The following is a 144,179-nucleotide window of genomic DNA, read 5'->3' as shown; positions in this document are numbered from 1 at the left end:
CAGCCCAAGGATGAAAGGCAGCATCTGCTGCCAGGGAAGTGGGAGGAGATGGCACCTGATAGTGAAGGGCTGTGCCTGCTGGACTACAAAGCTGGCTCCACCTCCCGCTGGGCGACTGTCACCTCTGTCCCTGATAGTGAAGGGACTTCCCTATAACCAGTTCTAGCTGGTTCTCACACTGCCTACACAAAGACTTCAAAGACTTTTCTGTGTATAGGAAGGGGCTGTGTCCCCTTCCAAAACGTTCTTGTTTCTAACTTGAATCTGCCAGGGGCATGCTGCTGCTGGGGCTCAGGGGAATCCTTGGGCCCTGCCCAGCCCCTGGACTCCTGATGGACTTTCCCTGCTGGGAGCTGTGTTACTCCATCTTTATTCTGCCAGGACTGCTAAGGACTTTGCTGCATCTCCTGGAAGACTTTACTGGACTTTGGATGTCCTTATAGCGCTGGGGGCGCTGTAGATTGATTCTGAGCGCTGATAGCGCTTTATTCTTAATCCTGGGCTTGAGGGCGCGTGTTATTGCCCCTTTAGCGCTTTGGAGCGCTTTATCTTGCCCAAGCGCTTGAATGGAAGCCGGTGCCCACCCGGCATTGCCCTGTGTTGTTCACCGCCGCTGCCCGGGGCAAGAAAGCCTCTTCCCAAAGTGCCGTCCTGATCGGAGCTGCGGGGCCGAAGAATGAAGCCGCCGTGCTCCCATTGGTTGGAGGAGCCGAGCCCCCTCACCAATGCCGCGACGGGATTGGCCCGTGCGGCGCAGCGTCATCCGTGTTATGGCGCCGTGATTGGCTGAAGGAGCGGAGCGTCATCGTTGGCATGTCCCGGGAGCAGCACTGCCATTGGCTGGCTCCCGTGTGCTGGAGGGAGCCCCGGAGGAGTTGAGGAATGGCGGAGGGGGCGCGGGGCACATTGCCGGTGCCCGCCCCCACCGCACGTCGAAGACCAGAAGTCCCGCCCCGCCACTCCGGTGCAGAGAGGAGCCCCCGCCGAGAACAGCCCGGTGAGTGAAAGGGCTGGGGGCTCCGTGATGTGGCTGGCGGTGCCGGTAGAGGCACAAGGTCAAGAGCGGTCCCGTGTGGCAGTGGACCGCTCCAACGTGGAGAGAGTGGTGCGGGAAGGGCGGCCCCGGTTGGCAGCGGGTCGCCCCAACGTTGTGTAGAGCCCTGAGAGGCTCCCCGCCCCATTTCGTGTTGAGAGGCACAGAGTCAGGGCGGCCCCGATTGGCAGCGGGTCGCCCCAAAGTTGTAGAGCCTTGAGAAGGCTCTGAGGGGGCATTTCTTTGTGTAAAGCCCCGAGGCTAAAGGGGGCACAGTTGTTTCCAGAGCCAGTGTGGCTCCAACGTTTAGGTCCTGTGTGGTGTCCAGAGCCTGTGTGGCTCAAGCGTGGCGCAGTTTGCGCCTAAGGGTCAGTGAGGACCCTGTCGCAGTTTGGACTCAGCTGCCCAGCAATTAGTGGGCAGCTGCACCGTTTAGGTTTTCTGATTGTCCTCAGGTGCTCAGCAAGTAGTTGGCACCTGCTACGTTTAGGCTTGTTCTTGGACTGGCGCTGCCTGGCAGCGCGCCCTGACATTGAGACTCAGGGCGTCTGAGCCCCAACAAGGCCAGTTGGCCTAGGGACTGCCACAGGTGGTGGCTTATGTAGGTTATGTGCAATGTGATTTCTATGTTTTTAATAGTAATTGCCTACTGTGTGTTCTTGAGCTATTGTGTTGTTCTGGCACCTCTGAATGTTTTTAGGCATCATGTGTCTTTCTTTCCATGCGCTGCACCTCTGAATGTTTTAGGCATCATGTGTCTTCTTGCGCTGCACCCCTGAATGTATTTTATTGCATCATGTGCTTTATTCTTAACACCTCTGAATGTTTTAGGCATCATGTGTTTCTCTTTATTACTCCTCTGAATGTGTTTCATGCATCATGGGTAATGTGTTCTTGTGTATACCCCTAAATGTATTTTATTCTTAGGTGGGTGTTCTTTTTAGTACAGGTGGTCCTGGTAAGGTCCTGGTTCCTGTTACCAGTGGATACTGGTTGTGATCTTTTTGATTACCATTTTATGTTTATTATTCCTTATTCTAAAAGTGCTATATCTGATTCTGACAGTGGCCCATGTGGCCCTGTCTTGTAAATAATCCCTTATGAATGTTGCCCGTGCCAGTTGGCACAATGTACATGTGTGATTTTTATCTGATATGTGTTTTGACAATACAAAAGTTATTTTATAATAACCTTATGTGGAGCTCCTTTTGTGGTGTGCCTAGTATGTTGTTGCTGTTGTGCGCTGACGCAAATGCTTTACACATTGCCTCCGAGTTTAGCCTTACTGCTTGTGCCAAGCTACCAAGGGGGTGAGCAGGGGTTATCTTGGCGTGTGACTTCCTTACCCTGACTAGAATGGTGGTTTCTGCCTGGCTTTGGCGTCAGCCTTAGCCTACCAGAAATAGCCAGTTCTAACATTGGTGGTCAGCGGTGCGGATTTGGACTTGTGTTTGCGCAGTGCCACAGCGAAAACTGGCTACATTACAAAACTCTGCAATTTTTTTCAGATAGTCACATGTTTGGGATTATTGTTTTTGATTTTTGTTTTTCCTCAAGAGTGTCATTTTCAAATGTGTTTCTGCGCTTTATGTTTAGTGGCAGATGAGAGAAAGTGACAGGGCGGGACGCCAGTAGAGGGGGAGGTTCCCATAGCTTAGGAATCCCTTGCTGGGTCCAGTGCCCAATCCCTGTTCCTGTCCCCATGTGTGTGGGTGGGTAGATAGGAGAGAGAAGGGGTGTGGAGGAGAAATGGCTAGCTCAGGAGGGTAGTTGTTCCCTGAGTGTAGTGTGTGTGTCTGGATTCCCCAGTGTGGTAGGATCCAGTGGTGGCAGCTTAATAGTGTCCAGTACATTTGTTCCCCGCCCCGCTCCCAGAGTTTGGTACCTGTGTCACGTGTGGTCAGGTTGAGGAATCAGGGGTGGTAGAAACTGCCTTACCAGTCCGAGGGGGGGTTGTGTGTGAATGAGTGGTGTGTTGAACTGGAGGAGTTGGTGTGAGGTTTTTTTAAGCAGCTTGCACGGGAGGTGTACCTCTGGTGGTGTGCAGGAGGTCCTGCAGAGGCACTGGACAAGAAGGTGGATGTCTGGCGGTGTGCTAGATGTCTTGCAGAGGCATTAGGGAGTGATTCTAAAAGGAGTGGCTTGTGTATCTGATGATCCTGTGAAGGGGAAGAGGTTCATGTGTAACCCAGCGAGGTCCCAGTAGTATGGTAGGGGTGTAGGGGCTCACGCCCTGTCTCAGTGGAGGCGGAGTGAGTGTGGGACGGTGTGTCCCACGTTGGCCCGAAACCCTATCTCAGGGCCTGGAGGGTTCCCTAAGGGAGCGCCAGGTCAGGGGCCTAAGCTGTACATAGGTCATTTGAGGAGGATCTTCCTGTGTCTAGAGGACGGGGAGTGCCTGTAACCAGAACTCCGGCGGTCCTAGTGTTGGGCAGTACCGCTCCTAAGTGGAGGGTGCAGAAGTCCTGGCTCACTGAGCATTTGACTGTCTAGAGTGCTCGGCCATTTGCGGGGCCTCTGGAGGTCGTTCCCCGAGGAGGGGGGAAAGCCAGGTTGGGGTTGTGGCCTGACCTGGAAGGAGTACTGAAGGAAAGTGTGTCACTGATACGCCGCTGGCGTGTGCTCTGTCTAGCCTGAGACATACTGGGCCTGTAGTCATGATACTGGAAGGGGTGCAGAGGGACGGTGTCCTTGCTTCTGACCCCGGTGCAACCTGAGGGTTTAGATCTTAGGTTGGGAGATTAGGAAACTTCTAGGTCAAGAGGAATCTCTGCCAAAGTGGATCAGCTGAAGAGACTGAGGGGGCTGCCCTTGCTGTGTGTTCTGGGGCTCACCTGCAGTTTGTTGTTTCCACTAAGGTAGAGGAAAGGGGACTTTGCTGTGTGCTGTGTCCCCCCACCTGCTTGAAGAGGAACTGTGCTGTGTGCTTTGGACCTCAGAAGTGAAATAGTTTCCCGGTGGTAGACCAGTGATGGAGTGAGGTCCTGATCTGGTAGGAGAATTGTGTTCTGGTGTACGCTTCCCTGTGAGGGTGCGGGAATCCCGAAGTAGAGGTAGGGTGGGGCATTCTTGCCCGTGACCTCTGGTCAGCCTGGGGGTGTGGACCCTAGGTTGTTGGATCAGTGGTAGTTGAAGCTACACTGAGAGAGAGTGGAGAATGGCTATTGTGTGCCAGGGGTTACTACCCCCCGCTCTGTGGATTGGTTAGGACCTGTGATATTTGGATGGCCTATGGCCTCGTGTTGGCCGTGGATGACTAGGGAGTACCAGTGGGGTATCCTAGTTGTGTCAGAGAGTTCTTGTTTGGAGGAAACCATGTAGGTTCAGAGTGGCGAAAAACCGGAGGGTGTCCCTGCCGTGCGGGTCCGTGTCCGTGTTTTGTCGCCCAAAGCAAGGAAGCCCATCAGTGGAGTGATTGGTCTACCCTGCGTTTTGGCTGGAAGGGGGTTGTGTTGGACCCGGCCCTTTGGGCAGGTTCACCCCAAGACTTTTTGCTTTTTCCTAGCCTGTTTCTGGAACCTGGTGGTGGTGATTTCAGGCCTCTGCGCACTTTTTCACTGTGGTACAGTGTAAAGTGCTTGAGCTCTCTGTGTATGTGTGGTGAGTGACCTGCCCTCCCATAGGAGTGAATGGGGAATATGTATGCCCATGGTAGTTCCTGATGTGTGGGGAGTGCAGGGGCGAGTTTGGTATGAGAGAACTCGTGAGACTGAATGCTGCGAAATGGTATATGCGGCATGAGTGTGTCTAGTCCAGAAGTGCCACTTTTAGAGGTTAGCATATTTGTGTAATTTGTGTCTGGCATGTGATTGGCTGGTGAGCCAGGGTCAGGAGTGCCTGGGCCTGCTTGTGGATTGACTGTCTGGTTTGAGGGTGACAGGGGCTGGAGAGCCCAGGAGGTTGTCTGAGTCAGCCCATGGATGAAAGGCAGCATCTGCTGCCAGGGAAGTGGGAGGAGATGGCACCTGATAGTGAAGGGATGTGCCTGCCGGACTACAAAGCTGGCTCCACCTCCCGCTGGGCGACTGTCACCTCTGTCCCTGATACTGACAGGACTTCCCTATAACCAGTTCTAGCTGGTTCTCACACTGCCTACACAAAGACTTCAAAGACTTTTCTGTGTATAAGAAGGGGCTGTGTCGCCTTCCAAAATGTTCTTGTTTCTAACTTGAATCTGCCAGGGGCATGCTGCTGCTGGGGCTCAGGGGAATCCCTGGGCCCTGCCCAGCCCCTGGACTCCTGATGGAATTTCCCTGCTAGGAGCTATGTTACTCTATCTTTATTCTGCCAGGACTGCTAAGGACTTTGCTGCATCTCCTGGAAGACTCTACTGGACTTTGTATGTCCTTATAGCGCTGGGGGCGCTGTAGATTGATTCTTAGCGCTGATAGCGCTTTATTCTTAATCCTGGGCTTGAGGGCGCGTGTTCTTGCCCCTTTAGCGCTTTGGAGCGCTTTATCTTGCCCAAGCGCTTAGTAGCGCTTTTATTTTCATATTGAATGGAAGCCAGTGCCCACCCGGCATTGCCCCGTGTTGTTCACCGCCGCTGCCCGGGGCAAGAAAGCCTCTTCCCAAAGTGCCGTCCTGATCGGAGCTGCGGGGTTCGAAGAACGAAGCCGCCGCGCTCCCATTGGTTGGAGAAGCTGAGCCCCCTCACCAACGCCGCGACGGGATTGGCCCGTGCGGCGCAGCGTCATCCGTGTTATGGCGCCGTGATTGGCTGAAGGAGCAGAGCGTCATCGTTGGCATGTCCCGGGAGCAGCACTGCCATTGGCTGACTCCCGGGTGCTGCTGGAGGCTCGTCACAGGAGCCGGGACGGGATTGGCTGGCTCGGCAGAAGATGCTGCCGGCCCGGTGAGAGAAGAGACGAAGGAGCATGGCGGCCTGGTCGTCGGTGCTCCCGTGTGCTGGAGGGAGCCCCGGAGGAGTTAAGGAATGGCGGAGGGGGCGCGGGGCACATTGCCGGTGCCCGCCCCCCACCGCATGTCGAAGACCAGAAGTCCCGCCCCGCCGATCCGGTGCAGCGAGGAGCCCCCGCCGAGAACAGCCCGGTGAGTGAAAGGGCTGGGGGCTCCGTGATGTGGCTGGCGGTGCTGGTAGAGGCACAAGGTCAAGAGCGGTTTTGTGTGGCAGTGGACCGCTCCAACGTGGAGAGAGTGGTGTGGGAAGGGCGGCCCCGGTTGGCAGCAGGTCGCCCCAACGTTGTGTAGAGCCCTGAGAGGCTCCCCGCCCCATTTCGTGTTGAGAGGCACAGAGTCAGGGCGGCCCCGATTGGCAGCGGGTCGCCCCAACGTTGTAGAGCCTTGAGAAGACTCTGAGGGGGCTTTGTGTAAAGCCCCGAGGCTAAAGGGGGCACAGTTGTTTCCAGAGCCTGTGTGGCTCCAACATTTAGGTCCTGTGTGGTGTCCAGAGCCTGTGTGGCTCCAGCGTGGCACAGTTTGCGCCTAAGGGTCAGTGAGGACCCTGTCGCAGTTTGGACTCTCAGCTGCCCAGCAATTATTGGGCAGCTGCACCGTTTAGGTTTTGTGATTGTCCTCAGGTGCTCAGCAAGTAGTGGGCACCTGCTACGTTTAGGCTTGTTCTTGGACTGGCGCTGCATGGCAGCGCGCCCTGACATTGAGACTCAGGGCGTCTGAGCCCCAACAAGGCCAGTTGGCCTAGGGACTTCCACAGGTGGTGGCTTATGTAAGTTATGCGCAATATGATTTCTATGTTTTTAATAGTAATTGCCTACTGTGTGTTTTTGCGCTATTGTGTTGTTCTGGCACCTCTGAATGTTTTTAGGCATCATGTGTCTTTCTTTCCATGGGCTGCACCTCTGAATGTTTTAGGCATCATGTGTCTTCTTGCGCTGCACCCCTGAATGTATTTTATTGCATCATATGCTTATTCTTAACACCTCTGAATGTTTTAGGCATCATGTGTTTCTCTTTATTACTCCTCTGAATGTGTTTCATGCATCATGGGTAATGTGTTCTTGTGTATACCCCTAAATGTATTTTATTCTTAGGTGGCTGTTCGTTTTAGTACAGGTGGTCCTAGTAAGGTCCTGGTTCCTGTTACCAGTGGATACTGGTTGTGATATTTTTGATTACCATTTTATGTTTATTATTCCTTATTCTAAAAGTGCTACAACTGATTCTGACAGTGGCCCATGTGGCCCTGTCTTGTAAATAATCCCTTATGAATGTTGCCCATGCCAGTTGGCACAATGTACATGTTTGATTTTTATCTGATATGTGTTTTGACAATACAAAAGTTATTTTATAATAACCTTGTGTGGATTTCCTTTTGTGGTGTGCCTAGTATGTTGTTGCTGTTGTGCGCTGACGCAAATGCTTTACACATTGCCTCCGAGTTTAGCCTTACTGCTTGTGCCAAGCTACCAAGGGGGTGAGCAGGGGTTATCTTGGCATGTGACTTCCTTGCCCTGACTAGATGGTGGTTTCTGCCTGGCTTTGGCGTCAGCCTTAGCCTACCAGAAATAGCCAGTTCTAACAAGCAGCCTTTGTGCTGCTGGACTTATCCGCTGCATTTGATACGGTTGATCACTCACTTCTGGTTCATCGTTTACAAGAAATTGGGATAGGAGCCCTTGCCCTGAGGACTCAATGAGTTCACTTGGGCGAATTTAAGTCGGCACCTTTCTCTCTCCCATGTGGTGTTCTGCAGTGCTCATCATTGAGCACTACACTCTTTATTATCTATATAGAAGAATTAGCACTACAGATAAGAAGTTTCAATCTGATTCTGACATCTTATGCTGTCGACACCCAGCTGGTGATCTCGACAGTGGATAAGGACATTAATCATTTATTAACTCTTCACAACGGTATGTTGTACTTAAGCCACTGGCTGAGTACTCATTGCTTGAATTTAAACTCTACTAAAATCGAGGTCATTATGTTTGGTAATCTCTCTCCTCCTTGGTCTCCAGCTTTGTGGCCAGATAATCTTGGCCCTCCCCCAACACCGGTAGATAAAGCAGAAAATCTTGGGGTTATTCTAGATGAAAAACTTATGAAAGACAAAAACCTATGCACACTCTACTCGTAAAACAAAGTTGTCATGGTTCTAAATAAATAAGAATAAGGTCCCAAAAGAATCAAATGACAAAATAATTCGTAGAAGATCACCCTCCAGACGTGTTGGTAAACAAGAAACTGGAGAATATTGAGGTAAGATAGTTGCCTTCGTGGAGGTACGGTAAGAACGAAGGATCAGTAGTGATCCTAAAGAAAACGCCTCGGTAAAGCAGATGGGTGCATCTGAGAAGCCGTTTTCCACGCTGTGTCCCGTTACCAACACGTCTGGAGGGTCGTCCTCTACCAATTATTTTGTCATTTGATTCTTTTGGAACCTTATTCTTATTTATTTAGAATTCTCTGATCACAGCATCTTTACTTAGTCCTGGCCCCTGTTGGGTCGGAATTATCACTGACGGAGCGACTCCACAAACGTCACATCATATATCGTTAGCCCTGAAGAGTCGCGGAAAGATTGTCCCACACACGACGAAACATGTGTCGGCTGGTTCTGATGAACATTAAAGACACACTAACCCCCAATTGACTACAAGAAGTCTGTGTTTTGTTAAATAATACAACTCTTTGTCTCAATCGGTTAAATTTACTTTACCATGACAACTTTATTTTACGACTAGAGTGTGCATAGGTTTTTGTCTTTCATTTGTACATAGTGTCAGCACTTGTGGACACTATTTCGAGGGGTTACAAGGCTCATCCCCTCAACCTGTTTTGCACCTCACAATGCTTGCTGGACACACCTAACAACTCTGCGCTAATACTTAGCTGGGATCACTTTCTCTTGACCCTCACTAAAAACCCTTCCTTTGACACTTAATAGATGAAAAGCTTAGCTTAAAGCTCAAGTCTCTAAGGTTGTGTCTTCTTCATTTTTTATGATCAAGACTACTAGGAAAATTCTGCCCTTTATTCCTAAACCTTGTAGAAAGTCATTAGTAACTTCCTTAGTCTTGTCTAAACTTGACTATTGTAACTGATTGTACATTAAGTTGCAATCACTCTCCTTAGGAAGTTGCAGGTTGTGCAAAAGGCGGCTGCAAGACTGATTTTGGACATTCCAAAACATCAGTCTAGTAGAGCAGCGCTGCGAGAACTCCACTGGTTGCCAATCTGCCAGCGGATACAATTTAAGACTCTCAGCATGGCACAAAAGGCATTACACAAAGAATAGCCGAAATTCAACGAGGACCTGTTTAGATGGTACTCTCCAAACAGAGCTCTGCGTTTATCTAATGCCTATTTGATGCAGCCAGCTAGGTTCAAAAAGATGAATTGGAGGGGAGGAGTCTCACCTTCAATACCATCAATTAATGGAATTCTCTTCTGTTACATCTTAGAAAAATCACTCCCCATTTAAAATTTAGGAAACAGTTGAAGACCTGGCTCTTTCAGCAATAGTAGTACCCAGTACAGTATGTTATTCTAGAAGTGCCAAGACTCTCGAGGGTATTTGTGCGCTGTACAAATTACATTAACATAACATAACATAACATAACACAACATTTCTCTTGCCTCTTTTTCCACCTCTCTTGCTTCCTTACGCACCGTTCCTGCCTCTTTCGGTACTTCTCTTGCCTTTTTCAGAACTTCTCTTGCCTCTTTCTGCACTTCTCTTGCCTGTTTCTGTACCTCTCTTGCCTCTATTTGCACCTCTGTTGCCTCTTTCTGAATTCACTTGCTTCTTTCTGCACCCCTCTTGCCTCTTTCTTCAACCCACATCCCTCTTTCTGCACTTTTCTTGCCTCTTTCTGCACCCCTCTTTCTTCTTTCTGCACCTCTCTTGCCTGTTTCTCCTCCTCTCTGGCCTCTTTCTGCAGTTCTCATGCTTCTTTTTGCACATCTCTTGCCTCTTTCTGCACCTCTCTTCCTTATTTCTACACCTGTCTTGCCTCTTTCTGTATATTTCTTGCCTCTTTTTGCACCTCTCTTGCTTCTTTCTGCACTTCTCTTGCCTATTTCAGCACCCCTGTTACTTCTTTATGTACTTCTCGGGCCTTTCTGCATCCATCTTCCCTCTTGCTTCTTTCTGTACCTCTCTTGCTTCTTTTTGCACCCTCATGCCTCTTTCTGCACAATTCTTTTTCTTTCCGTTCCTTTGATTCTCTTTCCGTACCTCTCTTGCCTCTTTCTGCACCACTCTTTCCTCTTTCTGTACCTCTCTTACCTCATTCCGCACCTAACTTGCCTTTTTCTGCACTTCTCTTGATTCTTTCTACATTTTTCTTTCATTTTTCTGTGACTTTCTGCACCTTTCTGCACCTTTCTTTCTCTTTCCACTGTTCTCTTGCTTCTTTCTGCACTTCTCTTGCTTCTTTCTGCACCTCTCTTGCTTCTTTCTGCACTTCTCTTGCCTCTTTCTATGCCTTTCTTGCCTCTTTCTGCACCTCTCTGCACTTCTGTTGCCTCTTTCAGCACCTCTCTTGCTTCGTTCTGCACTTCTCTTACTTCTTTCTGTACCTCTCTTGCTTCTCTTTGTACCGCTCTTGCTTCTTTCTGTACCATTCTACCCTCTTTCTGCACTTCTCTCGCCTGTTTCTGTACACCTCTTCCCTCTTAAGTTGCAATCCACTCTCCTTAGGAAGTTACAGGTGTGCAAAAGGCGACTGCAAGACTGATTTTGGACATTCCAAAATACCAGTCTGTTAGAGCAGTGCTGCAAGAACTCCACTGGCTGCCAATCTGCCAGCGGATAAAATTGAAGACTCTCCGCATGGCACAAAAGGCATTACACAAAGAATGGCCGAAATTCACTGAGGACCTGTTTAGAAGGTACTCTCCAAACAGAGCTCTGCGTTCATCTAATGCCTATTTGATGCAGCCAGCTAGGTTCAAAAAGATGAATTGGAGGAGAGGAGTCTCACCTTCAATACCATCAAGGAATGGAATTCTCTTCCGTTACATCTTAGAAAAATCACTCCCCATTTAGAATTTAGGAAACAGTTGAAGACCTGGCTCTTTCAGCAATAGTAGTACCCAGTACAGTCTGTTATTCCGGAAGTGCAGAGACACCTGAGGGTATTCGTGCGCTGTAAAAATTATATTAACATAACATAACATAACATTTCTCTTGCCTCTTTCAGCACCTCTCTTGCTTCTTTCTGTAACCCCTTCTGCCTCTTTCTAATCCCCCACTTCACTCTTTCGGCACCCTTCATCTTCCTTTCTGCACCCCTCTTCCATCTTTTTATATCCCTCGTCCCTATTTCTGCAGCTCTCTTGCCCCTTTCTGCATCCCTCCTGCCTCTTTCTGCACTTCTGTTGCTTCTTTCTGCATTTCTCTTGCTTCTTTCTGTACCTTTCTTGCTTCTTTCTGCACTTCTCTTACTTCTTTCTGTACCTCTCTTGCTTCTCTTTGTACCGCTCGTGCTTCTTTCTGTATCATTCTACCCTCTTTCTGCACTTCTCTCGCCTGTTTCTGTACACCTCTTCCCTCTTAAGTTGCAATCCACTCTCCTTAGGAAGTTACAGGTGTGCAAAAGTCGACTGCAAGACGGATTTTGGACATTCCAAAATACCAGTCTGTTAGAGCAGTGCTGCAAGAACTCCACTGGCTGCCAATCTGCCAGCGGATAAAATTTAAGACTCCCCGCATGGCACAAAAGGCATTACACAAAGAATGGCTGAAATTCACCGAGGACCTGTTTAGAAGGTACTCTCCAAACAGAGCTCTGCGTTCATCTAATGCATATTTGATGCAGCCAGCTAGGTTCAAAAAGATGAATTGGAGGAGAGGAGTCTCACCTTCAGTACCATCAAGGAATGGAATTCTCTTCCGTTACATCTTAGAAAAATCACTCCCCATTTAGAATTTAGGAAACAGTTGAAGACCTGGCTCTTTCAGCAATAGTAGTACCCTGTACAGTCTGTTATTCCGGAAGTGCCGAGACACCTGAGGGTATTCGTGCGCTGTACAAATTATATTAACATAACATAACATAACATTTCTCTTGCCTCTTTCAGCACCTCTCTTGCTTCTTTCTGTAACCCCTTCTGCCTCTTTCTAATCCCCCACTTCACTCTTTCTGCACCCCTCATCTTCCTTTCTGCACCCCCTTCCATCTTTTTATATCCCTCGTCCCTATTTCTGCAGCTCTCTTGCCCCTTTCTGCATCCCTCCTGCCTCTTTCTGCACTTCTGTTGCTTCTTTCTGCATTTCTCTTGCTTCTTTCTGTACCTTTCTTGCTTCTTTCTGAACTTCTGTTGCCTCTTTCTGCACCTCTGTTGGTTCTTTTTGCACTTCCTTGCTTCTTTCTGTTAATCTCTTCTTTCTGAATCCCTCTTACATCTGTATGCACCCTTTTACTCTCTTTCTTCACCCTCTTTCCTCTTTTGGTACCTCTCTTGCCTCTTTCTGCACTTCTCTTGCCTCTTTCTGCATCTCTGTTACTTCTTTCTGTACCCCTCTTGCCTCTTTCTGTACTCTTCTTCCCTCTTTTTGCACCTTTCCTGCTTCATCTTGTACCTCTCTTGCTTCTTTCTGCACTCCTTATTCCTTTCTGCACTTCTCTTGGTTCTTTCTGTACCCCTCTTGCCACTTTCTACACCTCTGTTGCTTCTTTCTGCACCTCTGTGGCTTCTTTTGCACCCCTATAATGTTTCTGCACCCACTACCTGTAGCTTACTTGCCTCTTTCGACACCTCTCTTGCCTCTTTATGCTCCTCTGGGGGTTCTTTCTGCACTTCTCTTGCTTCTTTCTGCACCTCTATTGCTTCTTTCTGCACCCCTCGTGCCTCTTTCTGTACCACTCTTCCCTATTTCTGTACTTCTCTTCCTTCTTTCTGTACCTCTCTTGCCTCTTTCAGCACTTCTCTTGCATCTATCAGCACTTCTCTTGCCTCTTTCTGCACCTCTGTTGCTTCTTTCTGTACTTCTCTTGCCTCTTTCTGCACTTCTCTCGTTTGTTTTTGTACCTCTCTTTACTCTTTCTGCACCTCTGTTGCCTATTTCTGTAGTTCTATTGCCTCTTTCTGCACCCATCTTGCCATATTTCTGTACTTTCTGTACTTCTCTTGTATCTTTCTGTATCCCCTTGTGTCTCTTCCTGAAGCCCTCTTGGCTCTTTCTGCACCCCTTATCCCTCTTCTGCGCCTCTCTTGCTTCTTTCTGCACCCCTCTTCCATCCTTCTGCATCCCTCTTTCTGTACCTCTCTTGCCTCTTTCTGTACCTCTCTTGCCCCTTTCAGCACTTCTCTTTCCTCTTTCTTCAACTCTGTTGCTCCTGTCTGCACTTGTTTTGCCTTTCTGTAACTCTTGCCTCTTTCTGCACTTTTCTTACTTTCTGTTCCTTTCTTCCTCTTTCTGCACATCTTTTACCTCTTCCAGAATTTATTTTGCCTCTTTCTACACCTCTGTTGCTTTTTTCTGCACTTCTCTTGCCTCTTTCTATACTTCTCTCACCTGTTTCTGCACATGTCTTGCCTCTTTCTGCTCCTCTATTGCCTGTTTCTGTACTTTGCTTTATTTCTTTCTGCACCCCTCTTGCCTCTTTCTGCACTTCTCTTGACTCTTTCTGCCCCCTTTCTTCTTTGTGCACCTCTCTAGCCTCTTTTTGCACCTCTTGCGTCTTTCTGCAGTTCTCTTGCTTCTTTCTGCACCTCTGTTGCCTCTTTCAGCACCTCTGTTGCTTCTTTTTGCCCACTCATGCCTCTTTCTGCACCATTCTTCCCCCTTTCTGCAGTTCTCTTGCTTCTTTCTGCACCTCTCTTGCCTCTTGTTGCACCTCTCTAACTTCTTACTGTACTACTCTTGCCTCGTTCTGCACATTTCTTGCCTCTTCCTGCACCCCCGTTGCTTCTTTCTGCACCTCTCTTGCCTCTTTCTGTACTTCTCTTGACTCTTTTTGTACTTCTCTTGTATCCAATAATCATGAATCGAGGGGCATACAAAAAACATATGCAGATCGTCCGCACTCAGCATTCCACGTCTATGGCATCTAGGGTGATAAAGGGGAAACTGAGCCCCTTTGGATGTGAGCACCTCAACTGTGAGTCACAGGCCACCGGCACAACACTTCACTGAGAGAGAAGGAACAAAGATATGAGATGACGAAAACTCATGTTGAAGTGGCACGTTAATTATTAATTCACAAGTGGACCAATAAATGCGTATCTTTAGCAGAACAATAAATGCATATCATTTCATACTACTGAGTAAAAGCCATTTAAGAAATCCTGACTTCACTCTGTCAGGAGTAAATGCTAGATGACAAATACTCAAAATGTTGCAAGGCGAGCTGAAACGAGTATCTTTTAAAAGGCATAATTGAAAACGGCTAGATATCCAAAGACATAGAGTACATTTGTTATAAAATTCTAGTGCCTAGAAGCAAGCCTTTCTGATGAGAACTATAAGGCAAGCTGGAGGGAGGTTCTATTAGAAATCACGTTTAAATCAGTTAGAGAATCAAAAAGACAGTATACATTCTATGAAAATATAGGGAACTTGAGACAAGCCTTTCTAAAGAGAACTATTCATGCAGGTTAAACATTTTAAAGACACCCAGAATGCGAGGGGTCAGGATTATTAAAAAGGCACAATTGAAATTAGTTGGAGAATACAGAACATATTCTATAAAAATCACATGCCTAGAGCCAACCTAACTAGGGAAGCTAGCCACACAGGGTCTAATCATTTAAAGAAACCTTAAATGCAAGGAATTGGGTGTGGATGGAAAATACTGAGTATAGTCAGAGATTTAAAAAGGCAAAGATATTATCTAGCTTGGGAGGGCATCACCTGAGAGAGTATGCTTGACAGTCCCAAATCAGATAAACGGCCGGCCGGAGAACCCACGCTTGTGATGACCACAGCAGAAGAGTTCTGGCTTCAGATTTGACGTGTTGGATCTAATATACCTGGAAATGCGGAACCAAGGTTCTATTCTGACGTCTTTGCTGACGCATTTTCGGTGAAGGTGGCTGACCGCATGTCCAAGAACACAGAACTGGTCAAGTGGGTTGATCGGGTGGTTGGCCATGGTTGACCCCAAGATATAAACAAACGGCTATGTTTGACCACAAAATATAAACAAACAGCCATGTTTGACCACAAGATATATACAAATGATCATCTGATCACGAACATCTCTCTAAAAAAGTATATGTGAGAGTGGAACTTGGGGCATGTGCTAATATCATAAGACATTGCGGTTTTCATTTGAGCAAGCTATCTTTCAAAAACAATGTAGCAATATGTACCAGCTGATCTTGGGTACGTGCGTGTGCGGGGTGCAATGGTGCTTGTGAAAGGCTACTGTACTTTCCAGAGATGCTCAAATTACCTCGCTGTGTTCAGCACATGAGGAATGCACGTTTAAAAATTATTTAGGCCCAGTGGATTTTGTCAACATAAGGTGGTGGCCTTTGGCTTGGGCCTACAAACCAGGGATTCAGGGCATCCGTGGTATTCAATTTGCTGATTGTACATGGCAAAAAGTTTGGAATTCTAAGCGTATTTTCGGATTCTCTCTGGCAGGGCCATATATAATACCTTCAGGCTATCAAGGTCGATAAAAAATGTTCTTCTTGGCCATCAGATGGTAGAGCGTGAACCTGACCCTCCATCATCTCCCTGCTCTTGTTCATTTATGAACACACTCTTAACTGAGTATCTCGGTGACCCTTCAGATAGTGGTGGTATCCAGGGCATATCGTTAACATAAACACTAAAAGCTGCCTTGGAGTGACCCTCGTTGCTTGGCTCTTTCTCCATCTGGCCTAACTAGTATTTCGGCATAATCTGCACCTCATTCATTAAGCAGACGTTCATATTGGACTGCTGCAGAGCTCTTGTTCAGGTTGCCTCTACCTGGGGGAAGTGGAGGAGCTGATGGTATGCCGTAGTGAGTGCCTGGTGCTGCTAGCTCGCTCATTTCTAATTGTACCCCAGTCACATCCCCAGGAACTCGATCCATGTCTTCATACTTTGCTACCCGGTAAATCCCTGTGCTAGCGTAGTTCATCCCTACAGCTTTGGTACTTAACCTCTTAATACAGTGACTCCCTATCTGAAAGGCGCAACACAGAAGCAACATAATCCCAACTATGGGTATCACTAATTTCAGTATTGCTGTAAGCCATGAGGGCATCCAGCCAAAATCGAACCAGTCCGTTGGAATAATGTCCGCAGGGGCACCTCCTTCCTTCGTCATTTCTTTTCCCAAGTTGGTCAACTCCTCAATGGCCCTTGCTATTGATCCGTTATCCTCATCGTTTCCTGGTATGAACGTGCAGCAGGATTTTCCGATCCTATGGCACAAACCACCATCTTTGGCAGTTAGCATGTCGAGGAAGTAGCGATGCTCTAGAACCATCAGTCTTAAGGGGCGCAGTTCTTCCCTAATTACATTCAGTCTGTGCCTATTGCTGTTGATGGCCTTCATGACCTCATAGCGCGTCAATTCCAGCCAACGAGCATTTGCATTAGTTTGGAACATTGGAACTGTCCCTCCGAAGAAAAGCTGGGCCTCGTTGAAGAGGCAGAATTCTTCTGGAACGTTACCAAGGGCCTCTGTTGCGAAGTACTCAGCTGTTCGCCGGTGACGGTGGAGGAATTTAACATCACCTGTCATTGGGTGTGACAGTATGTGGGAAGCATTCGATGCCGGCACAACCAGGTGTACTTCATGCAGAGTCACCAAAGAACACAGTCTGAGCCACTTAGGAGGTAGCTGGAGATAAAGGCGTTCTCCGCAAGCCCAGTAGTAGTCCATCAAGGTGGAGGTGCCGAACTGCATATCAAAATTGAAGATAGTCGTGTTGCAATCTGTGTTCCGCCCAACAGACACGGAACCATTACCTATGAAACAAAGAGAATGTTTTTTTAGTTTAAATCCTTTTTTATGTTCAGACATCCCTTCCCCACCCAAGGTGTACCTGCCACTTTCCTGAGTCATTATCTGTTCGCCCTCCTCATCAACATCCCAGTCAATGTCTCACTCCCATTCTGTTTCCCCAGCCCAAGGAGGACCTAAGGAAGCTGCTCTACATATTAGACCACTAACAGGGGTCCATTTGTCTTTGACGTACACCTGTGCTGTCAGGCTCAACACGGGTCTAAAGCGGCAAGGACATGTGTTGTCATCAGGTAGGGAATCATCGCAACTTGCCATGGGCTCTGATACTGTGACATATCCGTGTTGTAAGATAATTGGTCCTTTTTGGTCCATATTCCTGTATCCCCTCTTAAGCCGGTTCCTTATTTCTGCTATTAGGTCAGCTGTTTCGGTGAGAACCATGTGTAAAATGGGGGTATAATCCCACACTGTGGTGTTCACAAACACTGTGTCCATTCCAACTGAGGTGACCTGGGCCTGTTCTTGCGTACGGCAAAGATACAAGTGCAGAAGGCACATGACAACGTGTGGTGGGACTTCCTTAGGGAAAATGAGTCCGCCAGCTCCCACTGCATGGGGGATGTATGAACATACATAGCAAGAATTGTTATTGTCTTCCCCACTGCTGTCATGTCCTTGTACCAGGAGTTATCTACTAGGGAGGAGTGGACTGAATGATCTCTTACTGACTGCTGTAGGTCTAATATGGGCCCTAGGCCCTTTTGTATCTCTACAAGATGTTGGAATGTCTTATACCCTGTCCTCTTGTTCGTAGGCTTACAGGGGACAAGGGGCTTAGTTCTGTGAGGGGCAATAGCAAATCGGCGTGTTCTATGGTGGCGGAAAGGCGTAGGTGAGACACTTTTTGTGGTTCTGTGATGTTTGCAGACCTATCCCATGAACTATTCTTGTCCTCTGGGGTGGAGGGTGAGAGTCCAAGATGCACACTGGTGCATGTATTGCTAGCAGTGTTACTTTCTGGGAGAGTGTGCTGTGTGTTGCTGTCTGCTGATTGAGTGTGATCGCTGGTACAGTGGATAGAACAGTGGATACTAAGGCATTTTTGCTATCCATAACATGATAACTTTTTACAGCAAGAAAAAAGATATGCCAATTAAATGTTGCTAGTGCCACTCCAACAATGATACATAACATAAGTGTAGTGAGAATACATATCTTGGCATCACGGCTGCTGTATTCGTGGAGCAGCACGTGGGTGTCTTCTTCTTCGGCAGTGGAAGGGAAACCGCTGTCCTCATTCAGGGGGACCATGGGCATGTTGCTTTCTTCTCTTAGTCCATTGTCTGTTGCTGCGGAGGTGCAGGGTTGAGCCGAACGTCTTTCCGATGAATCAATGCCTTCCTCTCGGCTATCCGGACGACAGTTGGAGATGAATCAGTCACTGCAAAGGGGACGTCAAGGAAGTTCTGGATCGATGGAGCTCTTCTCCTTCCTCTTGGATACCTGGGCAGAAAGGAACTGCGCAGCGTGGGTTAGTGTGCACACAAAATAGTAAAGCTCAGCTTTAACAATCTCAGAAGATAACTCACTGTCAGTTTTGGGTCTGGTAGAGGGGACAGCTGCATTTATGGATCGTCCGGTGACAAGCTTGTGGGGCGTGAGGTGGTGATCTGAGCTTGGGGAGCTTTTTAGTGAGAAGAGGGCAAGTGGAAGGCAGTTGAGCCATTTTTTACCAATGGTGGCGCTTACTTTGTTTTTGAACAGGCCATTGAGGCGATCACAAATGCTGTTACTTTGGGGATGGTAAGCGGATGTCAGCTTGTGTCTGATGCCTAGCATTGTGGTCGAGAGGAGAAGAAGGCATTTGCAAAATGGCTTCCGTTGTCTGTCAATCAATCAATCAATCAATCATTACCATTTGTAAAGCGTACTACATACCCGTGAGGGTCTCAAGGCGCTGGGGGGAGGGTAGCTACTGATCGAAAAGCCAGGTCTTGAGAAGTCTTCTGAAGGCCAGCAGGTCCTGGGTCTGACGTAGGTTGGTAGGAATGGTGTTCCAGGTCTTGGCGGTGAGGTAGGAGAAGGATCTGCCCTGGCGGTGGATTTCCAGACGCGTGGAACAGTGGCGAGGGCAAGGTTGGCAGAGCGGAGGCTGTTGGTGGGTGTGTGGAAGCTGAATCGGTTGTTGAGGTATGATGGTCCGGCGTTGTGTAGGGCTTTGTGTGCGTGGATGAGGAGTTTAAAGGTGATCCTGTTGTTGACGGTGAGCCAATGCAGGCCTCTCAGGTGGGGTGTCATGTGGCTGCGTCGGGGGACACCGAGGATCCGTCATGCCGAGGCGTTCTGGATGCGTTGCAGCCATCTCAGGAGCTTGGTTGTTGTTCCTGCGTAGAGGGCGTTCCCGTAGTCCAGTCTGCTGATGACAAGGGCCTGTGTGACGGTTCTTCTTGTGTCGGGGGGGATCATTTGAAGATCCTGCGGAGCATTCGGAGGGTGTTGAAGCAGGTGGCGGAGACGACGTTGACCTGCCTGGTCATGGAGAGGGTGGAGTCGAGGATGATCCTCAGGTTGCGTGCAAGGTCGGTTGGTTCTGGGTCCGTTCCTAGTGCTGTTGGCGACCAGGAGTCGTCCCAATTTGATGGGTTGTTGCCCTCCGTCTTGTCTGAGTTCAGCTTCAGCCTGCTGTCCTTCATCCATTCGGCGACGGCCTCCATTCCTCTGTGGAGGTTAGCTTTGACGGTGTGGGGGTCTTCAGTGAGGGATATGATCAGCTGAGTGTCGTCGGCGTAGAAGATGATGTTGAGGTTATGTTGTAGTGCGACGTGGGCGAGAGGTGCCATGTAGATATTGAACAGCGTTGCGCTGAGGGATGATCCCTGTGGAACGCTGCAGATGATCTCGGTGGTCTTGGAGGGAAAGGGAGGGAGGCGGACGCTCCGGGTTCTGCCGGAGAGGAAGGACGTGGTCCAGGCCAGGGCCTTCTCTTGGATTCCGGCGTCATGGAGGCGTGCTGTTTGGGTACGGTGGCAGACCGTGTCGAAGGCGGCTAATCGGTCCAGAAGGATTAGGGCGTTTGTTTCTCCTTTGTCCATAATGATCCTGATGTCGTCGGTGGCGGCGATGAGGGTCATCTTGGTGCTGTGGTTGCTGTGGAAGCCGGACTGGGATGGGTCCAGGATGTTGTTGTCTTCGAGGTATCGGGTCAGTTGTTTGTTGACGATCTTCTCCGTGACTTTCGCCTGGAAAGGGAGCAGGGAGATGGGAGATGGGCCGGAAGTTCTTGAGGTCTTTGGGGTCTGCCTTGGGTTTCTTCAGTAAGGCGTTGATCTTGGCGTGCTTCCAGCTCTTTGGGAAGGTGGCTGTCTCGAAGGAGATGTTGATTGTTTTCCGCAGATCAATCAATCAATCAATCATGACATTTATAAAGCGCGCTACATACTCGGGAGGGTCTCAAGGCGCTGGGGGGGGTGCTACTGGTCGAAGAGCCAGGTCTTGAGGAGTCTTCTGAAGGCCAGCAGGTCCTGAGTCTGTCGTAGGTTGGTTGGGAGAGTGTTCCAGGTCTTGGCGGCAAGGTAGGAGAAGGATCTTCTGCCGGCTGTGGTTTTCCGGATCCGAGGGACTGTGGCGAGGGCGAGGTTAGCTGAGCGGAGGCTTCGGGTGGGGGTGTGGAAGCTGAGTCAGTTGTTGAGGTAGGAGGGTCCGGTGTTGTGTAGTTTTTTGTGTGCGTGGATGAGGAGTTTGAAGGTGATCCTGTTGTTGACGGGGAGCCAGTGCAGGCCTCTCAGGTGGGGTGTGATGTGGCTGCAGCAGGGGACGTCGAGGATAATTCGAGCCGATGCGTTCTGGATTCGTTGTAGTCTTCTCAGAAGCTTGTTTGTAGTTCCTGAGTAGAGGGCGTTCCCGTAGTCCAGTCTGCTGGTGATGAGGGCCTGGGTGACGTGGGTAGGGATCCATTTGAAGATTCTGCGGAGCATTGGGAGGGTATTAGAGCAGGACACGGAGACGTTGTTGACTTGCCTGGTCATGGAGAGGGTGGAGTTGAGGCTGACCCCCAGGTTGCGTGCGTGGTCCGTGGCTACGCCTAGTGATGTGGGCCACCAGGAGTCGTCACAGGCTGATGGGGTGGGTCTGAGGATGAGGACCTCCGTCTTGTCTGAGTTCAGCTTCAGTCTGCTCTCCTTCATCCAATCGGCTACGGCCTTCATTCCTCTGTGGACGTTGGCTTTGGCGGTGTGGGGGTCTTTGGTGAGGGATATGATCAGCTGGGTGTCGTCGGCATAGGAGATGATGTTGAGGTTATGTTGTCGTGTGACGTGGGCGAGTGGTGCCATGTAGATATTGAACAGCGTCGGGCTGAGGGAGGATCCCTGTGGGACGCCGCAGATGATCTCGGTAGATTTTGAGCGGAAGGGTGGGAGGCGGACGCTCTGGGTTCTGCCGGAGAGGAAGGATGTGGTCCAGGCCAGGGCCTTCTCTTGAATTCCGGTGTCATGGAGGTGTGCTGATTGGGTGCGGTGGCAGACTGTCAAAGGCTGCTGATAGGTCCAGGAGGATGAGGGCGGCTGTTTCTCCTTTGTCCATCAGGATCCTGATGTCATCAGTGGCGGCGATAAGGGCGGTCTCGGTGCTGTGTTTGCTGCGAAAACCGGATTGGGAGGGGTCCAGGATGTTGTTGTCTTCGAGGTAGCAGGTAAGCTGTTTGTTGACGATCTTCTCGGTCACTTTTGCCAGGGACCGGAGCAGAGCGATGGGTCGGAAGTTCTTGAGGTCCTTGGGGTCCGCCTTGGGCTTCTTCAGAAGGGCGGTGATCTCGGCGTGCTTCCAGCTTTCTGGGAAGGTTGCTGTCTCGAAGGAACTGTTGATTGTTTTCCGGAGGTGGGACGTGATGGTTGTGCTTGCTTTGTTGAAGACGTGGTGGGGGCAGGGGTCAGATGGGGATCCGGAGTGGATAGAGTTCATGGTTTTGATGGTGTCTTCGTCACTGACGTTGGACAAGGCGGTCAAGCGGCTGGTGCGGGTAGTGGTTGCAGGGGTGGTGGACTCGGTGGTGGGTGCGGGGGTGTCGGAGTTGAAACTGTTGTGGATGTCGGTGATCTTGCGGTAAAAGAAGGTAGCCAGGGAGTCGCACAGGTCTTGTGATGGTGGGATGTCGTTGGTGTTGGAGCTGGGGTTGGAGATTTCTTTCACGATGCTGAAGAGCTCTTTGGTGTTGTGCGCGTTGTTGTCTAGGCGGTCCTCTTGGCGGTCCTCTTGGCGGTCCTGATGAGTTGGTGGTGCCGGCGGGTGGCGCTTTTGAGGGCTGTGTGGCTGTCTGGTGTTTGGTCGTGGAGCCATTTCTTCTCCAGCATCCGACAGGTGTGCTTGGAGATCCCGAGATCTTCGGTGAACCAGGTGGCTTTCTTGTTGGTGTGGTTGCTTGTTGTTGGTGTGGTTGGTTGTGGCGGTCTTGAGAGGGGCGAAGGTGTTGGCGCAGTCGTTGATCCACTGTGTGAGGTTGGTTGCGGCGGTGTCTGGGTCGGTGGGTGGTCTCTGATGGCGATTCCGACTCCCACTCCGTTGGTGCGGTCTCTGCGGGAGATCTTGTAGCCCTGTGGGATGGCTATGGCTATGTCTGGTGCTGAGGTGGTGGTCAGCCATGTCTCCCGTGTTTGCGAGCGGAGCGAGTGTTGAAGAGGATGCAGCTGAGGTGGTTGGGTTCTTTGGCTGGTGTTTTGGTGGGCTGGATGCTGGTGTATCTGCAGTTCCGGCAGGCGAAGGGCCCTTGGGTGCACTTTGTGGTGGCTCGGTAGCAGGGGTCTGTCGTCTCGTTTGGTGTTGAGTGCATGGAGGGTGCTGGAGTCGTAGCGCAGTCTGGTGTTGCGGGGACGCGAGGTCCAGGGGTTCTGGTGCTGGGCGTGGTCCAGGCGTGGACGGGCGAAGACGGGCTTGCCTTTGGTGCGCCAGCGGAGCGCCCGCTGCGCGCGTCAGCTGCGCGTGTCCGCTGTGCTTCCGCGCGGCGCCCTCCATAAGAGGCGAAGTGGGAGGGAGGAGCAGCTGGGAAGCGGGAGCGGGGCGGCCAATTGGCGAGGGCAGTGTTACTGCAAAATGCAGTCACGCAGTCTGTCTTCCGTTAGTGGTCTTCCATTTCAGGTACTATGCAGCAGTTTTAAGATCTTCTTAGAGTTTATTGTTGCTCAAATGGGTGTCATTTCTAATATTTATATGTTTCCCTCATCTTCATTGCTTGATTTCACTTGCGATAAAGTGTCACTCATAGTCGTTGAATTGTCACTCATAATTACACTGATTTTAAGAAAATGTCACACAAAAGCAATCTGAAACCTTGGCAGCATTTATAAATGTAAATATATGGAGTGACAGCCAAAGTTGTAAGAAAGGTATCCAACTTTCAATCAGACTTAATAAATCTGTCAGTTTCCCAAGTCAGCCTTAGTATTGCAGTATCAGGTTGATAGTTATATTCTTTAGGGGCAGGTGTGGCGCAGCGGCCAGAGCAGCTGACTCTGGAGCGCAGGACTCACTGCTCGAGCCCCAGCATTGGCCGCAGCTCAGCATCATGTGACTCTGGGCAACAGCTCACTTCATCTCCCGACGGCCCCAGCGCCTTGATACCCTTAGGGGTGAAAAATCATACTTTACAGATCTGCAATTTAGGGACATGCTTGAGTAAATGAGGAATGTGCCAAATTCAATCACTTTTAGGTGCTTGTATTTGGTCTTGAGGTAAACCGCTCCTGTATTTAATGTTACTGGTATTTCTTTTTTCCTAGGTTGTTGCACAAGTGGCTTCTTCCACTTACCATCTTGGGATCAAGGGTCTGCCTTTCTGTATTTAAACTAGGTGAAAGCTGTTCTTTGTTGATTCCATTTTTCAACTTCGTTTTGAATTTAGGTGCAAGCGGGTACATTGGAGAGGCGAGAGGAATCCTGATTGCAGCTAATGCTGGTCTTGGAGAATAAAACCGCTCGGGCAGAAGAAAATCTACGTCAATGTCTTAAGGCTACCTTCAACTGGATGAAGACTAACCATCTGAAATGTAATCCTGAAAAAACTGAAATACTACCGTTAGGAAAAGGGAATGTTTTCTCTCCAAAGACCTGGTGGCCAGCTGATGCCACCCCCACCACCCAACACTGTGAATTCGATTCGAAACTTAGGAATTACATTTGATGCCACTCTCTCCTTTAAACAATAATCACTGGATGTTGCTGGGACCTGTTTTCACATTATAAAAATGCTTAAAAAATGATTTGACTTGCTTCCCATTGCTGCCCAACAGACAGCTGCTGTGGCCCTAATAACATCAAGACTTGATTACTGCAACAGCCTGTATGCAGGCACAAATACGTCAGTTTTCCCCAGGCTTCAGATGGTCCAACATGCAGCCGCACGTCTAGTGTTGAAATGGACTCGGAAGTCTTCTGCATCAGCAGCCCTAGAAAAACTCCATTGGCTGCCAATTCATAAACGAGTCCCTTTCAAGTTCCTGTTAATCACTTTCAGGACAGTTCATGCCACAGGTCCCCTCAATCTCCGAACCAAATTCAGGCATTATGTACCCACTCGGAACCTTAGGTCATTCAATGCCAATTTGCTGAAGGTTCCAGCGTTTAGACTCATTTCAAAAGGAGGGAAATCACTTGCAGTAATAGGTTCGAAGGCCTGGAACATACTTCCATTCAAGCTCCGTCAAATTCAATCCGAGACTCTCTTTAGGAAAGCTCTGAAAACTTGGATCTTCACAACATCCAACGCCGTATGTAGAACTCTAATCTAATACCTACTCTTTCACGTCCCCTATGCATCTGGTATGGGTTCATCAGCCAGGTTCTCTATGTTGCCGCTTAGCGCCATGATGCTCTTTTGGAGTGGCAGTTGTGCTTTATAAGTGCCCAGTTACATTACATTTTACATTACATTACATTGTTCTGCTGCTGCTTCAGCATTCATGCCAACATTTTAGGACATGGACTTGGGAGATTTAAAGTAAAAAAATCAGGAGAGTGAGAATACCCTGTTAGACCTGTCAGCCCTAGGGTGGTCTTTCCCTGTATTTTTTGCCCTTGCCTCATTTTTCACACCTACTTTTTGTTGGCTTTAGGACTTTGGGCACCCTCCCATTGCTAATCAATGCCAGGGTGCTGGTGCTCTCTTCCCCCAAGATGGCTGCCACTGACACCTGCTACTGCAGCGTGGTCTGATTAGGCGCACTCTAGTAGCCAGGAGCTGGCTGGAACCCTTAAACAATGTTGCCATACCAGCCTGCCAGCCGCCCATAGCTAGAACGAGGGAAGCTCCTGGAACCTTCCAGAATAGGGGAGGCACCAACTGCCACTGCCAACTGCCAACTGATGCTATATAAGGAAAAGGAGGGAAACGTTCTAGTCAGTTGGGGCATCACTGACCTGGGGAACCCACACAGGAGTTTAGGCGGGAAGGCCTAGTGAGGAACCTATGCTACTGAGAGTGACAGGATTTAGGTGCTGCCTCTTAAGCTGGGTGAGGTGTCCTAAGCTAGCCCCCTGATCTGGCCCAGTGGTAGGGAACTCCAGGGACCATCTGCTGTGACTGAAGAGAAATTCCTCTGGCCTTCAACTCATCACCCCCCCACCCCCCCAGTAACTTCAAGAAAAAGGCAACCAAGGGCGCAGAGCCATCCAAGCGCCAAGAAGACTGCTTTCTGGGACCAGGTACTGGACTGTGCTGCCCTGCGCATCCACTGTGCTGCCCTGCGCATCCCCTGCCTACAATTGGGCCGACCTGTAATCCTCAGACTGAACTGTGGGCCAAGCGCTGTAAATTGCTCCCATCCTGCTTGCCCTGAGTTGACTGTGGCCTCAAGACTCTAGCGCTGAAGCCCTCCAGTGAGGCACTGGTATTTTAAAGCGCTTCTTCCCCTCAGGGATCATCCTGTCAGCGAGGCGCTGCATCTGCCTTAAGCGCTCACTTGCTGACTCCGAGCGCTGCGTGGGCCTGTCGCGGTCTGCCGCTTTCGCACAGCGCACCGGATCGCCCCCACAGCTGCGGAGGCGCTGTGACGTCACTCGGCAGCCCCTGGAGCTTCGAGAGGGCCGCCGTGTAATCTAGTCAGGCCTCTATAGGCCTGAAGCCAGAGCGCTGCCTTCGTCACGTGACGAGGGTTCGGCCTTGTCATTGGCCGCGCCCCCGTCTCCTGGTGCCGCTGCCCGGCCCACACTGTTCCTACCTTGGCCGTCCCCACGGGCCCCGCTGACATGGCCCGGCGGCTGAAGAGAGCTGCACTTCCCTACGGACGAGGCCCTGAGCCTGAGAGCCCCCTCCGCTTGCCGCCCCAAACGCGGGCCCAGCTTCGCCCCGGCGCTGGGGATCCAGAACTGCCCCCGCGTCGCACAGGGCCGGAGCTCCTTCCCCCAAAGTAGATACTTCGCGAGGGCCGAAGAACACAAGGTAACCCCCTGGGGTGGAGGGCGGTAGGCCGAGGGAGGCCCGAGGTCACCCTTCCCCCTGGGTTAGCTGAGACTGGGCCCTGTTGGCCACCCCTTCAAAGGTGCCTCAAGAGTATGGAGGTTGAAGCCTGCAATGTTATAGTGCACCATATTTTCAAGTCTGCAATGTTATAGTGTACCATATTTACAAGCCTGCAATGTTATAGTGCACCGTATTTACAAGCCTGTAATGTTCAGAGAGCACATAATTGTAAGCTGAACTGTTCATAGTGCACAGTATTTACAAGCCTGAAATGTTTAGCGTGCACCGTATTTACAAGCCTGAATTGAGAGGGAGATTCACTTCACTGTACTGAATTTTCTTGCAGAGGTGGGCTTCCATAGTATTCTGATGATTTGATCTAGGTTGCAAGCCAGCCGGAATTCATAAGAAGAAAAGCTTGTCACAAATAACTAAAGATTGTGTTCTTTGGAGTTCCTTGTTGGACTGATAAGTACTTGCCGATATGTTTTATTACCTTGAAGGAAAAGTATCCATGAGAGGTTTGATGTGATATATAAACGCATTACTATAGTCGCTTCTTGTAGGATCCTCCAGGTTAATACAGTTACCCCGTTGCCTGTCAGAGAGGTTAATACGACAGGCGGGGTAAGCAAGCATTTCACTGCTAGATGAGCTGGTTATGAGTGTAATGAAATGTTCACCCATTTAGAGGAAATGTAACTTGAATGTGATTCATGAAATGTCTCAATGAAATTCTGAAGAATTACTAATGCATCGCTCTATTTGAAGCCTATATAAAAGATCTTTATTCTTTCAAATACAACTACTGGTGTGGTCTCCATTATTGTGCCACTGTGTCTTACATTGGATGTGTGCGTTAAGTAGCTGCTTTACACGCAAGCCCCTGGCTGCCTTCCTGCTCGTGCCATGCTACCCCTTTGAGAGCTGGTGACCCCAGGTCTCACATTGCTGGCGAGCGGTGTGATCCAGGACCTGTAGCTACTTAACATCCTCCAGTGGGACAGGGTGAGCTGCAATTAATTGGACACCTATCGTGCTTCTAGCAAACCCAATTGCTCACCACTGTCTAGCCTGTAACAAAGTGTGTTGAACCAGGATTGTTGCCCACGTCCTAGAATTTTTTCTTCCAGGATATCTAGGTCCTCACCTGACAGAATGGAGTTCCAGCTGGCGGACCTTGATAAGTACATGGTAGTGCAGTTAAGGGAGTTTTGTCAGGGGATGGGGGTGCCTGTGGGGACGAGAGCTGTTGAAGAAGAGCTCCGTGCCGCCTTGAAGGCATGGGTAAGGGCCCACCCAGAAGAGAAGGAAGAGGATGGGGAACAGGTCACACACGGGGAGGTGGACACTGACGAATACCCAGGCCTACTCGACATTTACATGTCAGACAATGTATTGCCAGGAAGACGTTCCGGGGCGGGGAGTAGTGTATCTAGGGAGAGTGTGTCACCGCAGGAGTATGAGGACAGGAGGGAGGAGAGACAATTGAAGTGGGAGCTTGCCAAGTTAGCACGAGAGGGAAAGAGAAAGGGAAGATAGAGAGTTTGCTTTGGAGAGAGAAAGGTTAGCAATGGAAGAAAGGAAGCTGGCACACGAGCTTCAGCTCAAGGAAATGGAGCTGAGAGCATTACAGATAGGTGCGCCAGGAAGTCCTAATGGTGGCAGCGTACCAGGGGCTCAGCAGGAGCCAAGGTTCTGGTTACCCAAAGAGGTGATAGCAAGCTACACCAAGGGAGATGACATTGCCAGGTGGTTGGAGGCGTATGAAGTGGCCTTGACTGCCCATGGGGTGCCTGAGAAACATTGGGGAGGTGGCTTGTACCGGTATATACCTCCTGATGTCAGGGACACCCTCCTGTATTTGGAAAAGGCAGATCAGTTTAGGTACACCCCAATGAAGGAGGCGCTTATCAAACATTCTGGCCTCAACCCTGAAAGGTATCGCCAGAGGTTTTGTGGCAGCCATAAGCTGTCCACACAGAATTGGGTGGATTTTTTGAGTATGCCCGAAAAGCTCTGGATGGTTGGGTGCGTGGCAGTGAGGTGCGTGATTTTGAGGGTCTGTATAACCTTTTTTTGAGAGAGCACCTCTTGGATAAGTGTTTTCCAGAGCTACGCCAACATCTGATGGACTGCAAGCTTACTGATCCCCGTGAGCTTGCGAAGGAGGCGGACATTTGGGTTAGCACCCGGGTGTCACACAAGGGCCCCGGGGGAGATAGCCCGAAAGGAGGACAGGGCGCCCCTCAGAAGAAAGAGGGAGGTGATAAAAGACCGGAGTTCTCACGAGGCCCACAAACTAGACAGTTTGGAAAAGGAGTAGGTACCCCACCTCAGAGGAATTCCCCAAAACCCACTTACCCTGACAAGAGTCAGCAGCCAAAAGTGGTCCGGTGCTATGAATGCGGAGAGGTCGGACACTACAAGGGAGATGCCCAGTGTCGCAAACGACCCCCAGCCCCCACTGGTGGCAAGAGACCCGGGGTGGCTAGTGTATCGCTTGGGTTGGAGCTGCCCCTAGATAGGGAAGGGGAGTGGACAGGCCTGACCCTGGTTTCACTTGGGGATAGCGAGATGGTCCCAGTGACGCCCTTACCGTCGAATACTGCTAAGTACCAGCAGAGGGTGAAGGTCAATGGGGAGGAGGTGGACGCTCTGAGGGACACAGGAGCCAGCATGACCACCGTAGTGAGGCAGCTGGTGTCCCCTGAGCAGATTGTTCCTGATGTGTACCATCCGGCCATGTTGGCTGACGGCAGTCTGAGCTAGTATCCCGTGGCTCAAGTTCCCTTTGGGGAGGAGTGTCAGGCCCGTTGAGAGTTGCAATCAGCCCTGCCTTGCCTGTGTACTGTCTGCTCGGTAATGACCTCGAACATACCGCCTGGAAGGAAGTGGAGTTTAAGACCCACACTGAGATGCTGGGATTACCAGGGTGGACTTGCGTAGTCACGCGGTCCATGCTGCCCGGCAAGAAGCTCAACCCGGGTTGGAGCCTGCAACGATGGCCCAACCTACTGTCGGTCCAGAGGAGAGTGTTGTGGAGGACACACCCCGTGTGATGGATGGGGAGCCCGCGGAGGTAACCCCGGAGTCCGTGGAGGTGGAGGTCGTTCCCGTGGGGGACCTGCCGACCCCTGCCGAGTGGCATGTGGAAGGAGGGCCTACCCGGGAGGAATTCTGTCGGGCGCAGAAAGAGTGCCCCACGCTTGAAGGCATGTGGCGACAGGCCGAAGCCCAAGCGATGAACAAGGAGACCGGCAACTATCACGTGTATTGGGAGGATGGCCTCCTGTACTGTGAACCAAGGGTACCGGTGCATAGATCATCAAGGCCCATAGTGGTCCCCCAGTGCTACCGGGCCTTTTTATTGGAACTGGTGCATGAAATACCTTTAGCTGGACACCTGGGCCAGGACAAGACCTTTGCAAGGCTAGTCCCACATTTTTATTGGCCAAGGATGAGGGTTGCCTCTGACACCTATTGCAAGACCTGCAAGACTTGGATTCCCCAAGGTCGTAGTGTCGGACAGGGGCACAAATTTCATGTCGGCCTACATGCAGGCCATGTGGAAGGAGTGCGGAGTGACCTATCGGTTCTCCACTCCTTACCACCCCCAGACTAACGGGCTCGTAGAGCGCTTCAACAAGACCTTGAAGGGGATGATCCGGAGTCTGCCAGAAGACCTGAGGCGGAAATGGGACATCCTCCTCCCTTGCCTGCTGTTTTCATACAGCGAGGTACCACAAAAGGGAGTCGGGTTCAGCCCCTTCGAATTGCTCTATGGCCATCCCGTTAGGGGACCCCTCAGTCTGGTCAAAGAGGGTTGGGAGAAGACTTCGCAGAAGCTTCCCCGTGATGTTGTCAGTTACATGCTGGCATTCCGCAGCCAGATGGCCAAGCTGTGGAAAGAAGCCTCAGACAACTTAGAGGCTAGCCAAGCCGTCATGAAGGAATGGTATGACCGCAACGCTCGGACAGAAGAGTTGGATGTTGGACAGAAGGTGTGGGTCATGGAGCCTGGGAAGCTTAGTGCCCTTCAGGACCGGTGGACTGGTCCGTACGAGATTGTGGAACGTCGAGGCCAGACCACCTACCTAGTTGACTTGAAGACCTCTCGTCAGCCCCTACGGGTGTTCCACGTCAACCACCTGAAGCCTCACCATGAGCGATCAGAGCTTGCTCTCCTCATGGTGACGGATGGGAGCGAGGAGGAGGAAAGCGAGCCTCTTCCTGACCTTCTAGCGGCTCAGGAGAAGGATGGTTCAGTGGAGGGAGTTGTCCTCTCCCCATCTTTGACCCCAGAACAACAGAGGGACTGTCGCCAGGTCTTGGCACAGCACGCCTCGTTGTTCTCCCTCACACCTGAAATCACCCATCTGTGTACCCATGATGTGGACACAGGCCGTCCGTGAAAAACAAGTCTTACCGGCTGTCCGACAAGGTAAAGAACAGCATCCAGAGTGAGGTGACCAATATGCTGGACTTGGGTGTGATTGAACCCTCCAGCAGCCCGTGGGCTAGTCCGGTTGTGCTGGTGCCAAAAGCAGCTCCACCGGGCACCACCCCCGAACTTCGGTTCTGTGTGGACTATCGGGGATTGAACTCTGTCACCAAGACAGATGCTCACCCGATACCACGGGCAGACGAGCTGATTGACCGGCTGGGAGCAGCCAAGTACCTCAGCACCATCGACTTGACATCAGGGTACTGGTAGATTGCCATGGCCGATGGAGCAAAGGAGAAGACAGTATTCTCCACCCCCGAGGGCCACTTCCAATTTCGAGTGATGCCCTTCGGGCTCAAGAATGCTCCGGCCACCTTCCAGCGGTTGGTGAACCAGGTGCTATCTGGCCTGGAGTCCTTCTCAGCGGCGTACCTGGATGACATAGCTGTCTTCAGTAGCACCTGGGAGTACCAGCAGCAGCATCTCCAGGAGGTGCTGCGGGCGTTACAATGTGCTGGCTTGACCATCAAGGCTAGCAAATGCCAGATTCGACAGGGCTCTGTCGTGTACCTGGGACACGTGGTGGGCGGAGGTAAGGTGCAACCCCTCCAGGCCAAAATTGAGACCATCATGGCCTGGGAGCCCCCCGAAACTCAGACTGAGGTCCGAGCTTTCCTCGGCCTCACTGGCTATTACCACAGGTTCGTCAAGGGTTATGGCACCTTCGGGACCGAGTTAACGTCCAAGAAGCAGCCACGCAAGATCATCTGGACGGCTGCTTTTAAAGAGCAATTCTTTTTGTGTGCGTGCTTGTTGCAAACATTTTGCGTGTGTGTTGCAAGCATTTTGCCAAAGACAAGCCTTTCTGCTGCCAGGCACACCAGGCAGCATCTGCTGGGACCAGGAATCACGTAGTATACTCAATATTTCTCATATTCAGCATAAGATCTATTGTCTTTAATGTACACAGATTTTAGTATTCCCCCCCCCCATGCTTGTCTCAAGTTTAGGAGAAAATGGAGTGTATGCCAGCCACGCATATAGAGTAATCTGGCACTCACCAGCCCTCACTGTGGACCAACAGACAATAAGACTCTTCTACATCCTCAGATTTAGGAGTCGTTAAAAGCGGCTTAACTAAACCCACCCTCCCTAGTCGAAGATAAAGTGGAAATACTCAAATTATAAGAATCTACTCCAGATTTCCAGAAGCCATACCCGAAGATAACCAAAAGATAACAAGCTCAGAGAAAGGAGTTGAGATAGCAGCAATTATTTACCAGTGGATCCACACATCTCTTTTATAAATTACTCAAACTGAAGGTGTAGACCTGCTTCCCTATCTCAATTTTGGAATTAATGACTTCAACTCGGACCCTAAAGATAATGAATTTGCTGAGTTAATGATGTTGTTGAGTTTACACGAGCACATTACATGCTCAGGTCACATAAAACAAAATCCCTTAGATCTGATCTGGGAGTATAATTTGAATCGATCCAATATAATCATCCCTTCTTGCATATGGTCCAATCAGTATTTGATCAGCGTTTGTATTCCGGTAGATTCTTCTAACGTGATCCAGAAGCAGCAAATTAAACCATACACACATGGCTGTAGTGTAGTTCCTATATCCCCGATAGGCTCTGCACATTGGAATAATATACACTGTAGTTTTGACATAGGACTGAGGTCTGTATGTCTCGATCGAGTACATTAAACTTAATTACTTGTGTGTGCCAGCTAGCTCTGAGGTCACTAGAGACTTCTCGAATGAACAAGAAGGGATTAGTTTGACAACCGCATAAACTTGACAACTTTGTTTCCTTTAGAATCGGAACACGTCTCAAAATCGTGGAAACAATAGATAACAGTTTCACTCATTCTTTCATGCATGATTCTTTTCTACAGAGTTACACAAAATAGATAGGCGGTTCAATGAAAAGGGTTTATTGAATAGTCTAATTTCTCGTACAAGAGATATGAGCTGCTACAATCGTAAGACAGAATGCGAAGTATAATACGTACTGGTTTAGAAGTAAGATATAATAATACTGCAATAGCATGATTTGTAGCTATGACATATATTCATAAAAATACATACATAAATAACACAGGCTATAATGTGAATACTCATCTGGTGCTTCTAAAATAGTTCTACCCCAGTGTACCTAACCTAAGTGTAGTACGAGGTAAGAAGTAGGAGCGGTTTTCTAAAGTATAGCTAGCTGTAGTTTAGTTTTGCCAAGAGTCCCTCTAAGTTCTAGTCTGCTCCATACCTTAGAATGAGAGAGGTTGGAATCTCTTTCCGGGTCCAAGGTGAGTCAGAAACAATGGAGCTGGATTCTCTAAGAGGAGAATGACCGCGTCTGGTCAGTGCGTCAGGCGGGGACTCGATCTCCTTCTGAACTTGCCGTGGCGAACCGCATAGCTGAGCCGTGCAAGTATGCAGCCGAACCGTACAGTGGTTTGCCATGGCAAGTGAAGGTATATTTATACCTTGAAGCTGTTTAGGAATGCCAGTAAAAGTAAAAGTCGGGCAGAGGAACGTCATAAATGAACCCCTAAGGAATAGATGTTCAAGCAAAAAAAATTAGTTTTTGGAGAAATCAATAACCCAAACTAGGAGAAGTCCTACAGGCTTAAGAGTCTGATTTTCCAAGAACTCGTTGTGAGGTATATGGATGGATGTAGGTGACCATGCCTCTATTTGGCTAGCATGGATAATGCCTTAATAAGGGTTGGATTTCTATGCCTAAATAAGGTCAATGTGAATTGTGCCTATATAAGGGCATAAATCAGGAAAACTATATAAATCGACACACAACACCCACTCCAGTTTCGTATGAACAACATTACTAATTCCTAAACATGTTAAACATATCTAAAATATAGCTACACACAAAATGCTAATAACATGTCTAAAATACATTGTAAAATTGCATTAAAACTGTTGCTATGCATAAAATGCAATGGTGCTGTACATATTAAAGGAATGTTTAATTCTAAGCATATGTTGACATTTGAATGCTACATGAATTAATCATAAATATATATACATATGATGAAATGGCTCGTAAATACAGAAGAAAAAGGCCGAAACCCTTTCATGTCAGAATACATAAATGAATCGTCGTGGACAAGGTGACATATTGTCTCTGAAAGTATTTCAAATAATTTCGTTCTTTATGAATAGTTCTACTATAAGCAGATTACTGTGCCAAAAATGAAAAATACAAATTTGGAAAAAGAAATTAATCATAGGAAAAAGTTCCAAAGTCAGTCCCTTGTTGTGAAAAATTGAAGGTCAAATTCAGAGTTTCTCAGTACACTGTGTGATAGATCATAAGTCAGTGGGTGGGCTTGGAGAAAACATGAAAATTTCTATTTCTGTAGACAAAAGTCATCTACCATGAGTTGGAATACCTCGTTTAGAAGAGTAACTGCACATAGATGTGAACCATCACCTTCAGCATTGGAAGCATTAGAAGTGTTCGTATTGGATGTTACCTGCGTGCCTGTTGTTTCCTCTTGTACCTCTAATAAAAGAGAGAGGGACCCAATACCAAAGGGATAGGGTACCAACAACAGACTTTATGTCAAAATAAGATTTTCCTTTGGGCACACTAATATAAAGACATCAACTAATATAAACAAATTCAACATCAATTAGACAAACATAAAGATATGGAGCAATGCATTAAATAACAAATTTATGTTAAAAGAAATGGGTTCAATATGCACATTTTATTAATACATTTAAAAATAATTAAAAATTATATAAAAACTTGGGAACACAGAGAATATAAGAAGGAACAAATCAATTATCTAAATTCATCCAATCCATTTCCTAAAGCAAACAAGGGGAAGGTAAAATAAGGTATATTCAGCAACAATCCGAATACTCCTAAATCAATATATAATGTACTTTTCCCTTAAATTCTAAGTTCGACGCGTTTCGACAGACAAATGACATATAGCCGCCTTCATCAGGAAAATATTGACTGTCTTTCCAAGAAATCTGATTGAAAAAGCTTGCCTTCAAAGATGTGGAGTAATGCTACCTTCCTCGTACAAGGAATAGATATTCTCAGGTATGACGATGTCTATTTAAACCACCGCTAGATCAATCCTGTTGATTTATTGATAGCGTTCTAACGGATGGAGTGTAGTTGACTCTTTTCAAGTAATTAAAAGAGTAAAGCTTAAAAGCCGCGATTTCTGGTTAAAAGGGGCACGCGGTACTTCGCCGAACTCACTGATATTTGTTAAGAGTCCATACAGATATTCAGATACTTGGAGTGCAAGATTACTCTGTACTGATGAACCCGAGGCCTGAGAGCTATATCCAGTCTCTTCAGTCTTTACACTTTTGAGCCTCTTAGGTTAAAAGCCGGCTAGCGTCCCGCGTGCCGTTCCTGACGTATTCAGCAAGAAACCGAGGTTTCTTGCTGACGTATGATGAAGTGAAACCTTATCCCATCCTACATGATTTTTATATAATGCTGGGGCTTGGGCAAATGACCATTTCCTGGCATAAGTATATTTAAAATGTACTCAAACATGGTTGGAGAAGGCTGGCATAATGATGTCTTCGCCATGTGGGCACTCCCTGTCAAATTCTGGTGGCCAGTCCTGTTCTGCCAGAAATGTATCATAACCCTTTGAAAGTCGCTCCCAGAAGAGTGCTTTCACTTTTCTTGGTATGTCTCCCTCCATCCGGAGTGTTATTTCATATAACCTATGTGGAGAACTAACCCTGGTGTCCGCAGTTTCAGGTCCACTGTCTCCAGAAGTCCCTTCAGGTTCTGGCGAGCTATTGTTACTTCTGCTGCATTGTCCAACATTGTCTGAGTCCATTCTCCGTTCTTGAGTTGTGTCCCCAGAATTCTCAGCATGTATGATCTTCAGACCTGCTACCTTCTTTTTGGAGAATTAAGGTTTTGGTTTATTTTTCCGAACGTGTTGATCGTCTTTGGACTTTACAAGTTCTTCTTTGTGGTCTTCGATTTCAGGATGAGGTGTGTAACCTGCTAAAACCGGCCATATTGCTTCTGGTCTACCTAGGGCGACTTTAAACCAGAGCTCATGCTCCTGGTATGCAAGTGGAATTTCAATATCCTCGGAAGGAATATTTTCCTCTGGTTGATCATCTTCTTTGTAGAAGTGAAACATACGTATTACTGGATTTGCTCCTGGGAAGACTATCCATGAATAGAATACCTCGGTCTGGTTGAATTCATGTGCCTCTATCACAAAAATTGCTCTACCACCTCTTGATGATATGCCAGGTTTTATAAGTTTTATAGTGATGGCTTTCCTTAAATTTGGAGGAATTATTACAGCATTCTCATCTGTTTCCTGGAAACCTGTAAAGTTATAAGATGCTTCGGCGTTGTCGCCTGTAGCTCCACCGGTTTTGGTGTTATTGTCCTCGGACATTGTTTAATGAAAGTTGCAGACCAAATTTCAAGGGAACAAAGATAAGGTGCACAATATTTTGGAACACAGTATCCTTCAACGTTGAACGTTGAACAAATCAAAAAGCTAATACTTAGGATTTGCAGTCCTACTCAGCTACGGCGGATATTATCCCTTACCCACTCCAGACGTCTATTGGAGTTTTACGAGTAGGGGTCTCTGGGAAAAGCACGACTGAGCTACTTCAGTATCTAGCATTAAATTAGTGCCTTACCAAACCGTTGGGCGCCATGTAGTGTAGTTCCTATATCCCTAATAGGCTCTGCGCATTGGAATAATATACACTATAGTTTTGACATAGGACTGAGGTCGGTATGTCTCGATCGAGTACATTAAACTTAATTACTTGTGTGTGCCAGCTAACTCAGAGATCACTAGAAACTTTCTCGAATGAACAAGAAGGGATTAGTTTCTGACAACCGCCTAAACATGACAACTTTGTTTTCCTTAGAATCGGACCAATATCTTCAGAGTTGTGGAAACAATAGATAACCGTTTCACTCAGTCAATTGTGCATGCTTCATTTCTACAGAGTTGCACAGAAATAGTGAGACAGGCGTTTCAATAAAAAGGGTTTATTGAACAGTCTTTTTTCTCATGCAAGAGATATGAACTGCTACAATCGTAAGACAGAATGCGAAGTAGAATGCATACAGCGTGAACAGTAATATAAACTAATACTGTAATAGCATGGTCTGTAGCTATGACATATCTAAAAATACATACATAAATAACACAGGGTAAAATACTCAACTGGTGCTTCTAAAATAATCCTACCCCAGTGTACCTAACCTAAGTCTAGTAGGAGGGAAGAAGTAGGTGCTGTTTTAGCTATAGTTTAGTTTAGTTGAGCGAAGAATTTCCAAAGGTTTCTCTAGGTTCAAATCAGCTCCATACCTTGCAATGAGAGAGGTTGGTATCTCTTTCCCGGGACTCAATCTCCAACACCCCACAAGGGGAATCAGAAACACTGGAGCTGGATTCTCGGCAAGGAGGATGGCAGCGTCTGGTCAGTGCGTCATTTGGAGAGTTGACTTCCTTCGGAGCTTGCTGTGGCGAGCCGCGTTGTGCAAGTAGGTAGCCGAACCGCACCGTGCCTTGCCGTAGCAAGTGAAGGTATATTTATACCTTGAAGGTGTTTAAGAATGCCAAGATTGATGTAAAAGTTGGGCACAAGAACGCTAGGAATGAACCCCTAAGGAATAGATGTTTATGCATAATAAATGAGTTCTTGGAGAAATCAATATCCAAGCAAGGGGATGTCCCTAACGGCTTAAGAATCTGGTTTTCCTTTTTTTTTTATTTAAACAATTTTGATTGTAAACAGGCTGACAGAAAAAGAAAAGAACAATGCATATATATCCAGGACATGGAAGATATTAAGAGAAAATTATTAAATATACAAATCAAATACATAAGAAGTAAGAAGTACTAAAGGTATCATTAATAAAACACCGAAAGATCATATACATACTAATTCATAAAACAGCAGGGAAGGAAAAAGTAGCTAGTATGTTTCATAATGAGTCAAATAAAGATAAGACTTGACACAGTCATATCATGTCAAACAGCAGGTTCCCCATTTTCTTTCAAATTTGACCAAAGAGCGTCCACCCCTTGTATTTGCTAAGGCAAGTTCCATGTAGTATATTTCCATAACTAGAGCCCACCAATCCCAAACAGTAGGTGGATCCGTAGCAATCCAGGCTCTTGCGATAGTTAGTTTAGCACAAGAAATTAATATAGTTGCCAAGGGAGATTGAGGGGTTGGGGAGATATTACAATCTAACAGAATTAAAGAGGCAGAAAGCATGGGCAGCCCAATCTTCTTAAGTCTACATGTGTCTTGGACCTTATCCCAAAAGGTCTTAAGCTTGGGGCAAGAGAATAGCATGTGTACTAGATTAGCAGCTACTTCGTGACATTTGGGGCATTTTGTACGATCTGTGAAGTCAGGATTAGGGGACCACCTGGAGATTCTTGCCGGAGTGTAATACAGCATACAAGTTGTTCTAAACTGCTGTAGCCTAAGACTGGACGATCTAACTAACTTATTAATATTAGATAACGAATTCTCTATTTGCTTCATAGTAACATTAAGGCCGAGTTGGGCCCCCCATTTTTCCATTAGTTTAGACAGGTCATTTGTTTTATATTTTACGAGTAGCTTATACGCCCCACCAATGACTGACTTGGTTTTTTTAGAGTATAAACCGATCCATATGTCACATTCTGTAATATTTCGAATCTTTTTTTTATTAATTAAAAAATCATGAATCTGAAGATACTTATATCTGGCATATTCTGGTAAATCGTATATTATTTTAAGTGTACTGAAGTCAGCAAACCCCTGTGGGACATATAAATCGGCCAGAATATTAATTCCCTTCTCGGCCCATATGTTATTAGTATTGTCGGAAAATACACTTGGAAGACCTGGGTTGCCCCAAAGCGGTAGCTTTGGATGAAAAAATGAAGTCCTACTATAAGTCAGTATGTTTTTCCATATCTTTACTATATCCCTAGCCGTCTTGAACCTTACCCTCTTGAAATAGTTAGGGTCATTTACTCTAAACAGAAACATATTTGACTCTTGTTTCAGCATAAATTGATGGAAAAATGTACTTCCCCCTTTATGAAGTAAAGAACGTAATCGTAAAACAAATGAAGACCAAAAGTACAACTTAAAAACTGGGAAATTAAGCCCTCCCTCGTTCGTGGTGTTTTTCAAGTATTTCACTGACCTTCTTGCTTTTTTGTAGCCCCAGATAAAGCTATTAAAGATACCATCTAATTGTTGAAAAAAACGATTATTCAGTGCTAACGGGATCGATCGAAATAGGTATAAGAATTTAGGTAATACCTTCATCTTAATAAGATTAATTCTGCCGATAATATTCAGGGGTAACCTATGCCATTTCTTTCAAATTAAAGCCGTGGATTTGATTAATTTGTTGCAGTTAATATGATTTATTTCTTGTATTTTGGCCGTAATCTTAACACCAAGATAGGTAGCTACCTTGCAGATCTCTGGGGTGGCCGTAGATGGTGAGTAATTGGCAATAACTTGAGTCTTTTGTATATTAAGCCTGTATCCAGACACTTTCCCAAATTCAGTGGCTTCTAATTTAATTCCTCTTAGAGCCTGATTTATATCGTGTGTATAAACGGCAATATCATCAGCGTAAGCGGTCAGTTTAAGCTCTTTTGAGCCAGAGCTGAAAGGGACAATCAGGTTTTGAGAGTTGAGAGCCATTAACAAAGGTTCTAAAGAAAGAGCAAATAAAAGAGGTGAGAGAGGGCAGCCTTGGCGTGTGCCACGCAGAATTGGGAAATCTGAGGAAATTAAACCGTTATAACTAGTACAGGCAATGGGATTATTATATAAGGCCTGTATACCCCTCAGGAACCTTCCCCTAAACCCTATTTTTGACAACGCGCTCCAGAGATAGTTCCACCCCACTCGATCAAATGCTTTTTCTGCATCTAATAAGATCATGCCTAATGGGGTGGATTCTATCTCTGCGACATCAAAAGCTGTAATAGCCATGTTTACATGTGATGTGGTATCTCTCCCAAAAATAAAGCCGTGCTGTTGTGTGTTAACTAGTTGGGGCATAACAAGTGCCAGTCTAAGTGCAAGTATTTTAGCAAAAAGTTTAGCGTCCGTGTTAATCAATGAGATTGGTCGGTATGACCCCATCTCTTCTTTGGGTTTATCCTTTTTTAAAAAAAATATTATTTTCGCCTTATTCCATGATTCCGTTCGTTCCTACTGACCGCATAACTTCTAATAATAGTAAGTCTAGTTCAGGCAAACAGGCCTTATATAGCTCTAACGGGATGGTGTCTTCCCCTACTGCTTTGCCCCCGGGCAAGGAATTGATAGCCTGGTGTAACTCTATCATTGTTAAATCGTCAGATAGAAAGCTCAGATCTGGCCTGTCATCAGACCTCGGTGTATATTTATCTATATAGTCCCATATAAGATCAGAATCCGGTTGATTTTCTGGAGTGTATAGAGTTTTGTAGAAGCTAGCAATTGCTCTAGCACTTCCTGTGGATGATTATAAATGTTGTTATCTGATCCCCGGATGTTGGAAATTAAAGAACTTGCTCTAGCTTCCGCCACTTTATAGGCCAGAATACGGCCAATTTTGTCCCCACCCTCGTATTGTGTTATTTTATATTTGTGAATATTGGCACTGTATTTCCGGTAGAGATCTTTCTTTGCATCATTTTTTAATTTACTAAGTTTAAGATTAATATCCATATTAGTTGGTAAGTTATGCCGTAATGCTAAAGCTAATTGCTCTTCTTGGTTAATTATTTGCTGTGTTACCCACGCTTGACTTTGTTTATGTTCGGCATTTTGCCTAAGCCCATAGGCCTGTGTAAAGCCCCTGATACTTGCCTTGCAAGCATCCGATACTATATGACATGAGGCCGAGTTCTTGTTGATGCTGATAAATTCAGCAAGATGGGCTTTCAGCTGCGCAATATAAGATTGATCTGAAATAAGATATCTAGGAAAGGCAAACATTCTAAAAGGAGTTACACTATGTGGTATGGAAAATGATATGATTATGGCATTGTGATCAGATGAAATACGAGGGCAGAGGGTCATAGAACAAGTCTTTAATATATTATCGCTGCCTAAGGCCATGTCCAATCTGGAGCATAATTTGTGGGGTGCCGAATAATAGGTATACCCGGGTTGTTTTGTGTAAAGGTGTCGCCAGGCGTCTTTTATGTTATGTAAGCTGCAGATATCTAATATCGCTGCCCTCGTCTTATGCATCCGTTGATGGCTATTTGATCTGGTTGTATCCAATTTATAATCCATAATGCAGTTAAAATCGCCCATAATTATAAGTTCCCCTGCCCAGTCCAACAGTTTAATGTTCAGTTGATCGAAGACCCTTGGTTCGTCTATGTTTAATCCATATACCACACATAGTACAAATGTATTATTTTTGTATTTAAGCTGGACTATTGCCCATCTACCATCTTTATCATGAGCAGTCTGTATCACTTCTGACCTAACTCGCCGGTCTTTAAGTATAGCCACCTCTCTTACTGACGTACCGGCAGAAGAGCAAACCATAATTTCATATCCTAGTTGATTAAGTAATTTCCTATCTTTCCAAATAAGATGTGTTTCTGATAGTAGACAAAAATGTGGCTTATATAATTTCAGCTCTTCGGAGACCAAAGATCTTTTGCCTTTACTATTCAGACCCGCTATATTCCAGGCTAAGCATTTTATTTCATGCATTAAAAATTAACAAGTACACCGGTCCCCGCTCCCAAATGCCAATTAGTCGTTTGTAGTTGTATATATTAAAAAAAAGCAAAAAAGGTGGCAAAGACATTATAAATTCTTGATTCCACAAACAAATAATACAGCGTCTGATGTACTTCTCATTCAGTACCATAACATCCATGTCTAGTCATCTTCGAACAAGTCCTTGTCAGCCTGTGAACTGATTTTTACTGTTTTCCCCTCACCCACCCAACATGACCTGCAGAGAAGGTCCCCACCCCCTTAACCCCCCTGGTACCTACCCCAGCCGGGGAGGAACCACCCTTCAGCTTCATCTGCCGTTGGTGAGGCAGCTTGTGTAGAGGATCGTCCCTACGGGCTCCACGCCCCCCCTTCCCTATAGTAAGCCATAATAAACCTACACAGATTCTAATTGCTTCATCAAAAAGGGCTAGAAAGACTAGAGAGATTCCCTAAATAACTCTTCTATAGATCTAGTTTAACTTTTGTCAGAATTTATATTGGCTAGAAAAGCTTCGGCCTCCTTGAGATCGTTAAGATAATGTGTGCGCCCATTCTTAATAACTTTAAGACGTGTTGGCTCTTGTAGAAATATCTGGGCGCCACAAGCTTTGATGGGGTCAATCAATTTTCGGAGATGCCACCGCCTGTCCATAGTTTCCTTACTTAAGTCTGAGCGAGTGAAGAGCGACATCTCCCCAACCAAGATTGGTGAGTTAGGACGTGCTCTCTGCCAAACAGCCTGACGTAAAAGAAAGTTCCCAAAATAAATTATAAATGGACGGGGAAACTGTGAGTCTTTGTTTCTCTGAAATAGTGGCAAACGATGGGCCCGTTGTATCTGTGAGTCCCAGTCCCAATCGGCCAAGTCAGGTAGGGCCTTCTGGAGTATGCCGACAATATAGGCCCTTGGATCTGATCCCTCTGATTTTTCTGGAATCCCAAATAGTCTCAAATTAGAGCGTCTATGTCTGTTCTCCAAGTCCTCAACTTTCTTTAGAAGCCCAGAGATCTGATCATCATGTTTCTCGGATGATGCAGCCATTTTAGTAGTGGTCTCTTCCACCTCCACGACCCGTTGCTGAAGTTCTATTGTTTCTTGTGATATACCACCAATTTTAGCCGTGAGTTCAGAGAGAGAAGATTGCATCTTATTGTTGTCTTCCCTCAATTGAAGGTAGTATTCTTGTGCCTCCGCTCGTTGATTACTTAGTATTTGTACTATTTCATCTAGCGGTGATTGACTAGTCATTGCAGTCCCCGAGGTTGGACCTGGTGATGCTTCAGAATCAATGCCTTCAAAAGTCGTCTCAGAAGGCGGTGCATTTCTTGACTCAGTGGCTGGTAACTGATGCCCACTGATAGAGGGCGATGTGTCATTATTGACCATGCCTCCTACTGCTGCTGGTGTCATCACAGATGTATTAGAGGTGGTAGGGTCCCCATGACCCCTTGGAGTCAGTTCCGAGGTCTGCTCCGTTGGCTGTGAACTAATATTGCTAGATGAAATACTTGTGGAAGTTGTTTCAGTTGAGGAGGGATCTAAGGCCATGGGGTCCGAGGGGCTCCCCCCTGAGAGTCTTAGCGCCATGGTTTTAACTAGGCCCTTTGCCTCTATCCATTTTCTCCACGGGCTCTTAACTTGTAAGGGTTTTTTTTGCGTTTGCGCTAGTTTATTGTTTCTTTTAAGTCTTGTTGGGGTTTTACAAACCTTGCCTCCTTTTTTGGCTTTCTGCTTATGTTTGGCCTTACATATCCCCCCCCCACCCGAAGATTGGAACTGTTGGCTTTAGGATCCCTGGCTTCATCAGATTCTGCTTCATAATCTTCGTAGGAGTCCAGATCGATATCAGTATCAATGTTGGTATCGTCTATTCCATCTATTTCCTCCAAATGCGTGAAAGTCGTTGGTTGTTTAACTGGGGGAATATTCTCCTCGGTTCTGGCTGATATGCCCTCTTCTGATTCATTCAGGGGTAAGGAAACTGTACTACTATTTCTATCTTGTATTGATGGTAGATTAATGTCCGAGTCATTCCCCCTACCTGAGGTCAGCGGCCCTTGCCGCGCTCCCCCTTGTAATGTCGGGATATCGGAGACCTTAGATGTAGGGGGTGCCCTTCTTGAGTAGGAGTTAGAGGGGAAGTAGATGGGGTGCACTCTTTCACCAAATTAATAACATCTGAGCCCGGACCACCTCCATTTCCTTCAGCTAAGAAGCCCGTTTTAACTGTTAGTTTATCCCCGCCTTAACAGATTTAGTCTGTCGATTTTTAGTGTCTTTGCCCACTGTAGGCGGTTTCTGTACCTGTTTGCCTTTGCTTTGTGCCTGGTCTCCAGTCCGATTTTGCTTTCCAGCAGCTGTGGGTGTTGGCTGTGCCGGTAGTATCTCCGTGTCTATTGCCCCTCCCTTCTCTCCACCATTGCAGTCCTGGTTAGCCCCTGTCTCCTCAGCATTGTGGGTTACTGCTGCCGACTCCTCTGTAATCTGCGCTGGTATGCTTGCAGCAGGAGCTGCAACAGGAACTGCTGCCGGAGTCGTCGAGGTAGCTTGTTTATTACTCCTGGTGGCTCGAGGAAGATTCGGACCCTTGGGAGACATCCTGCTCTGCCACCGCCAGCCGCTGGTGGTAGCAGCCCTAATACTCAGGCCAATCCAATTGAGCCCCGAGCCGGTGATCCAGACACGGAACACCCGTCGGAGAAGTTTGGCTGGATCGGAAAAGCTGATCATCGATGTCCGGGCGTGCTGCAGTGTGTCTCGAATCTGAAACCTCGTCTGCTCAGTGAAAGTGCTTTAAGGTAAACAGATGAGGAGGTTAACGAGACATTGTTTCCAGTTTTACTCTCTGACTTTGAAACTGTCCGCCGCTGCCGGTGAACCAAAGTAGCTTTTCAGCGACGCTTCATTGTATCTCTTGAAATGTAACAGTTTTCACCGCGTCTCGAGTCGTAGAGTTTTGCCTTGCGCAGGCATCCGCCCCGTGTGAAGAAAGGGACGGGAGGGAGAAACTCAGAGCCTCTCGGACGAGCCGCTACAGCAGACCCTCACTCCGTTATCTGGTTTTCCAAGAACTCGTTGTGACGTAGATGAACGGATGTAAGTAGCCATGCCTGTATTTGGGTAGCATGGACTATGCCTAAATAAGGACTGGATTTCTAAGCCAATATAAGGGCAATGTGAAATGTTCCTATATAAGGGCATGACTCGGAAATTCATATGGAATCTAAATCGATACACAACACTTGAGTGTACCTAAAGTACTTGGAATCATTTTAGAGAGGAAGCAGCTAGGCTGGGGTCCTGGATAGCAGGGCCCCAGCCAGACTAAAGTCGAAAAACAGTGAAACATCAGCAAAAAGTGGGGGTAACTGTAAGAAGCAGATCCTACTCTCCTACACACGTCACTGTAGTTCCAGGGCTTGCTACCAGCAACAGCAAGCTCCGAGCACTCACCCAAATGTAGGTGGCGACCTGGGCACTAGTGTCTGAGTGACCCCAGAGGAGCCTTCCACAAAGCCTAGCACCAGGCATCTGTCTGTCCCTTGCTTCATGGTCATGGAGGACCACGAGTGGATTTTGTGGGAGACACACAAAATTCACCAGGATGCTTCACGACATCATACACTTGTGCTGGTGCTTCGATATAATGGTTTGGAGGCAAGCCTTGTGTGCTCAAAAATGGCACAGGGTCTAGAGTCATCAGACTATATTAAGCCAACCAATACGCTCAGTGAATGAAAAGGTTCAAGGGACAAAGGTGTTCCTAAAGAAGTGTCAAAATCAAAAAGACCATCAGAAAACATTGGCCATTACTGGCATTAGAAGAAGACTTTAAGGGAATTTTTTCCAAACCACCAATTTTTGCATATGAAATAACAAGAAATTTGAAAGAATTACTCAAACAATCTAAAACGCAAGAAACAATCAAATACAGTGGAACATTACCATGCTATATTAGCGGCTACTGTTCAGCCATCATTAAAGGAAATACCATCAACCATCCAACAAAAGGTACTCCTATAAACTTAAAGGTATCTGGCACATGCAACACAGAAAATGTCGTATATATGCTACGATGTCCATGTGGGTTATCCTATGTGGGTAAAACGCTAAGAAAAATAAAAACACGTATAATAGAGCATAAGAGCAATATTAGATTGAAAAATCAGAAATCGACTGTGGCAACCCACTTCAATCAAGTTAACCACAATGAAGCCAGCTGAAATTTTGTATACTAGAAACAGTTGCAACCAATCCAGGAAGAGACAATAACAATTATTTGTTAAGACGAGAAGTGTTTTGGATAAACTTCTTATGCACCATGCAGCCAAAAGGTCTTATGAACGGATCGATCTAAATTGCTTTTTATAAGGACACATGAAACTATTGATTTGCGCTCCGACTTTGATATGTAAATATGTATTTTCATACACATGTATAAGCACAGCATAATAATACATTTCTGCACTAACATTATACACCAAAGAGTTAACTAGCACTGAACACCACGTCGATATTGTTTGCATGTATTAATACCCTTTTAGAAAGCACAGTGAACTTTCGTTTAAAGAGCTGGTCTCTTTAAATTTTTAGTAAACACTACACGCAAACTCACGCAGTCACGTGAGCGGGACGGAGATATAGAGTGGTAAATGAAACGTAGGGATAGAGCGACGAACGCCGAGGTAGCGAGGAAAGAACATATCGATCGTGTACCGGGTAAGAGCAAGGCTCTTTAACATCGTGTGTTCACACAGGCTATACTTTAATCAAGCGAGAGACTTACTGAAAGTCCTTTATCCCTTCTTACAGTGTCGAAAGTTAAAGTGAAGCATTTAAGGTCAGTGTAACGCTCGCTTTAATGTCCACATGGGCTATAAGGTGTAATACGTGCACGGTTCATAAACAATGGGTTATTCACATCATTGAACACTGTGAAGCAGGTATACACTTTAATGACAGTATGACGCAATGAGTACCAACCAGCAAATGTATATAAATTTACATATATATGATTTAGCTCCAGGTGGAGCGTGTATGATAATGGATCTTAATACTTAATAGGATGGATTATATTTTCAGAAAAAGTAATCCCCTGATGAAGAGCAGATTGCTTGAAATGCATTGGCACTTAGCAAAATGATGTAAACCATATTTACAAATGAAATATGAAACGTATTGATTGAAAAACTCGCTACACAGTAAAAGTTTGAAAATGAAAATAAAATTTACAAACAACGACTTGAACTTATGAAGTAAAAATTGAATGAAAGAGAAAGGAGTGCAAGGAAGGAGTGGGTCCTGTGTACACAGAGCACACATGTCAAGATTGTCAAAGTATACCCTAAAAGCTCAGTAGGGTACCTACCTATGCACCAACGACGTATATGAAAATAACGTATTGAGATTTACAACCAGTGTGAACTGTGAGTGCATTACCACACCCCAGACATTGACCTAAAGCAATTACACCATTAAACTACAAAAGTTGTCTTCTGAAATATCAGCATTGCAAATTCTACTTGTAATGCTTGCACTACTCTAATAAACACAGTGACGGAGCGAACTACACACTGGAATGCCTCACATCTGAGGGGCTGGTGGTGGGAGGGGAGCGTACGTTCCTCCCCACCCTCTTCCGGGACAGAGTAATCACCAAGATAGAAAACAGGCACTCTGAACACCCTGATGAGTTTGAAGTATCTCCCGTCTCATCGCCACATGAAACAGGCAGGCAGATTAGTTTATTATAAAAGTTTTATTGCATAAATAAGATATTCTTGGCAAAAAGCTCACTGCGATGGTGTCCTTTTTCTAGTTGTCAATCTCACCCCTCATACTAGAAAAGGACACAATGGACATAACAAAACACATCACAGCATGCAATGAAATACTAGTTACAGTGTCTTTATCAGGCAATCTACTTTGTTTTGCAATGTATGTGAAAGTTAGTTTTTGGGTATTTAATTCTCACCAGAATAGCGGCCAAACTCTGGTCGACTTCTACCATATGGTTTGTTTTGCCCAGGCCGTGACCCATTCTGGTCCGAGGTGGAATCTGAGCTCACACAGACCTTGGGTTGGCAGGTTCCACACGATCCCTTATGTTTTCTCCTGGGTGTATTTGATGGTTTGGACGGCTCTAGAGCGGACAAACATTTTCTGGGAACGGCAGTCGCTGTGGCTAAACGAGATATTACAGCAGCCTGGGCCCAGCCCAACCCCCCTACCCTGTGAAAGTGGCGCCGGGGAGTGGATTGCTGCGTGGCCCAGGAGGAACCCCTCTTTGAAGCACTTGGTTGTCCCACGAGGTTCCATAGGGTTTGGGGTAAATGGCTGAACCTACTGTTTTAAATTGCCAGCTTTGGCTCTCCCATGTAACGGGGTGCTGCTTTCCAGCTTGGGTGGCTTGCATAAATACTCCTACCCTAAAGAGTGGGGGTTTTTACTGTCCGTTGAAGATGGAATTGGCTTTACTATGTAAGATGTATGCAGTCTTTTTTCTTTCTTTTTCAAAATGATAATAAAAATGATTATCAAAAAAATAAAAAAATTCTCACCAGAATAAACCATCTCAAAATATTATGAATTGTGTAACGGTCTCGGCAGGTGAAACTGCAGAATTATATGGTTGGTGTCACCTTTGTATTTTGTTAGAATCTGGACAGCCATAAATCCTCTTTTGATCTCTCAGCCTGGATGGGTTGTACAGAATATTTACACAGCCGGTCTGAAGATACTGATAGGGAGTAGATGTTCCTTCTTTAGGAATGGAAGGAGTTTATATTTTTTTGTCCTCAAGCGGTTATTGATTCCAATTTCTTCTCCTAGTTTCTTTTTCCCATTAGCCCAGGTCTTTCAATAATTTTTTGTTGAATCCTAGAAGTTTTGTCTCTTAAGATAGTTTATGATCCACACTTCGTAACAGGTCCTCAACACTGCACACATTTCATGAGAGTCTGACAGGTTTAATTTGCAGTGAAGCAGCTCTCTGTTAAGTTCGTTGCTTGGTGAAGTGACGTTGGTGACATTGAAGAACCTATATTCAGTTTGGAGACGCTGCGAACGTTTGAGTTTGTCCTTTAACTGAAAGCTCTTCTGACATTCAGAGGAAAGAGAAGATCTCAGCCCGGAAGGATTGTTAGATGTCATAGGAGGTCTAACTTCAGCTGTAGATTCTTAGATGTCGTAAAAGATCAGATTTCTTTTATTAAATGAAGGTTTTTTGGCAGTGCTTTAAAAAAGGCTTCCATCTTGTATGTGTTACTTGAGGTTGCTGAGCACCACCTTTTGTTTACAGCAGTTTCCATATCCTGTGCAGCATCATAGCCGTCGCCTGTGTGTTCTTTGATGGCGTACAAGGCTTGCCTTAAGATCAAAGCTCTTGCTACACACAGTGCAGTGATAAAACCTCTGTCCTGTGTGTGTGACTTGATGGCGTACAAGGGCTGCCTTAAGAGTAAACCCCTTGGAACACACAGTGCAATGATAAGGCCGCTCTCCTGTGTGAGTTCTTTGATGCAGTACAAGGTTTGCCTTCTGAGAAAAGGGTTTGGAACACACAGAGCAGTGATAAGGCCTCTCTCCTGTGTGAGTTCTTTGATGCAGTACAAGGTTTGCCTTCTGAGAAAAGGGTTTGGAACACACAGTGCAGTGATAAGGTCTCTCTCCTGTGTGTACGCTTTGATGCCGTACAAGGGTCGCCTTCCGAGAAAACCTCTTGGCACACACTTTGCAGTGATGAGGCTTCTCTCCTGTGTGTACGCTTTGATGTTGTAGAAGATTTCCCTTCTGAGTAAAACTTTTGTCACAGATATAGCAGTAAAAGGGCCGCTCTCCACTGTGAGTTTTTTCATGAGTTGACGCATCAGCAAACCTCATTTCATGCTCAGTGTAGGGATACCGATCTGTGTGTGTTTGTTCGTGCAGTAATAGATGCGTCTTTCCAGTAAATGTCTTCTTACACTCAGCACAGGCATAAGCTCTTAGGCTGGTGCATATTCTTTTCTGCCTTGCAAGTAGTGTTTTATTGTTAAAATTCTCCCTCCTGTGTATTCCTTGGTGTTTTCTTTCATTCATTTTATAAGCAAAATTCTTCCTTCCTCCAGAATCTTTACGTTTCTCTTTCCCATTCATACTTTCTGTCTGCGACTGCGGTTCTGCAGAATGAAATGAAGAATGAAAATTATACATGGGAAATATTTCTTGAAAGAAATGCAGTTATAATATGAGAAAGGTGGACAGTAATATCTAGGAAGGAAGGAAAATGTTACTACCTGTAAACAATCATTAGCTGCTTGTAGTTCTACAGTTCACATGTGGTGATCTCTCATGGGATGGGTTCTGCCTACTAAAGAAAAAAATAATTTAAAGGTTGAGTTCTGATCTGGAGAACGACTTGTAATCCCATACCAGAAATCGGAGTACGTTGGACTGCTTATATGTGTAAAATCAACAAAGAAAACTGCCTAATCTGAGCAACCTATATACTTTCCAACAATACAGCAAGTGGGTGATGCATGTGAGCCTGCAACATGACAAGCTGATATTATTTGCAAGTGAGTAACATTTTCCATTTGAAGTAAGCTGCGGCACATCACAGGTTGTGCAATAACTTAAAAGAATCCGTAAGGTCAAAGGAAAGAATGGCTAATTGAGTTACTAATATGCTTAGAACAATTAAGCACATCTGGGCTTCTTCCTTGCATTGATGTCACCAGAGAAATATTTTATGAAAGGATGCAGAGAACCACATGTTTCTGCTTTACAAATATCTACTGGAGGTATGTTGGGTAGGAAAGCCATGGTTGCATCTTTCACATGTGGACTCCATATGCCAAATTGTGCAGGTGCAAAAAACGGTCTTATTTTTCGTACCTTTTCAATTCTGATAATGTAGAGCATGAGTGCATGTTTAACACTGGCTGCATATTTAACTTTTTCTTTGTAGACTTGCAGGAACTGTTCATCTACTTATGGGGCGTGTAGTTTGCTAACTGTGTGGGGAAGTGACTGCTACTAGGTAGACAACTATCTACATTAAAGCTTTCAGTGATGTAGTGGCTTAAAAGTTGGACTTGTTACTCTTGATAAAAAAACATTAAAATCTTAACTGGATGCCAGCGGTGCTCTGGGTGGGATAACCATTCTCAACTCTCCCATGAACATTTTCACAAGAGTTTTTTCAAAAGTTTTCAAACGTTAGTGTAGGTTAGGCCAGCTTCTTTATGTAGGTATCTATATGTTATTTCTATACTCCGGGCTCGGAAAATCCACTCGACCGCTCGCATATGCGAGCTAAATTTAACGAGGGCGAGCTGTTTTTAGGTACTACTCGCCCTTTCTGGCGAGTAGGAAGACAAACTAACTTTTGTCCTCTGCCTGTGAAAACGGAGCAATTGTGTCAAGATAACAAGATTTAAAGGCATTTGTATTGCTCACGAACTTAATGAGCAATAAAGAGGCCTTTAAATCTTGTTATCTTGTCACATTTGCTCCGCTTTCAGAGACAGAGGTAAAGTAGGTTGCAGTAAGGTTGAGGAGATTTTTCAAGGTACTAGTCCTGCAGGGCTAGTACCATTTTTTTGGATTTTTCGAGCCTTGATACTGCAAACCAAGCCTAAAGCTAGGTCCAAAGATGAGCATAAATTATTTTTAAAGTATAAACAATGAAGACCAAGGAGCATCAAATTCACAATATAAATTTAAAGCATGATTTTTCTGCTGTTCTTCAGAAGAAAACAAAAATTTGGTTCCAGGGAGACAGGCTTCTTCACTTTATTAATATCAATATCGATAATTCCCGCCGTGAATTGCTCCCTACTCGGACCCAATATTTATATTAGGTCCTAACCAATCATCATTTTCCAACTTTCCTGCGCAAATCTGTATTAGTGGGATCCATGTTCCTACGAGGTCCGCAATCTCAAAGAAAGACAGGAAACAATACCTAGTATTTCCTGTTGGGTCCGAGAGGGAGCAATTCACGGCGGGAATTATTGGACCGGCTGTCAGCACGGAAGGATACATAGTTAACCGAGGACTAAGACCAGATAGGTGAGGGTTTTTTTGTAGCATGAGTGGGAAGATTGAATTTGGGAGATTATGTAATCAAACAACGTTGTTTTTGGTGATTGTGTTTTTTTAGATCGTTGATAAGGAGCGTGTTTGAGAAGTTTCACGGCATTGAAACTGACATGATTATCAAAGCGAAAAGTTGAATGAGATTTGGGAGGTAAGAAGCCTGCTTATGATGATAATAGAATGACAGTTTTAATACGGTAGAGCATGTTTTAAAACAACATTGTTCCGGTTATTTTGGGTTTCCCCCAGATTGCGGAGGTAGGACGTGAATGTCTATACACGGAAATCAACACGGTGAAATGTACAGGATAATCAGGCGTAATTTTAAATGAAGGTGAGCAGAATTCACCAAGAAGCTTCGAAATGGTTTATGGTAATTGAAGGCTTAGATATACATGTTGTGTAATTAATTGGGACATAAGGATGGAATTTGGACCTTTACTGAATGGATTGGAATTTAATATATTCAATTAATTTACAGGATTATCAAGGTTGCCAGGATAAATCTATTGTGAAATCAATATTTAGATTTTGGTATCAGGGAGTGACACATTGACTTTTTTTAATTAGGATGAGTGGTAAAATAGGGTTTTACTTTTGAGGTTCCTAGCCAGAACATTACATTATAGATGGTGGAAGGCTGGTAGGTGGCACGACTCATGTTCACTTTCTTCATTTTTCCAAGTTTTTGAGGAGAGCCGACACCAGTCCTTTGATATTAGGATCCAGAAACAATACTTGGTTAAAATTGATAGATTGAGGAAAAAGACGATTTCTACATAAGGTGAGAAGGGCCATTTGCTAGATAACGCTATGTGTTCTTTAAAGTGCTTTCGTAGTAGAGCAATGATAATTTGTCTATATGTATAATGCATATGCTTTTAGATAGGTAAAAATCCATTCTTAAGACCACTTAGAGAGAGTTCTTAAGAGTATTTCTTTTGATGAAAATTTAAGTGATGATGATTATTGGACATATATTATGTTAGAATGGAATATAGGCAGGCTATGATTGAGCACTATCATGATGTTTAGAATGGTATATAGGCAGGATTAAGTAATGGGAATAGGATTATTCCAATTTGCCTTGATTCTTATGGTTACATTTTGTGTTTCTCATTTTTTCACAGCCCTGATGATGTCCCGGCAGGGACGAAACGCGTAGGCTGTAGCTGTGGAAATTTGTAATTGTTGACAACCTTAAAGTTGGAATAAGAATATGTTCATCTATAAATTGGATTTGACTAATGAATGAAAAATTAAAGACATTGATAAAGTGAAGAAACCAGTCTGCCTTGAACTAAATTTTTGTTTTCTTCTGAAGAACAGCAGAAAAATCATGCTTTAAATTTATATTGTGAATTTGATGCTCCTTGGTCTTCATTGTTTATGTTTGTCCAAGTGGCTTTAACGGTGGGCCACTCCGAGTAGAGTATCTATTGTTGTTCATGAAAATAATTTGCATTGATTTAGTAGGAAAATACTTACCTAAAAATATCTCACTATGCACATAGTCTAGTCCTCTCATCGTGAAAAATTTAGTAAAATGTATTTTTAAAGTAGTAAGTCCTCATCTCTTTCCTAAATGGGAGCAATGTTGGGGCAGTCCTAATGGATACAGGGATGTTGTTCCATATCATGAGTTCATAGATGGAAAAGACCTGCTAACTTGTTTTTTTCTTTGTTACAGTTCTAAGTCTGCAGTCCCATGGAGTTCTCCAACCTCGCATTTGTTGCACTTGAAACTAAGAGCTGAACTTAAGGACAACGAGAATGACGAACAAGTGATAAGGAAGAGGTAAAAGGTACAAAAGTGGAAATTCTAAAGGGAACAGCAAGACTACTGCACTGGAAGAGCCTGTAACGTTGTAAGATGATACGAATAAATAAGGAGAGCAGTAAAAATGATATTGACACAAAGACAACAGGAACTTCTGATGGGGGAAATCAAGCTCAGAAGGCCACTTAGACTCAGATGACTCCGCTAGCAACGACTGAGAAGAAAAACCTACCTGGCACTTTTTTCGCTGAGTACGGGTTACTTAGACAAGGACGGACAATGGAATATTATAAAAAAAGGAAAAACTAAAGCAAGAGGCACAAACAGATGAAGAAAAAGACAGGAAAGAGCAAATGGAAGACAAAAAGATAACTCACCCCATAGGAAGAGAAAGGTGATAGAGCAAGGCGTGATATGATTATTAAATCATCACAACATTAACTGACAATGGATGAATTAAATATTCTTTACCTTGGCTTATGTTTCTGCCCCAGTAGGGACTTAGATTACAGTTCATGTAGAATTGACATATTTCCGTTTCAAAGATATCAACATAAAATCCGGCCCTAGCCAATGAACATGAGAATGGGGGGAGCCCAATACAGAAAACATGACTTGTGTTTAAGAGACACTGATACTGCATGACATTGGCTGGTCTGGATGATGGAAATATATGTGCAACGAACGATCGGGAAGCGTTGCTTGGAAAGGGGGCACCGATAGATCAGGGAAGTCTAACTTGCTTTGAAAACCAAGCTACATATAACTCCTCCTTACCTCATGATAATCTGGATGTCTTTAGTGACTTGGTCGCCAAAGACATGTTCAAATAAATTGTTCACCAGTCAAGGCAAGAAGGGAAGAATCAGATCTAACTTGAGTAATGGACAAAGGGAGGCCATTAACACATTACGTAATCACAACAGTGATGTGTTTTATCTAGGACCCCGATCAATATTGTGACCTCATGCCCCTATACGGCTATAATCAATACATATCCCTATAATGGCATAACAATCAGAGCCATATTTCAGTAACTCGCCTCTGCAGTCCATGACAGTCCATGACACAGCAGAAGCCACTTCCTTAGATTCCTAGATAGCACACCGAGTTCTTTCGACATACCAAACCCCCAGCAACCTGGGAAAGCCCCGCTTGCTTTGTTTTAATTAGTAATAGAACTCCTGCGAGCACTCTAGGAAAGACCAGTTCTTAGTGACATCTTTATTGACGTCTTATGTCCAAAAACTTACGTCAAACTCGGCACCTTTCAGGTATAAATATACCAACGTTGCCTTAAGCAAGCACACAGTGGTGGTGAATACTGGAGCAGAACAGCTGTCCCCTTGCAGAAAGCCCAGCAGATGCGAGAAGCCCACGGACGCTGCCCCTCCTCCTTGACGCGCTGAGAAAGACGCTGTCTTTTCTCCTGCCGAGAAAATCCAGCTCCGGCGTTTCCAGCCTACCCTTGCGGGTGACTGGGATATAGGGTCCTAAGAAGGAGATACCAGACCTCCTGCATTCTATTCCAAAGGTACGGTGCTGACTAAACCCTTAGAGAGAATTCTTGAAACAAACTCTTGGCCAAACCAACTTAACTTAAATTGCTACCTACTTACTCCCTCCCATGTATTAGGCTTTGGTCAGGTACACCGGGGTAGGCGTAGTTAGAAGCACCAGTTGAGGTTGTTAGCCAATGTATATATGAATGTATATATTTTATTCATTTTAACTATCTTATAGCTAAGAAACCATATCAATGCTTTTACAGTATTATTTCGTAATACTCCTTTTACTGTACGCACTTTTCATAATAACAAGTCTTGCAATTGTGGCAATTCATTTCTCTTGCATGAGAAGGAAGACTGCTCAATAAATAATATCTTTTATTGAAAACGCCCGTCTCTCCATTCTCTGCACTCTGGTGAAAGTAAATCTGCACAACTGACTGAGTGAAATAGCTGTCTATTGTTTCACACAACTCTAGAGATTGACTCTTATTCTGAGGAGCAAAGTTGTCATGTTTATGCGGTTGGCGGAAGCTGAATCCCTTCTTGTCTGAGCCAGGGAAGCTGATCACTTCCTATTCAGTCAAGAAAGTTTCCAGTGACCTCTGAGCTAGCTGGCGCAAACCTAAATTAAGTCTAACATAGTCAGTAGAGACCTAGAAGACCGCAGTCCTACGTCTACACTGCTGTTTATGTTATTCCAATGCGCAGGGCCAATAGGGAAAATAGGAACTACACTCAAGAGTAACTCAGTCGTGCTTTTTCATACAGACCCTTTCTCCCGTAAATACTCCAATAGACGTCTGGAGTGGGTGAAAGGTTAAAACCGCCGGAACTTAGTAGGAAAAAATTCCTATGTAGAGTTTCTGGTTTAGTCAACGTTGAAGGATACAGTGTTCCAAAATATTGTGCACCTAATATTTGTTTCCTTGGAAACCTGCTCTGCAAACCTTCATTAATACAATGTCAGAAAATGGCAATAACAACGAAACCAATGAAGTCGCAGTAGACCCGAATCAACAGGGTCCCGATGTTACAGGAATTAATGACCCGGGTGAGATTATCATCCCGGCAAACATAAGAAAAACTATAACTTCAAAACTTATAGAAAACGGACTGACATCGCGAGGTGGTACAGTCATTTTCGTGATAGAGGCAAACGAATATCGGCAGACAGAGGTATTCTATTCTTGGATAAACTTTCCAGCGGCAAACACTACAACACACGAGTTCCACTATTACAAAATAGAGGAACCACCGGATGAATACGCTCCTTTCGAGGAGATTGAAATCCCATTAAAATACTAAGAGCACCTGCTCTGGTTTAAAGGCGCCCTAAAACATAATGATCACATTACCAGGCTCGGTCCACTAGGTAGACCAGGAGCAACGTGGCCGGTTCTAGCCAGCTACACACTACATCCAGACATTGATAAAATGTCAAAAGAAGAACTTTTAGCACAGCTAAAATTATTAATTAAAATACACAGACAGTTAGTCCAATATGAAATGCGAACTGCAACATTCCAAACAGCTGTTAATATTCCACAGCTGACCCCTCATCAGGGGAACACAAATAAAATTACACCACAGAACATATAATCATGTCTTGGAAAAACTCCAGCAAAACGGGAACAAATTCCCTTCTGGTTAGCACAGAAAATTACTCAAATAGAGGCAGTATTCCCGAATACTACCCCTATTGAGAAACACAGAATTCGGACTATCTGCCTTCCAATGGGGGTTGCACCACATGTGGAGTACTGTGACACTTGGGGTACAGTCTTTGCTTCCATTTACACAAAAACACATGGTGTTCCGTCCATGGCGGTAATACCGGATGTGCTAAAACAAATTTAGAATGAATACGGTCCAGAACCTGCTTTAACTCATGGTATGAAATTACTGAAAGACTTCAAGCAGGTCTCGGCTATATTACTAGCCAACATAAAAGAAGAAGCAGCATCTGTGGCGATCTGCCAGAAATTGAAAGGAACAGATATAACAGATCAACCAATTGAGCTTGCCAGAATCATAGAAAAATGCTATGAAGAATTAGGTAGAGATAGTTTGGGTGGGAAACCAGTAAAACCCCAACTACTCGAAAACAGTGAAAAATTATTTATTAAAAATAATCTAAACACTCCTAAAAAGAGCTGGGAAGGAAATAAACAATCCACTCCCAAAGAAAAAGTTTTCCAGTCCAGAGGAAGTTCTCCTCGGCGGAGGGAAAGAACTCCGACTCAAGAACACCAGTCTCCCCAGAGGGAGCACTCTGAGAAAAGATATAACCTTAGAAATAGGGATAACTTGAAAAAGCCTGATAGATATCAAAGTATTGATACAAGTCCCTCTCGATCTTTTTCGCAGAAATCGGAAAGAAGAGGATGGTCAGACCCAAGGGAAGAGCACACCAAGTCCAAAGACAAGGAACCTGCTCAAAGTAAAAAATTACAATTTCCAAGGAAGAAGGTAGCCAGTATTAGAGTAATCGAACATGCCGAGAATACTGAGGACACAGCTGAAAAACGGAGAGTGGGCACAGACAGTGCAGCAGAAATCAGCATAGCTCGCAAGATCCTGATGAGTCATCTGGAGACAGTGGACACAAATGAATACATTCATGTAGAAACTGCAGACACCAGAGTTAGCGAACCTCATAAGATATACGAAATAACACTGCGTATAGAGGGAGATAAGACTAGAAAAATAATGGGTCTATTTTGGGATAACCTCTCAAAAGGCTATGACATCCTGTTAGCCGAAAAAGATTGGCCCCCAGAGTTTGTCGGGGAGTGCCCTCATGGCGAAGAAATGATTATGCCTGCCTTCTCAAATCACATTCCAATTCACACTAAATATATATATATGCAAGGAAATGGGCAGTAGCCCAGGCACCAGCATTACATAAAAATCATGTAGGATGGGATGAGGACTCTCCTCCTCACAAAATCCAGTTAAAATGTCAACCAACTGCACAAAGGCAGTACCCAATTAAGCAAGAAGCAAAAAAACAAGTCAGGGAGATTTTAGATCAACTTGAATACCAAGGGGTAATTGAAACATGCACCTCTCAAATGAACAATCCTTTGTTTCCTGTCTCCTAACCGGACGATTCGTATCGTGTAGTCTTGGACTACAGGCACCTTAACTCATGTCGCAAAACATTTGCAGTACAAGATTCGCATAGTGCTGCACTAATGAATAACACAGTTCGCAAAAAGTACAAAACGACATTAGACATATCTAATGGGTTCCTTTCCCAAAATATTCCACCAGAAAGCAGGTACTTGACCGCTTTCTCAATAATGGGGTCACAGAAAAATTTCTGTAGGCTCCCACAGGGATTCAAGAACAGCCCAGGACTATTCTCAGCCAGAGTAACAGAGTTACTACAAATATATGATGATGAGGCATTATCTTATGTCGATGACATCTATCTCACAGACGACGACTTGGATACTCACTTGAAAAGAGTGAACACCATAATACTTGGGTTCGCAGCAGAGGGTTACAAATTCAACTTTAAAAAGTCAAGAATTGCCCATCTAACAGTCTTATTCTTAGGATACGAATTATCAAGTGAAGGAAAAAGCCTAGAGGACAACTTCTTAGAGAAGTGCGCTGTACTTCAAGCACTGAGAACGCTGAAGAACTTACAATCGATTCTAGGCTTCCTGAATTTCGGAAGAACTTACATTCTAAACTACGCAGAGAGGATTAAACCTCTCTACGAATTAATTAAACCTTATTTTAAACCAATCAACTGGACTCAAAAACACACAGAAATTGTGGGATCACTGCAAACAGACATGTTAGCTAAAAAAAAATTAGAAACACGTGACAATACACGCAACCTTGTAATCCGGGTCATCCCAGGAAGATGCAGATTCACGTACCTAACCTCTAATGAGGGAGAAACGGTACCAATAGCCTACAAATTACATTGGTACACACAAGCAGAAAAAACATTCAGTCTCACAGAAAATACTGTAAAGGCAGTGCAAACTGCTATAGCGAGAGAACGAGCACTAGCGCAAGGCAAAAGAATCACTTTCTTCACAACAGAATCAGCCTTCGAGGCACTATTTAGCCCAGTAAACTTGCCTACAGTGGCACTAGATCCAAAATGGATTCCGTGGGAAAATTCTCTAGCTGCAGAAGACGTGAAATACTAATATGGTCCGAACATGAAAAAACTGAATGATTTAAAATATGAAAAAGAATATCTTCTGCCAATCGAAATTCTGCCCCTTGAACAGTACTCCAGTATAATCTATGCAGACAGATTTGTACAGCATTACAATGTAGAAGATAAATCCTGAGATGCAGCCTGCGCAATTGTTAAAGGTCGCTGGCTCTGCGGTAAATTCAGACCGAAAATAACAAAAACTGAATCACTGAGAAAAGGTTTGGCTCAGCGAGATGAAATCAGATCTTTAAAGATGGCGCTTGAAAATGCCGAACGTGAATTCCCGACACTAATCGTGTGCGATTCGCATTTTTGCGTCAATTCTTGCAATAATGATTTGCAGAACTGGGTTCAAAATGATTACAAAGACGACACAGGTGCCACAATCAAGCATAAAATGCTTTGGAAACAAGTAGTTCTTTTTCAGAAAGAACTACAAAAGACTCACGTGATACACACTCTGAGTCATCAACCTGATGGCGTTCACGTTGCAGGGAATTCATTGGCTAATTCAGCCACATCGGAAGCAACTAAACCGGCTTCCATAGCCACCAAAAAGCATTCAGAAAAATACATAGACGGGGAAACCATACTGGCAGTAAAAACGTCTTCAAAAGGCATCTGTGCAGCACTACCTGTGAACTATCCACTCAATTATACATACGTAATTGATGCAAACTCTGTTCCTTTTGCTCGAATCCCTCGAGTGGGGGATAGGGTAATTCCAAACAAGAATCGGAGAATCTTATTAATAGCAGATGCACACATGGGTGAAGGTCCAAGGCATAAACAGATGAAGGAATCTCTGACTGAATTACAATCAGAATACTGGTGGCCGGGAATGAGCCTGCACCATTACAAATTTGTAAAGAGCTATCCAGACTGCGACAGAGATCGCAGCAATGAGTCAAGTGGAGTAATGCCATGGACATTTCTGAAGGCAGCATAGGGCTATCTACACATGAAACCCAGCGCCCTATTAATTATTTAAGACTACATTCACTTAAAAATGTGGCCCCAGCGCTCGACTGACGCCAGAACTGTTATAAAAGATTTGTGAGTCTTTATCGGCACATACGCAATTGCCATGCTTTTAGCTCTCGAGCTTATAAGAAGGCCATGACCAGCATGGGCATTGGATTGCGATTCCCTCTTCCACCCTGAGGGAAATGGGGTAGTGGAAAGGAAAAAAAACAAGACATAAAGCAATCTACAACGGCAAAGGTATTAGGTTCGGTTGATGGGTGGGTCCAGCATTTAACAAGTGTCCAACGTAGTCTTAACAACTTGCCAAGAAATTCTCTAAAAGGTTTAAGCCCGTACGAACTATTGTTCGGAACTAGAATGTATGTTCAGGACTTAGATAGTCTTGCTTCAGTGGTAGAAGATAAGAAAAAAGACTTTGACATCAAAAATCGTTTGGCTGTTTTACAGGACTTAAATGAAACAAGGAAACCCCTGAGCAACATAAAGTTAAAACAACAGCCAACCACCACTGAAGACACACCACCTGTCCCAGCAAGACCTGTCTGGATTCCAAAGATTGGGGATATGGGCGGAGAGAAAATAGCGGTGAAGAAGGAATTTGGGCCTTCTTACAGAAAAGCAGTACCTCTCTTAGCAATCAACGGAACAAGATCAGTAGTACTACCGCCCCTTGCTGGTAAAAAGGAGAACAGAGTTGTATCCATCGACCTGGTAAAACCACAATCATGTGGCCTATAATCAATAGCAGGCCCAGTGGACTCCGAACAAGTTACAGAATGCCCAAATTCGCTAGTATCCAAGAGGTTCAAACTGAAAGACTAATCACCTTTGATAAACCTGCAGTGAATAAAAAAGGACTATGCAGAAATGCCATGGAACTTGTGCCTCTTGAAAAACAAATTGAAACAGTTCGTCATGAAACACCAGTCTACAATGATGTGGCATCAGAATGTGCTAATGAAAGCCAAATGGGAAAAACAATTCCAACCATCGACAGAACTGCATCTGGCTACTTCATCAATTTCGACAACTTTTCTGAAGATCAAAGCGACCCTGACGTGACGCCAGAAACAAAGACTTTTAAAGAAAAAGCAACAGAACTCTTTCATCAAGTCAAAGAAGCATATCTAAATGCACCATTGATTGAGCATTGGATTGTATCAGGGGTACTTATACTCCTACTATGCCTACTTTTAGTTTTAATTTTAGGAAAATTTATTACAGTTCAATGGACACAGCAAGTCAGAACATCAACTTAGTTCTGAAGCCTCACAAATCATCTCACATCGAGAAAAGAGAACTATCGTCAGTAAATGTCACAGCCATTCCAATACCCGGCGGGGTCGTTTGGGACAAGACAGACTATGAAATATATGGCCCGGTCGAGCTCTTGAAATATCCTCACCAATTTAAGGTTTCATTAAGTGACTTTGTAAAACCAAGTACATTCTCTGATGATTGGGACTTTAAAAGTATAAATGATATGATGTCGGATTTAGTTTTATCAGCAAAATTTACAGAACATGATTATTTACAAGGTTCATCTAATTATGAACAGATGTACTGTTTTACACATTACGCAGACCACTATTTACATAAAACTGCTCAAATGTTTTTTAAACATTCTATGAGAAATTCCAATACTTCTCAGGGTTTAACACAAGTAATGCAGAAACATTTTTATTATAAACTGTTGGATAAAACAGGGACAAAAACCATGCTGACAAATACTAAATTGATATATTCAGAAGCATTTTATGAAAAAAATGATTACATTTGGTTTTGATTTCTGGAAAAATAACATTGAAACAAAAACCATCTGGGGTAAAAAAGATTGGCAGGTACAAGGCCTAGAAGCATTATTTTGAGCATGCATGATCCCAGAACAAATAATGTTCTTGAATGACATAATTCAACAAACAACATGTCTTGGTCTAGCCAAGATTAAAGACCTTAACAAACCGTCTATTCCAAAGCCAATACCTGATAATGCAACCACAGATATTGAAGTAGACGTATCCCAAATTTTAAATGAAAACAGAACACATCCTGATTGGAAAAAGTGGTTAATCTGGCCTACAGACACGAAGAACTGTCAAGATAGATTCCTGAACAAATTACAGGGGTTAAAAATGACCAGACCAGACCCTAGATACTCCCAGAGACAACATCCAGGGATAGTAACAACATACAGTGTAGGGAAATTATGCCTTGAATGGCTACAAACATCCACACTGGCACAAATTAAGCAACACTTGTCCTTACTTAAAGATGGTGCTGACTTGCGCGATTTCATTATGGGACCACGCAAACAGCGTCAAAAACATTTCATAGCGGCCAGCATATAAGCTGCATACAACGAGGCATGGAAAGAAACTCAAATTGAAACAGCCGAGAAAATACAAGAAATTGATCGTATTAATTTGGAAAAATCACTTTCTGTTGTGGACAATGGGTTAATGACTCTGTCCTCCAGAATATATTCACTGGACAGTATTGCATCATCTGCAATTGATATTATAGACCAGGACTTGCTAATGTTACAACATGGCCAGTCCCAATTACGTTCTATAGTACAGCTAGGCTGGACGTTGCAAAATCTTAGTTCAGGCTATGTGCCATGGCGTTTAATCAACACAACGTCATTATTTTCTATCTTTAACCTTACTGATAAACAAATCAGTTTGGCACAAAAAGGAGCAGACTATACAATCCTGAGCATCGAAAAACTTGAGAGATTACCATTGACAATGTCAGAAAGACCTGTCATTGAATGGATAATACACGGGATTATCACAATTCCGATAACAGTTTAAAAATTGCCTTGAGTATATACCGGCAGGCCAGTATGAAAAGTTGGGTAAAGGATACATTAAGTCATCATGGAAATTACCTTATACACACACATGCTATAGTGAAAACAACAAAAATGTATTTCTTAGTGGTAACGAGTGTAAACATTCACTAAGCGGTATACTTTTGTGCCAAGGTATTAACTTGCATGGGGCCTGTGAGGGTACTTCATATAACCTTTCATGCCACCAGCACGGCACACCTGCAGCACAAATAGAGCCATTCTTTAGGCAACTTTCTAACGGGAGTTATGTTCTAATAACGGATCACAGCTGTTGTGGCTTAGTGCCAGGGAAAGCATATCTCTTAAGCACGAGTTCCATGGTCACTTGCTGTATGCAAGCATTGTATCCAAATGGCCCTGGAGACTCAGTGGCTCTGATTTGGCCTCGTTTGAATATCTCTTCTATACGAATTGATACTTTAAGCAGAATGAAGTCTGTGCTTTTGCAGACAACAGTGCCCATCTCGTCATCAAAAGAGACGTATGATCTCCAAGTTGCAAGGACAGCTGCAGAGATACATACACTTTTATCAACAAATTGCCCCGTGCATTTCACAGAAATGCTCAGCCAAATCCTAAATATATCGAATGCCAGTGGTATCTCGAATGTATTTAAGACAATTTTTTCGGGACTGTTAACACCATTTGAAGCAGTCCTGGGCTTCTTTCCCAATTTTGTCCATTCGATCTTTGGCGGCCTACCACTACTTTTGGGACACGTAGCAGGTATTTTATTTTTGACCCTCCTGCTCTGATATGGCAAACCAAAACGCAGACATGACTCCGGCAAGGATGGAAGAAACGATCCTAGCAATATGCTACCGGGACCGCATAACTAAAGTCCTTGGGATAGCCCGGCTACGAGATCTGAATATGACCTGGTTTCGTTCATTCAGACCTATATGGCAGACCTGCATCTTACCTGTGCTTCGATGTATGCTATGCGGAGAGGAATGCGTGTTAGACACCTGTCTTGCACTACAATCAGCAGAACCTATGGACGTCGATACTTTGCTAAGTCCAGTAACGGCTCACGCATCGTGTTGTCCCCAGCGATTACCAATCCAGATGACGGCATTCATTGAGACTCCTGCGCTACGACTAGGTGGTGGCAGTGAGGCAAGAAATGAAAGCAAAATCACCCAGGTACGACCCTCTGTGAGCATTGCTGATCCTGAGATCGATGATAGCAATCATTCTCACAACTGCCAAGTTACAGCATTATCGAACTTGGTCGAACTGTCACCTGAATATGTAGACCAATTCTTTGCGAGGTTGTCTGAAATGATGTTCTCCCCTGAACAGAAACAATAACTTTTGGAAACCAATCCGGCACACAGCGTTCCCATGAACTCTGAATTTGGCCTTCAGCTTTGATAAACAAAAGCTACTGAAAAGCGTTTTGAACAATTTTTTTCCCCGCTCATACTGAAATTATTTTTTTCCTAAATTTCCAAAATATTTACCTTTTTTCTGGCACACGTACTTTGCTTAAAGTAGAACTATTCATAAAGAACAGAGCTTCTATTTTTAGTAGATCTAGAGACGTGATAATACCTCAGCCTCTAGCACATTTTACAGCAATTGTATTTATATGTGATGAAATAGTCTCGCCCTTCTTTTCTGTATTTAGAGACATTTCATGTGTAATTCTTCGCAAAATCGTTCAACTGAATACATATGCAATATTTTTGAATGATTACTATGCTTGATAACGTACAGTACCTATTCATTTTCATGTATTTCATATACACCATTTCAAATGCAAAATGTATTTTGGGGTGGGTAGGAATACACATGCTTCTTATTGCTTTAGTTTTTAGTAATTTGATGGACATAAATTCGTGGAGTGGGTGATGTGTTTTATCTAGGACACCGATCAATATTGTAACCTCATGCCCCTATACGGCTATAATCAATACATATCCCTATATTGGCATAACAATCAGAGCCATATTTCAGTAACTCGCCTCTGCAGTCCATGACAGTCCATGACACAGCAGAAGCCACTTCCTTAGATTCCTAGATAGCACACCGAGTTCTTTCGCCATACCAAACCCCCAGCAACCTGGGAAAGCCCCGCTTGCTTTGTTTTGATTAGTAATAGAACTCCTGCGAGCACTGTAAGAATGACCAGTTCTTAGTGACAGCTTTATTGACGTCTTATGTCCAAAAACTTACGTCAAACTCAGCACCTTTCAGGTATAAATATACCAACGTTGCCTTAAGCAAGCACACGGTGGTGGTGATTACTGGAGCAGAACAGATGTCCCCTTGCAGAAAGCCCAGCAGATGCGAGAAGCCCACGGACGCTGCCCCTCCTCCTTGACGCGCTGAGAAAGACGCTGTCTTTTCTCCTGCCGAGAAAATCCAGCTCCGGCGTTTCCAGCCTACCCCTGCGGGTGACTGGGATATCGGGTCCTAAGAAGGAGATACCAGACCTCCTGCATTCTATTCCAGAGGTACGGTGCTGACTAAACCCTTAGAGAGAATTCTTGAAACAAACTCTTGGCAAAACCAACTTAACTTAAATTGCTACCTACTTACTCCCTCCCATGTATTAGGCTTAGGTCAGGTACACCGTAGTTAGAAGCACCAGTTGAGGTCGTTAGCCAATGTTTATATGAATGTATATATTTTATTCATTTTAACTATCTTATGGCTAAGAAACCATATCAATGCTTTTACAGTATTATTTCGTAATACTCCTTTTACTGTACGCACTTTTCATAATAACAAGTCTTGCAATTGTGGCAATTCATTTCTCTTGCATGAGAAGGAAGACTGCTCAATAAATAATATCTTTTATTGAAAACGCCCGTCTCTCCATTCTCTGCACTCTGGTGAAAGTAAATCTGCACAACTGACTGAGTGAAATAGCTGTCTATTGTTTCACACGACTCTAGAGATTAACTCTTATTCTGAGGAGCAACGTTGTCATGTTTATGCCGTTGTCGGAAGCTGAATCCCTTCTTGTCTGAGCCAGGGAAGCTGATCACTTCCTATTCAGTCAAGAAAGTTTCCAGTGACATCTGAGCTAGCTGGCGCAAACCTAAATTAAGTCTAACATAGTCAGTAGAGACCTAGAAGACCGCAGTCCTACGTCTAAACTGCTGTTTATGTTATTCCAATGCGCAGAGCCTATTTGGAAAATAGGAACTACACTACAACAGAATTATCAAAGTCATCCGATAAGGGGCAGGAATGTGGTTTTAATGATGGTTTGCAATTATGAACAAATGGCTTTTCAATAATTATTAAATACTGATTGTTGTGAATTGGGGATATGGCAATGGCAACATTTTCATTTCTGTAAAACACTACCCTCTACTGTCCCATGCTTTTACTTTCTACCGAAAGTATGCATTAACAAGGGGGGGCGTATAGTGCCCTCCAACAATAGCTTACTGGAAAACACAGCAATAAACTAAAACCATTTAATGCTGGTTCTTGTGGAGAGCCTCCCATCCTTCGTAAAGATAGAGGGAATTTTCTACAAAAGATACACAATGGAGACAATCATATTAGACAATTACCTAGGATGTGATCTTGCTAATTATCTATACAACACACGCAAGGTCTAAGAGCATTTGAACACGCTTTTTGCAATGGACCAATATCTCCATATGACTATACATGGATGCTTAGGACTGTGACTTTTGCCTAAATAACAATATTTTCATATTTAAAGATAGATATTACAGACAAATCTCAGTCACAGCAATGGGCACCTGTATTTCCAGCTATGCAAATGTATTTGTGGTCTGGTGGAAGGAGCAGGTGTGTCGTGTAGTTCCCACTAATCCGAAGGATCTGCGCTTTTGTTGGACAACATAAACTTTGGATGAGGTGGCTAGACTGGCTCCGGGCACCTCCGCAGGATGAGTTGGCCTTGAGACCAGCTAGCTCACAGTGCCACCATAAGACTCCCTAACCTTACCAGGAAGTGAATGATTTCTGGCAACCTCTGAACGTGACGACCTTGACCCCTCAGGGATGGTGGAAACAGAACAAAATCTTTTGCTCAGTCACTAAAGCTTACTTGCTCTCAGAGAAATATACAGGGAATACACAGTGGGATGTTTTCAATATATTTACTGAACCAACGTTATTCTTGTATAAAAAACATGTGCTGCTATAATTAGACCAAAGCAGATGATAGTGATTACAAGCACGTAAATAGTAGATATAGTTCTATCATGGTGCTAAAACTGTATATACATATGCAGGCATATAAACAAGGCAGTAATCAGGTGGACTCCTACTATGCACTCCCTACTCTGCGTGTACCTAGAGTGTGTGTCGGTGTGAAGCCAAGAATCCCCACTAAGGGACATGACAGGAGAGAATGCAGGCCACTAATTGGTTATAAACTGAACTCCCCCTCACGGAGATACCAGCCCCCTGAAATGTGAAGTCTCAGCCTGCATGGACCCTCGGTGTCAGCTGTAGCGCCTCCTATACTAATCTATTTGGATGCTCATTATTTATAATAGAAAGCATCTTTGTGATGTACGTAAAGATTAGAGAATGTTATAGATATGTAGATAGCCCTGTCACCCTGTGGATGAAGATAGAGATGACATTTGTACATAGTGCGTCAAGAGGCCTTGTACATGTTGTTCGAGGCATCATGATAATGGTGTGCGAAGCTAGATGTGTAAACAAAGTAGTTTCAGAGAAACAAATCCAACATTGTCGTGCATGCAAATACGTCTAAATGGTCACAGCAGGAATGTTCCTGTAAAAAAATGGACAATATATGAAATGAGCCACTTCGCTACATAGGCCTAACCCGGGCACATAAATGGTGGTCTGACATCACAAAATGAAAACATGACAAACCATGAGCTGATTTGGATCGGGGATATAGATGACCTTTCCCTACTGTGGGACGGAAGTAGGAAAATGTCTAAAAGATTGATAGAGAGATAGACAAAAACTGATCTCAACCAGAAATTCACTCATTAGATCAGAAATAAATCTGTAAATGATCTGGTTATCCATACTGAGCTAGAGAAGCACACATGGTCACAAGCCTACATAGAAAGGAAAAAGCAGGGTGTTGTGAATAGCGTGCATCTACAGAAACTGATAGGAAAAAACCCTTATGGCGAAATGCGATGGATCCCCAGAAAAAGGGCTAGCAAAGAGGCAACGAAGCGAGAACCCAGAACATCAATAGACTACATTTAAATCAGAGACACCAAAGGAGAGACCAGATATTACCGTAAGGTTCATCACTACAAACAATGCGAGGTACACAGCAGCAAGACACATTCTAAACATTGGAAAATATTAAAAGGTGATCAGGTGATTGGACACAATATTACCTCACATCCGTCCATCACGTATCGTAAAGCCCTATCCTTAAATTATCAACAAGCCCATAGCTATATGGATTGTCCAATGAAAGAAAGAGGCCATCTAACCTAAAAGGTTTCAGAAAATGTGGGAAATGTATGGCCTGCAAATCTTGTGTCAAAATGAAGGAGGTTATTCTGCATAACAGGAAGGAAAAGCAATCAATTCATAACCTGTAGCACAGATTTATGTGTGTGTATACATGAAAGAATGTACACACAGAAAAAAATATGCGGTCAACTTGATTTTCCCTATTGCTAAGTGATGGAGCATATGAGAGGCATCAAGCACGCGGACTAAAATTCCCCAGTGTCTGGAGATTTTGAAAAATGCCATGATAGTATTGAAGACTCGCTCAGTTTCTTTGGCCTTATATCAGAGGAGGTGTTGGACGTGGCCCTTTTTGCAGGGTCATCCCACAACTTTTTGCCTTCCTCCTCTATTTAGTCTGACCTGTTTTTGTTGGTTTTATGACTCTGGTCACTTTACCACTGCCTATCAGTGCTAAAGTGCATATGCTCTCCCTATTATAAATTGATGTATGGATTAGTGATTCCATGATTGGCTTGTTTAGTTTACCTGTCAGACCCTAGTACAGTGCACTGAGCGTGCCCAGGGCTTGTAAATCCAAATGCTGCTGGTGGGCTTTCAGCACTGGTTATGCCACCCACAGAAGCAGCCTTGTAAAAATGTGTCTAAGGCCTGCCATTGCAGAGCCTGTGTACAGTCTGGTACTGCCATGTTGACTGGCCAGGTGCACCCACTTGCCAGTCCCTAAACCTTCCCTTTTCTTCATATCAGACACCCCTTTGGTAGTCCCAAGTACAGGGTGCATTGTAAGTATACGGTAGGACATGCCATGGTGTGTGTGGCATGTCCTAATAGTGAATTACAGCCATTTTCGTTTTTCACTATTGCAAGGCAAGCTGTTCTTCTGAGGCCAGAATGGGCAGTAAGATTATTACTTTTTATAATCCAAACTGACCCAGGGACCATGGTAGAAATTAGAGTTTAGTATGCCTGAACTCAGAAAGATAAAATACATCTTTTAGTGAAGTTGGTTTTAACATTCTATGTTTGAAAATACCACTTTTAGAAAGTAGGTATTTTCTTGTCTAACTATCCAGGCCTGCCTCTGCTAGGTTGTGTATTACTTGTCTGGAGTTTGAGTGACAGAGCTGGGGGATTCCAGGAGACAGGGTGAGTCTACCCAGTGGCGAATAGAGAGATATGCATCTAGATGGGAGGGAGGAGTTGCACCTGGGACCTGAATAGGACTGTGCCTGCCCCCCACAGTGCTGGCTCCACCCCCTGTGGTGTGTCTGATGTCTCTGCCGTGCACTGTGAAATGAGAGAAGGAATCATGTCAACAAAGTGCTCGTGCACTGTCTTTCCTCCACAATGCTGGCTCCACCTCCTGTGGGGAGTTTGATGTTTCTGCCCTGCACTGTGAAAGGAAAGAAGGAGTCATGTAAACAGAGTGCTCCAGAACTAGTTTGGACTGGGCAAAGGCCCCTCTGCCTCAGAGGACAAATGATTTTGGGGTATAAATATTGGAACCCTGAGCCCAAGAAATTAGATCACTTTGGACTTCAAGAAGAAACCTTTACTGAGGAGAGGAACCTGAAGAAATGGAGGAGAGACTATCCCTCAGCTAAAGTGCTGCTTGGGGGATTTGCCTGCAGTGGTTTCCTGACTGCCAAAGAAAGGAGAAAGAACTTTGTGTGCTTTATTTTCAACTTTTGAAGGATCTCCAAGGGCTTGGAAAATAACTTGCCTCCTGCTGAAGTCTCAGGGACAACAGAGTTCAACGCCCAGCTCCCCAGAGTCCTTTGGAAGTGCTTGCTGCTGTTTTGTGGCCTTCTGAGGGACTGTGTGTCATACGGAGCTCGAAGCGCGACTCAACGAGGAAGAAGCGTGCCGCAGTCGCTGCTGCTGCCGTCGCATCTTGAATGTCGGCGCGGTAGCTGTCGTATTGCACCGCATCAAGAGAAGAGTCTCGCAACGAAGAGGAAGCGTGTCGCCGTCGCTGCTGCTGCCGTCGTATCTTGGATGTCGCCGCTGTAGCTGTCGTATTGCACCAAATCAAGAAAAGCGCCTCGCATCCACGGAGAAGCGCGCTGCCATTGGAGCTGCTGCCGTCGCATCGTGTATGTCACCGCTGTAGTGTCGCATTGTGCGGAAGCCGCTCGCAACGCCGGAGAAGAGTGCCGCAGCCAAGGCTGTTGCCATAGTAACGCAGGACAAGGGTGTTGCCGCTGCAGCTGACACATCAAATCGAGACTTCTCGCATCATCGGAGAAGCATGCAGCATCTGGAAGATCTTCACTGCTTTATTTCTTTGCATTGGAACTTTGCCTCATTTCCATCGCTGCAACATTGCTTGTTGTGGAAGCGCAACGCATCATAAGGCACATTGACGCAAAGTGTTGCATCTTAAGAACTGAACCGAACTAAGTAAACTTAACTTAAGTATAGTATTGTGGATTTCTGTTGTTTATGGTCTTGTGTTAAAACTTTATAAAGAATACTTATTTTTTATATAAAATCTGGTGTGGTGTCCGTCTTTAGTGTGGTCACTGGATTACTGTATGTGTTTACAAATGCTTTACACACTGCCTCCGAGATAAGCCTGTGTGCTCGTGCCAAGCTACCAAGGGGGTGAGCAGGGGTTATTTTAGGAGTGTACCCCATACCCTGATTAGAGACAAGGGTCCCTATTTGTCACAAGTACCTACCTGTGCCAACTAGAGACGCCCAAATCTAAAAGGTGATCAAGAGAATTTTTTTTTTAAAAGAATCGATTTAAGATATAATACAGAGCTGGGTACCGAGGAAGCCAAGGCCTGAATAAAGATGAGGAATTACACGTGCACATAGGATGCTGACTGATGTCGAAAGTACATATATGTACACATGCTAGGTAATCTGCACACTTTCCCACTACTGACACACTCTAGAACACATGTTAAAAAAAAGCAACCATTTCCTTGCAAGATTAAAAATATATAATTTCTTTACATTTCTCAGTGCACTACTTAGGGTAAGGGAGGTATACCTCACACAATCATGCGAGATTGATAATGCTCACCACAAAGGCACAAGAAGTTTGTCTTAAAATCAGTGATGGTTTAGAAAAAAGGGGTGACCCTGTGTCCCTCAGAACCTGGGTAATTAGACAATTAAGGAAAAAAGGGTTCTGTCGGGTAGAGTGTTATGTATAACATCAGATTAATCTCGAACCTTGCTTGCAATTGTTTTTAACTAGATGATTGCACCATCTTGTACTGCTGCAACATGTTTCTCTTACGTGACTAAGCCCACTGCACCATGTGCTATTTAAACCACTGTGTATAATGTTTTAATAATTTTTGATTAATTCATATAGAAACATCAAGTCTTAAATCAGAAATATATGAACTATCCTTTTGCCTTCTGAAATATATGCATGTTTCTGCTATGTGACTGAGCCACTTGTAATCCTCTGCGCCATGTGCAATTTTTAATTTTCTGGGTGCAATTTTGGATTAATTTACGCAGAAGCATCATGCCTTCAATCAGAAACATATGAGCCATCTTTTGCCTTCTGTAATGTATGCAATTTCACCCACCATGCGCAAATGGATTAGTCCCTTTTTAATCACCATGTCCGGTTTACACGGGACTGGACCAATCCTTGTTCATCACAATCCTACTATGTACATTCATTGTGTGTTATATTCAAGCATTTCTCGGCTCTTCACATAGGCCATAAGATATAATCCCGCACTCACTTAACGCGCATCAATGGATCGTGACTTGAACACGCCCATACGCCAACATGTCTTTCCAGGAACTCATGCCGTTTGAGGGCTACAGTACAGGACGCCACGTCGTTGCCTAGCACCCCCCTATTGGCTCCTGACGTGAACTGCGTCCTCACGCCCGAGGCTGCATTATAAAGCTTCAATGGAGCTGCAATCATATCGCATTCGTTCAGCTGATGGATGAGACCTCGCTCCTTCCTTGAACTAGGACACTGACTCTTTTAGGTGATCTTTTCAATCACGAGTCACCTCTTAGCCATCATTATTTTACGCACAGGCACCAGACACGTTGTTTTACATCTGTTGGTAGCGTTAGTTCAACCCTCGCACCCGCGCTTTTATCTAAGAAGTATCAACGCAATTCAACTTTTTGGCGTTTACCTCACCCATAGACACTTTTTGTACATGATTAAATTTCACAATCTTTTTATTGTAATAAATTGTATTACTTATCATTGAATGAAGTAATTCTGATAAACACTTGATCAAATCTCGTCCAGCGCAGAACTGATTCATGGAGTACAGTCTTTGAAGATTTGTGTGTTAGAGAGCGTACCATTTTGTTTGCATTTACTGTACCAGTAATGAATGTTTGCTCTACCCGACAGAACCATTAAAATCAGTGATGCCACTGCCATCCCCGAAGGCTACAAAATCACTCGCAAGTACCACGTCGACTGACCAGGAGGAGGCATAGCCATCGTCCACAAGAACACCCACCAACTGACCACTTACTCAAATGACCCATTGACTACCATGAAACGCATCCACTTCCAGATCCAGACCTACCCAAACACCACCCTCCAAGGCTCAGTCCCCAGCGCGGCCTTCAAGACGCCATTCTAGACCTCATTGCACCCCAGGCTCTCGCATCCACCGACTACATCCTACTCGGAGACCTCAAATTCCAATTGGACAACCCCAGTGACCAGACCACCTCTTCCCTACTGGAGACCCTAGCAAACATCTGACTCAAGCAGCTAGTCACCGCACTGAGCCACACAGCCAGACACACGCTCGACATTGTCTTCTCCATCAGCAGGAACATCATCTAGAGCCACACCACCGAACTCCTCTGGACCGACAAGCACTGTGTGTACTTCGCCTTCGACATTCCCACCGTTCACCACCACCCTCACCGTCCCCGCTCCATCTGTCGTAGCTGAAACAAGGCCACCGTAGAACTTCACGTCAACTTTCTCAGCATGACCATACCACCAACATACGCCACCACCGCAGCACACAACCTTCCCCAATGGATCTCCAACTGCGCCGACACACCGGCAACCGTAAAGACACCAAACATGCAAAACTTCAAGAAATCCAGCTGGTTCACTCCCGCCCTCCACAAGTCCAGACATAGCAGCAGACAACTCGAGAAGAGATCGAGGAACAACAAAATCCCAGAAACCCTTGCAACCTTCAAAACCGCTGTCAACGCACACCACCTTCTCAAAACCACAAAGAAAACGGCCCTCAAAGACAGAATCAATGCCTATGCATACAACAGCACAAAAGTCTTCGCCATCGTCAATGAGTTCGCTAAGCCCAACAGCAAGACCACAGTCGTTTCACCCTCCCTAAGACCTCTGCAACAAACTCAGCACATTCTTCCACCACAAAATCAGGCAGATCTACAACAGCTCTGACACCCATGACTCTGCTACAACGCCTGCCGCTACCGCCGACAATGAGGCCTCACCCAAACAGATCGTGCTCAACTGAACTCCACCCACCACAGATCACACACTCAAGACAATGCAGAGCATCCAATCCAGAGTACCACTGGATCTTTGCCCATATCACATCTTCCATTTAGCAGCTGCAGTACTATCAACTGCTCCATCAAAGCTGCCACCTTCCTCGACGACTGGAAACATGCAGAAATCAACCCCCAGCTAAAGAAGCCGACTGCCGACCCGAAAGACCTCTAGTACTTCAGACCTATCTCCTCTTCCCTTCTCTTGCCAAGGTTAACAAAAAGGCCATCAACGCCCAACTCTCCAAGTTCATCGAAGAGAACCACATCCAGAATACCTCCCAATCTGGCTTCCGAAGCAATCACAGCATGAGACTGGACTCCTCGCCGCCATCGCCACCAGACGACATCTCCTCGACTGGGGCAAAACTGCCGCCCTCATCCTACTGGACCTATCGGCTGCCTTCGGCAACATCTCCCACGCACCATAATCACGAGACTCTAGGATTCCAGTATCCCCGACAAGGTACTGGACTGGATCCACTCTTTCCTGACAGGCCAAACACAGTGTCTCAGACTATCCTGTTCCTCTCAGAACTTACAGAGATCAGCTGTGGAGTGCCCCAGGGCTCCTCCCTGAACCCCACCTTCTTCAACGTCTACATGGCCCCCCTCAGGGCCATCGTCAGAAACCACAGACTCAACATCGTCTCCTATGCCTATGGCACCCATCCGATCCACTTCCTCACCAACGAACCCACAGCCACCTGATTCAACTTTCACAGCGGAATGAAGGCCGTTGCCACCTGGAAGAAAGACAGCTCCCTTAAGCTCAACTCAGACAAGTCCGAAGTACTCATCCTGTGACCCGCCCCCTCAAACTGGGATTACTCCTGGTGGTCTGCCGCACTCGGAACCCCTCTTACCCATATGGACCATGCACACAATTTTGGCATCATACTCGATTCCTCGCTCACAATGAACTGCCAAATCAACGCTGTAGCTTCATCCTGCTTTGAAAGACATTTAGATGGATCCCCGAAGAACCTAGAAAGACGGTCACACATTCACTCCTCACCAGCAGACTCGACTACAGCAACGCGCTCTACGTCGGTGTCACTCAGAAACAGCTCAGGAAACTACAGAATGTCCAAAACGCCATAGCCAGACTGGTCCTTGACATCCCCTGCTGCAGCCACGTAACAAAGCACATCAGACTGGCTCCGAATAATCAAGAGAATCACCTTCAAGCTCCTCACACATGCCTACAAAGCTCTTCACGACATAGGACCAGCATACCTGAACCACTGCCTCACATTACATGTACCCGCCAGACAACTTCACTCCGCCCAACCTGCCCTGGCACCATCCCACAGATCCACAAGCCCAAAGCCAGAGGAAGGGCCTTCTCCTACCTCACCGCCAAGAGCTGTAACACCCTGCCCCACTACCTCAGGCAATCCCTGTCGCTGATCCAATTCAGGAAGGACTTCAGGACCCGGCTTTTCGACTGAACCTCCATGCCCAGATGGATCAGTAGCCCTCCCCACTCAGCGCCTGGAGACCCTCAATGGTGAGTAGCTGCACTATACAAACTCCTGATTAATTAATTAAGTGATGCCTGCTTTGGAGAATAGAGCCCACTGGGGCTGTGAAACTGAATATGTGATTGTAGGAAACCATATGCCCACTGGAGTTCTCCCTCTGGTATTACCGCAATGACTTTCATTGTATAATTATACCCTCACTGTCAAGTCTCAAGCAATATTTTCATAGATAGGGTTCTTCTCTTCTGCAATGGAACAGAGTATTGAATAATACATTGTGATACTTGCCTGCCATAGTTCTCATTTCACCCCCTCTCCTCTAATTTGCTAAGCTAATAAGGGGCATGCTCTATTGCTTGGACTCATTATGATACACCACAAAAGAATGACAATCTGATGCACCCACATGCATTTACATAGTAGTACCAAATTGCTGGATGCTAAATAAAGAATAATTTAATTATACATTTGCGACAGGTCGAGTTTAAGTTCCATTTCAATGTTAACTAATGACAAAACCAAAGCTGATACCAAATACCATGACCATGAATGTAAAGCTCTAAACACTGTATGAATGAACAAAGATGATTATAATGAACCTGTTTTATTATGGTACATTGGTGCACAAAACAAATATATCCTAAAAATGATTGTGATTGATGTTGTGAAAAAGAAGTAGGCAATGTTTATTGATTGTATATCGCGGACCAAAAGATGCTTGTCTATGGAGATTAGGACAGTTCACTTGAGGTAGACAAAGGCTTGTTGTTAAGCCGCAGCTCTTCACTACAACATTAGGTGCCCAGGAGTACTGGCTTGGACTTTTTTTGTGGGGAGTTAAGGAAATACGAGTTACGAGTCTGCACACACACATAGTGCTGTGGCAGCAGTTATAGTTAGGTCAGAGTTTCCATAGGAAGAGTCTTTATGTATCACTAATAACTTAAGTTCCGTTTGACTCAAGGTTAAATGTAACAGTATAGTTAGGTTTTGAGATACTACAAAAACTAATGTTAAATAACCAAAACACTAATATTTACCAACTATATCCCAAACTAAAACTTGTGCCCGCACCATGCACGGCTTATGACCTCACATATGACATCACAACTGACAATATTGATGACACCATACAGACATTGTGACATCGTCCTATTGAGTGTGCTGACTAAGTAATTCAACATGCTACACAATTTTCAATTATCAACTTAAAGACTTCGGATTGATCCATATTTTAAGTCTAGAGGTTGACAAGTATACGTTTGCTTCTGTAGTGCTCCTTGGGCACAACGCTAAGTAGATTTGTCAAATACACTGCACACGTTCTGGAGATGGGCATCACAGCTGCAACCTGAGGGTCATGCCTACAGCACTAGAATGAGATAAACTACCTCTAAGTGGGACACCCCTACTTTTTATATTATTCAACTAGCAGCCCGTCCCGACGTTGTCCGGGTATGAAGACAAAGCAATTTGCCTGGAATCACAGGATGTTGACCTGATGCCGAGATTCGAACGTAGCTCCCCAGCTTTAAAGTTCGCAATTCTTGAACTTGTGGCGGGAGGTGTGTCTAAAAGTGTATGTCGGTGCTGGCCATCAATGAGAGAGACCTGTACATTTTTCAAATCGGTGGTGAAAAAATATGAGTATGTTGCTGGAGATGTGGGCCGCCGTGCCACCAATGTACTTACCGGGGTAGGGTAAACACCCATTATTCCGCAACTTTCTTTCATTATGAAAGTACCATGAATCCGCAATGCCATTATAACGCATGGCATTACATTTTCTATGCTTTTACCACGCATACATTTACAACGAATTTCGCGTGTAAATGCATGAATGGTAAAAGCATGTTTTTTAAAAATGTTTGGATAAGGCAAGTATGGGTATATGGGTATATGTTTTGGGGTACTGAGGTATATGTTTTGGGGTGTTTGGGTATTTTAATGGTTCAGATATAGTTGTGATTTATGGGGTTGTCTCGACAGGCTTTTTGGCTCTATTTCGGAGTGATAAAGACTTTAAACTTGCTCACATCTAGGACATGTATTCTTAGATGTGTTGGCCCTTTTAAGCTCTTTCTTCCAGACCTAGAAGAGAGGATAGCTGCTTTATATAATGATAGATCCCTTATTCTAATCCATCTATTGCCTATTGGCTTTGCCTTTCATTATTTTGCCTATAGTAGAGGTTGGATCCTGTGGTCCTGACTTTATATTATACATTGGTATGGTTTATGTAGGTACTCTGACAGAGCTAAGGGTTATTTCATCCTTCTCAGGCCTACAAGGCCCAGAACTAGATAGACTCCATTTTGCTTAGTATCCCTGCAGAGATGAGATGCTTTAAGGGAAAAGGTAATATTTTGGTTTTGAGCTGTTGTTCGCCTTAAGCGAACCGGAGAGAACCGGCCAGAGCTGAATCTAATCAAGAAGTGTCCCTGGGCTCAGGTCTCTAGACGAAACAAGCAGCTGATCACTGTGGGAGCGTCTAGAGCGAGGAGCCTGGTGCATGGACCTGGTGGGAGGAGGCTGCTGGCTGGAGCTTTCCACTAGAGGAGAGGAATCCATATTAGCGAATTGCAGAAGAGGAGGAGTAGTCAGTTCAGTTTGGTTCTTGAAGAGTGGAGAGTAGGATGTCTGCTGGAGCTGCAGAATACAGTGCAGTTCTATTGGTTTTCTGGAATGGAGAAAGAAGGCAGATGATTGCTGAAGCTGAAGAGAGAGCAGTAACTATCAGCTGGGACTACCAGTTTGTCAGAGAGCATTAAAGCAGATGGAGGAGTTGAGGCTGTCAGCTGGAGCAATTGAGCCAGAGGCGTGGAGCTGCAGTGACGGAGGGAGAGACAGAGAGAGAGCCCTGATCCCACCAGAGACAGAGAGAAATCTTCCTTCTAATAGGTGAGGTAGTCTAAACTAGTCCCCTTTACACTTACACCTTAATCTTGTCCTTATTCCCTAGGCTATTGTATGTCTAATCCTTTTCTTTCAGCGGTGTGTTAAAAGTTCCTGTTAATCAAGAGACCCCACAGATAACCTTGCCCTCATACTGTATGTCTAATCCTTTTCTTTCAGCGGTGTGTTAAAAGTTCCTGCTAGTTATAGAGACCCCGCAGATTTATGTATGTGTATTCTATTGCCATTTTGTAATAAAGATACCCCAGTTCTTAGTGAACTAGTGTGCATGTGTTGTTCTTATGATAGAGAGCGTTTTTACTCCTGCATACAGAGTGTCTCCTATTATTAAAGCATAGGTAACCTTTCCTTCTAGTCAGGGGTTACAGCCAGAACAGATGCTGCCCCTGATCCGGTAAGTAGCCTTTGAATAATTAGGGAGAGAGAGGAGCCCTTGAGCTAGGGAATTATTGACACTAAGTGATTCGGCCATCCCATAATATTATTGTAGTAGCGAACCTTTAGTGAATAGTGAGAGAGACTTCCCAACATAAAGACACGGTGTTTAATGAGATCGCCTCTAGGGAAAGTGGCGTTAATGAGAACATCAGGTAGGAGACTGGTGCTTAGGTCCGCCGGATTGTGGACCGGATAAAGAGTGATAAAGAGTGAGCACTGGGGCTGCAGCCCAGTGTGTAGGCACGCCGGATTGCGTGTCGAGTGAGCACTGAGGGTGAGCAGTGTGTATACCCGCCAGATTGCGGCTTGAGTGAGCACTGAGGGTGAGCAGTGTGTAATGGTAGATAATCAGAACTGCCCCAGGGTAGATTAGTCTGGACCCATGTGGTCGCGAGACTATGAGGTATGAGTGTGGTGTAGGGCATGGATGTCCTTAGTAATCAGTGAGTATTCTTAGTATCCCTATAGATTTAGTGGTGTTTCTGATGATATGAGCTTGTATATTGCGAGTTCCCCATCCTCAGGTAGGTACCCAGGTGCCTGGATAGATGGGGCCTGACGAGGGAGGTTGTTACGTTCCGGCTGGGTTGGAGGGGCTCTCAGGAGCTGATCCCATCTGGTCTAGAACCCGGTCGTTACATCTGGCGTCTACGAACAGTTTACGAAGCTTGTGTGCGCTGTATTTGTTTTTATCTTGATGGTTTGCACTTGGCACGAGAATTGGCCTATGGACTTGAACAGTTGCAGTGTAAGGAGATTGCAGTACATCATGGCATTTGACTTATGCAGGGTGGAAGAAATGCTTTTCATCTTGGTGTTTGAACTGTCAGGCTTGAATGGTGACATTACATGAGGGAGCCAATAACATCTTTGTGATGATCCAATTGTACAAATGTGTGTGAAAAATGCTTTTAAATTGCCCATTAAATTGCTTGCTGCGTCTGCTTATGCTGTGCAATGTGAAATGTGTTCAATGTAATATGACTTGTGGAGTTCCTTGTAAATAGCTCCTTGTAAATATGGCTTGTGAATAGCGCCATGTTAATGTAGCTTGTGAGGAGCATGTTCTCATTTTGACTTGCTGTGTTCCTTGTGAATTGCGCCTTGAATATATTCCTTGTGAAGAGCTTGTCATTTTTTTAACTTGTTGACTTTCTTGTAAATATGGCTTGTGAATAGCGCCATGTGGTTATGGCTTGGACAGGGCATGTTATCATTACGTTAGGCAGGAGAGAGCTGGATCTCTTTCAAGTGCTTGGGGATAACGTTTTGTAGATGTGCGCATGTGTTCTTTGAAAACGTGGAGTGATAAGTTCTTGAATTTCCCATGTACTGCAGACATTAGGGAATGGTTGTGTTTGAGCTGCCAAAGGGTTAATATCTTGAATTGAGATGGCAGTATTTATTTTAACATGCCGTTTAACATGCATGGTTATGTGAGCTGACACTGAAAGTCAGTGAATGTTTGGATTGATCATGGTTTGATTTCATTTTTTCATTGGTTGCTGGTTCCGCCTATGTGCTTTGTCAGCTTGCTGACAGCATGGTAACATCTTGCATGGAGAGAGCAGTGTTCATTTAAATGTGCTACTTCATATGCATCCACAGACGTGTGGCGAATTATTTTTGAATGCATGATTTAAAATGAGTGAAATATTAAAAAGATGCCCCAGTTAGAGTGCACGCTACAGGCTGTTTTCATTAATTATTTCGTAGAGGGTTTTCCAACTAGAAAGGAATATGCAAACCGGTGTTTTGGAATGATCACAGGTTGTGAATAATTAATCATACCCAACAGTGCACGGTAACATGTGCTTTTAATTAGTGAAATGCAACCGTGTGTTTTTAAAACAAATGTGTTCTATTAATTTTCATTATTATTTTTCCAATGCAAGCTGAACCTTTTTCAAATGCAAATGTTTCTGATATGTAGCAGATCATTGTGTGAGTGTACCCACTCAGTTAGAAAAATGACTATTTGAAAAAACTGATGAATCTGGACTGCAATGCAAAATTATGGTGTTTCACATGTTATTTTCCAACAGTAAAATGTAATGTGTCTGCTAATATTTTTTCCTTTGCAGCTAGTAGCAGTACTGAATTATTTTAAAATGCTAGCATGTCACTTAGTTACAAAAAAATATATGCCCTTATTAATTATGCTTTTCGTCAAGTTTTCAATTTGCTTCAGTTAGTTTGAGAATAGTGGTTCTGGCCTGGGAACAGAGTTGTTTTGAGTTCCAGGGAATGTGTTTTTCGACCTTGACTTAGCCTGGCTCTCAGAGAAAGCTGTTTTGTAAAGGGAGGGCCTTTCCCTCTTGGAGCGCCGAGCAGTGCCTGTCTTGTTATTATTGGCCATTCTCCAATTTCTTTCCGCGGAGAAATGTTTATGTTAGGGGGGGGTCAAGTCGCTCTTCCTTGCTGTCGGCGCAGACAGCATCATTGCCTTCAGATAAGGGATCCTTGTACATGCAGAATAATTGGCAGACGCTTGGCCCTTGGAGTTAGATAGATACCATAGGCCTGGGTGAGCTTCCCTGACTAGAGATTAGAGATGCTTGGACAGAATGGTTGGCAGCTGCCTTGCTCCTGCAATGAGATCAGCACTTGGCAGTGATTCAAATTACATCGCACTGTAGCCTGGCTCCTGCTTATTTTCTGGAGCGGATTCAAAACTCTGAGCACGAACATCTTTCTGAAGGGAGGGGCTGTCTCTCAGAGGATTCGGGAGTTGCTAGGCCCCAGCCCTTCTGGCTGTGTATGAAAAAATTGGATTTTGCCCAAACAAATTTAATAGATTATGATTTAAATTATTCCTTGAATTCAGAATAATGTTTTTTATTAATTAGGATGTTTTTTTTTCGACAATGAAAAGCACTTGGGGTGCTTTTTAAATGGAAAATTTATTTTTGCTAGATTAATGATACTTGTTTTTTCGTTTCAGGTTGTTGGGTTGTGGTGTTTGGTGTGTGCGTCGGCCCACCCCCCTCCCACTCCCTTTGTTATTTTACTTTTTTGTTTTCATTTTTTTATGTTAGTTTGTTATTTTTGGAAGATGGAACCAGACCAGACCGGGATGGTGGCGGATGAATGGCGGAAGCTGGTGACTGGAGGATGTGCTTCCTTGGCACCGGATACAGATGAAGATGAAGGGTGGTGTCCTACACTGATACCAAAATTGACTGCCTTGAACCCTAAATTCCCTAATGATGAAATGCGGAACAGTATTTACTTGGCTGCATAATTGGGCCTTGCATTTTTCCCATATTCTTTTATTTCAGATGGACATTATCACAAACAGGCCCCAATTGATAATATCACAGTTCTGTCATGTTTATGCAGTGCTCATATATATTTTGCCCTTAGTATGCTATGCTATTCTACACTTGTTTATCTTTCACCTATTATAGTTTTCCTGTTTTCTGCAAAACAGTTTTGCCAATGAAAGACTTTTAAATGGTGGTGCGCACATGTGTTCCACAAATCGATACAGAAGGTGGATACAAACTGTTTCCTGAGTTAGATGATATATGTACCACACTTAGATAATTTTCTGATTTCATGCTTGATATGCATAGTGCTACACCAGCTCTTTTGTAGTAATGGGGTTATCTTTATTTTCCTGTTATTACACTTTCACTTTGATTGATCCAAGGGTGGTTACCCTAGACTTTAAGTTGTCCTGGGAGGTGTGTCTTTTAGTATGATTATGTCCTACATCTATTAGTACTGTTTGCCCAGACCTTGGGGACCGTTTGTCATGTTTATTTGTCAGATTTCATCAAATTCTTTCTTAAGTTGACCAAAGTAGGTAGGCCTCATTTAGGCCCATTGTTATTTTTATTCCACACACATGGCCCTACACCAATAGATTTTATGAGTTATCATTAGCTTAAGTTGACCGAAGTAGGTAGGCCTCATTTAGGCCCTTTGTTGTTTTATCATTAGAAGTTGAAGCACATTTAGTTCTTAAGTTGTCCGAAGTAGGTAGGCCCCATTTAGGCCCCTTGCTGTTTTCATTACACAAACAAGTCCCTACATCAATAGATTTCATCAGTTATCACTAGAAGTTGAGGCACATTTAGTTTGAGGATGCTTTAGTTGATTTCTGTTGTTATCAGATCAATCTTAGATATGTTTCAGCATTCAGGTCAAGGGTGCTTTGATTTGTTTTCAGTTGGTTGTTAGATTTGTATTCCCTACATTAAGTTTCAGGTGGAATTTCCTTAAGTTGTCATTTATTTTAGAGTGTCTTTTGGTTTTTGGTTTTGTTGATTGATTATGTTGATGTTTATTTACTTGGATGCTGTTGTTTATAGATGTTCGCAAGATAAAGTCTTAAGGGTGGAATGTCTTGACAGGCTTTTTGGCTCTATTTCGGAGTGATAAAGACTTTAAACTTGCTCACATCTAGGACATGTATTCTTAGATGTGTTGGCCCTTTTAAGCTCTTTCTTCCAGACCTAGAAGAGAATAGCTGTTTTATATAATGATAGATCCCTTATTCTAATCCATCTATTGCCTATTGGCTTTGCCTTTCATTATTTTGCCTATAGTAGAGGTTGGATCCTGTGGTCCTGACTTTATATTATACATTGGTATGGTTTATGTAGGTACTCTGACAGAGCTAAGTGTTATTTCATCCTTCTCAGGCCTACAAGGCCCAGAACTAGATAGACTCCATTTTGCTTAGTATCCCTGCAGAGATGAGATGCTTTAAGGGAAAAGGTAATATTTTGGTTTTGAGTAAGTATGGGCGGGAAATCCGTTACGCTCGCGGATTTTGCGGATTTTCGGTAAATTCGCAATCCGCGAGATTTGCGAATTTCCCGCAAAATCCGCAAATTCGCACGCAGCGGATTTTTTTTGCGGCGCGCGGCGTTGGTGATACAATTTTTGCGGCGCGTGGCGTTTATCATTGTTTGCCGAGTTGTTTTTCTCAATATTTTGCGAGTGCTGCGCCATTTTGTATCTTGCTGTGTGATCCCGCGGGAATTTGGCGAGCGCGATTAAGTCATCGCGGCTTGCCAACTTGCACAGCGAGAGTTTGTCAACGCGAGTACGGCGAGATCACGTCTCGCGGTACTTCGCAATTGCGAGATTTGAGATGCGGCGAGCAGCAACAATCTCGCACAAGCGAAAATATAAAATTTGCAATTCTGCACAAGAAATCCACCAGCAAGCAGCATAAACCTTCTTGAAATGATGATTTTAATCTGAATAACTCCTTAGGTTGACATTTGCCTGCACTTTTTTAGCGAGGAGTCCATTTTGGGGAGGGGGGAGGGGGGTGGGATCAAGGAAGTGCCCCACAGTCTTCAACTTCCTGTTCCTGTCCAGCAGGCTCCTCCCAGTGCTTTGTCCATCTCCTGGTCACTTTTCATTTGGATCTGGAGCTGGAAGGATTACTTTTTGTGGATGCTGCTGGATATTTGGATTTGAGGCCTTTTTGACTTTCTTTGGATCACTGTTGGATTAGAAATTTTACAAGTAAGTTTGTTTGGGGCATTACAGTTGCTTTTTGGGCTGTTTTGGGGCCTTTTGCCCATGGGTACTCAGTGGTGGGTGGACTGAGTCTTTCTGTGGGTTGTCTTGAACTTAAACATCATGGAGGGCATGGATGGAATGGGATTGTGCTGATTTTTCAGTGATTTTCGTTTTTGGGGCTGTACTTGTGGCCTTTTCACCAGGGGTATTTGAGTCTAGCATGGGCCTAGTCTTTCTGTGGGGTGTCTTGAACTTAAACATCATGGAGGGCATGGATGGAATGGGATTGTGCTGATTTTGCAGTGTTTTTCGATTTTTGGGGATGTTCATGGGGAGGGACAGGCCATGTGGCTGGGGGCCATTTTGAGTGCTGCTACAGGCCCTGGCCATGTGCTGGGAGGCAAGTGGCCATTTTGAATGCAGGCATTGTTGTTAGGCCTGCAACAATTTTGCCTACTTTTCAACCTTTATGCCCTGGGGTAGTGAGTCTTGCATGGGCCTAGTCTTTCTGTGGGTTGTCTTGAATTTAAACATCATGGAGGGCATGGATGGAATGGGATTGTGCTGATTTTTCAGTGATTTTCGTTTTTTGGGGCTGTACTTGTGGCCTTTTCACCAGGGGTATTTGAGTCTAGCATGGGCCTAGTCTTTCTGTGGGCTGTCTTGAATTTAAACATCATGGAGGGCATGGATGGAATGGGATTGTGCTGATTTTTCAGTGATTTTCGTTTTTTGGGGCTGTACTTGTGGCCTTTTCACCAGGGGTATTTGAGTCTAGCATGGGCCTAGTCTTTCTGTGGGGTGTCTTGAACTTAAACATCATGGAGGGCATGGATGGAATGGGATTGTGCTGATTTTTCAGTGATTTTCGTTTTTTGGGGCTGTACTTGTGGCCTTTTCACGAGGGGTATTTGAGTCTAGCATGGGCCTAGTCTTTCTGTGGGTTGTCTTGAACTTAAACATCATGGAGGGCATGGATGGATTGGGATTGTGCTGATTTTTCAGTGATTTTCGTTTTTTGGGGCTGTACTTGTGGCCTTTTCACCAGGGGTATTTGAGTCTAGCATGGGCCTAGTCTTTCTGTGGGGTGTCTTGAACTTAAACATCATGGAGGGCATGGATGGAATGGGATTGTGCTGATTTTTCAGTGATTTTTGTTTTTTGGGGCTGTACTTGTGGCCTTTTCACCAGGGGTATTTGAGTCTAGCATGGGCCTAGTCTTTCTGTGGGGTGTCTTGAACTTAAACATCATGGAGGGCATGGATGGAATGGGATTGTGCTGATTTTGCAGTGTTTTTCGATTTTTGGGGATGTTCATGGGGAGGGACAGGCCATGTGGCTGGGGGCCATTTTGAGTGCTGCTACAGGCCCTGGCCATGTGCTGGGAGGCAAGTGGCCATTTTGAATGCAGGCATTGTTGTTAGGCCTGCAACAATTTTGCCTACTTTTCAACCTTTATGCCCAGGGGTAGTGAGTCTTGCATGGGCCTAGTCTTTCTGTGGGTTGTCTTGAATTTAAACATCATGGAGGGCATGGATGGAATGGGATTGTGCTGATTTTTCAGTGATTTTCTCTTTTTGGGGCTGTACTTGTGGCCTTTTCACCAGGGGTATTGAGTCTTGCATGGGCCTAGTCTTTCTGTGGGGTGTCTTGAACTTAAACATCATGGAGGGCATGAATGGAATGGGATTGTGCTGATTTTTCTGGGGTTTTTTTCGATTTTTTTGGGGTGTATAACTGAACTGATGTTCCTCTGTCTTCCATTGTTTTTAGGTGCACAAGACTCAAGAGAACCACCAGTGCCAGGAAGAAGTCCTGCAGCGGTGTGTGTGTGCAGCATAACGTCACGCGACGTCACGTCTGGCCTCAGACAACTCTACAATTCGGGCAACTGCGGCCTGCTGTCTGACCTGCTCTGAAGAAGATGGCCCCAAAAAAAGGTGTCCGTAGCTCCTCTAGCAAGAAAGTTGCTAGTAAGGAGCAGAAGAAGCAAGTTACCAAGGAGGCTGGTGTGCCAACCGCCACGTTTTTTGGGAGCAAAAAAAAAAGTACGCCTGCAGCAGCAGGATCTGCTGGGGACCAAGCTGGGAGCAGCACCCCCGCTCCATTGGGTTCAGTGCCTCCACCACCACGCCAACTTAAGTCAAAGCCCTTGAGTGCTTCAGAGGCAGTCAGTGTACTTCTCCAATCACCATCGACCAGTGATGTTGGCTCATCGCAAGAAAGTAGCAGCAATGTCCCTGAATCAACACAGGTTGTTGTAACTCATCTGACAAGTGTTGAACAACCACAGCCGCAACAACAACATGTGCAAGTACTACAAGCCCAAGTACATGTGGAAGGAGAGGCAGCGCAAGGAGATGCGCAAGTAGAGGTGCATGGAGGGTCACAACAAGTTCCCACAATAGTTGTCCCTCCCGAAGTAGGGGCACATCAGGAAATCGACAATCAAGCCGAGGTATCATTGGAAGCCACTCTTCCTGATGATTATTCATTGTCTTCCACATCCCTAGCAAGGAAAAGATCAAGGTTGGTGTCTACATCTTCTTCAAGCCCACCACCTTCTGATGATCTGGATGACGAATGGATACCACGACGGCAGCCTGAGAGTGAGGCACACCATGATCTGACAAAGATACCTAAGCGTAAAAGGAAGGTCGTCGAAAAACTCATACCTATGGAGTGTGATGAGGCTCAACAAGAAGTGACGCATACTGCTGCTGATGAAGCCCTTCACGACGACGATCCAGCCATCATAAATGTCACAGCAGCCCCAGCGGGCATGCAGCAAATAGACATTTTGACCCTATCCCGAGAAGCTGCTGAGCGTGATGATGATGTCGACGAGGAGGCAATGGAAATGGAAACACAACAATCATTAGATTTGGAGTTAACTAGTACACCAACACCTACCGCTTCCATATTTCTTCCTCGCAAGAAGGGATATCCATCCACCTCGACCTCAATTCGTGGTGGTGAAAGTGCAAAACGTACTGAAGTTCGGCAATCCACATCCTCCACTTCATCTGGCATTAGCAGCAGGACCACCACCACCAGTATCGCCGCCTCCTCCGGCCCCCAAAGACACTTCAAGTCTCCAGTTTGGGACTTCTTTAGTGTTTGCCCAAGAATGGAAAACGTAGCCATTTGTAGCAGTGGTAAGTTTGGTACCAACTATGGTACCGGAGGCCAGAGAGGTCATCTTAAGAGAGCGCACCCTGTCCAATGGTTTCCGCACCTAGAGGCGGTCAAGGAAGCCCGAATTGCACGTAATGAAAACGTTGATTTTTCATCTGATGATGACGAGGAGGAAGAAGACGATTCAAACACTTCACTTACACCCAGTACCCCTGTCAGCAGCACACCCCATGTGAGGCACACTAAGAGTGTGGGAGAGAGTGAGACATCAATGCGGAAAAGTTCATCAGCGAGCGTAACTGGGTCGAAGATATCATCATCATCCCGTAAATCCTTGGTCCAGGGCAACATTAAAAAGATGTTGTTTACAGAAGCGCAATATGAACGCAACCACCCACTGACGCGTCTGTATAACACTAAGCTGGCTAAAATGCTAGCTCTGGACCTTCTCCCTTTTTCTTTTGTAGAAGGGGTTGGTTTTCTAGAATTAGTGGCAGCGCTCTGCCCTAAATGGAAGGTTCCTAGCCGGTTCTATTTTGCCCGAGTTGCGGTTCCAGCACTACATGAAGATGTTCTGAAGGTGATTGGGGCAGCTTTGCAGAAGAGTGCTGTTCACACTATACATATGACAACAGACATGTGGACCAGTGGCGCAGGCGCTGATTACATGTGCATCACTGCACACTGGGTCTCTTTTTCAGGGGCTAAAGCAAAGCTAAACACAGGTGTTGACACGGACATTGTTTTTAAAGCTGCTCGGAAACATGCAACACTAGCCATGTTTGGTTTGGAGAAACGTCACACAGCAGAAAACATTTTGGATGTCTTTAACACAAAGGTCCTTAACTGGCTGTCCCCACTAAAACGCCAGGTTGGTTATGTTTCCACGGACAATGGCGCCAATATAGTTAAGGCCATGAGGGAGGGTAACTATTTCAGAGTGCCGTGTTTGGCGCACTGTATAAACCTGGTTGTCCAAAAATTCTTGGGTAATAAAGGCAGTGCAGCGTACAGAGTATTGGACACCTGCCGAAAAATGTGCAACCATTTCAGCCATTCTTTTAAGGCCCGGAAGCAGCTGAGGAGCCTGCTATATCAACGTAAACTGCCAGTGAAAGCACTCATCCAGGAGGTGGTAACACGTTGGAACTCAACCTTCTACATGCTTGAGCGTCTGTATGAGCAGTATACGGTACTCGATCAATATTTCTTTACAGAGGACCTGAGGATGGGTGCGGCGCAATGGAACATAGTTCAAAGCCTGACACGCATGCTTCGTCCTTTTGAGTTCTTCACGCGTGCAGTCAGCAAGGAGGACTGTAATTTGGGAAAAGCTATCCCATTGTTGTACATGCTGGAGGACCAACTGAAGGAGGTGTGTTCTGTGTTTGAAAAAGATGTAAAAAACCAAGACTCTTTTGTTCTGGCTGAGAAATTATTAGAGCTCCTACAAGGTGATGAACGTCTTAAAAAGATCCACTCAGAAGAGCATTACATTTGTGCTACTATTCTGGATCCACGCTACAAAAAGGCGCTGGCAGGCCAAGCATTCTTTTCTTTTGATGATGAACATGTTCCAAAGTACAAACATTGGCTAGCCTTGTCAGCCAAGAGGTTTGAAAGAGAACGGCTGAAAATTGAAGGAAATGGCAGTACATCAGCAGGCCATCCCCAGTCAAAACAATCCACTTCTGCACCAGTGGCTGTGGCACAAGTGACCTCTCAGCCGTTAAAGACACCGGCAACCGGATCATCTGCACCAGACACAACAGAAACATTGGAGGCTGAAGAGGATTGGCTAGCTCTGCGTGGGTTTGGTTCTCAAAAGGTCAGAGGCACAGCAAGAGCTAAGCAAAGTGGAGGAACCTTGGATGAGGACCTTGAGTCGATGGTGAAGGACTATCTGAATGACTCAACAGAGGTCTATGTTAATTCTGACCCATTGGCGTATTGGCATGGGAAAAAAGAATTGTGGCCACAGCTCACCAACCTGGCTTTAAACTACTTGTCTTGCCCACTCGCAAGCGTGTCTTCTGAACGTGTTTTCAGTGCTGCTGGTGACATTGTAACTCCCAAACGGAGCCGCCTCTCGCCCAAAAATGTGGAGAGGTTAACAATGATCAAGATGAATCAGCACTTCATACCACCAGATTTCAGAGTACGAGAAAGCGCGCCGGATGAAGACGAGGTGGCCAGCAACATAGATGAGGGAATTTCTACTCTGTCAGGTGACACTGAGCTCACCCTGCCTGAAATCGCAGAGTATGATGACGAAGCCTTATTCTCATTCCTGGACCGTGATACCGAGCCCTGAAAATGAGACAACGAATCAATAACTTTCTTTTTCGTCCTTATTCACTTTTATTCCTGTGTGTCTGTCTTTTTGTTGTGCACAGTTAATATATTTCAAACTTTAATCAGATAATCACAAAAACAAGCCCATCAGCAGAACGGTCTTCACTGGTTTGCTAATTGATTTGAAGTTGCCGCAGTCTGCATTCCTCAGGTTCACAGTTCAGAAGAACATGCTCCTCTATCCTCCTCCTTCAGACTCCTATTTCCATCAAACCAGAGGGCTGGTTTACGCCCAATGAAGAAAGACTCAGCACTTGTGGGGGTGTTGTTCTACCTCTTTGCAGGTGAGTTGACGGCTCTGGGACCATTGTTGGGAAGCTCTAATACCGGATAAAAGTGGTTTGGACCAAATCCGAGGCGCAAATCTTTTAGTGTTTTTGCTGACTTGCTTGCCTTTGAGGTGCTCTTAGGGGGGGTTCCGTCTGTTTGTGGGTGAGTTTCTGGGTCTGGGAGCACTGCTGGGACACTCTAATCTTGATTGCATTTGCTTTTCAGGAAATCCGTGGTGGCAACCCCGACTTATGGCCTAGCTACGCAGCGAGTTTGGACCGAAGGCCGAGAAATATTGCAAGTATGAGATTTTGCTTTTGGCCTGTTTGGGGGTGTTATGCTTCTTGGCGGGTGGGTTGGCGGGTCTTGGGGCATTCCTGGGAAGGTCTCATACCGGATAGAAGTGGTTGGGACAAAATCCAGGCCGATTTTTTGTTGTTGCTATTTCTGACATTTTGCTCAATGTAGCGTTTTCGGGGGCCTTTTTGGGGGGCTTCCTGGTGTTTGTGGGTGGGTTTCGGGGTCTGGGCGCACTGCTGGCTATATATACTTTACTTTGCAAGAGATTTGAAGCAAATCCATGGTGGCAGAGGGGAGTTCGGGCCTAGCTGCAGTGATTTGGGAAATTTGGAAAAAAATGACAAAGTCCCCATTTTTGTACTTTTGCTCTTTGGCTGTTTGGGGGTCTTCTACTCGTTTTCTCCTGAGTTGACGGCTCTGGGGCCATTGCTGGGAAGCTCTAATACCGGATAAAAGTGGTTGGGACAAAATCCACGTCGATTTTTTTTGTTGCTATTTCTGACATTTTGCTCAATGTAGCGTTTTCGGGGGCCTGTTTGTGGGGCTTCCTGGTGTTTGTGGGTGAGTTTCGGGGTCTGGGAGCACTGCTGGGACACTCTAATCTTGATTGCATTTGCTTTTAAGGAAATCCGTGGTGGCAACCCCGACTTATGGCCTAGCTACGCAGCGCGTTTGGACCGAAGGCCGAGAAATATTGCAAGTATGAGATTTTGCTTTTGGCCTGTTTGGGGGTGTTATGCTTCTTGGCGGGTGGGTTGGCGGGTCTTGGGGCATTCCTGGGAAGGTCTAATACCGGGTAGAAGTGGTTGGGACAAAATCCTCGCGGAAAAGCCTTTTGGCACTTTTTGTAACTTAGGGTTCGTTAGGGTTAGACCTAGCAGCAGGATTGCATGTGTTTCGGGGTGTTCTAGATTTTTGCAACTGAGTTCTGGGGTCTTAGAGCACTCGTGAGAATGTGTAATTTTGGTTGCAAGTCATTTGAAGAAAATCCATGGTGGGAAAGGGGGGATTTGGCATAGTTAAAGAAAGCCTTTGCCACTATTCTTAACTTAGGGTTCGTTAGGGTTAGCAGTATTTCTATTGCATGTGTTTGGGTGGGGGGGTTTTCGAGTCTTGGAGCGATGCTGGCTATGGATACTTTTGCTTGGTTGCTTGCAAGTGGTTTGAATGCAATCCACGGTGGGTAAGGGGGTACTTGGGCCTACTTTTACTTTCAAAGTACGTTTTGTCACCAGTTTTCTGCTAGGCCTAGTTTTTTGAGATTTCATTGGGGGTCTTCTACATTTTTGCGACTGGCTTTAGTAAGGGTCTGGGTGGGAGCACTGCTGGGAAGATCTAATTTTGTTCTAAAACACAGTTTACAGGACACCTAGCTTGAGGGGAAAGATCCGCTACATTAATTTGCCCATACTTATTTATCCTTCAAAAGGTGACTCTGACAGAGTACGCACTTTCAAAAATATTGTACTGTCTACTAGGAAAATCAAAGTGTGACTTTTTGCACTCCACAGCCTACATACCTTATATTTATTTATCAGTGGTGTTGTAATATTATATCACTTCCTGTTTTTCGTTGAATAATTACAGGCCGGGTTTCAGTCTGTGCAATGGGGAAAGAAGGATGGAGTCAGGCTTCACATTAGCGAGCCACAATTCAGCATCAGGCAGGCAGTGGACAGGGTGTCTTCTGGTCACCAACATCGATGGACGAAGCGTCAGCTGCAATGGAGGAGTGCCGCTAATAAGAGGATTTTTTTTCTGCAGGCAACTTACTTACCAAATTCAACAGGACAACTAGTCAAGTCAAGTCATAAAATTTATATAGCGCACTACATACCCAGAGGGTTTCAAGGCGCTTAGGAGGGGGAGGAGGATTATTTGTCAAATATCCACGTTTTAAGCTGCTTTCTGAACGTTAGGTGATTCTGGGTGAGGCGAAGGTAAGCGGGGAGTGAGTTCCATGTTTTGGCAGCTAGGTATGAGAAGGATCTGCCTCCCATGGTGGTCTTGTTGATGCGAGGTACAGTGGCGAAGGCTTGGCTGGAAGAGCGAAGTTGGCGGGAGGGGGTGTAGAAGGACAGTCGAGAGTTGAGGCAATCTGGTCCGATGTCGTAGAGTGATTTGTGTGCGTGGGTAAGCAGTCGGAAAGTAATCCTCTTATTGACGGGTAGCCATTGGAGGTCTTTAAGGTGACCAGAGATGTGTTCGTTGCGTGGGATGTCTAATATGAGCCTGGCTGAGGCGTTTTGGATTCGTTGTAGTTTCTTCTGGAGTTTAGCGGTGGTACCTGCGTAGAGGGTGTTTCTGAGCATGCGAAGAATGTTAAAGCAGGAAGAGGATACGGCGCTGACTTGTCTGTTCATTGAGAGTGAAGAATCCAGGATGACGCCAAGGTTCCGTGCGTGGTTTGTCGGGATGGGTGCATTTCCGAGGGCTTCCGGCCACCAGGAGTCGTCCCATGCAGAGGGGGATTTACCTAAGATGAGGACTTCTGTTTTGTCTGAGTTCAGTTTCAGACGGCTTTGTTTCATCCATTCGGCGACTTCTTTCATTCCTTCGTGTAGGTTAGTTTTGGCGGTGCTGGGGTCATTGGTGAGAGAAAGGATCAGTTGAGTGTCATCCGCATAAGAGATGATGTTGAGGTTGTGTTGGCGTGCGATGGCCGCGAGGGGGCTCATGTATACGTTGAAGAGGGTGGGACTGAGTGAGGATCCTTGTGGTACGCCGCAGATGATTTCAGAGGCCTCGGACTTGAATGGTGGGAGGCGGACTCTCTGGGTTCTGCCGGTGAGGAACGAGGTGATCCATTCCAGTGCCTTTCCTTGGATTCCGATGTTTCTGAGGCGTTGTAAAAGGGTGCTGTGGCAGACTGTGTCGAAGGCTGCAGAGAGGTCGAGGAGGATGAGGGCGACTGTGTCTCCATTGTCCAGTAGAGTTCGAATGTCGTCTGTTGCTGCGATGAGGGCGGTCTCAGTGCTGTGTTTGGCTCGGAAGCCAGATTGTGAGGGGTCGAGTGATTTGTTGGCTTCGAGGAAGGCGGCGAGCTGGTTGTTGACAGCTTTCTCGATGACTTTGGCCGGGAATGGAAGAAGCGAGATGGGGCGGTAGTTTTTGAGTTCGGTGGGGTCTGCTGTTGGTTTTTTCAGAAGGGCGGTGAGTTCAGCGTGTTTCCAGTCTTCTGGGAAGGTAGCGGAGTTGAAGGAGCAGTTGATGACGTCTCGGAGGTGCGGAGCTATGACGGAGTCTGCTTTGTTGAAGATGTGGTGAGGGCATGGGTCTGTGGGGGATCCAGAGTGGATGGAATTCATCAGGCGGATGGTGTCCTCAGTGGAGATTGGGTTCCAGGCGTTAAGGGTGTTAACGGGGGGAAGATGGTCAGCTGATGGTAGGGTGGGTTGGCTTCCGGGTTGGTTGTCAAAGCTGTTGTGGATGTCAGCAATCTTGTTGTGGAAAAAAGAGGCTAGGGAATCGCAGAGGGTTTGAGAGGGGGTGATGTCGTTGGAGTTGGCCGAGGGGTTGGAAAATTCCTTGACGATGTTGAAAAGTTCCTTGCTGTTGTGGGCGTTGTTGTCCAGTCGATCCTTGAATGCTGTTTTCTTGGCTTTTCGGATCAGTTGGTGGTGAGTACGGATGGCGCTTTTGAAGGCGTCCTTGTTGCTGGTGGATGGGTCTTTTTTCCAGGCCTTTTCAAGGGAGCGGCACAGTTTCTTGGACTTCTTGAGGTCATCGTTGAACCATGAGGCCTTCTTGATGCCAAGTTTGTGTTGACGTTTTTTCAGTGGTGCTAAGGTGTCGGCGGTGTTGGATAACCAGAGGGTGAGGTTGGAGGCGGCTTCGTTGGCGTTAGAAGAGAGGGCTGGGGAGGTTTGAAGGAGCGATGTGGAGATCTGCTCCGTGGTGATTTTGTTCCAGTTTCTTCAACATACAGATACAGTATCCTTTGTCTTTTTCTCTGACTGTGACTGCATTTCTTGGATCTCTCTCTGCTTCTAAATTGATCCCTTAACACATCACTTAGTCCACTCCACTAGCACATCTGCACCACACATAGTCATTTGTAAGTGCTCCTACGTAATTCGCAAGTCGCAGCACGCCCCAGCCCGTAGAGGACTGGGATGGCCCCAATGATGAAGCATGTCACCATGGGGCAACCCTGGTGAGTGAGGGGACACCTAGAAAAAGAGCAATTTCTCCTTTTCTATCTACTATACCTTCCAGACCAACCCCATTGAGTGTTGTGAATGGATTTATAGTGACCAGCAAGGCTCTCAGGTATCTGGCAACAGAGACCTTATGTTGAAGATAGTTATCAATAATTCCACACACGCCCTGTACTGTCGCATTCTTTCTTCCACAGTTGTCGAAAGTACTACTTACTTTTCACTGACATACATCCAGTAGTGCATGCACTTTCAAAGATTGATGGATAGGTTTGTACCCAAAGATTTCTTTATGTTCACAATTGTTTGTCCATGCTGTGCTATTTTTTCTTGTCTCCCAAAACCTTTCCCAAAAACCCCCGTACCCATCCATTTTTCAAACCCTAACCCTCTTCCCCCGGGCTGTGTGGTTTTCATTGATGTGTGACTAAATTACAGCAATAAATCCACACACTTGCTGGGGAGGATAAGGTGATAGCAACAGGCTGGTGAAGAAATCCGAGGATATATTCTTACTCTGATTGACAAAGACCCATGGCTAATGTCAAAGAACTTCAACCGAATTAGTTATACTTTAACATTTGTTAGGCTACAATGTGGCACTGTTCTAGTGTACTTCTGTCACCTGCTATATTCTCTATTGTACCGTTGTATTGCTCAGGAGGACAAACCAGATTTCATTTTCTTTTTTTTCATAGGCATGCAACTGCCACTGTGTCACACCACTAGTACCACCGCTATGAGGAAATTTTATCCGCCCAGGATTGCCAACCTTATTCGCGGTTTCCCCTGGAGCCAGCCCTGGGCCTAGTCCTACTTGCAAACAGAAATTACAGGTAAGATAGGCGTTTGGTTGGAGGTAGTATAATGGAGTATTAGGAGAGACGAGAGATTGGATTGACGGTAGTACTACTAAAGTCCTAGGACTATTCAGGAAAACAAACTTACTGTTAAACCCCCACCCACCAGACTCAAAAGCAGTAAAAAACAGGTATGGTCAGATAAAGTTTCAAAAAGTATATTTTTATAGCCCTAACAAAAGAATCTCCTGCAAGACCCTCCCTAACCCCAACGATTGTCCTTCAAAAGTCCCCAAAAATCCCAACTCCCAATTCCCACCCCCCAAAAGTCTCTAAAAAAGGGGCAAGGGACACTATGGCAGGGTGCTGTTGGAATTAGCAGCCAGGGCATCATGCTCCTTGCGGAGGGTGGCAAGTTCGAAGCGGAGGCCCTCCACCACGTTCTTATAGTTATGGACCTCCTGCTCCAGGTAGGACAGTCTGAGGGATAAGCGGCGCCGGTGTGCCTTGCAAATCCTGTGAGGGGCAGCTGCTTTCTTTGCTGCTCGGCGGTGGCGTTTGGCTTTGGTAGCCCGGCTCCGTACCGCTGGAGCACTGCGCTGGCTGGCAGCCCGCACGGAGGAGGATGCAGCTGTCCCAGTGGACGTTGTTGTTGTACCAGACTGCGTCTCCTCCTCCTCCAGGGCCACCAGCCGCCGATATTCAGCGACAGTGGCATCCAGCCTCCGTTGCCGGGCCATTCGAGCCAGCTCCTTCCTCCTTGATGGTGTCTTGGATTTGGAAGGAGCAACTACATGAAAAAAGAAAGACATAGTCTGTAACCAATGCTCCTTAAGATTAACACAAAATGATTGAGCAGAAAGTTGTCACAGTACAAGTAGCAAATTTAAAGCACAGTACATAACTATTGAGGACAGTATCTATGTAACCTCCGACTTCTTCATCCTTGCTCTAACATTAGTGGGAGTTTCAGGAACAAATTCTACGAGCACTATGGACTTCCATTACAGTCGACTATGACAGTACACCACTCTTATTCTTCTTCTTCTCTCTTGTTTAGGAAAATTGGTACGTTATCTTATGCAAGCCGGCATAATGCCAGCGCAGTGAACTTGCACCCGAGAAAAACAGACGCACACCATGGTGAGTGAGACAGACTTGCGTTACTGTACCGGTCCAGTACATGCAGGTGGTGAAGCTCTTACTTTTCTATTACGGGTGGCACTGAGAATACTCTGTTAAAAGGGCTACTGCTTAATTAATTTAGCTTTCACCCTACAGTGCAAATGAGTATTAGAAAAGGAAAATGAAGAAGCTAAATTATCTGATTATCTATCACTTCACATGGGATGTATTTGATGACATATGGGATGACTTTAGGTGCTTTGCTTATTATTGAGTGAACAGTGATACCCCCACACATGAATGACGTACTACTACGAAACTAAAGTTATTAAGAGAGGTAGGGAGTGTCCACCGTAATAACCGAATATATGCTGTGCTTGCAGTTGCAATACAAACTACTGCTACTATTCATGGTAGTATTTGGACAACGTTACAACTTCTTTTCCTTGCCTTTCCTACACTGGAACGGACGTGCAGGTGCGGTGTTACATGCTCTTCAAAGTAACACTTAGTTCATCCAGTGACCGTCTACTCTCTCTAGATACACATATGCTATCTAAGAGTCAGATAGTACCATGAATGATCCAGGCATCCATCCATTCAAAGTATATGCACACATACAGTTTCTGTCTCACCCACCCAGGCTGTTCTCCTTCCACCCATCCTTGCTTCATCATTCACCCAGCCAAGCACCTTACCATTTTCTTACCTTCCCAGCCACCTCGGGGACCAAGCAAACACATATCATTCTTCTTTGCCAGTCATCATTACATTTCTCGTGCAGCAACACACTTACTTACACCCTTCTTTCACTTTTCGTTCATCCCATCCATCAAGTTCACCTCAGATCTGATTGGGATTCTTCTCGCCAAAAACTTCACAGCTAAGTCGAAGTACATTTAGAGGAGGCTACTACCTGCTTTTTTTATAATACACCCGTGCAGAAAGCACACTCTGCAGTCTTCAATCTCAATGACTAAGGAATGTATAGCTTACCTCTGCCCGCCACCATCGTGTGAACCCTCACAGGCATGTCCTTGTCCGGCACTTGCACCGCCTCCTCCCCAGAGTTGTCCTCCTCGTCCAATGCCACCACCACCTCCGCGCTGGCCCCGTCTCCAGATGTTCCACCTACAAAGTGCATTTAATAATGTTAGAATACACCACTCACTACTATATAATATTTGGTCTAGGAGGAAGAAAGAAATGTGAAAAAAACAGTAAACAATTTAATAATTTATGACTGTGTACTCTAGAGTAAAAATGTCCCTTTTTCCAGGGAAGGCTGCTGTCTTGCTGCACTTTTTGGCACAACTGATGAATGTTTGCTTTTTACTTTTTAACACGCACCACTTTTTCTCCTAACAGACAGAAGCTTGACTTCTAAGAACACGAGCAGGATCAAGTTCAAACCAGGTGAGAGCTCGGCTCGACCACAAGAAATGTGTCCAATTAATCGTCAGCACTAAGCACTTTTCCATTTTCAGTTACACGTTCACTTTTATGACAAACTTGAATTTAATAAATGTGTTTACTTTTAATAAAGCTTTTAAACTTAAATAGACTCTGTGGTTTTTGGTCCTCCAGACTAGAGTGGATGAGCTAAAGGTTTTCGAATTTTTGCAAGCATGAGTCCGTGCCTCTGCCATCGGTGACTTTGGGAGCTAAATGACTCTGCAACACTATCTAGTCAGTAAGGAGATTGGGGGTTCAACAACAAAGTCTGTTATCACTGAGGTATGTGGAAAGTCTAACAGTTAAAGCACCTATTATAATTGATAAGCTAAGAAGCGATGCATTATTTAGTGTCCATAGTTCTGTTTGTGCAGATTTGTCCCTGCAACAGTAGTAGAATGGATTGTCCTCCTATCCAAACCAAAAGTAAAGTAGTATCTTATTCTTTCTTGGTGGTCATTCACCTTTTTATTGTTGGCAATGGTCAAAGCATAAACATTTAGAATACTTGAAAAGACATTATGGACAATCCCAGAGGACTGCACTCAGTGCATAGAGCTATTGCTGACTAGAATGGGAGTCCAATGGAAATGCCAAATGTGCAATCTTAGTTAGCTACACAGACAGACTAATAAGAATAATCTAGTAATACCACACGGAGTCATAGTCGAGGCAGGATAAGAATTTAGATCCTGAATACAAGAAGATCAAAGACGATTTTGAAAAAATCGAATGAGGAACGCTAGGAAAAAATAAGTGCTCTATATTAAAATTAAAACTTACTGGGGCCAGCAAAGGAGCCCTCGCCTGCCCGGTCCTGGCCTGCATCGTCAACAGCACCCTCCTCCTCCTGTGTCCTCCTCTTGCCCCTGGGGGAAGCTGATGTACAACATGAAAGAAAGAAAAACAGAAAACATGGATGATATTTCTCAACCAAATCAAACATTTCAAAAGAACTAACAAAGTAACAAAATATTTTTGCGAAATAGCAAATAGGGAACGACTCCACGGGATATATTATTGACCAATCTCATGTGGTCGACTACGTCATTACTTTAGTATTGCTTGATTTGCGGACCGTCGAATTGGAAACTACCCTATGTAACTCACTAAACAAAGTACTAAAAAGGTTTGCCTAGGATTGGCAGGCAGCAGTCCGCAGCACGCAAAGTGACAGCCAAAGTCCATCGTGATTGAAGATCAGCGACAACACTAAAGTTTCCTACTACATTAACCAGTCATTAAAATACTCAAACTATTAATCCACCACCACTATTTCTTCTTATCGCCATGTGTACAAAGGAAGGACTGGACTTGAGTCTGTAGGGGCTGATTTAGAAGGCCCTTGCGGCTCTTTTGCTCCATTGTTGCGTGACTTTTGTGACGCAGCGACAGCACAAAAGAGGCGCAATGGTACGGCGTATATTAACAACGTGACGCATATGGGAGATGCATCACGTTGTAAAGCCCTGCGCCAATAGGGGGCGTTCCGGCGCAAGGGAGGGCGTTCCTGCGCAGGAACGCATCCTAAAAGTGGCTGAGGGAAATCTACAAGATTTCAATCAGTCACTTTGAGGACAATGATGCGTGACTCAAACCCTGTGCCTGCTTGAAGCACACGTACGGCTTGACGCAGCATTGGGGAGATAGGGCACCCCAGAGCATTGATGGAGCTGCACCATCGTTGCGACGCAACTCCAGCAATGCGCCGCCTTTACGGCACAGATTCGTAACGCTTTGGTGACGTTTTGGGCCCATGGTGCGCCACATTGTAAATACGGCGCACCATGGGTGATGGTGGCGTGACGCACAATTACTGGCGCATCCCTGCTACTTTGCAGGGATGCGCCGGTAATTAAAAATCTGAACCTTAGTGTGTAGCATTACGCAGTTCTTTAAACTACACTCATACATAATTTCACAGGCCAATGAAATGAACACAAAATCTAAAACAAATAAGCATAGTAGCAACACTACTGAGAAGAAGGAGAGCAGTGTACCTGAAATGCACAGAAGATTTTGAAATATAATTTACCTACAATGTAATGGGCAGCATTATTGCTCTTGGTAAAAAACAAAAAATTGCAATATAATAACACAGCAGGAGAAAACGTAGTAGTAAAGACATAGCTACTACTACTCACCAAGCCCGGGGATCTCAAGGCCAAGGAGGTCGAGCAGATCTCGCTCACGGGTCAGGACATCCGTCCAGCGGTGGGTGGCCTGGTTGTAGGTGCGCCAGACCCGAGAGTGGTGGTAAATGGCCTGGCACACCTTCTCCCACCGCTTCCGGCGCTCCCGGGCCCCGTACCCGGCACTGATCTTGCCGCCTCCCATGATGGTCCTGGGGAGGCGGCGCTGAACATAAAAAACGTGTTGGCCCACCTCCTCCGGGGTAAAGATCTCCCGTGGCATCACTAGCTCCCCCCTCAAACGCCCGCACGGGAGCCGGACACGGGGTGCGGGACCCTTCCCCTTCTCGGGATGCTTCCCAGCTCTTTTCACCATGGTCTGGGCGGAAAGGAATAAAGAAAATAGAATAGGGAAGAGAAGAAAAGAAAATAGTTTACAAAAGTAGTTTAAAATTAACCAAAAGTAGCAGTAAACACAAAAATATAGGGCTAGAAAAATAGAGGGATAGATAATAAGTAAAATAGATCAAAAAAAACTTCAAACAAGCAAAGGATGGCAGAGATTGACAGAGGATACAAAGACCATGCCCAGAACCATAGCAATGAATGAGAAACAAGATGGCCGCGCCCGTTCACGACCGCGCGGGTAAGTTCGCGCGAGATTTTCCTTGCGAACATGCGCGAAACTGTACTGGCAAGCCGCAGACTTTGCGAGATTACACTTCGCGCCCAGAAACGGAAATACGTCAGGCAAACAAGATGGCTGCGCCCTTGAACGACCGCGAGGGTAACTTCGCGCCTTGCGCTACGAGCGGCTCGCAAAAACGCACAAAACCTTGCCAACTAACACGCCGCAAAAAAAACAAATTGCATATTCGCCCGAATTTGCGGCTTCCGAATCCGATCTTGCGCGTGTTCGCGCCCCGCGAACCCCGCGAAATTGCAGAAAAACGAGTTTTTCAAAACTGAAAGCACTCGACAGGGGCAAGAGTTCAAACTCATCATTAGTAACAATTCCCTGTAGTGCTTCCTGACTGGGGCCCCTCCAGAATTCAGTTTCTAGTTGCAACAATTGTATGACCCTGCTCTGACCCTCACAGCAGGCTCATAGAATAGCTACAAGTAGGCCACAAAGGTCCTGGGGAAAAAAATGCGCTGCAACAGAAAGCAAAATTACCGATAAGGAAGCAGGTGCCAAACTGGAATTTTAAAACAGTGACACATTATTAAACTAACCCCAAATTAATTCATCTCAGTTGAAGCAGGGCTGGTGTGCTTGCTTTTCCCCCCCATTCTCTACAGTAATGATGAACCAGAGGGTGGCATTGATGTAACAGAGGGTTGCAGTGGTGAAACAGAGGGTGCTGGGAACCTGTGATGATGAAGCAGACGTAGAAATAACATAATCGCGACCGTTGCGCGCCAAAATGTAAGTTCGCAATTGCGAACTGGTACGAAACCCTCGCGAACTGGCAGAAATCCTTGCGAACACAAAAAAAAAAAATCCGCAAATTCGCAATAATTCGCGGATTTTGCAGATTGCGAGTTCGCAAATCCGCAAAATTTGCGAACGCGAGATTCGCAAAATTCGCCCATACTTTGTTTTGAGCTGTTGTTCGCCTTAAGCGAACCGGAGAGAACCGGCCAGAGCTGAATCTAATCAAGAAGTGTTCCTGGGCTCAGGTCTCTAGACGAAACAAGCAGCTGATCACTGTGGGAGCGTCTAGAGCGAGGAGCCCGGTGCATGGACCTGGTGGGAGGAGGCTGCTGGCTGGAGCTTTCCACTAGAGGAGAGGAATCCATATTAGCGAATTGCAGAAGAGGAGGAGTAGTCAGTTCAGTTTGGTTCTTGAAGAGTGGAGAGTAGGATGTCTGCTGGAGCTGCAGAATACAGTGCAGTTCTATTGGTTTTCTGGAATGGAGAAAGAAGGCAGATGATTGCTGAAGCTGAAGAGAGAGCAGTAACTATCAGCTGGGACTACCAGTTTGTCAGAGAGCATTAAAGCAGATGGAGGAGCTGAGGCTGTCAGCTGGAGCAATTGAGCCAGAGGCGTGAAGCTATGGTGACGGAGGGAGAGACAGAGAGAGCCCTGATCCCACCAGAGACAGAGAGAAATCTTCCTTCTAATAGGTGAGGTAGTCTAAACTAGTCCCCTTTACACTTACACCTTAATCTTGTCCTTATTCCCTAGGCTATTGTATGTCTAATCCTTTTCTTTCAGCGGTGTGTTAAAAGTTCCTGTTAATCAAGAGACCCCACAGATAACCTTGCCCTCATACTGTATGTCTAATCCTTTTCTTTCAGCGGTGTGTTAAAAGTTCCTGCTAGTTATAGAGACCCCGCAGATTTATGTATGTGTATACTATTGCCATTTTGTAATAAAGATACCCCAGTTCTTAGTGAACTAGTGTGCATGTGTTGTTCTTATGATAGAGAGCGTTTTTACTCCTGCATACAGAGTGTCTCCTATTCTTAAAGCATAGGTAACCTTTCCTTCTAGTCAGGGGTTACAGCCAGAACAGATGCTGCCCCTGATCCGGTAAGTAGCCTTTGAATAATTAGGGAGAGAGAGGAGCCCTTGAGCTAGGGAATTATTGACACCAAGTGATTCGGCCATCCCATAATATTATTGTAGTAGCGAACCTTTAGTGAATAGTGAGAGAGACTTCTCAACATAGAGACAGAGAGCTGAAGGTATTCATAGGAAAGTGGTCGTCATTGGTAAGTGGCGTTAGTGAGAGCACTGATTGTGGGCAGTGTGTCTACCCGCAAGATTGCGGCTTGAGTGAGCACCGGGGGGACAGGGTGTGTAATGAGATCGCCTCTAGGGAAAGTGGCGTTAATGAGAACACCAGGTAGGAGACTGGTGCTTAGGTCCGCCGGATTGTGGACCGGATAAAGAGTGAGCACTGGGCAGACGCCCCAGGATATTGCGGCATAGATTTGCAAATTTAGCGGCACAAAAATGGGAATTTAGCGGCACAAAAATGGAAATTTAGCGGCATTATTGCGGCACTTTATTTTACTCCTATCCATTCCTTTTCAGCCATAAATCAATGACTCTGTTTTAACAGAGTATTCCACTTTGAAATAGGCATGTTTAAAGTGTCTGAGAGTGTTTGTTTGCCATATTCTCCTTTTTGGTATATTTTTGAGCATAGGTTTAGCCAAGCACAATAGTACAGGGTTGCTGGTCATCTTGCTGCATCTGTGGGACTGAGTCCTGCCCCCAAAGAGCTGTTGTCAAGGTCCTGGACCCTTGACTGGAGACAGAGTATACTTCTCCCTGCTGATCCGAGGGTTTCACCAGAACCGAGGCAGATTGACGCAGAGCCATGCATCATAGCACACCGCTGCTCCTCATTGGCAGCTTCACCAGATCTCAGGGCTCCTCAGCTCCTGATCGGCAACTGCAGTGGGTCCAATGCAGAGTAAAATAGTGAAAGACTCTATATCAGCTGGGATCACCAAGGATGATAGGGAGTGAACACTAGTGGCCATCCTAGTGATAGTAGGAGGGCCCTGTGGAGATGGAAACAAATTAAGTTAAATAAAGCTTGTATACACTGGTAAGGAGCAAGTAGCTCAACCATACAACAGATTACTGATGAAAGAGACAATCAGCAGTAAAGGGACCACGCCAATGTTGTGCCAAGTGCACTTGCGTGTTAAGAAACAATGAGTGGCCCTGCATAAGCGAGCTGCTGGCTAATAAGTTACCTAGTGGATATAAGTCACTTCATAGAGATGTGTGGTAATGTTCCAAATGCCCACTGTAATGGATTGCGGGACACCGGTAGAATGCCTATGAACATGAACAGGACAAAATATGAGAGGGCAGACTAAATAAAGTTATTCAAAGCTGAAAAAAAGACTCACCGACTCAACAACAAGATCGCCACTCTTGAAGGGAACTATGATGACATACGGCACTTCGGTGGGGTTAAATTGGCTATAATGTCTGGCATTTGTAGAAATATCCCAGATGCCTATTATTCGTAATACCTGAGCCAGCAAAAAGCCTGTGAAAAGGAACATGTTGAAAGCACGAGAGCAGACTGATTGAAGGTCATGGAGGTAGACACTGTATGAAAGGAAACACGAAGGAAAACTGATTAAAATTATATAAAGTAGTAAAGGGGTCAACAAAATCATACATTATTCTGAGAGAGATAATTCCTATGGAAACTCACCAGTCCTTCAATAATTCCATACCGAAAGAGCCAAATGTCCAAAACGCAACCACAATTGCAAGTACGCCTTCAGAAAAGTGAAAAATTGAAAAATCCCTAATATTGCTTAGCTAGACATAATTAAGGTCCGTACTTTCCTTACTAGAAATGTTGGGCCCATAAACTTTCCAGTTCGGAACAGAGGCAGAAGCACTCCACCGGGCAACAACACGCCCTCTGTCAAAAGGAAGGGAGTATCTTCATCTCAGTGCACACAACAAGCTTTTGGTGCTATAAATCACTGCCCTGCTAAACACAAATGAATTCTGTGAACACTGGTGCCACAATGAAAACAGACACAAGGCAAGAATAAAAAAAAAAAAAATCCTTCGTAGAAAAACGCCACTTTCTCATCTTGGAATATAATGAAAGCAGGATCCAACTAGACTTTAAAAGGACAGGACGGGCCCCATACTGTGCCACAATGCCGCATGTCATTAAATAACAGTTTACAACTAACAGCATGTAAATCCTTCCTGCTCCCAGTGACTCCCTGTGTCCTCCTTTCACAGCGCTCTGTCTCTGATGTGAACTGGAGGCTCTCGGTCTGAGAGATGTTAACAATTGACGCTGATTAAGACTAATCAGACCCCCGAGGAGCTTGCAACACCTGATTTCGCGGCCACTTTTGTAAAAAGCGCGGCCTTTTTACAAAAGTGCCGATTTCGCGATTATTTTGCAAATCGCGAAATCGCGAAATCCTGGAGGGTCTGACTGGGGCTGCAGCCCAGTGTGTAGGCACGCCGGATTGCATGTCGAGTGAGCACTGAGGGTGAGCAGTGTGTATACCCGCCAGATTGCGGCTTGAGTGAGCACTGAGGGTGAGCAGTGTGTAATGGTAGATAATCAGAACTGCCCCAGGGTAGATTAGTCTGGACCCATGTGGTCGCGAGACTATGAGGTAAGAGTGTGGTGTAGGGCATGGATGTCCTTAGTAATCAGTGAGTATTCTTAGTATCCCTATAGATTTAGTGGTGTTTCTGATGATATGAGCTTGTATATTGCGAGATCCCCATCCTCAGGTACCTGGATAGATGGGTCCTGAGGAGGGAGGTGGTTACGTTCCGGCTGGGTTGGAGGGGCTCTCAGGAGCTGATCCCATCTGGTCTAGAACCCGGTCGTTACAGGGGTACAGGGGTATTTTTAGTGTTCAGGGCTAGGTTTGGGTTTTGGGGTATAGGGGTATTTTTAGGGTTCAGGGGTAGGTTTGGGTTTTGGGGTACAGGGGTATTTTAAGGGTTCAGGGCTAGGTTTGGGTTTTGGGGTACAGGGGTATTTTTAGGGTTCAAGGCTAGGTTTGGGTTTTGGGATACAGGGGTATTTTAGGGTTCTGGGCTAGGTTTGGGTTTTGGGGTACAGGGGTATTTTTAGGGTTATGGGGTAGGTTTGGGTTTTGGGGTACAGGGGAATTTTAAGGGTTATGGGCTAGGTTTGGGTTTTGGGGTACAAGGGTATTTTAGGGTTCAGGGGTAGGTTTGGGTTTTGGGGTACAGGGGTATTTTTAGGGTTATGGGGTATGTTTGGGTTTTGAGGTACAGGGGTATTTATAGGGTTCAGGGCTAGGTTTTGGTTTTGGGGTACAGGGGTATTTTTAAGGTTTAGGGATAGGTTTGGGTTTTGGGGAACAGGGTAGATTTATAGGGTTAAGATGGGTTAGTGTTTAAGGGTGTTGGGGTATTTTATAGAGTAAGGGTGGGTTATGATTATGGGGTGCAGGGGTATTTAAAGTAGGGGTGGGCGGAATTGGCGCGAACTTGGTACAATAAATCCGCAATATTTCGTTCCGTCAGATTTCCAATTATTAAAACAGAAACCTCATATATTCAAGGTAAAATAACAAGTATTTCTACATGCTAAAATGCATATAGTCATTTCACAAAAGTGAAATTAGCTTCCAGCAAGCAGTGAGAGAGGTGATGAGATCAAACCCCTGCAAACCATTATGGGACGAGATTAGCAGTGGGAAGTGAATATTATAGTATCCAAATAATTCTACAAAGAGCTGCAGTTCACCTTGTTCTCCCCAGTTGTCCCCAAGAGGCAAATGCAATAGCATTTAAAATATTATACATCAAGCTGCAGTTCACCTCATGGTCCCTAGACGTCCCTGATGAGGCAAATGCAATAGCATTTAAAATATTACACATCAAGCAGCAGTTCACCTCATGTCTCTAGATGTCCCTGATGATGCAAATGCAATAGCATTTAAAATATTATATATCAAGCTGCAGTTCACCTCGCCGTCCCAAGATGTCCCTGATGAGTAAAATTCAAAAACATTGAAACCCTTTCATGAATGCTAAAAATTATGCTAAGCTTATCCCATAATGCTTTGCAGGGCCTTTTAGTTGTATTTTTGCCCATAACTGTGCTTGGGGTGGTTCTAAGAGAATGGGACCTCCACTGAATTACTATTTAAAGGGAGCAGGAATGTATAGAACCTGGGAAGAAAAAACAACACTCGTGATGGAATGCCCCCAGCGATTGTCACGCCCCCAGCACACACCCACAGCACAATGCAGACACGCCCACAAGGGACTACTTTGCTGGCACGGTTCTTTTACATTTTAAATGTATATGGTGGGTGTCTGCATAGCCTATGTCCTTCTGCTGCAAATGCCCTTTCCAACGCTGTATTGGGTGTTGTGATTGGTGCTGTGGTTCCCGAGTTTACCTGGCCAAAAGGTGCAAGTTCTCTCTTTATAATAGTAGTATAGATACTCTGTAATGCCTGAAAATCTTTAGTTAAGTTCTGGAAATAAATATGCACATCTTACAAAAAGCCTCTATACCACTGTATCACAACTACTTAACTTGGGCCAGAAATCCAGGTTGTTAATGAATTGTCAACAATTATTAAAAGGCTGCTGATGGCTCCAAAAGGTGCCCCTACTACCTTCGTCATCATGATGTGGGGCTTGACTTTGTTGAAGTCTTTATAAATATTGCCCCCCTACTTTTATGCGCCAAAATGTGGCTGTCGGAGGAGCTAACATTTACTAGAGATATTATCATAGACTGTCTTCATCTTGAAGGTGTATTAGATATTCGCGGGCTATCTTTTGTCAGGGATCATTTTTATAAATTGGGCCTGGGACAATATTTGTATTGCCCTGCAAACATTCCTGAGAATGCAAAAAGAATTATTAAAGAGGCATATTACAGCAGGGCAAATGCCCGCCATTCCCAACCAGAGGTAGCAGGTCCTCTGTGTTTATTTTCAGCCAACAGCAATTTTATTTAATGTTTACCTCAAATATTCAGACTCGCTTTTATCTAACAAGATTACGGCTATTGACCCTGTATTTTTTAGTAGCTTTTCCGACACAAGCTGATTTGACAGACTATCGAGTGCCGTGCCACTGCGACAATTTGGCAGTTCAAAGCACATTGCACCTTAAGCTTTTTTGAACTCTATATAAGGAGCATAGGAGCAGATTTTTTGTCCCAATTTTAAAAAGCTCTAGGCCATGCTCATATTCTGATGGTTTTAATCTCATGTATTCTTTGGCCACATCAGACATATGTATTGGGGTTTCCAATTTTATTAAGGTGGTAATTGCTATTAGAAAACAATATTGATATCTGTAATTGATTCACATTATTTAGAATTAATAATGAATTTCTTTTAGTGTTGTTTTAGACTGATTGTAAGGATGGTATTCTTAATTTTTATTCCTTTTAATAATTGAAATAACTGAAGTGCTTATCATGTGTATGTAATTGGGCTATAGTAACTACAAAATGTAGTGGATTTTGTGTAATTTCATGGGTTTTTTATACACCGAATAAAGTTACCTTGATGATGATGAATTGTCAACAGCTTCATTGGCCTTTTTCACAGATTTTCTTTAGAATAGGCTTAGGCATTAACCCGCAACCTACTTTCAAATATGCCTCTATAACCCACTTCAGGTCCACTCAGCTATTACCTTTTCCAACATGGAGTAATTCTTCCATCTGAACTTTAGCAATTTGTAAAGCATGCACATTTACACTTGTCTCTTGGGCTTACACTATTTTCCTGCAATTGACTCCCACACGTAACGTTATGCTGCATATGCCTATGATGTCATCAGTGATGTCATCAGTAATGCTGTTTGAGAGGTCATAAGTGATACCATCAATTATCTAATTTAACATATCATGATCGATGTAATATGTTACGGTATAAGCAGTGCATGGTGGGGATACATGTAATGGTTAGCTCAGTAAATTATACCTGCTGAACTTCAGGTTTGTTTTTCGTACATTTTTACGTTATTTGAACACCTAACTAAGAGAGAGATAGTTTCGGGGCGATTCGTCAAGCGGGGAGCAAGAAAAAGGAAGAGGTCCCAAAACACGTTTTCCCAATGTAAATTCCCATAGGATTTTCGACAGGACTACAGCCCAAACCGCTGAACGGAATTACACCAAATTTGGCAGAAATCTAGATCTTGGTCCAGAAAGAGCTCTTTGTAATTTGGTGAAAATCTGTCCAGTAGTTTTGGAGTCCTTTCAGTAAAAATATTTATGTATATCTGGGGAGCAGATCCCCGCGCCAACAGCAATGCTGTGATTGTCTGGCTGACACCTGGGAGAAAAGTTGCAGCCGCCCTTTTGTGAATTGGGACATGGGTTTCGGGGTGGGGCAATAAAGTGTAAATAGGATATGAGGGGTCAGGATAGAGGTATCCTGACCCCATGGGACTGATGTAGGGGTCTGTGGGGGATCCCTCTGGGGAAAGAAATTGTCCAAAAACATAGTATTTTTGCCGCAGGAGGATCCACCAGGCAGCTAAGCCCGCACTCCCCGCGTGAAAAGGTGGAGATCCGCAGATCCAGAGCCCAATTAAAACAAGCGTTGGCACAGACAATAGGCCTTGCTGTTTGGACCAATAGGTTTTACTAATGCTGGTCAGCATAGACTAAAAAGCTACTTAAAAAATGATCTTCACATTTTATTTTCTCTTCGCTCAACAGGAAAAGCTTTGACACAGCTGTGTGGGGTATTAAAAATAATAATTTTTCAGGCAAGCAAATCTGACTTTTGCACTAAATTGCTACTTTCCTAATTTTTTTCAAAATAAAGTGCCAAATCCACCAACCAAGGTTAATAAATAGGCCCTGATTTTGACATGGTGACGCAGTTTTGTGCTTTAAAGACCCGCCGTGAGGGAAACTGCTCCAGGGACCACTGTACTGCAGTGAGGGCAACGCCTGCTGATACCATCACCCCTGCAACATCATCCAAGCGCTGCTACCCGACGCCACAAAAGTGCTGTTCAGCTCCCGCAGGCAGAGCCCGGGCCAAGGGCCGGCCCATCCTTGCCCGTCAGTGAACGGAAGAGGCCGGGCTGGGCCACCCCTCTTACTGCTTATATCCATAATGGGTAAGATGAAACATTTATGTACCCAAATCCAGGGGGGGCTAAAAGCAAAAGTGCCTAAAAAATCGTCACCTATCATCTCATACCTAACTTCGGCGGTGGGTATGTTAAACAAAGAAATTGCTAATGCTGAAAAGGAACTGGGTCTGGGCATGAGCCAAGAGACAGACGTAGGTATTGTTACATTCGATCTTGTGTTAAAAGCTCCCGTCCCCTTGGAACCTATTGTATTGTTAAAAACTCCGCTAGGTACCCAAGGTGCCATAACTGCTGATGTTGCTGAGACAAGGGGGACGGTGGATGTCACAAAAAAATGTTTGCCTGTCCATGAACCGAAACAAAAAGGGCAGCCTCAGGGATACAACGTGAAAAAGAGACTTACTAGAAAAATGGGAAAATGGGATAAAGGCTTAAAAAAAAAAAGTGACCCTACCAAAGGTACTGGTGCGAGCAAAATATAGACGTGACAGTCCGGAATGTGGTGGAGGAGATTTTTACTTCTCCTCTGGAATCTGTTTTGACCAGTGTTGCTAAAGACATTATTGATACTATGAACACTTGTGTAGCTGGTATTCTGAAAAAATGTGAGCGTATAAACTCTTTTTTAACAGCCCCAAGCCCTCTGTACATCCCTCCTATTCCAATTGAGCCTTCTAAAACTCAACTGGATGGTAGGTCATGTCTTGCAGAGCTCAACAGGGGTGGTGCTTCAATCCCCCCATCACGAGTAAGAGTTGAATCAGGTGTTACGGAGAGAGTTAGGGTATTCAAGACTCCCTTGGGAGTGGGGGAACTCCAGTAGTAGCGACAGGAACCCTGTGGCTTTAATGGATTATGTTCATACTCAAGCTAGCAGGGAGTCCCCCGTTTTACATGAGAGGTGTGTAAAAACGAAACCCCCCAGTATTAACCTACCCCCAGAAGCAACCCCACTGGTCGTGGTCCTTGTAAGGTCCCACCACTGAGTGCTAATGAGGAAGAATCTACTCCAGCCCTGTTAATGAAAGCTAAAAAATGGTGTTCTCATTATTGCTCCGGAAATACTGATATTTCCTCTAGTATTATAATGGCTAGACGGGTGGGGTGGATAGGTAGATCCCCGAAACAAGTTGAAGGGGACTGAGTTAATGTTAATTTTAACAAACGAGGTGTTGCTGACAGACTGTTCTGGGACGTCTCAGACCTGGAGAAGGAGGATGGGGGCATTAGGGCACTGCCAATGGGATTCTTTTATCCTCCATTAGGACGCCCAAATGTCTTTATTAAGACCCACCCAGGGGTTGATTTGAGGAGGCCCCATCAGGCTCTTCAAAGCCATGGAGAATACAATGATCTTGAACTTCAACTTGAAAGCCCCAGTGATAGAGACATATTATATCCACAAACCCTTCACACACAGACAGGTCATATAGGGGTGGGCCTCGCCCTATCTAATAGGTTCTCCCCATTGTCCCAGTTAGATGAGAATGACTGACTAGAGATTTCCCACGACTGCTCTTTGGAATCTAGTCACAATCCTCAAATGACTGATATTGATGTTGGCCCGGGCTGTAATATTATTAGTTGAAATTTCGAGTGGCTCAGATCAAAAAGGGATAATTCAAGTTGGCTTAAGTTTGTAAAAAAATATGACATTATTGCTCTCCAGGAGACATGGGAGAGGGAAAGCAACTTTTTACTGGGTGGGTTTGAATCATATTGCTTGCCCGCTCGACCTACGTTGGCAGGAAAAGTCAAGGAAGGCTTAATGCTACTCTTCTCCCTAAAGATAAAAGGGTCCGTAAAGCTGTTGGAGGTAACCTCCTATAACTGTTTGATAGCAGATTTAAGTACTCCTAATTACCCTAAAATATTGTTAATCAACTTCTATAACTCAGGGGAATGTGATTCCAGAAATGAACATCTTTCTTACTTGAAATGTTTTTTAGAAGCGTATAGATTACAGCAATCCACTTTTTACTAAACCATACTTATGGGCGATTTTAATGTTCGCTTGTGTGACTTGAACTGCCGAATGGACCATGCTTTTGGTCCAGATTATTCGTTGTTAGCCCATTTTGAGTGTACATTTAAGGGGGAGGCTCTGGAGGATCTCCTGTCAGGAGCTGATCTCTTTGAACCGGGGTTCCATGATCCAACTGAGAGGGTACCAACATTTAAGGCTAGGGGTAGGGAGACCATCATTGACCCCTTCCCCCTCAATATTAGGTAACGTAGTATTTTATAATGCGAGGTTGCCTCCCTTTAGCGACCATAACCCAGTTATCCCGGAGTTAGATAAAGATATGGACCTTTTGTGCTCTCCGGGTAAGGATAGGGGAGCCAACCCTGTAGGGACCAAGCGAGGAGGCTCAAATCGTCTAAGGTAGTCCCTGAATCTATTTTTGCTAATTTATGTAGGAAGGCTAAAAATCAAGAAATATCAAAGAGATCCCTTTTCCTGGTTTTTAATAACGGATGAGACTAACTGAATAGTCCCTACCGCTAAATCATATTCTATGGTAACCTATGAGTATGGTCAATTCTTGGAGTTACACCACAAAATACCAAATTCACAAATCTATCATTGATCTAAACAATTTACTTGCAACCCTTAGGTTTTCTTAGTTAGGGACAGTTTAAGCAAGAATGAGGTAGAACAGGTTTTGCATTTTCTATTTGGAATTTTATTGTAACATGCTTTTTTAAAATGTGTTTTTGAATAATATGTTATGTCATGTTTTAATAAATGGTATAGAAAAATTGTTTTTTATAGAATATTGGTGAACAAACAGATCAGATCCTTTTTTGTTACAATAAAATTCCAGGGCTTAAAGTGACGAACACAGCTCTTCTCCAATGGCTGGCCGCCGTTTAGGAAGCCAGCCAATGGAGAAGAGCTAGCTCGTTTATCTCCTTACTAGAAGACATAAGATCTCGCCAGTGAGACTGCGCATGCGCAGCCTACGCTAGCCGAGACCTAAAAACGATTTGTTGTGTGAACTGCAGACCAATAGCAAAGTTCATACACTCAGAGGTGAGCCATGAAGGACATTTAGGTGTGATATCGAAAAACAAACGGCTGACAATGCAATACTGGTAGCCTGCCATCGACAGGGATGTGGAAAAATTCATGAGAAAGTTACCAGATGTTTGCAAAATGATAAAAGACAGATATACAGAGTTCTGCTTATGAAAGAAGTGGGTTTTCCTCACAGAGTGCGGGCCAATGAATGTAATGATTTTTTAGGTCTGTTTCAGATGCTTCCTGTGCATCAGAAATTTGCCATTGTCCTTGAAGACTACATGTCAAATTGGTTGATAGTAAGTTTTGCACGTGTCAGAGAGGGTTTTCTGTTTGAGTTGGTATCGGATAATGGTGTACAATTTGTCTTGAGGGAGATGAAGCAGTATTTGGATGGAACTAGTATCAAGATAAATGTGCTTGTCGTCATCACCCACAGAGTAATGGCCAAGCAGAGAGGATGAACAGATGGGTCAATCAGGGTTTTTTTCGTGGTCGGTATCAAAGTGGAAAATGCTGTCAGGGCTATGCTTTTAGCTAATCACAACACACTGTACTGCACCATTTTGTGCTGAGGCAGAAACTTGCATGATTTGGACTTCGTAATGTGCACTGAATTGTCTGAAGAGGGGCTAAGATACAATCCATCTATACTACTATTATAAAGAGAGAACTGTGTCCTTTGAGCCAGGTAAACTCGAAAAGTACACCACCAATCGCAACACCCAATACAGCGTTGGAAAGGGCAGTTGCAGCAGAAGGACATAGGCTAGGCAGACGCCCACCATATACATTTAAAAAGTAAAAGAACCGTGTCAGCAAAGTAGTCCCTTGTGGGCGTGTCTGTGTTGTGCTGTGGGCTTGTGCTGGGGGGCGTGACAAATGCTGGGGGCGTGTGGTACGTTCCGCCCTTCGGGCTGGACTGTTCCCATGAGGCACAGGGTCAAGGCTGATTTGCATATGGCCATGTCTGAACTGGGGTGGTGTGGAGTGCAAAAAAACGATGGATTTAGGCCCAGATCTCCGTACTGGGGTGAATATATGACATTGTTCTGCATTCTGTCCATCAACTGTTGTTTTTGCATTTGTCACCCTGAGTGGGATGGGTATGCTGAGACGTGAGTCCCGTGCTCTCCACACCACTGAAGTCAAGCTATCTTGGCTGAAGACGGCTGATAGCTAGAAATTGGTGAAAGAAATGGCTTGGCAGTTTGACCTGGAATGTTTCCACGTGGCACAGGGTCAAGACAGACTTGCTCATGGCTGTGTCTGAACTGGGGGGGTGGAGTGCAAAAAAATTATTGATTAGGCCAAGATCTCTCTATTGGGGTGAACTCATGGCATTGTTCTGCAATCTGTACATCAACTGTTATTTTTACATTCTGTCCGTCATACCATGTCTCATATTGTGTGCTGGGGGTGTGGGCGTGTGCAGGGCGCGCGTTGTATCATATATTTCATTGTTTTTTCTTCCCAGGTTCTGTACGTTCCAGCTCCGCGTGTCCCCCCTGCTCCCTTTAAATACCCCTGCACCCCATAATCAAAACCCACCCTTACTCCTTAAAATACCCCTACACCCTTAAACACTAACCCATCTTAACCCTATAAATATACCCTGTACCCCAAAACCCAAACCTATCCCTAAATCCTAAAAATACCCCAAAAATCAAACCTACCCCTGAAACCTAAAATACCCCAGTACCCCATAACCAAAACCTAGCCCTGAACCCTTAAAATACCCGTACCACAAAACCCAGACCTACCCCTGAACCCTAAAAATACCCCTGCACCCCAAAACCCAAACCTAGCCTGAACCATAAAAATAACCCTGTACCCCAAAATCCAAACCTACCCCTGAACCCTAAAGTACCCCTGAACCCCAAAACTCAAACCTAGCCCTGAACCCTAATATATACCCCTGTACCCCAAAACCCAAACCTAGCCCTGAACCCCTAAAATACCCCTGTACCCCAAAACCACCCCTGAACCCTAAAAATACCCCTATACCCCAAAACCCAAACCTAGCCCTGAACCCTAAAAATACGCCTGTACCCCAAAACCCATACCTATCCCTAAACGCTAAAACTACCCCTGTACCCATAACCCAAAACTATATCTGAACCCCTAAAATACCCAAACATCCCAAAACATATACCTCAGTACCCCAAAAACATACACCCCTATACCCATACTTACCTTTTACAAACACTAAAAATAAAACATGCTTTTACCATTCATGCATTTACAACGAATTTCGTTATAAATGTATGAGTGGTTAAAGCATATAAAATGTAATGCCATGCGTTATAATGGCATTGCGGAGTCATGGTACTTTCATAATGAAAGTATGCAGAGTGATGGTCTGCGGAAAGAAAGTTGCGGAATAATGGGTGTTTACCCTCCTCCGGTAAGTACATTGATGGCACGGCGGCCCACATTTCCAGCAACATACTCATATTTTTTCACCACCGATTTGAAAAATGCACAGTTTCTCTAATTGATGGCCAGCAACGACATACACTTTTAGACACACCTTCCGCCACAAGTTCTAGAATTGCGAACTTTAGAGCTGGGGAGCTACGTTCGAATCTCGGCATCAGGTCAACATCCTGTGATTCCAAGCAAATTGCTTTGTCTCCCCACGCCTACCACAAATTAATGTGTTCTTCTGTAATGTAAATTGTGCTCATGCCATGTTGTCGCGTTCGCGCTATAGAATATTGCAAGGAAAAATAAAGTAGGGAAACTCAAGTTCACACACTACTGAATGCGCACTCTTAAGTGCATCAGCAGTGCACTGTGAATCGGAGCGTTTCACAGGCCTGTCACAGATAAGAAATGCTATCAAAACGAAATCCTACAAAACAATATACACCTGGCCGGCAGCAATTCATACCCGGACAACGTCGGGACGGGCTGCTAGTACTAATATAATAAAGAGAGAGCCTAAACCTTTGAGGCGAGTAATCTCAGGAACCACAGCACCAATCACAACACCCAATACAGCGTTGGAAAGGGCAGTTGTAGCAGAAGGACATAGGCTATGCAGACGCCCACCATATACATTTAAACGGTAAAAGAACCGTGCCAGCAAAGTAGTCCCTTGTGGGCGTGTCTGTGTTGTGCTGTGGGCGTGACAAATGCTGGGGGAGTGTGGTACGTTCCGCCCTTCATGCCATGTCTCATATTGTGTGCTAATCCCACCCTGCTCCCTTTAACCGCATGCACGCTAGCAGGTTTTCCCGCTGCACGCTGAAATTAAAAAATCGTGGCTTCTGTGACAAAGCCAGCTCGCAATGCGCGCTGCGCAGGTAACGCCCATGACGAGCTGGCTTTGTCATCCGCATCGAAGGGGTTAAATACACCTGCACCCCATAATCATAACCCATCCTTACTCCTTAAAATACCCCAACACCCTTAAACACTAACCCATCTTAACCCTATAAATATACCCTATACCCAAAACCCAAACCTATCCCTAAACACTAAAAATACCCCTGTACCCCAAAACCCAAACCAAGCACTGAACCCTATAAATACCCCTGTACCTCAAAACCCAAACCTACCCCTGAACCCTAAAATACCCCTGTACCCCAAAACCCAAACCTGAACCCTTAAAATACCCCTGTACCCCAAACCCCAAACCTACAGCGGAACCCTAAAAATACATCTGTATCCCAAAACCCATACCTATCCCTAAACCCTAAAACTACCCCTGTACCCCATAACCCAAAACTATATCTGAACCCTTAAAATACCCAAACACCCCAAAACATATACCTCAGTACCCCAAAACATATACCCCTATACCCATACTTACCTTATCCAAACATAAAATAAAAAACATGCTTTTACCATTCATGCATTTACAACGAATTTTGTTGTAAATGTATGCGTGGTAAAAGCATATAAAATGTAATGCCATGTGTTATAATGGCATTGCGGAGTCATTGTACTTTCGTAATGAAAGTATGCGGAGTGATGGTATGCGGAAAGAAAGTTGCAGAATAATGGGTGTTTACCCTCCCCCGGTAGGTACATTGGTTGCACGGCGGCCCACATCTCCAGCAACATACTTTTCACCACCCATTTGAAAAATGCACAGGTCTCTCTCATTGATGGCCAGCACCGACATACACTTTTAGACACACCTCCCGCCACAATTTCTAGAATTGCGAACTTTAGAGCTGGGGAGCTACGTTCGAATCTCGGCATCAGCTCAACATCCTGTGGTTCCAGGCAAATCGCTTTGTTCCCCCGTGCCTACCACAAATGAATGTGTTCTTCTTCTAATGTAAATTGTGCTCATGCCATGTTGTCGAGTTTGCGCTATATAATATTGCAAGGGAAAATAAAGTAGGGAAACTCGAGTTTACACACTACTGAACGTGCACTCTTAAGTGCATCAGCAGTGCACTGTGAATCGGAGCGTTTCACAGGCCTGTCACAGTCAAAACGAAATCCTACAAAACAATATACTACTGGCCGGCAGCAATTCATACCCGGACAACGTCGGGACGGACTGCTAGTAAGTATATAAAGTAGGAAGAAGGATAAAGTGGCCTTCAAAAGATGCATGTGATATTGTAAAGCTATTGTTCGCCCAGACATGATCACAGAGCCAATAATCTTATACAATCATAGTACTCTGGAATTACTGGGGGAATCAAGTCTCAGAGCAATCACCATTAACTTCACCCACCCTCCAGCAGAGTTTCTTTTATCGCTGATATTGCTGACTTAGAGGGAGAAAAAAGTGAGGAACTTGTACTAGGAGACATAATGGCAGACATAGCTGAGGCCTTATAATGGGGCCCATATTAGATCAAATAAACATAAGAAAATGTATCACCCTATCCTGTATATTGTAATACAACCCAGCTTGATATTCAGACCACCTTCTGTGCACATAACCTTACCCACCACACTTATTCTTGAAACTCCCTTGACCTTGTACGTTTTTCTACATGCTGTAGTATGTTATAATACAACTGGCCCTCTCTGACCTGCTGGCCCCCCAGTTCTATGTACATGTACCTACACACTACAGAAAAAAGACCATTTCTTATCGATTGCTCTGGGGTGCCGTGGACCTTGTCCCATTCATTCCATCACTACAGAACTGACTTACAGATCACCTTTCTTCTTCACACTGTTGTCCTCCTCTTCTAAGCGGCTAACCTTAACTGACCCAGAAATTCCTCTGAGGTCTCAGGCACGGGCCAGAATTCAGGTCATTTTTCAGGTGCAGAGTCCCAATTCTTAGCCTATTACTGAACAGGAAGGAGAAACACCTTTGCGAAAATAAAGGAGATAATAGGTACACAACCGCTTCTGGCGTACTCAAGGCCCCCCAAAAAATACCACTCCACACAACTCAGATTTACCCCCCTGCAGGTCTTACTAAAAATCTGGAAAGATCCACTTTGGAGATATATTATGATACATTCCTTCAGAACTGTACAATTTACTCGCCATTCTGCATGTTCATTCAGTACGAACCAAATACCTGGGATAGCTATGAGCAGCAATCCATCTGCGTCTGTATTTCCTCTATCCAGTGGGTCTCTAGCGATAGCTCCATCAGTTTCAGGAGCATTCTGTGGCAGGAATGATGAGGATCCAGATGGGCCCTGCGCATCAGCACATGTTGGTTGTAGGTCAGAGTTCTCATCTCGATACTCATGATGCAGTGGTTCTTGCTTGTAGTTATGATCGTAGTCCTCAGGACTCAGTGGGGTTAGCTTATAGCTGAGATCTGGATTGAGTGCCTCAAGGTGCTTTGATTCTATCTTGCAGTTCTGATGTGCTTCATGTGTATCAGAGAGCATCTGCTGCAGACATGTGTTGAGCTGCAGACTCTGGTCCTCTTGAAATGCTGGTTTTCTGCAGATGTTTTGCCGTTGACCCTCAACATCAAACCGCAACAACTCTTGTTTTAGGAGTGGACTTGGTCCCTCCCCATCTGGGAGCATTGGTTGTCTGCAGTGGTTTTGCTGTGGCTCATGTCCCTTGTGAAACAGTGGCTGCATGCAGATGTTCTGTTGTAGGTCCCAACTATCTACATACAATGGTTCTTTCTTCACGTGTTCCTCTTGTTTGTGTTCCTCTGGTTCTAGTTGTATGTACTGGTCTTGCTGTGGTTCCTGCCCTTCATCAAACCTTGGTGGAAGACAAAGGTTTGACTCACCTGGGATGACTTGAACACCCGGAAGTGGGCACCTGGACACAGTGCAGTCCTGCTGTGGTCCAGGGCCATCCGGAGACAGAGGTTGGAGGCAATGGCTCTGCTTTAATTCATGCCCATGAGGAGACATAGATTGTAGACACTTATTCGGCTGTGGATCACGACCAGGTGGAGATGTCGACTGAAGGCATTGGTTCACCTCCTTGGCCCTGACTGAAAGATTGACCGGAGGGGACCTGCTGAGAGGACAATCTCTAACCACCACTGGACTGGCCATCTCCAAAGACACACCCCCATTTTCAAGGTAATCTAGACCCTTTGCTATCCAGATTTGCTCCATAAGCCCAGCGACTCTTGACGGCACGTCCTCTAAGGTATTCTGCATTTTGTCCAGTTTGGCTTCCAACTGCTCTAGTAAAGATAAAAGGATTACGTGAGGCAGGTTCCCCGATAGAGGTTCCATCTCACAGTCCCTCTGAGCATCAGTTTGGGATCTTGAAGATGACACATTGTGAATACAAGAAAAAGGGAGTGCAGCTCTTATGGGTTCAGGTGAACACTGCACTTCTCCTTTTTGTCTTTTCTCCATTCTTTAATTCTGATGTTCAAGTCCTCAAGTGTCTGTGAAGGGGAAGAAAATAGAAAAGACAACACATTATGACAGGACATGAGGTCAAAATACTCCTTCCTGTCTCACCACACGTTGTTTAAGCTTTACATAAAAAATTATTCAGTCCAGCTGATGGCTTGAAAGAACTAAATTGTCTCAAGAGCTTGAGAGGATCTACCCTGCTCAAGGTCTGGCTGTCCTCGAGGACATCAGGAGCTACCCTGCTACACATCTGAACCCCGCTCAGTGCTGCCCTTACGGTGAGATTTCATGCAGGTCTGCTCTGCAATGCCAGAGAGGACTCCCTATCCAGAGCTGATCTGTTAAGCTTCAAAATTTATCAGTATGACCTCATCAAACCTAACCCTATACTTATTACGTTTTTGTAATTGTTTTTTTTTTAATGAAAATTTGATAAGCATTACCATAATAGATATTCCCTATGAACTTGAGCCTTGAGGAACAATAGATTTAAATTCCAAGATAAAAATACAAATTTGCTGGTCAGGAATTGAGCTACCTAGGTCACGTAATCTCTGCTGATGGGGTCTGACCCAAAGATGAATCAATTAAAGCCACACAGGAAATACATCGACCCATAAAGCAAGAAGAGGCACTCGCGTTTTTGGTGAGAAACATTCTATTCTCAGTTTGTACCTAATTTACTTGAGCCATGTGAGCCCTGCTGAGGAAGGGTGCAGACTATGAGTGGAGTAGGGAATGTGAAAAGAATTTGCAGATGTTAAGGAGAGTCTTGTGAATGCTCACAGTCTGCATAGTTTTGCCCCATTGTGTTATTACGGACGCCAGAGACAAGGGCCTAGGAGTGGAACTGAAAAAAGCGGCATGATCGGAAAGAAAGTCATTATTGCCTTTGCATCTAGGGCTTTGCCGGAGGCTGAATGAAGATGTTGCATTACTGAGAAGGAGGCCTTGGCCATGTTTTGGACTATCAACATCAACATTCTTGTGGACTGTAGGAAACTAAGTAGAGGATGTTGGACCCAATCTATGCCAATGCTACAAGGTGCCTGCTTTCTAATGTCAAATAAGGGGCAATCTCTTTCAGGCTATTAATGTAATGCTTGCACAATGACACAACTGACAGAACTTGCCAGACCGAGAAAGAACTGTGGCTCTTTACTTTTAAGCTCAACACAAACAGTGGAAGAGTGACCATCTTCGAAGGCTAGTAGGCATCAAGCCATTAGTCATAATGGCCATTAACAAGCAGAACTTCTCAGCGTTTCACTTTAGTTTATTGCAACCCAGCCACTGATATGGGACAGGCATTGTTTGGTGGAATGTGAGGCGAAGGGAGAGTTACCTGTCTAAACACAGCAAGATCTGGGTGTCGTCAGAACACATAAATGCTCTAACACATTTCTCAAGTAAAGCTTCAGCAAGCAGTATCACATAGCTGGTGAACAAATGGGGTAAGATTGAGGACCCACAAGTCACTCTGAAATTGCATGCAATGTGTTGGACGAAAAGTTGCCCAATCTGGCGATACATGTTCAGCTTGTAAAGAATTATATGAACCTCTTTAAGGCCTAGCACCCGATGCCCAAAGCATCAACATGGTTCACCAAAATGAAGTACTCAACTGTGGGACGACAGCAGAGAGATCTAATGTGAACAAAAGCGTTGGCTCCTGCTCCCATTTCAGCTAATTTATAATAGGGAGAAGCACTGTCTCTGTATTGTGTGATGGCCTTCAGTCATGCCCTAGGGCCCTTAAGAAAGTGATTTTGCTACACACCTTTCCACCAGATAAGAGCAAAAGAAAGTAATAATATCAGTAATAACTTTTTTAAAACCAAGAAATCTGCTCCTGGCTTCCAGAACAAGGGAATCCCAGTGGTGTCTTTAAGAGTGGGGAGGAGCTACGACACCAACTAAGATGGCCGCATAGTCTCCCGGCTCCGCTGACCTCCGTCCTACGCTTCACTATCCTGTTGACAATCCTGCTTACCTGAACCGGATCTGTGTGGGTGATCCGTCCCACACTCCAGTGGTGCAATCCCGGAGTTTTTCCGCCATCGTGGAGCGAAGATACGTCGAAGAACGTACTGAGGCCTAACCTGCCTGGGAAGCCGGGATCTCTAGTGCTGGCTCTGCCGGGTCCGAGCTGAACAACAACGGGCTGCTGCATGCGGTTGGGCCCGGTCTCTGGTTCACTTGAACTTTTTCTCGATTGTTCTGCTACCATCAACTGCCTGGTGCCCTGTAGCGTGTGAGGCGACGAGTGACGCAAGGTACTGTCTTGTGAGGGTCCCTGACCGGGAATCCGGCATCCATAACGCCGAGCCCCCCGGATCGGCGCCTCGCCGCGTACCACTGCTCGCTGACCGCCGTTCCCTCCTAGCTTATTCCTGCTCCGTTTCACTTTGCCCCGGAGAAGGCGCCTCTCCGTTGGGTTCACCATGCCTGAGGACAGAATAAGTTTAAAGGATCGGGTTCGATCTGGCCCGTCCTTGTTAACGGTGATGGAGGCACTTATGGCGCTTCAGGGCACTATCAAAGCTCGGACTCGTGCCTTGTTGTCAGCGATGGATGAAGTCACAGGCTCGAGACCGGACCCTGACTCGACGCTTGCGACCCGGCAGCCAGCCCACTTTGCAATGGATGCTTCGGAGGTGTATTTAGACCCGGCGGTGGAAACAGTGTTTGCCCCCATTATGTCGGATTTGCCAGACTGGAGTGTGCCTGGACACCCAATTGAACTGTCGGAACCTTCGATCCTGGACCCTTTGGAACATTTATAAGACCCCACTGTGGTATTCTCTACTTTATACTGTATGCGGTTTTGGACTTTGTTGATCCCCCTCCTCCACCGGTCGTTCAAGATGGCGGATGAGACGAAGCTTGGCCTCGGAGATTGGGAGGGGTGATGGTGGTACCAGCAATCAACATCTCTGGGCTCCTGTTCTGCCGACTTATGGGACATTGTGTGTAAGGGACTTCCCTTAATTACCGATTTCAGTACATTTGATCGTAGGGGTCAGGGTTGAGATCTTTGTCTGGGCTTATCGAGGTGAAATTATGGTTGACGGGATTGCTTCACTGTCCTAACGGATTCCGGGGCAGAGTTAGCTAGGTTGGGGGAAGGAGACCGGGAGTCCGTAGTATTATGCCCTCCTCCGATTTCCCCTTTCGATTGGGGCTTTCCTACCTTTTTCTCTTTCCCTTTCTTCTATATTTCGGGCTTTGGTTGCTGGGCGACAGGCAGGCTGCGTGGGGGGTGGCCGTAGTCATTTGCAGGGGTGCAGGGTGGGGGGGTGTGGGGGTGGGTATTTCGTTTTTGTCTTTGTTCTATGGCCTCTTTTTCTTCTTCTCTTCTCTTGCCTTTCTTTCCTTTCTTTTCCGGGTTAGTGTAGTGGGTTCGGCTTTCTCTGCAACCTCATCTCTACACCTGTGCCTAGACCTCTCCGGGGCCTGGGTGCTGGGGGGCGGACAACAAGGACTGTGTGGATATTATTAATATGCTGTTTATCCTGATGTCGCATGTTTAAACGCTGTTGATTGCTAGGGTAGCAAACTTGGTATGGACGCATCCTTTTCCTGTTCGCCCCCATTCCCATGGTCTGAGTCACTATATGATACCTGATCCTTTCTATTTTATATTGAAAATGAAAACCTGCTATCCTGTTTCGCATCGAACTGCACTCTCAACCACTGTACTTTGTAATCTGAGCTACTATGATCCCCAGGGACAATTGCTTTGAAACTGACTGTGATACTATACTGAACTGCTTAGCGGCCAGCCCTGGGGGTTGTATGCCCGGTTTTGTATATGTGTGCAAATGTTAAATAAAGGTTTTCAACAACAAAAAAAAAAAAAGAGTGGCAGGAACCATACCATTAACAACTAAATGGGCAGTAATGGCAGAGGTACTGGTCCAACTTAGAGATTCAGTTGTTTGAAATTTGTTACAGGATTGACGTTGTTCAGCTAACCAGATCTAGCCTCCTCAAAAGGATGCTGCAGAAGTCTCAGGGAAGAAAGTGGAGAACTCCCTGTGTCAAATAATACTAGGTGCTGAAGTAGTCTCTACCAGGGGGAAGGTATGTGAATCAATCTCTTCTAGTCAAGTCAAGTCAAGTCATAAAATTTATATAGTGCACTACATACCCAGAGGGTTTCAAGGCGCTTAGGAAGGGGAGGATGATTATTTGTCAAATATCCACGTTTTAAGCTGCTTTCTGAACTCTAGGTGATTCTGGGTGAGGCGAAGGTAAGCGGGGAGTGAGTTCCATGTTTTGGCAGCCAGGTATGAGAAGGATCTGCCTCCCATGGTGGTCTTGTTGATGCGAGGTACAGTGGCGAAGGCTTGGTTGGAAGAGCGAAGTTGGCGGGAGGGGGTGTAGAAGGACAGTCGAGAGTTGAGGCAATCTGGTCCGATGTCGTAGAGTGATTTGTGTGCGTGGGTAAGCAGTCGGAAAGTAATCCTCTTATTGACGGGTAGCCAGTGGAGGTCTTTAAGGTGACCAGAGATGTGTTCGTTGCGTGGGATGTCTAATATGAGCCTGGCTGAGGCGTTTTGGATTCGTTGTAGTTTCTTCTGGAGTTTAGCGGTGGTACCTGCGTAGAGGGTGTTTCCGTAGTCCAGTCGGCTCGTGACTAAAGCGTGGGTGACTGTTTTCCTTGTTTCGGAGGGGATCCAGCGAAATGTTTTTCTGAGCATGCGAAGAATGTTAAAGCAGGAAGAGGATACGGCGCTGACTTGTCTGTTCATTGAGAGTGAAGAATCCAGGATGACGCCAAGGTTCCGTGCGTGGTCTGTCGGGATGGGTGCATTTCCGAGGGCTTCCGGCCACCAGGAGTCGTCCCATGCAGAGGGAGATTTACCTAAGATGAGGACTTCTGTTTTGTCTGAGTTCAGTTTCAGACGGCTTTGTTTCATCCATTCGGCGACTTCTTTCATTCCTTCGTGTAGGTTAGTTTTGGCGGTGCTGGGGTCCTTGGTGAGAGATAGGATCAGTTGAGTGTCATCCGCGTAAGAGACGATGTTGAGGTTGTGTTGGCGGGCGATGGCCGCGAGGGGGCTCATGTATACGTTGAAGAGGGTGGGACTGAGTGAGGATCCTTGTGGTACGCCGCAGATGATTTCAGAGGCCTCGGACTTGAATGGTGGGAGGCGGACTCTCTGGGTTCTTCCGGTGAGGAACGAGGTGATCCATTCCAGTGCCTTTCCTTGGATTCCGATGTTTGTTAGGCGTTGTAAAAGGGTGCTGTGGCAGACTGTGTCGAAGGCTGCAGAGAGGTCGAGGAGGATGAGGGCGACTGTGTCTCCATTGTCCAGTAGAGTTCGAATGTCGTCTGTTGCTGCGATGAGGGCGGTCTCAGTGCTGTGTTTGGCTCGGAAGCCAGATTGCGAGGGGTCGAGTGATTTGTTGGCTTCGAGGAAGGCGGCGAGCTGGTTGTTGACAGCTTTCTCGATGACTTTGGCCGGGAATGGAAGAAGCGAGATGGGGCGGTAGTTTTTGAGTTCGGTGGGGTCTGCTGTTGGTTTTTTCAGAAGGGCGGTGAGTTCAGCGTGTTTCCAGTCTTCTGGGAAGGTAGCGGAGTTGAAGGAGCAGTTGATGACGTCTCGGAGGTGCGGAGCTATGACGGAGTCTGCTTTGTTGAAGATGTGGTGGGGGCATGGGTCTGTGGGGGATCCAGAGTGGATGGAATTCATCAGGCGGATGGTGTCCTCAGTGGAGATTGGGTTCCAGGCGTTAAGGGTGTTAACGGGGGGAAGATGGTCAGCTGATGGTAGGGTGGGTTGGCTTCCGGGTTGGTTGTCAAAGCTGTTGTGGATGTCAGCAATCTTGTTGTGGAAAAAAGAGGCTAGGGAATCGCAGAGGGTTTGAGATGGGGTGATGTCGTTGGAGTTGGCCGAGGGGTTGGAAAATTCCTTGACGATGTTGAAAAGTTCCTTGCTGTTGTGGGCGTTGTTGTCAAGTCGATCCTTGAATGCTGTTTTCTTGGCTTTTCGGATCAGTTGGTGGTGAGTACGGATGGCGCTTTTGAAGGCGTCCTTGTTGCTGGTGGATGGGTCTTTTTTCCAGGCCTTTTCAAGGGAGCGGCACAGTTTCTTGGACTTCTTGAGGTCATCGTTGAACCATGAGGCCTTCTTGATGCCAAGTTTGTGTTGACGTTTTTTCAGTGGTGCTAAGGTGTCGGCGGTGTTGGATAACCAAAGGGTGAGGTTGGAGGCGGCTTCGTTGGCGTTAGAAGAGAGGGCTGGGGAGGTTTGAAGGAGCGATGTGGAGATCTGCTCTGTGGTGATTTTGTTCCAGTTTCTTTGTAGAGTTGGTTGGAGGTGGATGATGGGTTTCGGCTTGTTGTAGGTGAAGTGAACGCAGCTGTGGTCAGTCCAGAGGAGATCCGTAGTGTGGCTGAAGGAGACATGGTTGCTGGAGGTGAAGATGGGGTCGAGAGTGTGACCTGCGATGTGGGTGGGGGAAGTGACCAGTTGTTTAAGTCCGAGGTTGGCGAGGTTGTCCAAGAGGGTGGCGGTGTTGCGGTCGTTGATCTTTTCAAGGTGGAAGTTGAGGTCTCCCAGAAGGATGTAGTCTTTGGAGGGGAGCGCGTGTGGGGTGATGAAGTCCGTGATGTCTTCACTGAATTTTGCGCGTGGTCCTGGTGGTCTGTAGAGGAGGGTGCCTCTGAGTGTGGTCTTGGGGTCGATGTGGATCTGGAAGTGAAGGTGTTCGGAGTTAGCGAGGTTGTTGTCAGAGCTGGTTGAGATGCGGATTGATTTCTTATGGACGATAGCGATTCCACCTCCTGTATGGTCGGTGCGGTCCTTGCGTGTGATCTTATAGTCATCAGGGATAGCGATGGCGATGTCAGGGGCGGAGGAAGCGTTCATCCATGTTTCCGTCAGGAAGGCGACGTCAGGAGAGATGGTGTCTAGGAGGTTCCAAAGGTCAATGGCGTGCCTGTGGACCGAGCGGGTGTTGAGAAGGATGCATTCTAGGTGGTTGGGGTCGGGAATCTGTGTTGTGGTCGTAGCGGAGATGTTGTCGGTGCCGCTAAATTTGCAAGAGAAGCAGGAGAACGGTCCATGGGTGCGTCCAGGAGCTGCTTGGACGCAGTTGGGGGCGCGACCGGGGTTAAGGGCTAGGAGGGTGGCGGCATCGTAGGTAACGCGGGGGGGCTGGGCAGCGCGAGGGGCAGGGGGACTGGCGCTGGGCGCGGTCCAGGCGCGGACGGGCGTAGACGGGCTTACCTTTGGCGCACCTTCGGCGCGGAGTGGGCGCGGTCGCTGCGCGTAAACGCTGCGCGCGGGAACTGCTGTCATATATGGAAGGTGGAAGGGGAGGGGCGAGGGCGTCTCAGCTGGGAGGCGGGGCGGGCTACAGATGACCACAACAACAGTCCTGACAAAATGGAGGCGGAGGGGGGAGCACAGTGTAAACGCGCACAGACAGGAAAAGCGGCGATTTTACAATTTTAAAAGCAAAGTTAACACTGCGTCTACCAGGCACACAGCAGGCAGCAATATTAGGCAGAATAAGCAATTGCAGCAAAGCAGCAACGATACCGAGTGCAGGAGGACACTGGGGAGCGACCACTCAGTCCAGGGGAGAGGAGCGAGTCACGGCGCTTTCCGGTGGTGGAGCGCTGATCAGGTCAGTGGGAGGGCGTCTCAGCTGGGAGGCGGGGCGGGCTACAGATGTAAGGTATTAATTTTGTTGTGTCACACAGTTGGTGCAACAGTGTGAAAGTGAATTATAAATTAAAAGTTTCTGTGAAGCGGACACACGAAGGGACACGGATGAGTTGGATGACAAGATGAAGGCATTGTAGGAGGCAACAAACAAATAGATTCTCTGAGCTAGAGCAATAACCCCGCCACATAAGTTAGTTGGGGAAAATAAATATAATATTTCAGTAAAGGAGGAAGACTTAGAGAAGAGGTCCTGAAGAAATAACACCAGGATCGAAGAGTATATATGAGCGAAGAAGGGGAACACAAGTAAACATGTTGGAGAAAGGTTGTACACAATCCTCGACTAGAGATGAAAAGGCCATGCAGGACTGAAAGTCCTGGGAATGACCAGGCTATGACACTATGAACAGCTGGAGACAACTGCTTACCATCATGGGGATAGGACATTTTAACAGAACTCTAATAGAAAGAGCTGAGATTTCTTAGCTATTGTAAAGAAAGGTTTCTATCTTGTTAAGGACACAGATGTAAGGATTACGCATTTCTCTCTTCGTATTATCCAATGAGTCCCATGCTCAGAAATAAACAGCCCCTGCTTTCCGCGTAAAACAGGCACAAGGTGAAGCGCTTCCTCTTTATTTGTACAAAATCCCCTCTCCTTTGTCATTCCTCCACTGGTAATAATGTTGCTGATCTGAGCTTGAAAGGAAAACCCCTTGTGAGTCACGTCATTCGTTGAACCTGTGCCACCGTAGAATAGTCCACATTGCTCAAAGTATTTCTTACAATCATCAATAGAATGGGAGCTGATTTGTCAAGATTGCTCAATATAAAAGAAAGGTACCTATCCTCAATGAGCTTACATTCTCCTTCTTGAGTGGGTACAGTATTAGTTGGACGTAGGGTGGGAAAATCCTCGCCTCCATGACATTAATAGAGTTTAATTTTCTTTCATGACAGCTCGGAAATATTGTTATGTTATGTAATGTTACCACAACTTGTAAAGAGCAACAGCTGCCCCAGCGAAGGGGCTTCCCAGCGCTGACAGCAGAGCAACTGAAATGTAAGGGTGGAACTGAGGGAAGGACTATGGTTCAGGGAAAAGGTGAGTTTTAATGGCCTTCCTAAATTCTACATAGTTGTTAAGCCAACGGATGTGAGCTGGAAGTGCATTCCAGAGGAGGGCCGCTCTGCTGCGAAAGGAGCGGCCTTCAGCGCAGACTTTCTGTGTTCGGGGACCACTTCAGGTGTTGACTCTGTGAGCGAAGATGGGGTGAGGGAACATAAGGCTGGCCAAGATGTTAGGGGACGACAGTTCCAAGGCTTTGAAGGTGATGCATAAAGCCTTGAATTCAATTCGCCTGGCTACAGGCAACCAGTGAAGGCGCCGCATGGTGTTGGAAACAGACGCCTGAATGATGATCTGTCGTGTGGGTGCATCGAAGAAGCCCCCAAAGTAGTCCAAAGCAGGTCCTTGCCACTTTTTTGGTTTGGGCCCAGAAGTAGAGAGAGGGGTCTATCAACACCCCTAGATTTTTCACAACCTGCTTGGGGGAGGGGTAGGGGGGCACTACCAAGGCTTGCAGGCCACCAGTGTTCACTCCACTGACCATGGACCTTGCCCACCAGCAGTACCTCCGACTTATTGGCATTCAGCTGGAGACAGTTGGTGGTTGTTAGACCTGGCACCATTGGCGAGCGGCTCCCTTCCATTTTTTGCTGTTGCCCCATGTATTTTCTCCTGGTGTTAGATGCTTTGGGCACTATGCCACTGCTGTCCAGTTCCACATTGCAAGTGCTCCCTGTTGTAAATTGATGTATGGATTAGTGATTCCATGATTGGATGTTTGGTTTACTTGTCAGATCCTAGTACAGTGCACGGAGTGTCCAAGGCGTGTAATCCAAATGCTGCTGGTGGGCCTGCAGTACCGGTTATGCCACCCACAGAAGCAACCTTGTAAAATGTGTCTAAGGTCTGCCATTGCAGAGCCTGTGTGCTGTTTGGTACTGTCATACTGACTGGGCAAGTGCACCCACTGGCCAGTCCCCAAACCTTCCCTTTTCTTCACATTAGTCACCCCTATAGTAGGCCCAAGGGAAGGGTGCATTGTAAGTATAAGGTAGGACAAGCCCTGATGTGCGTGGCATGTCCTAATAGTGAATTACAGCCATTTTCGTTTTTCACTATTGCAAGGCTACCTGTTCTCCATAGGCCAGAATGGGCTGTTAGATTACAACATGTTTATAATCCTAACAGTCTCATAGAACATGTTAGAAATTCGAGTTTAGTATGCCTGGACTCATCTTTTAGTAAAGTTTATTTTAATGTTCTGTGTTTGCAAATACCACTTTTAGAAAGTAGGTATTTGCTTGTCTAACCATTCAAACCTGCCTCTGCTAGGTTGTGTATTCCTTTTCCTGGTTTTGTGAGTGACAGGGCTGGGGGATTCCAAGAGATAGGCTGAGTCACCCAGTGGTGAATAGAGAGATCTGCATCTAGATGGGAGGGAGGAGTTGCACCTGAACCTTGAATAGGGCTGTGCCTACCTTTCACAATGCTGGCTCCACCCCCTGGGGAGCGGCTGATGTCTCTGCCCTGCTCAATGAAAGAAGAGAAGGAGTACTGTAAACAAAATGCTCCAGGACGGTATTTGCCTTCCACAATGCTTGCCTTCCACAATGCTGGCTCCACTTCCTGTGGGGCGTCTGATGTGCCTGGCCTGCACTGTGAAAGGAAAAGAGAAGTCTGGTAAACAGAGTGCTTCAGAACTGGTTTGGACGGGCAAAGGCCCCTCTACCCCCAGAGAACGAAGGATTTTGGGGTATAAATATTGGGACCCTGAACCCATGAAATTAGATCACTTTTGGACTACAAGAAGAAACCTTTACTGAGGAGAGGAACCTGAAGAAACTGAGGGGAGACTATTCCCAAGCTGAAGTGCTGCTTAGGGGGAGATTGACCTGCGGTGTTTGCATTACTGCCAAAGAAAGGAGAAAGGAACGTTGTGTACTTTGCTTTAAACTTGTGAAGGATCTCCAAGGGTTTGGAAAAGAGCTTGCCTCCGGCTGAAGTCTCAAGGACAACATACTTCATTCCCCAGCTCCCCAGAGTTCTTGTGGAAGTGCCTGCTGCTGTTTTGGGCCTCCTGAGGAACTGCGTGTCGCAAAGAGCTGGAAGCGCAACTCAACGAGAAGAAGCGTGTCGCTGTCGCTGTGCCTGCCGTCACAACCCCGAAGGAGAGTGTCGCCGCTGGAACTGTCGCACTGTAACGCATCGGAGAGAAGCGTGCCGCAACGAAGAGAGAGCGTGTCGCCGTCGCTGTTGCTGCTGTCGCAGCTCCAAAGGAGGGAGTCGCCGGTGGAGCTGTCACATTGCACCGCATTAGGAGAAGAATCTCGCAACAAGGTCGGAGCGTGTCGCTGTGTCTGCCGTCGCAACTTCGCAGGAGGGTATCGCAGCTGTAACTGTTGCACTGCACAGGGTCGAAGAAGAGCACCTCGCATCCACGAGAAGCGAGCCGCTGTCGGAGCTGCTGCCGTCATGTCTTGGATGTCACCGCTGTAGTTGTCACATCGTGCGGTAGCTCCACGAAACGTGGGAGAAGAGTGTCGCCTCTGGAGCTGCTGCCGTCGCATTGCGGAACAAGGGTGTTGCCGCTGTAGTCCACGCATCGAACCGAGAACATCCCCGAGAAGCGTGCCACATCTGGAAGATCTTCACGTCTTTATTTTCTTTGCACCTGAACTTTGCCGCATTTCCCTCGCTGTGACATTGCTTGTCTTGGAAGCGCAAATCAACCTAAGGTACATTGACACAGAGTGTTGAATCTAAGAACTGAACTGAACTAAGCTTAAATCTACCATCTTAAAGTAATAGTATTGTGTATTTTTGTCATTTATGTTCTTGTGGTAACTCTATATAAAGTCTACTTATTTTTTATATAAAACCTGAGTGGTGTCCATTTGTAGTGTTGTCACTGGGTTACTGTATGTGGTCACAAATGCTTAACTTACAACGCCTCTGAAATAAAGCCGGACTGCTTGTGCCAAGCTACCAAGGGGGGTGAGTAGGGGTTATTTTAGGAGTGTAATCCCCTTATCCTGACTAGAGGAGAGGGTCCATATTTGTCACAAGTATCTACCTGTGATAACTAGAGACCCCCAAATCTAACAGTGTTCATCCATTCGGCAACTGCTGCTAGGTCGCCCTGAAACTTGAGGGTGTCCCGCTCAGTATTATTCGAGAGCGCCACTACCAACTGTGCATTGTCGGCATAGGAGACCATGGTCAGTCCTCTGCTCTTAGCTACTGCGGCCAGGGTTTAGACGTAAAGATTGAATAGCAGGAGGCTGAGGGATGAACCCTGTTGCACCCCTTGTTTGATGGGGTGTTCTCCTGAGGCATATGGAGGGACGGTTACCACGAATGACCTCTCAAGAAGAAAAGAGGCAAGCCACTCCAGTGCCGGACCAGTGATTCCTGCCTCCTCCAGGCAGCGCAGCAGTATGGCATGGGACACTGTGTCAAACGCGGCGCTCAGATCCAGCAGGATCAGCGCCGACATTTGACCGCCGTCTAGTGCTGACCAGAGCCAGCAGAGCAGACTCCGTGTTGTGACCTGGTTGTGACCTGGTCGGAAGCCATTCTGGGAGGGGTCCAGCGTGTTATTCCTGGTCAGAAAGTCCGCCAGGAGGGAGTTAACACAAGCCTCAGTGATCTTTGCCACCCAGGGGAGCAAGGAAATAGGACAATAGTGCTCTGGCTTGGCAGGGTCGAGGGAAGTTTTTTTAAGCAGGGGTATCACTTTGGCCTGTTTCCATGCCCTGGGCACGGTGGCAGTGGCAAGTGAACCGTTTATCACCTGACCCATGGAGGATAAGATAGTAGGAAGCACTTTCCTGAATTGGTCTGGTTCGAGCGGGTCTGCTGGAGATCCAGACTTGACTTTATTACAGTGTTCGGAGTTGGTCGGCAGGGATAGGCGGAAAGATGTCTAAGGCATTTGCCTTTTAAGGGTCCTGTGCCGCTTGCTCGCTACTTTGTGTTGTTGGGAAAGGCCTATAGATGTTATCCACCTTCCTAACAAAGAAGGTGGCAAGGTCCTCACACTGCTTATTGGATTTGATGGTTGGCCCAGCGGCAGTCTGCTGGGATTGATGGCTAGAGAGTATTGAGAACACGCTCTTTGCAGGGTTATCACATTCGCCTATTTTATTGGCGTAAATGTAGCTCGGGCCAATTGAATGGCCTTGTGGTACCTCTTAATCGCCGCCCGGTAAATGCCCTTCGCAGCCGGATTGAAATAGCTACTCCATATACGCTCCAGCCTCTTGCAGCTCTTTCGCATATTGGCCAAGTTGCCTTTGTACCATGGTCTAGTTTGAGATTTGTGGTTAATAGACCATTTCTCAGGGATTAGGCTGTCTAACGGATACCTGATCCAGTCGGAGAATACCCAGTATGCCTTGTTGGCGTCAACCGGCAGCCTCGGGCAGGTAACCAAGATGCATGTGTCGAATTGTTCCCAGTTCAATTTGTGCCATGGACGTTTGAGGGAGACCGAACAATCCGTATTCTGTACCGAGGTTATACCCTGGAGTGACATATGGACTGGGTAGTGGTCTGACCATCTCATCGGGATGGGCGTGCGCACTGTAAGTGAGGGTATGTTTGTGAAGACTGGGTCTAACAGGTGGCCGGCAATGTGCGTCGGACCCGATACCAATTGCACAAGCTGACAAGCCACGAGATCAGCTACAAAGTTAGCAATGTCTGTGTCATCATAATTATCCAGATGGGAGGTTCAAATCCCCAGAGACTGTAAAGTTAGCGGCATTAACTGCTAATACGCTGACCGTCTCTCTTAGAGTTCCTGATTTTTAGGAAGTCATTCCGAGCGTTGAAGAGCCTATCTCTAGTGGGGGAGGCAGCATGTCTGGCATCTGGTGACAAACTGGTGCGGAAGGGTGCAGACAGCCGCGCCCGCTGCGCGCTTCAGCGCCATCGGCCCCTTTTCACTCGGCTGGTGCAGAGTTTCGAGCTACTACACCGTCTCCTCACCCAAAATGGCGAAGGAGCGAGGCACACCGGAAGTGGGTATCCGCCACCCTCAACTACCTCCACACAAACAGCCCGCTAATGGCTGGTGGTGGACCGGGGAGGGATTGGCGGATTTTAAGTCCCAGATACAGTGAGTGAAGATAGGGAGAAAGCAACGAGTATTTTGTGCAATTTACGTGCGTTTTTAAAAGAAAGATTATGGCAGCCAGAAAATACAGGTCAAGCACAGACTCTGATGCCAAAGATTTAAAAAGCGCTCAGGGTCACACACACACACAAACACACTTTAAAACAGCACAGCTTCCTGCAACCGGGCAGTCCTGCATGTCAGTTACATGCTGCGTGCAATAATTACATTCCTTGTTAGGACCGTAGACTCTGATTATGCAAGTTTGATGCTTATTAATCACCAGTGGTGCCACCACCATCACTGGTTTGAAGCAAAATTTCTTTAAGGTGGAGTCCAAGGACCAGGCTGCCGCCCTCAAACTATCCTCAAGACGGCTACACAAGGTATAGGCCTTTGATGCCATCGAACCCCTCACCGAGTGCAACCAAAAGATGGAGACACCGATTCCACCCTTGGTCATAATCCACCGAAACCATTGTGCTTTTACTGCTGGGGGAACCGGCTGGAATGGTTTCTTGATTGCAGTGAGCATCTGTTTTGTCCCAGGGAGTCTCACCTCCTCTTTTATGATCTCATAATCTCGTAAACAACTTACTATGCACAAGTTACTCACAATTTAGGATTGCCTGGCAATGCCAGATATTCAACTATCCTAGTGTGCGATTTGGAATTTCTTGACACTGTGAAGGTAACTTCTTCCAGTGTGTACACTCAAAGAAATATTCAGGGCTCTGACATCAGAGACCCATTTACCTGATATAAGACATGACAAACTAGCTATTTTACTCAACAATTCCTTTCTGGAAAGAAATTGGTTGTCCTGCCAAGATTTCAAGAAGTGCAGAACCACATTCATGTCCTACAATTGTTGTTGCGTGTTTATCTAAGTTCCTGATCGATACTGTGACCTTATGCCCCTATTCGGCTATAAATCCATTTATTCCCTATATTGGCATAACCGTTCAAGTGCGATTTTCTGAAAAGTCATCTCTGGCCTCACACGAACAGAGCCACTTTCCAGCATAGTTCTCTCTGCCACTTCCTTTGCGACCAATTAGTGCAAGGACAGAGCAGTAGTCACTATCTGATATTCCTAGATAACACTCCGAGTTCTTCAACAAGATAAAAACTCAGCAAACCTGGAAATCCCCGCTTGCTATGTTTTGATTAGTAATGGAACTCTAATGAGCAACTGATAACTATCACTTCCTAGTGACATCTTTAATTGACGTCTTATGTCCAGCAAACTTGCGTCAAACCCGGCACCTGTCAGGTATAAATATTACCAACGTTGCCTTAAGCAATGTGAGCTGCAAGCTACTGTTGCTGATGCTGGCTGCCTGCATGACCCTGTGTTGGTAAATCTAGCACTCTGTCGCTGCAGCCTGCTATCCTGTGGTGGTGAAGCTGCTGATACCATTATCGCCGCTACAGCGCGAACTATGGTGCAGTACGCTTAAGGAGCTGAACAGCCGTCCCTCTGCGAAGACATCCAGCAGATTCCAGCTGCCCGCGGACGCTGTCCCCCCTCCTTCCTCGACGCGCTGAAGAGAAGCCGCTGCTTTTCTCATGCAGAGAAATCCAGTCCCGGCGCTTCCGGTTTACCCTCGCGGGTGACTGGGATATCGAGAGAGACCCCTGAAGGAGATACCAATCCTCCATCATTCTATTCAGAGGTATGGTGTTGACTAAACCCTTAGACGAGAATTCTTGAAACAAACCTTGGCAAAACCAACTTAACTTAAGCTACTTACTTACTCCCCTTTTCACGTGTTAGGCTTAGGTCAGGCACACTGGGGTAGGCTTAGTTAGAAGCACCAGTTGAGTATGTTAGCCTAATGTATATATGACTGTATATATGTTTTATTATTTTAAAACATTGTATGGCTAAGAAACCATATCAATGCTTTTACAGTTCTATTTCGCAATACTTATCTTACTGTATGTACTTTTTATAATAACAATTATTGCAATTGTGGCAATACATTTCTCTTGTACGAGAAGAAAGACTGTGCAATAAATGTTAACCCTTTATTGACAAACGCCCGTCTCTCTATTCTCTACATCTCGTGAAAGTAAACTGCACTAGACTGACTGAGTGAAATGCATGTCTATTGTTTCACACGACCCTAGAGATTGACTCTTGATCTGAGGAGCAAAGTTGTCATGTTGCACGGTTGTTGGAAAGCTGAATCCCTTCCTGTCTGTGCCAAGGAAGCTGATCACTTCCTATGCAGAGAAGAAAGTTTCCAGTGACCTCTGAGCTAGTTGGTAACACAACCCAATTAAGTTTAGCATAGTCAGTGGAGGCCTGGAATATCCGCAGTTCCACGTCGATACTACTGTTTATGTTATTCCAATGCGCAGGGCCTAGTGGGAAACTAGGAACTACACTACATGGCGCCCAACGTTTGGTAAGGCGATAAACTAACGCAAGACAGTAGAGTAACTCAGTCGTGCATATTTCACACAGACCCCTTTCTCCCGTAAATACTCCAATAGAAGTCTGGAGTGGGTGAAAGGTTAAAATCCGCCCGACCTTAGTAGGAAGAGATTCCTATGTAAAGCTCTGGTTTATTCAACGTTGAAGGATACAGTGTTCCAAAATATTGTGCACCTAATCTTTGTCTCCTTGGAGACCTACTCTGCAAACCTTGCATTTTTTACAATGCCAGAAAATAACGGAACCTCTGGGGCCGCAGTAGATGCGACTCAGCAAGGTCCCGAATACACAGACCCGGATGCTATAATCATCCCGGTCAACTTAAGAAGATCTATAACGTTAAAACTTATAGAAAACGGACTGACACCTCAAGGTGGTACAGTAATTTTCGTGATAGAGGCTCACGAGTATCGGCAGACTGAGGTATTCTATTCATGGATAAACTTTCCAGCGGTAAACGCTAGAACAAAAGAGTTTCACTATTACAAAATAGAGAAACCTCCGGAAGAGTACGCTCCTTTCGAGGAGACTGAAATTCCACTTAAATTTCAAGAGCACCTGCTCTGGTTTAATGGCGCCCTAAAACACAATGATCACATAACTAGGCTTGGTCCTCTAGGGAGACCAGGAGCAACGTGGCCGGTTCTAGCCAGCTACACACCACATCCTGACATTGCAAGAATGTCAAGAGAAGAGCTGTTAGTACAGCTAAACACACTAATAAAAATACATAGGCAATTAGTCCAATATGTAATGCGGACTGCAACAGTCCAGCCAGCTGTTAATTCACACCAGCTGACCCCTCACCAGGGGAACACAAATAAAATTACACCACAGAACATACAGTCATGTCTTGGTAAAACACCCGTAAAACGGGAACAAATTCCTTTCTGGTTAGCACAGAAAATCACTCAAATAGAGGCAGTATTTCCTGATACTACCCCTATTGAGAAACACAGAATCTTGACCATCTGCCTTCCTATGGGAATCGCACCACACGTGGAGGACTGTGACACTTGGGGTACAGTCTTTGCTTCCATTTACACAAAAACACACGGTGTTCCGTCTATGGCGGTAATACCAGAAGTGCTAAAACAGATTCAAAATGAATTCGGTCCAGAGCCCGCTTTAAATCTAGGTATGAAATTACTGAAAGACTTCAAGCAGGTCTCGGCTATATTATTAGCCAACATAAAAGGAGAAGCAGCATCTGTGGCGATTCGCCAGAAGGTGAGGGAAACAGATATAAAAGATCCTGTTGAGCTTGCAAAAATCATAGAAAAATGCTATGAAGAATTAGGTAGAGACAGCTTGGGTGGGAAACCAGTAAAACCCCAACTGCTCGAAAGTCCTGAAAAATTATTTATTAAAAATAATTTAAACACTCCTAAAAAGAGCTGGGATGGAAATAAACAATCCACTCCCAAGGAAAAAGTTTTCCAGTCCAGAGGAAGGTCTCCTCGACGGAGGGAAAGAACTCCGACTCGAGAACGCCAGTCTCCCCAGCGGGAGCCCTCTGAGAAAAGATATAACCTTAGAAATAGGGATAATCTGAAAAAACCTGATAGATATCAAAGTATTGATACACGTCCCTCTCGATCTCTTCCACAGAATTCGGAAAGAAGAGGACGGTCAGACCCAGGAGAGCACACCAAGTCCAAAGACAAGGAACCTGCTCAGAGTAAAAAATCTCAATTTCCTAAAAAGAAGGTAGCCAGTATTAGAGTAATCAACCATGCCGAGAATACTGAGGACACAGTTGAAAAACGGGGAGTGGGCATTGACAATGTTGAACAGTGCAGCAGAAATCAGTATAGCGCGCAAGAACTTGATGAGTCATCTGGAGACAGTGGACACGAATGAGTACATTCAGGTTGAAACTGCCGACGCCAGACTTAGCGAGCCCCATAAAATATACGAAATAACATTGCGTATGGAGGGTGATAAGACTAGGAAAATTAAGGGTCTATTTTGGGATAAGCTCTCAAAAGGCTATGATATTCTTTTAGCTGAAAAAGATTGGCCCCCAGAGTTTGTCAGGGAGTGCCCTCGTGGCGAAGAAGTGATTATGCCTGCCTTCTCGAATCACATACCGATTCACAAAAAATATACATATGCAAGGAAATGGGCAGTGGCCCAGGCACCTGCATTGTATAAAAATCATGTAGGATGGGATGAGGACTCTCCTCCTCACAAAATCCAACTAAAAAGTGAACCAACTGCCCAACGGCAGTATCCCATAAAGCAAGAAGCTAAAAAACAGGTCAGGGAGATCTTAGATCAACTTGAATACCAGGGGGTGATTGAAACATGCACCTCTCAAATGAACAATCCTTTGTTTCCTGTCTCCAAGCCAGACAATTCATATCGTCTAGTTTTGGACTACAGACATCTTAATACATGTTGCAAAACTTTTGCAGTACAAAACTCGCATAGTGCAGCCCTAATGAATAACATAGTTAGGAAAAAATATAAAACGACATTAGACATATCTAATGGTTTCTTTTGTCAAAACATTGCACCAGAAAGCAGATATTTGACCGCTTTCTCCGCATTTGGGTCGCAGAAAAAATTCTGTCGACTCCCACAGGGGTTCAAGAACAGCCCAGGACTATTCTCAGCTAGGGTAACAGAGTTACTACAAATCTATGATGATGAAGCATTATCTTACGTAGATGATATTTATCTCACAGATGACGACTTGGATACTCACTTGAAAAGAGTGAACACCATCATACTTGGGTTCGCAGCAGAGGGTTACAAATTCAACTTTAAAAAGTCCCGAATTGCCCATCTGACAGTACTATTTTTAGGGTACGAATTATCAAGTGAAGGGAAAAGCCTAGCGGACAACTTCTTAGAGAAGTGCGCTGTACTCCAAGCTCCAAAAACGCTGAAGAATTTACAATCCATTCTAGGTTTTCTGAATTTCGGAAGAACTTACATCCTAAATTACGCAGAGAGGGTTAAACCTCTCTACGAACTAATTAAACCTGATTTTAAACAAATCAATTGGACTCAAAAACACACAGAAATTTTGAGATCACTGCAAACAGACATGTTAGCAAAAACAAAATTAGACACACGTGACAACACACGTGATCTTGTAATCCGAGTCATCCCAGGAAGATGCGGATTCATGTACCTAACCTCTAATGAGGGAGAAAAGGTACCAATAGCTTACAAATCACATTTGTACACAAAGGCTGAAATAAAATTCAGTTCAACGGAGAAAATTCTAACTGCGGTTCAGAGTGCTGTAGCGAAAGAAAGGCCCCTAGCACAAGGTAAACTAATAATAATCGTAACTCCTATACCGGCTTTAGAAGCGGTGACTAAAGCAAGCATTCCTAATGCTAAAGCTTTGCATCCAAGATGGATTCAGTGGGTTAATTCTCTTGCTGCAACAGACGTAGTTTACGAATTTGATCCTAACTTAAAAACACAGGAATTTTTACAATATGAATATGAATGTCCTCTGCCAATTGAAATCCTGCCTCTCGAAGAATACGGAAGTATTATATATACTGACGGATCAGCACAACCCGCAGTTGGGGGTAAGCAAGCTTACAGTGCTGCGTGCGCGATTGTAAAAGGTCGCTGGCGCAAAGGAAAATTTAGACCACTGGTCACCAAAACACAATCTCTAGGAGATTGCTCGGCTCAACGAGCTGAATTAGTAGCATTTAAGATGGCGCTAGAAAATACCGATCGCGAATTCCCCACACTGATAGTGTGCGATTCTTTTTATTGCGTACAATCTTATAATGAATACTTGCAGAATTGGGTGGAAAATGGTTTCAAAGATGCAAAAGGTGGCACAATAAAGCATAAAATGCTTTGGGAACAGGTAGTTCTTTTACAAAAAGAACTACAAAAGACTCACGTGATACATACACTGAGTCATCAACGTGATGGCGTTCACGTTGCAGGGAATTCATTGGCTGATGAAGCCGCGAAGGCAGCTGTGCAAACGGCTTCCGTAGCTGCGATAACTCGGTCACAAACAAAAATAGACAGCAATATTCTACAAGCTGTCAGTGCGTCAGTAAAAAATGATAAGAAAACACTCCCAAAAGGTTTTCCAGAAAAGTACTTATACTTGACGGATACGAATAATGTTCCTTTTGCTCGAATCCCTGGAGTGGGGGATAGAGTAATTCCAAACAGGGAACACAGATTAGGACTAATAAAAGCGGCACACGAAGGGCTTGCATCTGCACACGCTGGCGTTTCCGCATCAATATCACTATTAAAACAGAGATATTGGTGGCCTCGCTTGGGAATACAAACTAAAACGTATGTATTAGAATGCGACATATGCCAAAGGATAAAAGTTTCAACAGTGAAACGACCAGCGCAGACACCCCTTCTCATCTCGGATAAACCATTTGCATGCGTTTACCTGGACCACTGTGGTCCCCTACAAAGGGACGGCAACTATAGATATATCATGGTAGCAGTGGATTCCTGTACGAGGTTCATATGGATGTGGCCCCAGCGCTCGGCTGACGCTAGAACGGTTATAAAAGATTTGCGAGTCTTTATCGGTACATACGCAATTACCACGTTCCATTCTGACCAGGGTCCTGCTTTCAGCTCTCGAGCTTATAAGGAGGCCATGGCTAGCATGGGAATTGGGTTGCGGTATTCTTGTCTGTCGCACCCCGAAGGGAACAGTGTGGTAGAAAGAAAAAACCGTGACACAAAGCAATCTATAACAGCGAAGGTATTAGGTTCAGGCGCTGGGTGGGTCAAACATTTAATAAGTGTCCAGACTAGTCTTAACAACATGCCAAGAAATTCTCTAAAAGGTTTCAGCCCATACGAACTATTGTTCGGAATTAGAATGCGAGTTCAGGACCTCGATAGTCAGATGTCAGTGGTACAAGAAGAAACAAAGCACTTTGATGTAAAGGATCGTTTGGCTGTTTTACAGGAACTGAATGAAACAAGAAAATCATTAAGCAACATAAAGTTAAAGCAACAGCCAAGTACCACTGACGAGGCACCACCCGCAACAGCCCCAGCAAGGCCTGTCTGGACTCCAAAGATTGGGGATCTAGTCAGAGAAAAGATCGCGGTTAAGAAGGAATTTGGGCCTTCTTACAGAAAAGCAGTACCTGTCTTGGCAGTCACCGGAACAAGATCAGTTGTGCTACCGCCCCTTGCTGGTAAAAAGGAGAACAGAGTCGTGTCTATCGATCTGGTAAAACCACAAGCATGTGGCCTATAATCAACAGTAGGCCCAGTGGACTCCCAATATCTAGGTTAGGGAGGAATTGAAAGTCTGATTTCTCTGAGAAGTCTACATACCAGAGGATGCGTCCCCTGTAAATTTCCTTGCCATGAAGTGGAGAATGACCTTCTCTACCAAGAGGTGCCAGTTTACTTGGACATCCCTTAGAATGTTTTGAGTCTGGGGAACACGGATTGGAGAATCCAAAGAAAGGTCAAGAAGAACTGGAAACCAAGCTTGCAATCTCCAAACCAGTGGCCATAACAACAGGTTCATCTTCTGTCTCCTGACATGTGCCATAAGCTTCCCGATCATGGAGAACAGGGGACATGCATAATTGAGCGCCTGCCTCCAGTCTTGACAGAACACATCAGTTGCCTCTGCTAAAGGGTCCGGTCTGCAGCTTAAAAACTGAGGAACAGGTGATCCAGTCTCTATGTAAACAGGCCTATATGGCATGGTCTCCACCTGGTCATTATCAAGTGATCGAAATACAGAGGGGCATTGATCAACAACGGGTGTGCCGGGCTCACCGGGCCCTGGCTGTGCCACAATCGAACATTGGCACAAAATCCACCGGAGCCCCTTTACAGTAGGAGCAAATAAGAGAACTGTGAGTGTGGAGTGCATCCTTGGCCCCGGGCCTCTCTGCTCAGATACCAGGTGGGCAGACCGAACTCGAACAAGCATGCAGACTGGGTACCTATAGGCCTGGGCAAGCCCTGGAGTCTGGCTACCAGTGGGCCCTGAACAAGCAACGAGTGCGACTCATCACCTGCCCCTCATCAGACCCCCAATAAGCAATGGGTGCAGCACATCTGTAAGGTTGTGTATTGCGCCGGGAACCCATACCTAGAACTGCATCTGCCCAATAAAATATGGATACAAATAAAAGGAACCCCCAGGGCATACACCACAGAACTGGCACCAGCACACTCTAAAAGTAGTGGTGAGTCGTGAGTAAGGCCCCACCAACCTATAGAGACCTTGTTGCTTTTTTTGGGGGACTATTCAGCAAGTTACCTCACACTGCTTGCAAGGTGCAAAGACGCTACATGTGAAAGAAGGTGACACTGACCTAAAAGATAATCACCTCTTCAATAACGCCCTTGCATAACCAAAGATAGGCTGTAAAGGGGGAAACAAACAGACCGACTTACATCGGGGGAGCAGAACATAACGAGCAGGACGGCGCAGTCCAAGTACCTGATCCAGAATGCCTTCTGCCAACAGCCACCGAAGACCCTGAAGATAAACTAGATATTATCATACAGGAAGTCCGGGAATCAAGGAAGGTGATTTAGCAACAAATGAGCACACTAACAACAGGCTTCGCGCTCCTAATGGCGGATCATGACAAAACAGCTAAGACTGTGCAATTCGTGGAACAGTGGTTACAAGACACGATCGCCCGGAGCGACTAACCGAATCCTTCAGTGTAGAAATGGCACATAGAATCCCAAAGAGACCACCGATAGCTGGGGCACCAGCCAGGCCAATAATAGTGTGAATACTTAATTATAAAGATCGGGACACTTTACCTAGAGCTGACAGGGAGAAGGCCTCAATTCAATTTGAGAACAAACAAATCTCGCTATACCCGGACTTTACATTGGCAGTTCAGCACCAAAGAGCCTCCTTCTAGGAAGTCAAAAAGACGCTCAGAGCTCACAATCTCAAATATGCCCTCCTATTCCTGGCCCGACTAAAAGTGATATACGAACAGAATTCTTATTTCTTTGAAAACCGAGAGGAGGCTGTGGAATGGACGTAGGTCACACTGGCTCCGACACATTGCAGGGGTCGGCACAGTCCCCCAAACAGAAATCGCAAAAGTCGCATAAATCACATCAAGAAAGATCAGGCCGCAGAAAACCATTCCGTACAGACAAAGGATAAGCCATCTCCAGAACAAGTAATAGAAAGCCAAAAATCAGCACTAATGGCAGCACTTGACGACCAAGATACTTTCTCCGTGACTAAGTCAATCAAATCATCCGAAGATACTAACCTGCATTCAGACTCGGAGAATAGTATGGCTCTTTTCCCGTCCATCACCCCACAATTAGTAAACAATTACCTTGGAATAATACCTTGACTTGAGGTCAATCAGGCCTTAGAAAAATACCCTAAGGTAGACGAGACACTGAGCTATATGCCCTCTTGGCCTTGCAATATATTCACAACATTACAAAAGGCCTGCACCCGGCCAGCTGTGTGGCAGCTGAGAGAACTCCGCCCATAGAAACATGGCAGACTATAGAACCCATCTCCTCCATTGTGACTGCACCAAAGTTCAAGTTGTATTATAGTCAACCTTGTTTTGTAGTTTGGTCCACCATAGTTCTTCGAACAGACCTTGTATTGGGTAATGTTAAGGGTACTCATACAGTTGACTCACTCCTAGGTGAGTCCACCATGTATACAAGCGGTCAAGGAAGGACAAGTCGTAAGACAAAACATACACAAAGGTATGGCTACGTTAGGATTGTACACGATAACCTGGAATGTTAGATGAAAGGGATCTGTGCATAAGCGTCACAGAATATATGCCCAATTGAATAGGTGGAAGTCACAGACTTGACTATGGGAATGCCCTATATTTGGGCCTTCCCCAAACCCTGATAAACAGCCTGCAGGTGGTCCTGAACGATGCAGCTAGACTGATCTTTTGGCTACCTAGACGCACTAATGCATCACCATTGCTGTGTACGCTGCATTGGCTCCCCATAAAACAACGGGTGGAGTTTAAAAGTCTGTGCATTGCCCACAAGGCAATTTATGGTCAATCTCCGGCTTACATTAAAGAACGCCTTGGAGTCTATAAACCGACACGATCACTAAGGTCTTCAGATACCCAACTACTGTCCTGCCCTCGCTATAAACTAGCCACAAAGGGTGGTAGATCTTTTTCAGTGGTCGTCCCACAGGTTTGGAACAAACTTCCCGAATCTCTTCGTAAGGAATCTAACCTGTTGCGTTTCAGGAAATTCTTGAAAAGATTCCTTTTCAGAGAAGCTTTAATCTCCACCTAGGGGTATAGTTTTTATGCTTCTGTTGTGTTAGCTTAGCTTACTTCTGTCATAAAGCTCCTTGAGACCTGTAGGTGATTTGGAGCTATATAAGTTGTAGTTAACAATAACAATTACAAATATACCATCCAACATACTCTCCCTTTGCAAGGGGGGCTGCTAAAGGGATCAGAAACGGCACTCCCTTTGTTGCATTAGACCAAAGAGTGGATGTGAACGGTAGATATGTATTGATCCACGGTACACTAGACGATATGCATAT

The 144,179-nt window shown here is 45.4% G+C and overlaps 1 protein-coding gene across 1 annotated transcript; it reads right to left on the bottom strand.

The window, feature by feature from the left end:
• Positions 1–47,279: 47,279 nt before the first annotated feature.
• LOC147746518 (uncharacterized) lies at positions 47,280–119,358 on the bottom strand. The gene is made up of 2 exons (XM_086952274.1): positions 118,058–119,358; positions 47,280–49,699 (listed from the first exon to the last, which is right to left on the bottom strand). Exons 1-2 carry the CDS (start codon positions 119,322–119,324, stop codon positions 48,864–48,866), a joined length of 2,103 nt encoding a protein of 700 aa, XP_086808400.1. The 5' UTR covers positions 119,325–119,358; the 3' UTR covers positions 47,280–48,863.
• Positions 119,359–144,179: the final 24,821 nt, after the last annotated feature.

This window comes from Lissotriton vulgaris, chromosome 1_1 (assembly GCF_964263255.1).
Source record: "Lissotriton vulgaris chromosome 1_1, aLisVul1.2, whole genome shotgun sequence".
Classification (NCBI taxonomy): domain Eukaryota; kingdom Metazoa; phylum Chordata; class Amphibia; order Caudata; family Salamandridae; genus Lissotriton; species Lissotriton vulgaris.
The sequence above is the reverse complement of the archived record's forward strand: the minus strand, read 5'-3'. Positions and strand labels throughout refer to the sequence as shown.

Coding starts and splice junctions, on each gene's coding strand:
- LOC147746518 (XM_086952274.1), bottom strand. CDS start 119,324: ATGGAGAAAAGACAAAAAGGAGAAGTGCAGTGTTCACCTGAACCCATA. Junction 49,700..118,057: donor GCTGCTCATAGCTATCCCAG/GTATTTGGTTCG, acceptor TTCATTCTGCAG/AACCGCAGTCGCAGACAGAA.